The 144179-nt window shown below is 39.2% G+C and overlaps 5 protein-coding genes, 9 long non-coding RNA genes and 1 pseudogene across 17 annotated transcripts; 7 read left to right on the forward strand and 8 right to left on the reverse strand.

Moving 5' to 3' along the window:
* Nucleotides 1-11862: 11862 nt before the first annotated feature.
* Nucleotides 11863-12534, reverse strand: LOC128634152 (uncharacterized). Its single transcript, XR_008397405.1, has 3 exons — nt 12395-12534; nt 12175-12292; nt 11863-11981 (listed from the first exon to the last, which is right to left on the reverse strand). It is a non-coding gene; the product is annotated as an uncharacterized LOC128634152 (long non-coding RNA).
* A 171-nt stretch (nt 12535-12705) lies between these two features.
* Nucleotides 12706-18094, reverse strand: LOC128634156 (uncharacterized). 3 transcript variants are annotated; one of them, XR_008397412.1, is made up of 5 exons: nt 17993-18094; nt 15007-15097; nt 14491-14562; nt 13372-14084; nt 12706-13140 (listed from the first exon to the last, which is right to left on the reverse strand). It is a non-coding gene; the product is annotated as an uncharacterized LOC128634156 (long non-coding RNA). The 3 variants fall into 3 exon arrangements; XR_008397410.1 differs by having other exon boundaries at nt 13372-13759; nt 13927-14562; XR_008397411.1 differs by having other exon boundaries at nt 13372-14562.
* Nucleotides 15052-19299, forward strand: LOC128634118 (general transcription factor II-I repeat domain-containing protein 2A-like). 2 transcript variants are annotated; one of them, XR_008397348.1, is made up of 4 exons: nt 15052-15106; nt 15292-15325; nt 15457-15563; nt 18680-18748. XR_008397348.1 is itself a non-coding variant. In XM_053684377.1 (2 exons), exons 1-2 carry the CDS (start codon nt 18246-18248, stop codon nt 19192-19194), a joined length of 684 nt encoding a protein of 227 aa, XP_053540352.1. In that variant the 3' UTR covers nt 19195-19299. The 2 variants fall into 2 exon arrangements, 1 of the variants encoding a protein (XP_053540352.1); XM_053684377.1 differs by lacking the exons at nt 15052-15106; nt 15292-15325; nt 15457-15563 and adding an exon at nt 18246-18414 and having other exon boundaries at nt 18680-19299.
* LOC108262458 (histone H3) lies at nt 15865-16362 on the reverse strand. The gene has a single exon (XM_017462907.3). It carries the CDS (start codon nt 16313-16315, stop codon nt 15905-15907), a length of 411 nt encoding a protein of 136 aa, XP_017318396.1. The 5' UTR covers nt 16316-16362; the 3' UTR covers nt 15865-15904.
* On the reverse strand, nt 16808-17591 carry LOC128634131 (histone H2A). The gene has a single exon (XM_053684402.1). The coding sequence runs from the start codon at nt 17356-17358 to the stop codon at nt 16972-16974; it is 387 nt and encodes a 128-aa protein (XP_053540377.1). The 5' UTR covers nt 17359-17591; the 3' UTR covers nt 16808-16971.
* Nucleotides 19300-19544: 245 nt separating the features above from the next.
* On the reverse strand, nt 19545-20520 carry LOC108262641 (histone H2B-like). The gene has a single exon (XM_053684404.1). The coding sequence runs from the start codon at nt 20228-20230 to the stop codon at nt 19856-19858; it is 375 nt and encodes a 124-aa protein (XP_053540379.1). The 5' UTR covers nt 20231-20520; the 3' UTR covers nt 19545-19855.
* An 11384-nt stretch (nt 20521-31904) lies between these two features.
* LOC128634067 (vigilin-like) lies at nt 31905-33059 on the forward strand. Its single transcript, XM_053684041.1, has 2 exons — nt 31905-31912; nt 32099-33059. The coding sequence occupies exons 1-2, from the start codon at nt 31905-31907 to the stop codon at nt 32922-32924; spliced, it is 834 nt and encodes a 277-aa protein (XP_053540016.1). The 3' UTR covers nt 32925-33059.
* Nucleotides 33060-48299: 15240 nt separating this feature from the next.
* Nucleotides 48300-52562, forward strand: LOC128634141 (uncharacterized). Its single transcript, XR_008397383.1, has 3 exons — nt 48300-49068; nt 49775-49920; nt 52003-52562. It is a non-coding gene; the product is annotated as an uncharacterized LOC128634141 (long non-coding RNA).
* A 12762-nt stretch (nt 52563-65324) lies between these two features.
* LOC128634158 (uncharacterized) lies at nt 65325-66947 on the forward strand. The gene is made up of 3 exons (XR_008397414.1): nt 65325-66295; nt 66467-66564; nt 66859-66947. It is a non-coding gene; the product is annotated as an uncharacterized LOC128634158 (long non-coding RNA).
* LOC128634126 (piwi-like protein 1) lies at nt 66575-75672 on the reverse strand (annotated as a pseudogene).
* Nucleotides 75673-77649: 1977 nt separating this feature from the next.
* Nucleotides 77650-90236, forward strand: LOC128634147 (uncharacterized). Its single transcript, XR_008397395.1, has 4 exons — nt 77650-77878; nt 85797-85890; nt 88442-88935; nt 89074-90236. It is a non-coding gene; the product is annotated as an uncharacterized LOC128634147 (long non-coding RNA).
* A 159-nt stretch (nt 90237-90395) lies between these two features.
* LOC128634140 (uncharacterized) lies at nt 90396-92390 on the forward strand. The gene is made up of 3 exons (XR_008397382.1): nt 90396-91217; nt 91315-91560; nt 91645-92390. It is a non-coding gene; the product is annotated as an uncharacterized LOC128634140 (long non-coding RNA).
* Nucleotides 92391-94872: 2482 nt separating this feature from the next.
* LOC128634169 (uncharacterized) lies at nt 94873-102531 on the reverse strand. Its single transcript, XR_008397426.1, has 4 exons — nt 102476-102531; nt 101893-101951; nt 100063-100121; nt 94873-94978 (listed from the first exon to the last, which is right to left on the reverse strand). It is a non-coding gene; the product is annotated as an uncharacterized LOC128634169 (long non-coding RNA).
* On the forward strand, nt 97189-102806 carry LOC128634144 (uncharacterized). Its single transcript, XR_008397389.1, has 5 exons — nt 97189-98615; nt 99672-99808; nt 99907-99998; nt 100076-100159; nt 101937-102806. It is a non-coding gene; the product is annotated as an uncharacterized LOC128634144 (long non-coding RNA).
* A 10688-nt stretch (nt 102807-113494) lies between these two features.
* Nucleotides 113495-119688, reverse strand: LOC128634139 (uncharacterized). Its single transcript, XR_008397381.1, has 5 exons — nt 118986-119688; nt 117788-117924; nt 117598-117689; nt 117437-117520; nt 113495-115639 (listed from the first exon to the last, which is right to left on the reverse strand). It is a non-coding gene; the product is annotated as an uncharacterized LOC128634139 (long non-coding RNA).
* Between the last annotated feature and the right edge of the window lie 24491 nt (nt 119689-144179).

Genomic DNA, 144179 nt, shown 5'->3' on the forward strand with positions numbered 1-144179 from the left:
AATCCTGCACAGATGCAGGGAGAAACTGCAGTTCCACATAAACAGTATCCTGAGCTCAGGATCGAATCAGGGAACATGGAGCTGTGAGGTAAACTGGTCTACATGAACCATACTCATACACAATATATGGTAAATCCACTTGGAGGAAGGAGTGGGGATGATTCATTCATTAATAATTATTAGGGCTGCAACTAACCATTATTTTCATAATCGATTAGTTGGCCGATTATTTTTTTCGATTAATAGGATGGGTCGGGGCAAACTTTCAGTACCATTTCTTCTTATTTGAAATAAAATCCACAAACTGAGTGTTACTTCAGACTAAAAGTTTACACAAGTGTTTGCCCAAAACAGAAAAGAACCCAATTCAAACACACACACACACACACACACACACACACACACACACACACACACACACGCACCAGAATATATATTATTAATTAGGACTGTAGTTTAATTCAGTGCTTTTTGTGCAGCCATGAAAATAATGCATAAATACTATAAAATAAATAATATAAAATTTTGTGTTTGAATTAGACATTACAGATCTTACTCGCGCTACACTCTGTATCAGCGCGTCTACACCGCGCATGACCGCAACGCGGCCTCGTTACTAACACATCACTTCCATTATAATGAACAACAGAATTTACACTGCAAGTGCGCAGATACAGCATATAATGACAATAAACTTAAATTAAACTAAACCTTTTAAGCAGTGTGCACCAGTTTCCCCTGCCCCTTACGCACAGTGGATATAAACATAACTTTGTGCTCCGCGGTGTTTAATATAAAATGCTCCCTGCATTTCTCATTTTCTTACTCAGTCAAGTGATGATTTCTCCTCCATCTGATGGAGACTGACGTCATGCTGGGAATAATAGGTAACGCTGACAGAGAGTAAACTGGAGAAAGTCAGTGTCGGTGACTCTGAGTGTCTGCTAATGCTAGCGTGCATATGACGTCATGCGTCATCGTGACTTATACTACCGGTTAGTAAAAAAATCGCTAGTGATACATTTCAGATGATATTACCTTTCTAAAATCCACACAGTAGAGTATACAGACAGTAGAGTATATAGTGCATAGTGTAAGTGTACAGTACTTCATTTGGGACAGAACTTTAGTATTTACTCTCCGAAGCATATTTTCTGAACAGAAGTAACGTAATGCAGACCATCTAATCCATAATGAGATTCATTACAACAATTTTCATCATCGATTGTTATCCATTTTATTGATTAGTTGTTGCAGCTCTAGTGCAAATATATAAATATAAATGATTTGACTTTTTTTTGACCCAGTGTAAAATGTTAAAGAGCTATCTCTATATCTCTAGATATAACCATGCGTTATGTTAGATGGTGGTATGCTGTCTTCAATAGGACTATGTGAGCAGAAACAAACACTGAAATCTAAGAATGTTTTTTTTTTTAACAGATAATTAATAAAAATGTGTCCGCACAGGTCTGTTAGATCTTTAACATAAAACAGGTAGTGCAATAATGGAAAAATGGTATAAATGTAAACATAACATGCTATGACTGAGTATTCAGCAAATTAGCTTATACCAAATATGATCATAGCAGTTATAGTGATAGCAGCCAGGTAAAGTGTATTTAAAGTGTATATAGTGACAGTAAATTAGATCCTATGTTTTTTTATAATACAGTACAGTATAATTCAGTTGTTCTATTAGTGCAATTTCAACCAAAATACAGTTGAGTGTAAAAGTTTGTACCCCCTTTTGGTTTCTTTTGGACAGAAGGGTGTTAAATGTCCTAAACACTACACAATTTGACTGTAAGTAGAAGTTAATTTTATTATCAGACTCAGATATCCATGTTAATATTTTTAATACTGCTCATTAGTGTTAAATGACTTGAAAGAATCAACACATCGGATGGTCATGGCAGGACCTTGATTTTGTGGTCAGTAAACCAATTGTGTGTTGATTTTGATGTATGTTTTGGATCACTGTCCTGCTGGAAGATCCAACCACGGCACATTTTAATCTTTCTGGCAGAGGCAGTCAGGTTTTTATTTAATATCTGTTGATATTTGATAGTCCATGATGCCATGTATCCTAACAATATGTCCAGGTCCTCTGGCAGAAAAACAGCCCCAAAACATTAAAGATCCACCACCATAGTTAACTGTGTACATGAGGTACTTTTCCATATGGCTAGGGTGAAGTCAGCTAACATGGACCACTTTTTGGAAAATGATTTATAATGCCATCAAATAAGCTATCATGTCTCATCATCTCATAAAATCATGATCTCTAATGATATTTTTATAAATTAGCATGGGCCTCTTCAATATAAATTTCTTTTAAAAATATGAAAAAGTATAATTGTTTTAAAATTATGAGGGTTAGAGTATCGGCAGGAACACTCCTGAGCCACAACACAATGTTCAGGCAAATTGGGCCGGCTGTTCAGTTAACATGGACCAATATAAAAAGATAACAGGTAATTTCGACTGAAACCATTTTAATTTTAACAGTAAATTGATAATATTGTGTTCAGTGTGCCATAGCAGCAACACCGTAAATATATTTAATAGAAAGCACATCTTCTCCACAGCTCTCGTGGTACAATGAGTTGCACTGACAGCAGCACACCCTAAATGTTCCCGCTACATTGAATGCTGAAGGACTGTCATGGTCTCTCCTTTCTCCCCAGCAGTAACCTCTACACAGGGTTTACCCACCTCCCCAACCACACGAGTAGAGTAAAACTGATCTTGTAGGCCAAATACATCACAATTCCACAGATGTGATGGAACATCTCTGATTGCAAGTTCCTCCAGCAGGTCTTCATACTGTGGAAACCACTTTCCTAACACACTACATTGCTGTATGGTTCAAGCTGCTTGGTTTGTTTCCTGCTCTCCAGGTCCTCCCTCAGTAGAGGTTGATGGTAAACTAACTGGTTTCTCTTCCATTATTATTTGTAGTTCCTTAGTTAAATCTGTGACCATAGGCACTTCTACTGTTTGTTCTGCATGTTGTTTTAAGTTCCTTTCTCCCCTTTTTCCTTTAGGGCCAGCCTGTGTTGGGGTTAATGAAAGTCTGGCTTTCCCCTCTCTACCGAACCCCCTATTTTCCCTTACGGTCCCCGCATAGGAACCCATAACAGGTTGCGTACTCGGTTTAAGAGGTGGAAACGATTCAGGGTCATTGAAGGATTCAGCCAATGGGGTGAGTGACTTTTTTTGCATTTCTGTTAACATTGATTTCAGGGTCTGTGCTGAACTCGCTGTGAATTTCTTTCTATATCTTGTTTTGCTCCAGGTTACTGCGCTGTTGAAAACCTGAATGTCCAATTCCCTTATTTCAGACAAAATGGTTGCTATTACTTCATCGTAGTGTTCTTTTAAGATCTCTATATTATTGTCCATCCACTGTGCTGTGTTTTGTTTGACCTTTTCCAGTGTTGACTGGTTTGGAGAAGGTTTAATGAAAGATGTGAATTTTGTGACCTGTCTGAACACACTTGGTGGATAAGGATTAGCCGGTGTTGTGGCCGCCAGAATTTCTGAATGATGTAGAGCCTGTAAAAATTTGAAATATTTTGTCAGTGTTAAATCTACAGCAGTTTTTGATTTGAGACACCTTGAATTTGGTTTTCACTTACATTTGCAGGTTCCCTTATTGGTCCAGAGTCAGCGAAGACTTCAAATCTGTTGTGCAATACTACAGACATATTGTAAAAGTAAGTTCACTTTAAAAAGGAAGAAAGATGGAACAGCCTGTGCAAAGGGGAAGAATGAATAGGGGCAGAAAATCCTTTAAGATGAAATAGAATTCAGAAAGGAGAAACAGTCAAGGAAATTATTCAATCAACACAACACCAAATCAGAAACAAAACACATACCTGTGTACGTATAGGGAAAAATGTAGAAGTGATGCCATCTGGTGGATGAATTAAGGAATCATTCCTTTGATGGACATCTTGGAACATGTGCATAAAATACGCCTTGTCTTTCTTCACAGGACTGCAATTTTGAGGTCTGGGTGAGCTACTGGCATAAAATGGAGGAAGAACATCCCAACAGGAGAACAGGAAAACTTTCTTTGCAAAGTTGTATATATCCTTTTCTCTTCTTTGTTTTCAGTGTGCACACTCTTTGTAGACTTTACGTAGAAAAGGATTGTACTTACTCCTTTCAGCGTTTGGTCATCGTTGTTGTTTGAGGTTTAGTAGAGCTCCTTTCCTCTATGGATCTCATTAAAAAAATTCATTTATTTATTTTATTAAACATATTCCAGGGCTCCAGGCAAAAAACAAAATCTTGGAGCCATTGGTTCCTAAACCGCAAATATTTATGTGCCAAATCAAATTTTCAGGAGCCAAAATAGTGATGTCATATGACATATGATGATATCATTGTTAAATGGCTACCTCACACTGCCTTTTCTTTCCCTTCTGTACTGTCTGCCTTTGTTTACTCTGCCTCCCATAGTTTACACAATGTATTATTTACATACACAATATGTGCAATGTTCAGTACGTCATATAATAATAATAATAATAATAATAATGAGTCTTTATTGATCACATATGCATTACAACACAGTGAAATTCTTTTCTTTGCATATCCCAGGTTGTTAGGAAGTTGGGGTCAGAGCACAGGGTCAGCCATGATACAGCGCCCCTGGAGTAGAGAGGGTTAAGGGCCTTGCTCAAGGGCCCAACAGTGGCAGTGATGCCCCCATCTTGAATCATATTACCGTAAATACTTAAATGTGCAGTCATTTGTTTCTTTTTTTCACTTTTTTATTCATTTCCTGCTTATTCAGGCTCAGAGTCATGTAGGCTGCATTGAATTTTATTTTCAATTACCTCATCTCTTTTTCAGTGACTTTATCACTAGCACGTTGCACTGCTTTCACGATTGGGGTGGCACGAGGGGCAGACCTAGCAATGACACAATCCCTGGCGGTCTCATGTTTTGTACTGTCTCCATGCTTCTTTACGGTTTCTTTTTTAAAATGACTCGAACTGGTAATGAACTCTGTTTTACCAGCAATATCTTGTCCTGCTTTAGCGCAAAATGTGCAGTACATTTTCCCTTTGTCATAACGTAACCAGGCGAACTCTTGTAGCCAAGCTGATTTAAACTGTCTTGTCGGGATGAGAGCCGCAGAGACGGGAGAAGACTCAACTCGCTGCGCTTGGCTGTCATCATCTGTAAAAGATTGCACACCGATTGAAACGGGCTGGGATGACTCAAATGTCATTTGAGAACTTTCACTGGTCGAGTTGGTCTCAACATCGTTGGCATCTGATGTAGAGGAGGCAGGGTTTGGACAGGCAGGGGATGAGGAAAAAGTCTGATATTTTTCTTGTCAGCTGACTAACGTTAGTTAACTACGCAGTTAGGTAGCCTACATATAACGGATAAATTCACATTCTAACAAACTAAACCACATCAAACTAAATTAAACACCTTTAATAAAAAGGCTCAGGCAGGGTTAGGTTAGGGGATGACTCAACCCAACACTCATTGGTGTGGGAGGTGGCACAGGCACAAAACCTTGTCCTTCATTCTGTATATATTTCTCTATATGTATTTAACATTCTATGAGAAAATATCAGTTGTATAAAAAAAATGGAAAAGAAATTATATAATTTTTTAATCTATATATTGTGTTAAAAACGAATTCTTCCACTTTAAAAAAAAATGAATTTTCATGAATCTCATGAAAATGAATCACATGTAAATGAATCAACGTAAATGAATCACATGAAAATGAACCATATGAAAATGAATAAATAAATTAAAGACTTTAAAAGAAAATCTGTCTAAATGTAAGACGTTTTAGGTGAGGTTAACTATTGGGGGTTGGAGGATCAGTTTAGAGAACATATTTGTTTCTGATGGTTAAGTTCAGGGTTAGGGTTGGCCCCTAAGTTTCAACATTGGAAAAAGGAGTTTTTATTGGTTAAAAATTAGGTGATTAGAGTTTATTGTTTGGGTAAGCCCCTAGATTTCAAGATAAAAAATGGTTTTAATGGTTGGAATAGAAGTTCTAATTGGGTTTAAGGGTACTGGATCTATGTTCCCCATCCCTATTGTCCAACTTGTACAGATGAAATTTAATCTGGCCCAAATTTAGGGCCGAACCAGGAAAAAGTTCCATTAATTTTGTCCATGTTCCCTCTCAGATCCTTCTTCCTATTGATTACTCCCCTCCCCCCTGAGAAGAAATGCCTTTCTCTCTATTAATATATACTCCCACACACATTTTATATATAATATTATATTATATTTATATTTTTGTGTCACGATATGGAGGTTGAGATGGATGCAAGTGCAGATTTTTCAAGTTTAACAAAGAACTAAACAAAATACAAAAGACACTGACATTGGGGCAAATCACTGTGGCAAAGACTAAACATAAACCAAAGAGAAAAACACAACACCAGGGACAAAGGTAAAGAAGGACAAACGTGAGACAAAGAGTGCAGTGAAAACTGGCTAAATACACAAGTGCTTACCAGGAATGTGATCCAGGTGCAGGTGGTCATGTGACTGTGATGCAGTGGCTGCTGGGAACTGTAGTTCAGATTTCCTTCTCTGATTACATGACATAATGGTGTATGGTGTAATATGTGGTAATGTACGGGTATTACTCTGTGCGTGTGTGTGTGTTTATACAGAGGCTGAATGTGTTGGCCACTCTGGTTCAGGGTAACTTACCCAAAATACATCAGAGCATCATCACAGCTCTCATTACTGTGGATGTCCACACCAGAGACATCGTCACTGAGCTCGTCAATGAAAGGGTACAGATGGCTACACACCTTCTCTTCAGAGCAAAGGGAATCATGGGTGTGGTCAGATCTGATTGGTCAGAAGCTGTTAATAAATCTTTTAAAAATAACTGCAGCTCTGACAGCAGTGCATATGCAAATCAGTTCCCAGGTTTATACAGTATGAATGCACTCATTATACGCTATATCGTCAGCGAGAATGCCCAATTCGTATACAATGAGATCATATATATATCACATGTCTTTGTGTATGTGTTCACGTAGGTGGACTCGAGCAGTAACTTTGAGTGGCAGAAGCAGCTGTGCTAATACTGGGACGTGGATCTGGATAAGTGCGTGGCCAGAATGGCTCTGTATCAGTACGTCTACGGATATGAGTACCCGGGAGCCTGCCTGCGTCTGGTCATCATCCCGCTCACAGTAAAGACGTGTTAACAATACGTTAAGAATTCATAATGCATAATGTAGTGTAGTGCATGTTATTATAATAATATTTATTTAAATACTATGCGTAATGCATTACAGAGGCTTTATAACATGCTTCGAATGCGTTTATCGCTCATTATAGGCGTGTGAAAGAGTGAAGTCTTAAAGATATGTTTGTGTGTGACCTTTCCATCAGGAACACGTTTAATGTAAAAAAAAAAATCTTCTTGGAAATGACATGCTTGTGCTTGTTTGTGATGGTTTTTAGGACCGGTGCTACCTGTGTCTGATGGGTAACACCTCGAATAACATGTGTGTAGAAGGTGTGAGCTTGATCCTTTCACCGTTAGCCAGACAGAGCGTCTTGTTGTTGTCCAACACGGGGGTAATTTTCTCAATCCACAGGCACGTCCACAGGTACGTCACTCACCACCCACTTGTGCGTGTCGGCGGTGTCACTGCCGAGGGACGGTTTGATGGCACTCCAATCCCGTGTGAGAGGGTCGTCTTCACCATACAGCTCGTCCAAGCTTACTGACTGTGGGTTGAGCACGTCGGTCTCGATGGGCTTGTAGAAGGGATTCACCTCGCAGCCCTCTGTCTCGTGGAGGGTGCGCAGTGGGTCAGCGAGGGCACGGTACGCCGTGGTCTAACCGCCTCTTGTAGGGCCCACCAGCAAGACGCCCTGGTGCACCAGCATGGTCTCATACAGCTGGATCACATTGGCGGTCATGCTGGAGACGGGCTGCAGGGAGCGGGCGCATAGAGCTGCCTCGATGTTCGACTAAAGCGCGCCGTAGTCATGCTCGGGGACGCCCACACCAGGAAAGAGGTCCGACAGAATACCGTTAAACGCACACAAGAACTCTAGGCTCAAGATTTTCAGATTATGGATGTTCAGATGTTCCAGGATTCTTTACTTTTCATCTGGTATAACATTACAAGGTGCTAATGTTATATACTTTAAATGCTTTTAAAAAAAGTTATATAATTACAGCTTTTTAGTTGCAAAGAATTTGCAAATGTCAGTTAATTGTATTTCCTAATTTGTCCTGGAATTTCCTCCTAGGGTTAGGGTTATTTCCTCCTGATTCCAGTGATCCTGTGATAATGACCTTTGATACTCCATATGTAAGCTTTGGCGTTCTTTACTATTTATCAATTTATTTTATTTTAAGTTCTGCGTCATCCTTGAGTAACTTGGGCAGGTTGGAGTATCGTAGCGCTCTAATCAACACCACGTTCTCACTCAGGTGTGGGTTCTCTCGCATCAGAGACCTGGAACACACACACACACGCTCGATTTATTCCAGCAAGACATCTGTTACATTTATAGATAGTTTTAATTAACAATTTAGAAAAAACAACGGATGAATCTAATCTAATCTAATATGTTCACCCTGTTCGTAGACGGACATACCCGGCCATGACGATAACAGAGTTGACGACTCTCATGCTGAAGTCGTAGTGGTCCTGCCGGGAAAGCTGCTTGCTGCACAGCTTATACAGCTGAATCATCTTCTTCGCCAGAGTCTCACTGGACTTGAAGCCCTCAGCTCACAAGTCCACCTACAGCAAAAAAGACAACGTGAAACAGTTCTGTAACACGCCAGAATACATCCGTTATTGCGTTCATTACATAATGTAATGAATGACGGCACCCGAGCACACCTCTGCGATGACGGCGTGGTCGGGCACAATCATGGAGACGGATCTGAAGCGGCCTCCAGGTTGTCCCGGAGCTCGGTCCTGCCTGCATAGCCTGGGTACATCATGATTAAGGAAGCTTCCTACAAATGGAAGCAAGGGAAATGATAACGATTCAAACCCTTGCTAATATTCTGAAATCGATTGCAACGCTGAGTGAGTCTGTTCCAAGAATCGATTCAGCACAAATCTCGAATTAGGTTAGGGGAACAACCCACAGTATTAAGTACATAGGATCATTATCATGATTAACAGGCGATTCCTAATACCTGGTGTCAATTCGTAGATACCAGGTAATGGGAATAGAGTCGATTCAAAGGAATCAAGCTTTGGAGTCGACTCTATAGTCGTTGTGAATATGGAGTCAACTCCAAAGCTTGATTGTGGGGGAAGCATGACTGAAGAACCTTGATTTCTCAGTTTGGGAACAATCCCAAAGAAATAGTCGGGAGAGCGTTTGGCATCGTTGTGACAAACGCTGAATCTCACAGCTTTTTTTTTTAGTTTTTAATTACTCAACAACTAAGACACAAACCCCTCGTTTATTCCTTCACTTTCATCTTTCACTACTTTTTTTATTTTACATTTTGTTCTGATTCTTTCCCCCTGAATGTCTGGCTAGAACTTTCTGGAACTGGGAGCTAATGCTAAATTTAATGTTCTGTTAGAAAAGATAGCTTGATGTGTGGTTTCATTAAATTCATTCAATTTAAATATCTTGTCTTTCTAAGAAAAACTGCTGATTAAGCAATGCACTATACCATATTCATGAGAAAGTAGAATGTTGTATTTGTTATTTGACGTTTGTGTAAATTCAATACGTCGTTTTCAGCTAGTGATTAAAGAATTGGTTCATGAGTCATCTTTGTCAGATATGCTGGTGGCGCTTTCTGATTTTAGTCATTTAACCATTCAAAAGAGTTATTTGTGTGTGGAACAGTGTTGCATTGCACCCGCGAATACCTGCAACCTGTAATGGAAAATAAGATTTATTTTGTTCCAACACTTTTTTGTTGTTGTTGTTGTTGCTGTTGTTGCTGTTGTTGTTGCTCCAAAACTGAAAAGTGTTACAATGGAAGCAGAAGTAAGTGTAGCTTCTTAAATTGTGTAGTGTAACGCAGTGTTTTTCAATCTTTTTTGAGCCATGGCACATTTTTTACATTGGAAAAATCTTGTGGCACACCACCAACCAAAAATGTTACAGAATATCACTCTGTAGCCTAATACAGTATATATAATTGCAATATAGTTTCTCAATTTATTTATACTCACTCAGTGTGAAACCTGTGCCTGTTTAGATGAACACAAAGCCGATATCCTGGCAGGAATTGAAGGGAAGTGTGGGACTTTTTTCATTTAGCTACAAGTTCAGCAACTAGCTTTGAGGGCTTTCTAATTTACCTTTGTGGTTTTTCTCATTAATGTTGCCTGTTTCGGTGTTTTCACGCAGGCAAACAAAATAGTCCATCGGCTTGTTTTGAAGCGACGGGTGTTTCACTTGGAGATAGCGTTTAAGGTTGCTTGGCACCATGGCGCTATTGGACAGCTTCTCGCCACACACCAAGCATAATGGAGTCGGGGTCATCTCATCGCTGGTGAAAGTAAATATTAACGAAAGATAGCTTTCGCTGTATTGCCTCGAGCTCACCATCTTTGCTTTCTTTTTACCACCACTCATACTAGGCCCTTCACCTGAGTCACAGTCTTGTCCAGGGCCCAGTTCGGAGTTTGCATGTTTCCTTTTTAAAAACTTCTCCATCACTGCCACCACGACCTGTCGCATGCGTCACTAATTCTCTTGTCTCTAAGAAGGTAGGAGGCAATTACCTGCTGCCACCCGGACGAATATTACATTACTCTGCCAGTCACTATATTACAGCACAGACACTCAACCATGGCTTATTATTTGCAGATAATAATTAATAAATAAGAATTTTAAGACTAAGTGAAATTGGACAATTTCTCACGGCACGCCTGACGATCTCTCGTGACACACTAGTGTGCCACGGCACAGTGGTTGAAAAACACTGCTCTACGGTATGTAGACTGTATTACATGCGTGTTGAGCAGAGAGGAGATATTATAATATTATACAGTATCTGGAAATATAGTGTGTGACTGCTGCTGAAATAAGGAAGAGACTTAGGATTCTCCTTTTCAAATCTGAAACCAAATTGCTGAAGCAGCACAATACTTACCTGAACAGCTTACTCTGTCTTTAGTTATTTAAACTAAGCATTGGTGGTTCAGTGGTAGAATTCTTGCCTGCCACACGGGAGACCCTGGGTTCAATTACCGGCCAACGCAGAAGTGAGTTTTGAAAGTTAAGCCTTCACCAAAGGAACATTACAAGCCTTATAATTTCTGCCCAAACTAGACGAACTCCATAGGGAGGGAACAGTGCATGGTTTTGGAAACACGACCCATCATTAATGTCTTTGTAAACTCCAACTTTGTAAACTTGGGCGATCATTTGAACATTCCGCCTCATATTCTCCCTGAGTGGAAAGATCCTGATTAGTATCAATCTCCTGATCCATAGTGTGACTATGTACCTTGCTGAGGTGTTTTCGGAAGCCACTATAAGTACAAAATGATAACAGGCGACCTGGCTCTCCACATTTTAAATGTAACTTTTTGCTAGGATATAAACATGTTGAAATTTTAAATGTTGACGAAGAGCCAAACAAGTTCTGAGGTATGCTTTACATTCAAAACATATGAACATCTTCAAGGCAGTTAATCTCACTGCAGCAATCATGCTCGAAGTTCTTTAACACGCAGGCTCTCCATTGCTCTTCCGACATCGATGTTATATATAGTGGTTTGGATAAATGTGTAGAAATCACAAAGAGCTTCATCATATCAGAAACTGAAGACATAGTGAGCTTTGAACAGTTCATCAAAAGCTGCCACTGATGTGTGCGCCTTACATGGGATCGCCTTTTGGTCGATAATGACGTAGAACTTTGGGATATCCTTCTTTCGCTCACCGATGCAGAGGAGAAATGGTTGTCTTGTGTCAGCACTCTCAATGAAGGTATTCACACTGGCTCCTTCCTGAAGGTCAGCAAAGGGACATAAAATAAATATGAAAATAAAACTCTTTGCATGTTCTTTACATTATCACTAGCACCGTCACATCTTGTTTGCAGGTGGAGTAAGCAAAATGAGATGCAGGTCTCAGAATAACCTACACCTCAAGAGCTCCTTAAAATTAAGATCTGATGTTTAAATATTAACTTTTGCATACCTTAAGACAGCTCACAAGATGGCTGGTTGCTTGAGCTGAACTGATCTTGGATATTTTTTTCTGGCCTCTTGAGGTTAGAGGGAGCAGATGCAGCTGCAAAAGGATTGAGGACATGTCGCTGTCCCATCGTAAAGACATCATAAAATAATTAAATGATCTCTCTTTAATTATTTTTTTAAAGACTGGAACATTTTTAAAATACAAAACAGTTTATACTAACCATTGTAGTCCTCAGATTCAGGTTCAGTTCCTGACAGCAGCTCGCCCATATTCTTAAGAGTCTTGCAGTCTGCAATGATTTTTGGCTTGAAGAATATTGACCACATTGCCAGGAACTTCTGGAACACTTCGTCACCAAACATCATGGAGAAATCCTGGTCGATCTTTAAACAAGGTTCATACAGGTTTAAACACAAAGGACATAAATGGATAAAAGCTCAAATACTAAAAATTAAGATCTGCTGTGTTATTTATGCATACATTTGGGATATAAAAGATTAGAACGTTGAATTTCTCAGTTTGGTCCGGCCTGTTGTTGTTATGGTGATCACTGAACAACTCCTTTCTCTACTGTACCAGTGAACTCCTTTAATAACTACAGAGAAGGTCATTTCCTTTTCAAAACTATTTCCAAAGCTAAATATTTTCTTACCAATCCAGATACAGCAAGGAAACAAGTGAACAAATCCAGGACTGAAGATGATGCATCCTCACCGACCATCTTCGGTCAATACTGGAAAGTCGCTCATCTTCTCATCAATGAAATGTCGTATTGTAGATATCGCCTCCCTGCACTCCTCACCAAATAGCTGTTGACAAGTTAAGAGAGATTCTTGTCTGTTTTTTGGACCATCCTGAAGAACAGTCTTGGAATAACACCGGGAGCTAGCACAGGTGTTATGTTGAACTGTCTTGATCCTGCATGCAATGAAGCCAGTATTACCCTAAAGGATCATAGTAGTGTTCCTGTTTAAGAAAAGACCCAAACAGAGGCATCTCGTTCTTGGCTTCAAGAATGAATTACTCAACACAATAAGTTCACACAATGACTATATAACATTAAAAAAACAAGTGGAAAATACAAAGCTGAGCAACCTATAAACACTAATCTAAAACAAGATCATTTTAACTTTAAAACTATAAAAGGGAAGAAAATATAAACACACACACTGGTTTGGGTTTTCAGACAAAACTTACATATCCATGTTTGGAGAAAGGATCTTGGAGGTATGGAAAAAGTGTCACAATTCCCAGTGCATAATTGGTCTTCACACTTGACGATGGAATCATCCTTTCAAAATAAATCAATTTACTTTGCAAGTGTGTATGTTTTGCAAGAAGTTAAAGGATAAATTCTCCTTTTATAGCAACACAGAATAGCATTCTTTATCTGTGCCACATGAATCTGTTGTGATGATAAAGGGAGGGAAGTGACCTCCAATTCTTACCCATGTAGCTCTAACATATGCCACACGTAAACAGATGGTGAACGTCCTGGTTGCAGACATGTTAGTGTTTTGGTCTTTTCATACTCCTTGAAGATTTCCTCACCCTTTGGATTGGCCCTCAGAACACAATCAACTTTCTGTCAAAACATCTTACATCGTTATGACATGCTCATGGAAATTTAAGAGGATTTTTAATGCCTTTCCTTTATGTCGAGAATACATTTACAAAACACTTCTACAGATAAGTATCAATAATAAACAATTACGTAATTGAGGATTTTAAATGCATTTATTCAAAGCTTACCTGTCTTGCTTCATTCTGCTCCATTAACCCTGTTGGGTTCCTACTCTTTCGTGTGGACTCCAGGACAATTGTGGAATCTAATGAATAGGATGAAGCTGGGGATAGTGGAGTCAGTACAGAGGAGGATGCTTGATCTGAGACCAGCTGAACATCCAGATCTACAAAATCACAGACAGAACAAAATCAATTTAAATGTACATGTATTTATCAGTAACAAAAGCATTTCAACAAATACTTGAATGGTTACATAAAAAAATCTAAAGTATATTATCTTCATTAAGTACTTTCCATATACGAATAAGATGTATGTAACGTAATGATCAATAGTATAGCAAATGATAATAGTTTGAGGTTCTTCAAAAAGATATTTTAGACTCTGCTCCTAGGTAACTACATGGCCTCGTCTATTTCACTCGAGAATATCCACAAATAGGGAAGAACATTACAAAAATAAAGGTAATGTATACAATAATTATCATGAACGGGTTTAAAAAGGGGGAGAGAGAGAGTAATAGTAATCGTAATATTTCTTGGCTAACTACCACAAAACTTGGAACAGAATACCCCTTGAGGGAAACTGCCGTTCCTGAGTTTGGACACACGAGGGCAGTCAAGCTCCATCCAGCACAACGCCGCCTGAAACAGAAGGTAGCTTTGGGCTATTTTACACTGACGCGGCTCATCAGTGTGATTACTGTGCATTGTCTAGTTTTCACGTATCAAGGACAATACACGGAGCTTCTGAAATGTTTAACAGCATCATCATTATGATTTATTTTTTTTAAAGAACATACCCTATTCTCTAGACATGGAAATGTTTTTTTTTTTTTTTTTAAGTTTACATTGTCACAAAGCAGCTGTACAGATATCTGGATATATTATTTCAATGTCCATTCTTAAACACGACAGATGAACAAACAAAGAAACTAAGCACATGAAAAGGTTAGATAGACCAATGATTAAATACTACTCCGTTCAAATGAATACAGACGCCTGCTCAGATACCACAACGTTTAAAAACCTCGACATTCGCGGCGTCATAAAGGGAACAACCGTCAAGCATACCATCAGGAAACTTACAGAACTCTGAACGTGACGTCATAACAGATCTTATGGCTCGCTCCTCCGATTTGACTACATATGTCTGTGCGCGCGCGCCGGGGAGACTGACCTAGACACGGTATAAGGACAACACACATTTAAAACATATTAACACATTCACATTATATCATGTACATAGCAGTATAGTTATCATAATAAATTACACAAATTAATTGCTAATATTAACATTATTAATGTCTTTCTTAATATTATTAGTCATTTCATTCTCATCACTGCTCCTACGTAACTTCATGTGTTCCCTAGGTGGCCTCGTCTATTTCGCTCGAGAATATATAAGGTTATTACCATTTTATTCCCTATTTATTCATTTTAACATGAGCTCATGTCTACAATTGTTAAATAACAACAATAATTATCATGGACGGGACAAAAGGGAAGAGAGAGATTAATAATAATATCATGTAATAGTTCTTGCCCAGAAATCCGCTTCTAGAAAATCGCCGTTCCCGAGTTTGGCCACACGAGGGCAGTCAAGCTCCATCTAGCGCAATACACAACGCCGCCTGAAACTGAAGGTAGGTTTGGGCTATTTTACAGACACAGCTCATTACTGTGCATTGTGTTGTTCGGACATAACCACAATTAACGGCTCATCTATATAAACAAACATTAATATTCATAGCACTATATTTAATATAAAACCTTGTTTTTATAAACCTTGATTTTATTTAAACAATTTAAACATATATATACACAAACATGCATATATATATATATATATTTTAAAAAAAAGTGTCATTTTATCTCTGTACCACGTTCTAATAATGAAACTGCCGAAGAAAGAAAATTTTCTGTTTTCTGAGACGAGGAAGTGGCTCTTAAAAGAGCCTTTGTGTTTATTAGACGGAGTTGTGGTTTAAGCGCGTTCTCCGCGAATACGGCGGGCCAGCTGAATATCCTTGGGCATGATGGTCACTCTCTTGGCGTGGATAGCGCACAGGTTGGTGTCCTCGAACAGACCGACCAGGTATGCCTCGCTCGCTTCCTGCAGGGCCATGACGGCCGAGCTCTGGAAACGCAAGTCGGTCTTGAAGTCCTGAGCGATTTCTCTCACCAGGCGCTGGAAGGGCAGCTTGCGGATGAGCAGCTCAGTAGACTTCTGATAACGACGGATCTCCCTCAGAGCCACGGTGCCGGGCCTGTAACGGTGAGGCTTCTTCACGCCGCCGGTAGCCGGCGCACTCTTGCGGGCAGCCTTAGTGGCGAGCTGCTTCCTTGGCGCCTTGCCACCGGTGGACTTACGGGCGGTCTGCTTGGTTCTTGCCATAGCGTCAAACTCTGCACTTCGCGGATAGAAAAACAGAATAAACTGCGCGCGCGAACGCGGCCTTTTTAAGCCATAACGCCGCCCTACGTTGATTGGGCGTCTCGAACGCGCTCGTCTGCTATTCGATAGAACGTTTTACGTCACCTGTTGACTATTGGACCGTCTTCTCTGCCACCGTTCGAAACATAAGACGTCCGCCACTATTCTATTCTATTGGCGCGCTCTCTCTAACACAAATGCTTTGTTCATTAGAAACACACACAACGCCGTCACAAACCATTTTCACTCCTCAGACTTCATTTAACCAGCACGCTAACTGCTATTGTTCTCATAGTCATTACTTAAATATGGTATTAAATCATGACTACAAAATTATCGTCCTTTTTTTATTTATAAATATGCTGTCTTAAAAGTGCACAATTTCACTCCTCAGATTTCATTTAGACAACACGCTAACTACCACTATTATTATTACTACTACTTAACGTAATCACATAATTATTAGCAAAGTATAACGCATCTGTTTTCATTTCAAACGTGCTGACTTTCTAGTGCACACTTTCAGTAGAAAAACGGGTGTAAAATTGCACTTTTGAAGCAGAGATGGTGGCTCTTAAAAGAGCCTTTGGGTACTGACAAAGCAGCAGTGGACGAGTTTACTTAGTCTTGACGGCCTTCTCGGTCTTTTTAGGCAGAAGCACAGCCTGAATGTTGGGCAGCACACCACCTTGAGCGATGGTCACTCCGCCGAGCAGTTTGTTCAGCTCCTCGTCGTTACGCACGGCGAGCTGCAAGTGGCGGGGAATGATACGAGTCTTCTTGTTGTCACGGGCGGCGTTACCGGCCAACTCCAGGATCTCAGCGGTCAGATACTCCAACACTGCGGCTAGGTAGACCGGAGCGCCGGCACCGACGCGCTCGGCATAGTTGCCTTTACGCAGAAGCCTGTGCACACGTCCCACGGGGAACTGAAGTCCAGCCCTGGATGAACGAGTCTTGGCCTTAGCTCTAGCTTTTCCGCCGGTTTTTCCTCTGCCACTCATCTTGATGCTCAAATCTGTTCTAACAACTCCGAAATAAACGTTCCACCCCGAGCTCTCCGTGATATAGACAAAACGGCCACTCTCTTATTCGCTAAGAACGCAATGGCAGATTAGCCAATCACAAACAGGCCGTCGAATTCCAGCGTCACCCCTCCCACCCCTGTTTGTGCTTGTGTGTGTGTGTGTGTGTGTGTGTGTGTGTGTGTGTGTGTGTGTGTGTGTGTGTGTGTGTGTGAGAGAGAGAGAGCGCGAATGAAAACAGACAGAAGGGAATATTCATACAAAAGCACGAAGTAACAACTGTATACTGAATTTATTTATTCTTATCATTAACATTGATTTATTATGTATCAATATGTTATCCTACATATTCTGTGATCGTTTTGGAGATGAGGAATGACGTTTAGGAATCACGATCAGGATTCTATTCTACTGTACTCTAATCAGTATCAGCTTGTGGCTGTGTACATGATATGTAGCAGATATGCGTATCCATACTATTGAATGTTTCTAACGTGTATTGCTTTGATTCCATAAAGCTTGACTGAAAATGTTGCTCTTTAAAGGAAAATATGGGTGGCTCTTAAAAGAGCCGTTTAAGGAACAAAGGCATGAAAGAAACAAACGTCTTTACTTCTTTTTGGGTGCTGCCTTCTTCGCCTTTGCCGCTTTAGGCTTTGTGGTCTTGGGCTTGACAGCTTTCGCTTTCTTGGGGCTCTTGGCTGCCTTTTTAGGGGTCGCGGGCTGTGGATGTGCAATATGGTGATGTGTTGTACCACCAGGAGGTTAGATGGCTGAGCAGAGGAAAAGTTTTCAGGAGATTTTTTGATCTGCGTGATGAGATCGGAGCTTTTCAGGAAAGCAAAATTGGTAGTATTCAAGAGCCCATGGATAAGAAATGGCTTTCTGACCTGGCTTTCCTGGTGGACGTCACAGAGCTGCTCAATGTTTTAAATGTTCAGCTCCAGGGAAAAGACCAGATTATCACCCAGCTTTTTTATCACATCAGAGCCTACAAACAAAAACTACTGCTGCTCAGAAGACATCTCTCAGCAGGTAACATTCACAATTATAATATGCACCATAATTTTATGTGCAGTTATTGTTATTATTAATACTTATATTTAGTTAGCATTTATATCCAGTGGTGCCAGCTTTGGGTTTTTTTGTTAATCAAGCTGATAAATTTTGTGTCAAAGTTCTCTTAAATTATCATGGATTAATTTCCTCGTTTTGTCAGTTATTTATTCTATTTGCCTCCCTCTCTCTTCTTTCACTCCCTGTCTCACACTGTTCCTCTCTCGCTCATCTCCACATCCAGGAAATTTAGCCAATTTTCCCTGTTTTAGAGAGGCAGGCATGATGAAAGAGAAGGTACCTGAGTATGATGCTGTTCTCAGCAACCTTATCCAGGAGTTTGACAGTCGCTTTGAGGACTTCAGACACACTGCATCTGACTTTGAGTGGTTTGTTCAACCTTTCACCATCAGTGTGGACACAGTCAGTGATGATCTTCAGATGGAACCAATTGAGCTTCAGTGTGATTCAGAACTCAAACACAAGTTCAGGTCCCTTCCCTTGACAGACTTCTACAAATGTGTCCCAGCAAACAGGTTCCCAAAGATGTGCAAACAGGCACAAGTGATGCTGTCTCTGTTTGGCAGTATCTACCACTGTGAACAGACTTTCAGTCTGATGAACTTAAACAAGTGTAAACTGAGATGTAAAGTAACTGACTCTCACCTCCATAATATCTTGACTTTGACAGTAAGTCCACTGCATCCCAATTTGGAAAAACTTTTGAAAAATAAGGTCCAGCTTCATGTGTCTCATTAGAGGTCACTGATATTGCAGGCAGTAGGTATTGAACATGTATTATAAATGGGATTGGTTCTATGTTTTAATTATACTATAAGTTTCATTGAACTATAGAACTCTGAAAATAAAACTGCATTAGTGAAGCAGATACAGACTAACGTTTTCTATTAATTGATTTATTTGTAAATATTATGAAATGATAAATGAGAACCATGGCAACTTTAATTTTAATATAATACAGTTTGGTATAATGCAACTACTTTTGCCCCACAGCCCTCAATCAAGTTTGATTTTTGGCCCTTCACAAGAAAAAGTTTTGGCACCCGTGATTTAGAATGATTATGTGCTATTAGAAAACCATTTTCAACTACTTCCTGTTGCTACAATCTTAATACGAATAACTTTAGCAGCACAAAGTCCCATTTTGCATTGCTCAGATTATACAACCCCCGAAACCGTGCTATAACCGTTTAGATTTACTCATCTCTGCATTTAGCAGACTGCTGGAATTACCCAAAAGCCTGAACATCCGCGGGAGTGCAGCGCTTCAGAACTCCCCCTCCCTCTCTCTTTCACACACAGCGAGAGAGAAAGCGAAAGAGAGTAAATTACTCTTTGTATGAAAAGTGGGTGGCTCTTAAAAGAGCCGTTGGGTTGATGAAGACGGCGTTAACGCGCTTTACTTGGAGCTGGTGTACTTGGTCACGGCCTTTGTGCCTTCGGACACGGCGTGCTTGGCCAGCTCCCCGGGAAGCAACAGGCGCACGGCGGTCTGGATCTCCCTGGAGGTGATGGTGGAGCGCTTGTTATAATGAGCCAGACGAGAAGACTCACCGGCAATGCGCTCAAAAATATCATTCACGAAAGAATTCATGATGCCCATGGCCTTGGATGAGATGCCGGTGTCAGGATGCACCTGCTTCAGGACCTTGTACACGTAGATGGCATAGCTCTCCTTCCTGGACTTTCTGCGCTTCTTGCCTCCTTTGCCGGCCGTCTTGGTCACGGCTTTCTTTGAGCCCTTCTTGGGCGCGGTCTTGGCTGGATCGGGCATGATGCTGCTCCTCAAGTATACGAACAGTAAATGAATAGCGCCCGCCTCGCGCCCGCTCTATTTACAGACCCACATGCTAATGACGCCCAGACAAGACACCTTTTTTTTGATTGGACACAATTCGATACCTCCCCCTGCATGGCGCCTCCTACTGCACTCTGTTTCCTCCCTCCCTCCATGCTTCCTCCGATACGCTTTGTTTCCCTTCCCGCCCTTGTACTTTCAGGACAACGTGCACTATGAAAAAACAATTGGCTTGAGAAAAAATCGTTTTATATTATATATGCATGTATGCGCGTGTATGAGACAGAGAGAGAAATATAGAAGTAAGTTTATACTAAAATCATTTTCTAAATCGTATTAATCAAACAGTTTATAATATTGAATACTGTGCACATATATATATATATAGTTTATTACAAAAAATACAAATAGATCTACCACTTACGCTACCTCTGTACAGCGTTTGATACCTTATGTTTCATGAAAGAAAAAGCCTTTTCCCCCCGACACGGAAGAACTCTTTTTCTAGACATGTGGGTGGCTCTTAAAAGAGCCGTTGTGTTCGCGTCGTTCGGTGTTAGAGCGTTTAACCGCCGAAGCCGTACAGGGTGCGTCCCTGGCGTTTCAGAGCGTACACCACATCCATGGCGGTCACGGTCTTTCTCTTGGCATGCTCGGTGTAGGTGACGGCGTCGCGGATCACGTTCTCCAGGAACACTTTCAGCACGCCGCGCGTCTCTTCATAGATCAGACCAGAAATACGCTTAACACCACCACGGCGAGCCAGACGGCGAATAGCTGGCTTGGTGATCCCCTGGATGTTATCGCGAAGCACCTTACGGTGACGCTTTGCGCCTCCTTTGCCGAGTCCTTTACCACCCTTGCCTCTGCCAGACATGATGCTGCTCTCGAAGTCAAGTCACTCAATAAAACTTCTCGCGCAGCGCCCACCTATTTATCCACACTCGACAGGACCTAGTTGAGAACAGGCGAGGAGGCGGGCCTTACACCAACAGTCACACAATGGCTCTCTTTTTCGAAAACAATCACTAGGCACTGCTTTTCACCTGCTAACGTCTTCTTCTTCCCCATTCTCTCTGTCTCTCTCTCTAAATACACACACACAGATGCAAAACATTATTAGTATTATCAGTACTAATGTTTTCATTAGTAGCAGTAGTAGTAGTAGTAGTAGTACAACACAATAGTCAGGAACTTTGGGTACAACATACATAGTAAAGCATACAGCCAAAACACTCATCAGCGTAAGGAGGTTAGAAAAAGCCGTCTGTGTTTGTACAACATTGACATTACTGTTTCAAACACAAGACGTTCCTTTTGAGCACGTCCTTTTGGACTCAAGGCCCATATATACTACAGTCATACGTCCACTGCAACTACAGGTCACACATAGCAGCACAAGCCTTTATTAGTAGGCCCAGCATTCAGCGGATCAGCACCAATGTCTATGTTCACTTTGAACCCAGTCCACATTCTACCACAGAAGTACTTCACTAACTTACAAGCACCACAGAAAGGAATGCAAACACAACTCTCAGGCCTTGCTTTATCAGCTCTCGCAAATGCACGATATAATAGACTCTCGAATGTTGAAATTAGCTACATTGTCTCAAACCCTTATCTCATTCTTAAAAAGTGTCACTCACAAGGAAAGCATATGCACTTCGACAGTTGTGCAAGAGAAACTAACATAACACACATCACACACAAGTAGGAATACAAAGTCAGCCTTCACACTGTCTAATCACTGGCCTTCTCTTTTCCCATACGCACTGTGTTTGAACCTAAATGTGATGCATCAACCAAAACTGCACCTCCAGAATAACAGCTGAATTTAAGATTGGCAAAATATGTCACAGCAGTTGCATTCGTCAAATAAACTATGAGCAATTAAGTAGTGCCAATGAGATAGTTACAGCAATGTGATATGTCCAATAAGCTCAAAAAGAAACGGACACTTTATTCTACTTGGCCAATCAAACACAATTATGAACTGGGATTCTGATGGTAGACAACACCTTTCATTACGTATTTAATTACTTTGATTGACGTCATTACTAGAATCAGTAGTAGTAGTACAATACCTACAACCTACCTTCTGTTTTAGGCGGCGTCGTGTGTTGTGCCGGATGGGACATGACTGCCCTCGTGTGGCCAAACTCGGGAACGGCAATTTCCCAAAAATTGCTGTATTCTGTTATTAAGCTTTTATTGGCGGTGTTCAGAAGTCTATATTTGTAGTAGTTAGAAAACAGTGGGGTAAGAAGTAGTAGATGCTATGAAAACTCACTCACTCTCTCTCTCTCACTCACTCACTCACTCACACACACACACACACACACACACACACACACACACACACACACACACACACACACACACACACACACACACACACACACACACACACACTCACACACACACACACACACTCTCTCTCTCTCGCGCTCTCTCTCTCATCTCTCACACTATACCCCCTCTCACTCCCACACACTGGGGCAGTGGTGGCTTAGCGGTTAATGTTCTTGCTTACTGATCAGTAGGTTGGGGGTTCAATCCTGTCAAGCTGCCCACTGAGCAAGGTCCTTAACCCTCTCTGCTCCTGGGGTGCCATATCATGACCCTGCACTCTGACCCCAGCCTCCTGACATGTTGGAGTATGTGAAGAAAACAATTTCACTGTATATGTGACCAGTAAAGACTCATTATATAGACTTATACATGACTTTTTTTATTCTAAAAAAGCTGCTAAACTAATAATTATGTGCAGATGTAAAAAAAATGTGTATTTCATCAGTGTTGCTATGAGCTTATTTCTCGTAGTAGCAATCTTCTTATAGCCTAGGCCATCTTTATGTAGAGCAACAATTCTTTTTTTCAGATCCTCAGAGAGTTCTTTGCCATGAGGTGCCATGTTGAACTTCCAGTGACCAGTATGAGGGAGTGTGAGAGCGATGACACCAAATTTAACACACCTGCTCCCCATTCACACCTGAGACCTTGTAACACTAACAAGTCACATGATACCAGGGAGGGAAAATGGCTAATTGGGCCCAATTTGGACATTTTCACTTAGGGGTGTACTCACTTTTGTTGCCAGCGGTTTAGACATTAATGGCTGTGTGTCGAGTTATTTTGAGGGGATGGCAAATTTACACTGTTACACAAGCTGTACACTCACTACTTTACATTGTAGCACAGTGTCATTTCTTTAGTGCTGTCACATGAAAAGATATAATCAAATATTTTCAAAAATGTGAGGGGTGTACTCACTTTTGTGAGATACTGTAGAAGGGGAAAATAAGAGAAAGAAAGTGACAAAAACCTCAGTCTTCCACGCACGCTCTCACCAACACGCTTCACTTACTCCACTGTACTCACGCATGCGCGCACACACACACACACAGAGAGAGAGAGAGAGAGAGAGAGAGAAATGAGGGGAACTCTATTTAGTTTTACATATTAAGTTAAACCCAAAGTTAATAATGTTTAATAAATCTGTCACCACCCTGAAGTTGATTATTTTCATACCAGAGTGTGCAGAAGAATTTCTTATTTTATTAAAGAATGACACATCATACTTTTTCTCAGTTTATAGTCATGTCTAATGTTACAGAACACCTGTGAGACAAGTTAGTTCCTGTTATCCCTTACATTATAGCAGCTATAGACAGTCATTCATGCACCACCCTCTATTTTTTTTCTCCCCCAAAGTTAATAAGAAAAATGCAGCCCTCCATTCTAAAGAATTTCCCATGAAAGGAAAATAAAATGAAATAAAAACCTTCCTAATTAAACCCTTCTGTGCTTCATACTGTGTCACTATTCATCCATCCATCCATCTTCAACCGCTTACTCCTTTTCAGGGTCACGGGGAACCTGGAGCCTATCCCAGGGAGCATCGGGCACAAGGCGGGGTACACCCTGGACAGGGTGCCAGTCCATCGCAGGGCACTGTGTCACTATTCCTTCTAAGAAATAGATGGATTCCCCATTGTCTGGAGGGAAGATGATAAAATTTATTATGTAGTTAAGTTACTATGTAGTTACTGTATAGCACTCACACACACACACACACACACACACACACACACACACACACACACACACACACACACAGAGAGAGAGAGAGAGAGAGAGAGAGAGAGACATACTGCAGTATTCTAATATCCATCCATGTCCTTGTATAAGTTTTAATTATAGGACTAACGTGTTACAGTGAGAGCATTCATTTAAACCTGCAATTTGGCATGTAGCCAGAACTACTTTCAGTAAGTAGTAATTCATTCCTTGTCAATTTACATGTCAGAATTACACAATTTATACAATTAAAAATGTCCTTGCCAATCAGATAAAGATCTGCAGTAATATATTTTACCTATATTTTCTGTAATAAGTTTGTTTAAATGTTGCTGAGTTATACTTCAGTAAAATAAAGTGTACAGTACTAAATGAGCAATACTACAGTAAACATATGAGTGACTATTTAAGCATTAATTAATTATCATTTATAATAATAATCATTGAAAATATTTCACAATATATTTATTAAGTCTTAAAGTGCTTTATAATTATGTATATTACATAAAGAACAATTTTACTGGAATGTTGTAATGCCTCATTAGAGTTGTAAATATATACAAATCTTTGTTACCAAATTGCAAAGCCTTATATTCTTCAGCAAGCTTTTTAAAATGTTAATAAAATTCTATAAATAAACTCTTACTCATTTAGGCCGATATTTTTATATAAATAATTTTTTTAAATATTTCACCTGGGGTTGTTGTTGACCAAGGAGTTGCCAATGTGAATCTCAGCACCATTTATCCGTTCTGAACAGCAGTCGCCTCTGTTAGTGACGATTACACTGCTAATATCATACACCGCCAACAATCCACCCTCCACCATGGGTTATACTGAGGATTTGTAGCAGTACATGAGTCAAAATTCATGTTAGATGCTTTGTTGTCATCGATAGCAAAGTAAGCAGGATAATTGTTAGTGTAAAGAAGATTGTACTGCTATTCCTCCTAAGGCCACATCGACTGGATGGGAGAAGAGAACATATTTATTCATTTATTTATCTTACACAAAATCTTATTTTCATTAATAGTTTGTTTACATACACACAGACACACACACACACATGCACACGCACACACACACACACACACACACACACACACACACACACACACACACACACACACACACACACACACACAGTCGGGGCCAAAAGTCTGAGAGCACTAGTGGAAAATGTTTCTATTTTACATTTTTTTTCTTATTTAATTTTATAATTTTCAATCGAAATTGTATTATTGACTACAACTTCAGTAAAAAAAAAAAAAAGTAGAACCTTTAAAATATTTACAAGATATTCAGAGTTTCTTAATGTTTACAGTTGCAGAATTTAAAAAATTAAATATCCAAAATATTAAACATTTACTTTCTTTCTTTTAAATATTAAAAAATTCTAAAACCTATTTATTTCAAAATGTAAAAGAGAAAAAAAATCCAGATTTTCATTGTGGTCTCAGACATTTGTGTGTGTGTGTGTGTGTGTGTGTGTGTGTGTGTGTGTGTGTGTGTGTGTGTGTGTGTGTGTGTATTTCTGTATTCTACTATACTGTATTCTTACCTTGCTGATGGGTCAGAATCGACTGCAATGAGAAAATGCATATCACTGCGTAAAAAAATATATACATTATAGGAACATTTGATAGGTTGTGTTTTTAATCTATAAAAGGTATTGTCTTTTTAAATTATGACAATTTACAAGTGATATTAAATCAATCATAGTGTACTGTAAAACGAGATTTTTTAAAATACTTGAAATCAGTTTGATACTTGAAATCAGAGTTTCAAGTAAAAGAAAAAGCATGGGCCTCTGTGAATTCTCCATTTTCTGATTAACTAGAAAGATACCAACTTTAGACAATTTACAAGAGCGCTCAAGGATTAAAAAGAAAATAGCCAATTGAGGAAGCAATGTACCATTCACCACTTAATAATCAGACTTTAACTGTGCACATCAAATTATATGAAGTGCATAATATAACAAATATATCATTCATTGTGCCAAAATAAAGGCACAGTTTAGAGAGGTTTCTTACCTTCTTCGACATAGATCAGAAAGTCCTCTCTTTGACCCTTTAAACTCTGAGCTGTCCACTTGGTGTATCACTAAATGGTTATTTAGTTTATTTAAAAGGCAAATGCACTTTGTGTTCTTCAAATGCAAATAAGTTTGACTCAAATGACGGTCTACAGCAAAGTTTAAAAAAACATGAAGCAAAAACCTTCCATTTACATTTTATACATACTTAAATATATACATATATAATATAGGTATAGGTTTTATCCAGCAAGATAATTGATTTATGAATCAATCAATGTCTGATTCATCAAAACTGTTGTACAAATGTGTGAAACAAAAGCAAAAATGTCAGGCTAAAACTGATGTGACGGATCATACAGCATTCCCTTTAGTCATCTGATGATGCATTTATTATAGATTCTCCTTCAAACATTGTTTAATTGACTTTCAGAGTTAAGAGGTTTTCATTTTTGGCAATGAGACACAGAATCATTACTGTGACAAAACATTAATAACTTCTCCATTTGAACTGTTAAAATGTGCAGATTCATTGTATTTTAATATGAAACTGTTCTCAAAAAATTAGACACCAGGATAATATTCATTAATAATAGCACATAATATTCAATAGCATTGAATTTATTAAAACACTGTGCTATTCTATCACACACCTTTGAATCATGTTAATTTAAATACTATAGTTATAGCACCTGTCAGTGCCAACATCCCCACAAGATTTCATAATGTAATGGGTTTACATTAATACTACATGAATTGATCGCACACACTTTATATAATTCAATCTTGTAATTAGAAACTTGTGTAAATTAAGCTTAGCATAAGCAGTGTAATCATGTTTTGATGAGAAATTTAATATTTCTTTGTAAACTATAAATCATATTTTTTCTCAAATCTAGTCTACCGCATGTTCCATGTTTTGTTGAGACATTGTAATTGTAAAGCGACACTGGTTATGAGTAAGGAGCTATATAAATTACACATATTATTATTATTATTATTATTATTATTAATAATAATAATAATAATAATAATAATAATAATAATAATAATAATAATAATAATAATGTATTTATTTATTTATGATATATTTTAACTGTTGAAGCATATGTAATTAAATGGTGATTTCAATGGTGGTAACACTGTATACTGTGCCTTGAATCCAGTTTCAGGTGTTTTGGAGTTCTTAAAAATAGTATTTTGAATACATTTTGCATTAGGCTACTCAAAGCAGATGGAGTGCCGATCTTATTTGCTTTTGCAGGATGTGTTTGAAAAAGAACTTAACTAATTCATGTGGCAGCTGCGCAATGCATAAAATCATGCAGATACAGGTAAGTATTTCAGTAAGCTTCAGTTAATATTCACACCAAACATCAGAATCTCAGTGATCTCAGTGATGATGGTATGAATGTTGGTGCCAGACGAGCTGGTTTGAGAATTTTAGAGGCTGATCTGGGATTTTCACAGACAGCAATCTCTTGAGTTTACACAGAATGATGGAGAAAAACAAACACCTTGTTGATGAGAGAGGACAGAGGAGAATGGACAGACTGGTTCGAGCTGACAGGAAGGCTATGGTAATGATAATTCTTTACATGTGTGGGGAGCAGAAAACCCTCTTGCAACATACAATACGTCTAACCAAATGAGGTGGATAAGCTACAACCATATTAGGTTCCACTCCTGTCTGTGAGCCAAGAACAGGAACCTGAGGCTAGAGTGGGCGTGGACTCACTGGAACTGGACAGTTGAAGCATGGAAAAACATTGCCTGATTTGATGAGTCTTGATTTCTGTTGTGACATGTAGATGATAGGGTCAGACATTGGCATCAGCAGCATGAAAATGCCTTGTGTCAACAGTCCAGACTGCTGCTGGTGGTATAACGGTGTGTAGAATGTTTTCTTTCTATTATGTGATCCTATGTGAACCTTTGCTTTCAGCATATGGTGTGAACCCCTTGGTCAGAAATAACCGAAACTAAACATTTTCCCTGTTTTTACTGTTGATCAGTCCTGCACATCGGCTTGTAAGAATTTTAGCTCGTTTCTCAGTACAGAACAGCTTCAACTCTGGAATGCTGGTGATTTTCCTGACATGACCTGCTTGTTTGCGGTCCTTCCACAACATTTCTATTGGATTAAGGTCAGGACATTGACTTGGCAAATTCTGAAACATGAATTTTATTCTCTTTTAACCATACTTTGGTGGACCCATATGTGCTTTTTGTGCTTAGGGTTGTTGGCCTGCTGCATGACCCCTGTCCAAGGACATGCATGGTAGGCTGATTGGCATGTCCAAAGTGTCTGTAGTGTATGAATGGGTGTGTGAATGTGTATGTGAGTGTGCCTTGCGATGGACTGGTACTCTGTCCAGGGTGTACCCTGTCCAGTGCCCTATGATCTCTGGGATAGGCTCAAGGTTCCTGTATGATAGGAGATGCAGAAAATGGAAGGGGGGGTGGATGGAAAACAGAGTGAAATTTTATTATCCTGAGTATCCAGTTACACAAATGGAGAGGTGAGTTTAGATTTGGCTAAATAAATCATACAATCTAGAAACAAACAAGTGGGATATAATCAGTGGTTGATTTTAGACACAATCATTCCTGATATTATTAATAATACTGTTGTTGGTTTGAGTTGAGCACTGACAATCAAATTAAAAGAAGATGAAGCCAGCATTTAATGGTTTGGGGTTGTTTTTTTTTTGTTTTTGTTTTTTTTTTATTTTGTTTGTTTTTACAGTGAAGTGATAAGAAGAAATCCTCAGAGACTGCTACAGTGTCCTCCCAGGAATCCATGGCTAATCATAGGCTGAAGTGTTTCAGAGACATTCTGGACACTGTGTAATGAGAATTTCTTTATTGAGTCTTAGTTACAGATTATTGAATATGTTGCATGTTAAATAAGATTCTGATACTAACAATGGGAAATGTTGATTTAAGAGAATGGAATGCTCTGAACCTTGATGAGCCAAATAAGATAAGGTGTAAAATCATGTAAAAAAAAAAATAATAAAATGTTCGCATATTATATAAATTAAAAAATCCCATAATTGTCACAAATAAATAAATAAATTAAAATCCCATTAATATTTGGTAATGTGCTGTACTGAGAATCATCATTCTACAAACATTGGAAATTCTCAAGCAGGTAAGTGTTTAAGGGAAGGAGCAAAGTTTAAAGTGAACACATTTATGCCAGTGAGTAAAACCTCATTCTTACATGATCTCAGCACTTTCTGTGTTTTAAACATGCTTCCAACCATACAAAAATTCATCATGACTGATGACTGATTGGCTGGGAGGTGACAAGGATTCTGAGTATTGTTCAATAAAGCTGATGATATATCTGCAGTGAAAACTGTAAAGGTGTACAGATGAATGAGCAGTTCTTACAAACAGGATAATCTGAGTGTTTTGTTTTCTACTATATTAACCTAAATTCTCACTATCCCAGAAAAGCTACTGAATATACTTTATCTACTCAATAATATTTCTGAGAGAAACTTAACTAGCAATATTCTACCAGTAAATCTAGCTATTGTTTTAAACTCAAACCGAGGTATAACTATGCTAAACCCAGAAATCAAGAGGCATGTTTAATACATCAATCACATAGTACATATAACAGTCTGTACAGATGCTTCATAATGAAATTCCAGGACTTTCAAGCACTTTTCAAATACTGTGTATGCTTTTGTTTTCACAGACTATACAAGAGATGTCATTCAAACATATTCTTTATTTCTTCTTTTTAAATTCCAAAAGATATTATTATTAATAATAATAATAATAAAAACACAGCCAATTTTAATATAGCTCCTTTTCCCAGCCGTGATGGACTAAATTTGTATTTCCCAGGCACTGATTCATCTTCACTATAATGTTAAAATACTCCAAGTGAGTGACAGGAGCACTGTGTCCACACGTTTCTAGATGATGTCATGCACTAATTAGCATATTCATTACATCATTACATCGTATTTTCATTCTGCCTAAAGTCAGCCCTTTACAGCCAAATTCCCAATAAAGCTGTTTTCATTTATGTATTTTTTCTGTTTCTGTTGTCAGACAACAGGACGAGTATGAAATAGTGACTGAACCACGGCCCAATAAGAGACTACATGTTCACCAGCAGTCACTTTCAAACCTTTTCCAAGCTGCTGATCTACACTGTTAAAATCCTGATTTTATAACCGTGATGTCATCTGACTAAACCACCACACACATAAGTTAAAGACAACGAGTGCACTGTGATTTCGTGCTATATTTCCATGGAAAATAATCTCTCAGAGAGAAAGTTAGAAGTGAATGAATGTGCTGCTCCTCTCTGCCCCTCACTGAACAGAGTAGCCGCAGAGAGAGGTGTGTCTCCGGGGGGAAAGCAGGACCTCACACTCACCGGGCAGTACTGGCCATTCTCTTCTACAGAAAGTAGCTAAGGTTTGGCTAAAAAGTCGCTAGATATGACGCTAGGAGCTTTTCTGAAAACGTTGGAGGAGGGTCTGCAGCGGGGAGTCCTATTTTGAGTGAAAGGATTGTATTCATGTTCTGTAGAAAATAAACCCTTTAAAGTTATCTAGTGATTTCGTATTTATTGACTTTTTATCATTCAAGCAATTTTAAGCCTTCATCTCTGTAATGTTCTTCCCTATTTGTGGATATTCTCGAGTGAAATAGACGAGGCCACCTAGGGAACACATGAAGTTATGTAGGAGCAGTGATGAGAATGAAATGACTAATAAGATTAGAAAGACATTAATAATGTTAATATTAGCAGTAAATTTGTGTACTTTATTACGATAACTATACTGCTATGTACATGATATAATGTTAATGTGTTAATATGTTTTAAATGTGTTTGTGTGCTGTCCTTATACCGTGTCTAGGTCAGTCTCCGCGCGCGCGCACAGACATGTATAGTCAAATCGGAGCAGCGAGCCATAAGATCTGTTATGACGTCACGTTCAGAGTTCTATAAGTTTCCTGATGGTATGCTTGACGGTTGTTCCCTTTATGACGCCGCGAATGTCGAGGTTTTTAAACTTTGTGGTATCTGAGCAGGCGTCTGTATTCATTTGAACGGAGTAGTATTTAATCATTGGTCTATCTAACCTTTTCATGTGGTTAGTTTCTTTGTTTGTTCATCTGTGTTTAAGAATGGACACTGAAATAATATATCCAGATATGTGTACAGCTGCTGTGTGACAATGTAAACTTAAAAAACCCCAACATTTCCATGTCTAGAGAAGAGGGTGCGTTCTTTAAAAATTAAATCATAATGATGATGCTGTTAAACAGTTCAGAAGCTCCGTGTATTGTCCTTGATATGTGAAAACTAGACAATGCACAGTAATAACGCTGATGAGCTGCGTCAGTGTAAAATAGCCCAAATCTACCTTCTGTTTCAGGCGGCGTTGTGCTGGATGGAGCTTGACTGCCCTCGTGTGTCCAAACTCGGGAACGGCAGTTTCCCAGAAGGGGTACTCTGTTCCAAGTTTGTGGTAGTTGGCCAAGAAATATTACATGGAGACGTGAGGCTGCAGTGGAAGCCCTGAAGGTTCTGGTACATGTGAGCATTGAAGGAGAAGTGCCTTTTGAGCTTCATCGCTACATCACTGGGCAGAAAGGAAGTGGCATTCGCAAAATGATGGATGAATTTGAGGTCAATATTCAAGTGCCTGCTCCTGAGCTCCAGTCCGACATAATTTCCGTTACAGGCCTTGCCACTCACCTGGACCTAAAGAAGGGCTTCTTGAGCGCATCAAAGGGCTGCAGGCTGAACTGGAGGATCGGGCTCTCAGGAGCTTCAAGTTGACCATCACTGTGGATCCCAAATATCATCTCAAGATCATTGCTCGCAAGGGTGCCATAATCACCCAGATCCATACTGACCATGATGTCAACATCCAGTTCCCTGAGAAAAATGACGGGAACCATGACCAGCTCAGCATCACCGGCTATGAGCAGAATGCTATAGCAGCATGTGATGCTATCCAAGGCATTGTTGATGAACTGGAGGAAATTATATCTGAGGACATTACCTTGGACAGCAGAGTTCATGCTCGCATTATTGGTGCTCGTACCAAGGGTATCCGCAAAATCATGGATGAATTTAAAGTTGATCTTCGGTTTCCTCAGAGCGGAGCTGCAGATCCCAATTTGGTTACTGTAACTGGCCGTCCAGAGATGGTTGATGAAGCCATAGATCATCTCCTGAACTTGGAAGAGGAATGTATGGCTGATGTGGTGGAAGATGAGGCCAAGATGGCCTACATGAAGCCATCTGGCACTGCAGCAGCCAAACCTGAGGAACCCCGTGGGCCCTCCAATGGATTTGTGGTGAGGGAGGCACCCTGGGCTACCAGCAGTGAGAAGGCCTCTGATATGAATAGCTCCGAGGACTTCCCCAGCTTCGGTACTCCTGTGGCTGCTGCCAAAGCTTCTCCATGGGGACCAAAGTGTTTTAGAAGTGACCTGTGGTTGGTGGATGTCTCTGTGAGCAGCATGCGTCAGTGTGTGTTCATTCACACTCTCCAGGCCTGAACGCTCTGCGGTCAACCACACTTTCTCGCTCCTAGCACAGAACTAAGAGTTAAGAGAAGTAAAGGCTGAAGGCTGACGGAGGACGACTGAAAGACATAACCTGAGATACTTTTTATCCAACATACTCTCTCTCCCCTTTTTTTAACCTGTTCATGATAATTATTGTATACTTTACCTATCTTTGTAATGTTCTTCCCTATTTGTGGATAGATGAGGCCACGTAGGGAACACATGAAGCAGTGGTGAGAATGAAATTTCTACTAACATTAGAAATACATTAATATTTTCATATTACAAATCAATTTGTGTACTTTAACATTATATAATATACATAGCAGTATATTTATCAATTCAATTTTTATTTATTTGTACAGCGCTTTTACAATAGACATTGTCTCAAAGCAGCTTTACAGAAATATCAAACTATTTATCATCATCATCATCATCATCATCATGTGTGAATATGCTTTAAATGTGATGGTGTGCTGTCTGTATACCGTGTCTCTTTCCGTCTGTCTGGCCAGCGCGCGCACATATATAGTGAAATCGGAGCAGCGTTCAGAGTTCTAGACCTATCCTGGTGGTATGCGTGACCATTTTCCCCGTTTATGACGCCGCGAATGTCGAGTTTTTAAACGCTGTGGTGTCTGAGCAGGCCTCTGTATTCATTTGAACGGAGTTGTATTAAATCATTGCTGTATCTAACCTATGCATTTTGTTAGTTTATGTAGCGTTTTTTAATAATGGACATTGTCACAAAGCAGCTGTACAGATATCTGGATATATTATTTCAATGTAAACTTACAAACAACATTTCCATGTCAAGAATCGAGGGTATGTTCTTTAAAAATGTAATAATAATAATAATAATAATAATAATAATAATGCTGTTAAACAGTTCAGAAGCGCCGTGTATTGTTTTTGATATGTCAAATCTAGACAACGCAGGCCAAGAGAGTGACCATCATGCCCAAGGATATTCAGCTGGCCCGGCGTATTCGCGGAGAGCGCTCGTAAACGACAACTCCATCTAATATACACAAAGGCTCTTTTAAGAGCCACTTCATCGTCTCAGAAAACAGCAAATTTTCTTTCTTGGGCAGTTTGAAAATTTAGAACGTGGTACAGAGAGAAGGGGACATTATATTATATTATATATATATATATATATATATAGTGTTAGATTTCCAAGTATCTCATGGAATCTCATATTTATGTCCTCAGAGGTCTGGATGGCTCATAATGTACCAGTACATCAGAAATATATATTGGACCCAAACCATTCAGTGCTTTATAAAACAGTAAAACTGGGATATGGAATTCCAGAAAAACTCAACATGCACATAGTATTTTGTAATTGCCTGTATATACACACACCTCATAATGTGGTGTAAATACACTACACAAATATTTATACACAAAGTTACACACATTACGATGCTATTTTTTCTAATCAGATATGTGTAATCCTTTTCGTATCTAATTTCTTGAAAAGTACACAAGTACTCATTTTCCAACATTATGTGGCAAGATACAATTAAAGCATATAACATACCGCATGCTTAAAAAAATCCGTAATTAAACAATGCTTCAATAATGTGGATGTTAGATTCTGGTCTATGGAATTCCCATGACGAATCTTATGAATGATAGACAACAATTATATAGTTTAACAAACTCCGTGAATATTTTTAATAAACATGCATGAATTTTAGTAAATGCAGACAAAGTGAATAGCTGAAAAATGACATTCAATATTGTAACACACAAAACAGCCAGATATAGTACCTATGTATTGCTAATCAAAGAAAACAATTTATTACATTTACATTACATTCACTTAGCAGACGCTTTTATCCAAAGCGACTTACAAATAAGAAAGATACAAGCAAAGCGATATATCAAGCAGAGAACAATACAAGAGCAGCTACCATACAAGATCTATTCATTGAATTCTAGAAGAAGCAAAGTGCAGACTAGAGGTGTAAGTGCATTTTTTTTTTATATATTTTTTTTTTATTATGAGTTGGTTAGGTGTTCATAGAAGAGGTGGGTCTTTAATTAGTCAGACATCAAACCCAATGGAATTCCCCGTATATTCAAGCTCATTAGAATTGTACTGTTTGGAGGCTGTCACGCGAGGGAGAGGAATGAGATTACAAAATTGAATCTGAACTGGACTCAGGCCCAATTCTTGCAGGACGCACTGGAGATCCCACGTAGCTCTGCTGTGAACAGACAGTGGATATATCTGAATATATGGCATTTCATTTCATTGTTATATACATGTACTATATGATGCAGTCTGAACCAACAATTTCGGAAACAGTAAAACTACAGACATTAGCTACACATTCCTGACCGCAAGAAAGTGAACCACAATTCACTCATAATTTGAAACCTCCAAATCAATCATCAGTATTCACAAAAGGTTTGGAGCATGTATGCACTTTCAGTTATATGCATAGTGGAAAGGTTTTTGCTTTTCAAATGGATATAAAAACTAATGAGTCAGTCAACAGTGTTACACAATGGCACATTTGTATGAATGAGAAAAGAAAAAGAATCACAGAAGTTGTAGATTTAAATTCTAACCTTCATCATAAACACTCATAATATGTTTCTTGCCACTTTTCCTGCCTGGGGCATTTTTTAGGTAGCTGCCGATGGCCTCTCTGCAACCGGCAACAGTATATTCACGTCCATGTGCTTGTTCGGCAATATCTGTAACATAAATATCAACAAAAACATTCAGCCTTGGAATGCAATAACAGAGAAAATGTCCAATTTCTGAAGGCAAGACTTTCTTTTCAAGAGTTTGCAAAGGAGGCATATACTGTCATGTACCGTCATTTCCAGACTATAAGCCGCTACTTTTTTCACACGCTTTGAACACTGCGGCTTAAACAATGATGCGGCTAATTTATGGATTTTTACGGGTTAACGAGCTTCATGCCGCCAAAACATTTAGCCTCGTCACATCGGACCAATGAAATTACAGAACAGGTCACAGTGGACCAATGAAATTGTTCGAATTAAATCAAACACACTCACACTAAATTCTTCAGATCAGTCATTTTACGCTTCATGCACACACCCTCATCATGGAAAACACACGAAGAAATGCATTTGATGCAGCTTTCAAGTTAAAGGCGATCGATCTGGCTGTTGAAGAAGGAAATAGAGCTGCTGCACGTAAGCTTGGCATGCACTGTTCAGGAAAAAAAGCATTTACGGTATGTATTTAATTAAAAGTTAAAAAAATCTATCTGTGTAACATCTTTCTGTGTAAATATCTCGCGTTACAACGTGGACACCTGCGGCTTACAGACAAGTGCGGCCTATATATGTACAATTTTTTTTTTCTTTTTAAAGTTAGTGGGTGCGGCTTATATTCAGGTGCGCTCAATAGTCCGAAAATTACGGTATACATTTTTTATCCTTCATACTCACAGTGTACAAGGCCATACACTTCATCCTGATCAGTCAAAGCCAGCTTCCCACCTTTTGACACTTTCAACAAAAACATACATTACAGACTGTTCTCCCCGATTCTTTGGAGAATGGAGCGAACTGTCTCTCCGATGCTGCTCTGCCTCATCGTCTTCAAGTAAGCACGCTACAAGAAATTCAAATAAAAAATCTCTGGAATACATGGTCCAACATAAGATACAATTCCATCATGTAGTCACATAGGAGTCAAATTCCAGGTGAACATTAAAAAGTTTGACTTACAAAACAGTTGACTTACAAAACAGAAGTTTTTCGCTATTCTTCAGTTGTTGTTTATTGTTGTTATTGTTCAGTTGCAAACATACAGCTCTGTATCATCAGCATAACAGTGGAAATTCATTCCATGTTTATGAATAATTTGACCTAGAGGTAGCATATACAAAATAAAAAGCAGTGGGCCTCAAACAGAACCTTGTGGAACACCAAATTTAACCTCGGTATTCATGGAGAAGTCTCCATTTACATCTACAAACTGAACTGATAACGATCGGTCTAATAAGACCTGAGGCAGGAGAGGAGAGACTGTTCCCTTAATGCCAACATTTTCTAATCTATCAAGGAGAATAGTGTGATCTATAGTATCAAAAGCTGCACTAAGGTCAAGTAACACAAGCAACAAGACAAACCCTGATCAGAGGTCAGTAGAAGGTCATTTACTACTTTAACTAACGCTGTCTCTGTGCTATGATGAGGTCTACGTCCTGACTGATACATTTCATGAATGTTATTCCTATGTAAGTACGAGCATAGCTGCTGTGTACAACTTTTTCTAAGATCTTGGAGATGAAGGGGAGATTAGATATTGGTCTATAGCTGGACAGTTGAGAGGGGTCAAGGTCAGGTTTTTTAATCAGGGGTTTAATAACTGCTAATTTAAATGATTTAGGTACATAGCAAGTGCTAAGGGAAGAGTTGATTATATTTAAAAATGGTTCAATTACTCCAGGACAAATCTGTTTAAATAGACATGTAGGTACGGGATCTAGTATGCAAGTTGATGAATTTGCTGAAGAGATTAACGAAGCTAGTTCGGTCTCTCTAAGGGGAGTAAAACATTCTAAACATTAATCCGATATTGCTATATCATCGTCTACAGGGTTAGTTATAATACTGTCTGGTTTTAATTTAATAGCCTGAATTTCACATCTAATATTTTCAACTTTACCAATAAAAAGTTCCATGAAATCTTCACCGCTATGTAATGATTGTGATTGAGTGTTTCTCTCTGTGGTGGTTTCATTCCTAGTAAATTTTGCTACTGTGTTGAATAGAAATCTAGAATTGTTTTTGTTGTCTCCTATTAAGGTGGAGAGACTTTTCTAGCATCGCTAAGAGATTTCCTATAGTTCAGTAGGCTCTCCTTCCATGCTGTTTGAAATATCACCAGTTTGGTTTGACGCCGTTTACGTTCTAATTGTCGAGTTGTCTGTTTTAAGGTTCGCGTTTGATCGTTATACCAGGGTGCTAGCTTTTTCTCTCTAATTATTTTTCTTTTGAGTGGAGCCACTCTATCTAGCATGTAGCGGAGTGTTGACTGTAAGCTTTCAGTCACCTAATCGAGTTCTATCGGATCAGACGGTGATCCAAATATAATTGATGTCTCTGGGAGGTTATTTATGAAGCTCGGTGCAGTAGCTGATGTGAAAGCACGCTTTATGCGGTAGCAAGGCGAGGTGGAAATATTATGATCAATTCGTATTATGAAAGAGATAAGACAATGGTCTGAGACAACTTTAGACTGCGGAAAAATTATAATATTTTCTATATTTAATCCGTATGTTAGTATGAGGTCAAGAGTGTGACCACCATTATGAGTAGGCCCGATTACGTTCTGATTAATCCCTACTGAATCTAAGATGGACACAACCGCTGTTCTCAGAGGGTCTTCTGGATATCAAAGTGAATATTAAAATCACAGACGATTAATGCTTTATCTACAGACACAACCAGGTTTGAGATAAAGTTTGCAAATTCACTAAGAAATTCAGCATATGGCCCTGGGGGCCTGTAAATAATTAGAGGAATTTACTTATTTTTAGTGGCTACATAAGTTATGCTGGTATAAAGAATTTCAAAAGAATTAAATTTATTACTAGGTTTTTGTGTGACGGCTAGATTTTGACTATGGATGAGTCCAACACCTCCTCCTCTACCAGCTGAACAAGGCTGATGTACATAACTGTATCCAGGAGGACTGGCTTCATTTAATGCCATGTACTCGTTTGGTTTAATCCAAGTTTCCGTTAAACACATTAAATTACATTCCTGATCAGTAATGATGTCGTTAACAATAAGAGCCTTAGACGCAAGAGATCTAATGCTTAATAGTCCTAGCTTCAGATTAAAGGTGCTGGATGTATGATCTAATTTTAGGTTAATTAGGTTACTAAAACAAACATTCTGAAATTGTCTATGTAATTGTATAGCTCGGGGAACAGACACAGTCTCTATAGAATGTACTACAGGTGTTGGACTATTAACTGAACATTGCTTATGATGAACTTTGTTATTGTAGGAAAATGTGCTTACGGTAGACAGTCACTTGGTCTGTAGCGTCTTGGAAATGTTGTCTGACAGCAGTTCCGATCCCAGAACAGATTCCAGTTATTAACAAACAGCAGATTCTGTTCATTACACCAAGAAACTAACCAGTCATTCAAAGCAAGAAGTCTACTGAGCCTTTCAGCTCCACCTCTGTATGAGGGAAGAGGTCCAGAGACGATGATCTTCGCGGTGGGTGATCTGCCTCGTACCGTCTCGATCAGGCTGGAGAAGTCCCTCTTCAGAACCTCCGCCTGCCACAGCCTGATGTTTGCCCCCACGTGCAGCACGACCGCTCCAATGCGCTAGTCCTTCTTCAGGATTCCTGGTAGCTGCTCAGCGACATCAAGGACACAAACAAAAGAAAAACTGTGTGTGCACCTTACCCCTTGTTGAAGCGACGCGGACGTTTCGCACAATGGAGTTCCCAACGATCACACAGGATCAATCTTATTTTGTTAAGAGTATTAATATTTTGTAGATTCTGCAAGGGGTATGTAAACTTCCGACCGCAACTGTGTACCCACCCAGCTACCAACAAACACGCACACTAATTCAACCGCTTAAAAACAGCAAGGATTTTTTTAAAAAACATTTTTTATGAACAATTAAAAATAGACTACAGTATGAACATTTTAACAAATACCACAAAAACACCACAGTTAAAACACTCTACATACCTTCTTTTTGCAAAAGACTTCTCTTGCACCCACACTCTTGATCTGATGCCAGCTGGAGCCACCTCTTCATGGTCCCCTCGACCTCCATCGCTGCAGCTTTAGGCGTAAAGAGGTTTCTATGAACTTTGGAAAAAAGCAATACATATCATACAGTCATTATGAATCATAAGCATTAATTATGCTTATACCATGGTCATTGTGAATACTGGATTCTGATTGGCTGGAAGGTGTGCATTATAACCGTTTATTGCACAGGTAGTTCCAGTCAGTTTGATCACCGTGATCATTTCTAAATCAATGCGCAGCCTACATGCACACACACGCACAGACACTCGAGCATACATTGACATTCATATGAACAGACACCTCTTGCCAGCGCTGTCTGCAACTTTAACAATAAAAATAGCTTTACTGGTGAAAAGCTACATGATATTTCTCAGCAACGAGGTGGTAAGAGCACTGTTTCTGAAGTAATTCAACTCTCAGTTTTACTACACTACTGTTGCGCAACACTGACTGCTGAGAGGCACACATGATGCAGGTAATTCATACACGCTTAATCTCTCTCTCTCTCTCTGTCTCTGATAGATATCTGTCAATTCATTCGAATAAATGTAATCTTATCATACTACTTTATCTCTGTGTCTGATATATATCGGGCAAAATTCCAGATCTAACGACTTAACTAATAAAAATTAACGATCATTTTAAACTTCTAATCAAAGTTTGTGCTTCTAAACCAATGACAGCTTTAACGTTATTAATTGTGGAAAGACCATGGTATAGGCGGGGTAATCCATGGCTAGGTGTGCATTAAACGATTTGAACGAGTGGTTCATTTCCTCCACATCAGGCATTAAAATCGTTTAATGCACATCTAGCCGTGGATTACCACGGCTTGTGTTTTCCATGTTTTCCATCTCTACTAAAGAGTAGGTCATAACTGTTCCCTCATATCAAAGTGGTGTTGAACATTATGCTTTGAGTACAAGTGTGTCACCTTGAGAAAACAGAAATGCTCTCAGTCGCTGTGTAATTGTGCAAGTAGTTGTTAACAAAAAAAAAAGAAAAAAAATTCTCACCAGATCTTGCTTGTAATCTGGGCTCTGTTGCATCCTTCGCTCCAGACTACGCAGTCGAGGAAGGTCTTGCAGGGCAGTAAATCTTCATCAACATCCAAAGGCTGCAGCTGGACCTCCTGTAGTTGAAGCAATCTCAGTGGTTTGTTGGTCCAGCACCATCTCTAATTTAGTCAACACCTCCCTCAGCATGGCTATGATAAAGAAAATAAAATATATTTTGTTATACAACTATACAACTCCATCCTCAGTCTTATTGGTAACCTACACAATTCCAGTAAGATGGCTGAGTGGAAATCACGGTTAATTAATACCTACCAAGGAAAGTTAATCAGAAAGCAGAAGAATACGCTCACACGGCATATCGTCCATCGGCTGCCAGTTCTGCAGCATCTCTGTAAGAGTGTAAAATATTGACTATATTGCCAAATTCTACAATGTTTCATGAAAAATACAACTTTGAATATGCTCTCAAAGCATCAAGGAATAGCAATAGCGATGTGCTGAACAAATATCTGCATGTTTTACACCTTGGTGGTCTTTACCCAGACACTTCCACGTCTGACTGGAGGTCTGACCAGGTCCTGCCCTCTTTATCGCTGTCTGTAAAATACAGTTGCATTTAAACTTTATTCAATCCCTTCAGGATCACTCAATGAGACAAAAAATTAGTATATTGCTAGACTATGGCTAAGAATTGCACATAAGAAATACAGTGTTGAGCCGAACAACAGGTCTGTTATACTGCCAAGTGGACAATATAATCTAATAACGGGACACAGCATGCTGCAAACTGTGTGGGTTTTCTGACATAATATATTAAAAAAGTTAAATAAAAAGTAGTAAAACAGGAACGGAAGGAATAAACTAGGAGTTTATCTTATTTGTAGAGCAATTAAAAAAGCTTTATAAAAAAAAAAGTGTCAAGCTGCCTCTTAACTTAACCTAAATTAGCTAGCCGGCTAGCTAGCTGCTAGGATACCGTCTGATGTTCTTGTCACAATCACACATACCGTTGAAAAGATTTTTAAAAAACATTTTCTCCCTGACATTTTAAATATCAAACAATATTGTAGACTGAAATTACTCAATTAAATTACTTACCTTCTTCAGCTGAAATGATTCCTCTTGAAAACGAAGAATGACTGCAGCCTCGAGTATCCTAACTGATTTAACCGTCAAAAGTTTTTTCCAGGCGGCTGAGCTCCTTAATTTTAGCTGTGGCCCGTCTGTGACTTAACGAACTTGAAAAAGCAGATACACACCGCTACACCGAGTATGGACCTGCCGCAAGTACACCTGCTTTCAGCCGAGATTGGCCCACATAGCAAAAACCGTTCGTCAGCGAGAAGTGGTGTGAACGGTCAGCAGGGCTCTGGGCAATTACCTTTTCACCGATACCGGCATTGAGCCGACAGTGGCGCATTTCTACCAGAATCGGCCTAATGTGCTTGCTATCCAGGAACTCTTCATCGCCCCTAACGGCAGAATGCTCCGGAAAAGTCTAAGCTTTTTACCAAATAAATGTAAAGTAAGAATTTCATCAATGGTAACTCTTCAACACCCGGGAAAAAATCAGCGATGATCGGCCTGGAGCTGGCCAGAGTCTGTGCGACATGACGCTCCCTCCCCGGGCTATGTCTGAGTGCTTTCCCCGCTGCACGGAGCGCCGTCCATATAATTTTGGACACGTACAAATATTCGCTTAAAAATTCTCTTCGAAACTATTATATTATATATGTGGCAATGTAGCTCAGTTAAATAGTGCGTGGTGTTAAGAATGCCAAGGTCGCTGGTTAGAATCTCAGGGCTGATTACATTTTTGCATCTTCTAGAACTCAATTAAAAATCTTCTATTGTAGCACTACTTGCAGTGTTCTCTGCTTGATATACTGCTTTGCTTGGATTTTGTATTTTCTCATTTGTAAGTCTGGTGAAGGATGCGGGAATGAGCACAGACCCGGCCAAATAAAAAATAAAGGAAAAAATATATAATAATAAAAAATGTAAAAATAAAAACATGGATTCCATGCTGCAGCAACTAATGGAGGCCAGCCTCCAGCAGCTGACGATAACGCCTGCAGCAGCCGATAAGCGAGCAGAAACGTACAGGAACCACATGAACCTGTTGAAGAGGTGAAAAATGCTCCTCACACTACTGCCACCTGGGTGCTGAACAGACAGTCATTTCAGCATCACTGTTGTCGACTGCCGCAGAGCATGAGGTGGGGAAATAGAGCACAACTTGCGGTAGATTAACACTGCAACTCCTCACCCTCTCAGAGAAGACTGGAGAGGATAAAAAGGCATCACAACCTCAGCAGCTTGAGCAGCTTTTGTCTACATGTCTATGCTGATCAATTCTGTTCTATGTCTTGCAGATGACGATGACGACAGCAAGTCTCTCCCCCCAAGAGCCCTCACCCCCACTACCTACGCTCCCCCCGCACTCTGCTACCGGCCTACACCGCTCTGCCTGGCCCATAGCGACCACACTCCTCTCTAACACCTCCCTCACAGACTGCTTCCCCAGGACAGAGTGTCCCATGACCCTTCTGCACTCCCATTCTACAAAATAAAAGCTCTCTTAACCAGTCTCACTCTGTCTGTGTTCCACCTGCCGCTGCTGCTATACTATAAAACATTCAACCTTTCGTTCTTGAGATGTCACACTAAACAAGAATCTCATGCAAAAGCAAGGACACACAGAAGCATGGAATGATGGCAAAACCGTAGCTAGCCAAAAAAAAACAATAAAGGGCCTTGAGTTCCTAAACATGAAACTGCTGTGACCTCGTTTATTTTTGATTGTTGATATTTGTTTATCAATTCCAAATACTAATCAAGTCATCTGCTGGTTACAACAACTATATAGTCTATAGAATTCCTACAAACATTCAACCACTGGTTCTTGAGATATTGCATTAATGAGAACCTTAGATGGATGGACAGACTTAGTGGTGGAGACATAAAAAATATATATATAAAAGGTCTGCATAAATACTAAACTCAGACACACTTATCTAACGTTATGGTGTGTAGTAATGACCAACTAAAGCTATCTACTTAGTAAATCTGAGAAAGTTATGTTTAAAAAAAACTTTACTGTCCCATAGTTCTTCATTTTAAACACTTTTCTTGTTGATGCTGACAAACGAGTAACCATTTCCTTCAGACTACTCACCTTTCACGACTTCTTTTTGCCTGCCTTCTTCATTTGTAAACGCGTTAAAAAATGTGCATGTTCATGATATATCTATGCAACTCTACAAGTATTGGCACCCTATCTGCCTCGCTTTCTTTTTTAAAACTAGTTAGTAATATTCATTGCCATATCATAAGTAATTGGAAAAAATTAGTCTATGGTGTCATCTGGTGACAAATTGAGCATGCTTTAGCTACTTTCCCTAAAAAGAGTTGTGAAAGCTGGTTGACATGCTGTAGCGCAGTAAGGGAGTGATGGCTGCATGGACAGGAGTTGTGAAGAGTACTCACCCTACACTCGGGACAGCTGACTGAGGGGACAGAGTTGGAGTCCTGAGGACACTCCAGAGAGCAGAGACACTCCACACAGAAGAGCACATGGGGCAGCCTCCCCATACCCTCTGTAAACAGCAACAAAACCACCAAAAAACATCAAGTTCACTTATTTATGAAGCTAAACATCACATGGAGGAAATTTCCCCCACTGCTCTTAACATTTCACATGGCTAACATTTGCTGTGTGGAATTTGGTTGTTTATCATTTTTAAGAAACCACGCTGCAAAAAAAAAAAAAAAAAAAAAGAAAAAGAAAATTAAGCTTTAATGCAAAACGTTAGCTAGCTAGCCAACTAAACTCAAGCTAATTTGAAGGCCATGTTTATCAATTAAGTCTCATTGTTTAGCTTTAAAACGCTCACTTTGAGGATGTAGTCTGCTAATTGTCAAAGGTTCACTAGCTAATTAGGTTAATTAGGTGTGTTCTGAAACCACATTGCATTCAGCGCATTCAGCAGTGTGTAACCAAGATGTGTCCGGAAAATACTTGTATAAGTAAATACAGAGAATTTGTTTAAAACATTTTTTTTTTTTTTTTTTACCAGACAACGTGTACGGTAAGCCACAATTATTACATGCCACTGTAGCGTCCATTATGATGCTTTTTCACCGCGCACTTCACTTCCTTCAGTGACGGAAAGCACTGGCTCTTTTAAGTGAACCGAATCCTTTGGCTCAGCTCTTCAATAAGAGTCGATTCCTTCGGCTTCCGTACGGATCACTACCATTTTTCTGAATCAGATTCAGAATCAGTTTTATTGGCCAAGTATGCCCGCACACTCAAGCAGGGATATGTATCATGCTATATAATTTAGCTAACAAACTGTCACCAAAGTAGCCGTGATGTGAAAACATGTAAACAGATGGGGGGGGATGTAAAATAAATGAATAGATTTAAAGTGCATTACATTTATTCACTTAGCGGACGCTTTTATCCAAAGCGACTAACAAATGAGAAAAATACAAGCAAAGCGATATATATCTAGCAGAGAACAATACAAGTAGTACCAGTAGTAACAAGTAAGAACTGTTCAATTGAGTTAGATATTTTATTTATTTCATTCCTACAAAAACTAAATTCTAACACTGAAAATAGTTTTGTTTTTTTTTAAAGGAGGGAGATATTTGAAAGATTAGGCTTTTTAAAAACATCAGCAAATTTACATATAATTAGCTGCTTTCATTCAATTCTATTTATTTTGTAATTACTAAAAAAAGATATCACAATACCAGGTGGATGGTGGCTTAACGGTTAGCACGTTCGCCTCACTCCAGGGTCGGGGGCTCGATTCCCACTGCGGCCCTGTGTGTGCGGAGTTTTCATGTTCTCCCCGTGCTGTGGGGGTTTCCTCCGGGTACTTCGGTTTCCTCCCCCAGTCCAAAGACATGCATGGCAGGCTGATTGGCATGTCTAAAAGTGTCCGTAGTGTATGAATGGGTGTGCGAGTGTGTATGTGATTGTGCCGTAATGGATTGGCCTGTCCAGGATATACTTGTGCCCGATGCTCCCTGGGATAGGCGCCAGGTTCCCCGTGACCCTGAAGGATAAGTGGTATTGAAGATGGATGGATGGATGGATGGATATTGTTGTGGATAAAAAATGTCATAAAATAAACATAAGGGAGAAGAAGGAAAAACGGGCACCTAGACACATAGAAGCGGGATTAGGCGGACATTGACAGATTGGAATTACGAGCAATTTAAGAGCAGTAATAGTCAAAAAAGTCAAAAAGAAGTGTACGAGCTGAGGAGTGCTAAAAACACACACACACACACACACACTCGTACAGTCAAGGGCGGGCAAGTAGACACAACATACATACACACACACTCTCTCTTTCTCATACACACACATGAATAACTTTAATAATATCTTATAGTAATAGAGAAACTCTATAAAAAAAAAAAAACAGAATAGTAGGATATGCAGGACAGTAGAACTGTAATGATATTAAGAAGTTGGAAGTACAGTAAACCTCTTTTCAAGTAGTATAAATATATACAAAATAAGAAATATAGTGCAAATATGAAAATAAATTATAAACTAGAAATACAGGAAAATGTAAACCTACTCATGACTCAAATGGTGAGGGTTCTTGGCTCACAAGGAAGGCCTTAATTTTAAGAGAACCATGAAGAGAGCCAGTTATAAGGGTGGCTGGGACAAACTGCCCCCCCCCCCCCCCCCCCCCCCTCTATTTAATGATAAGACCAAGGTCCCTCCCGGTTGTTTAGTCATCTTGCCTACGTCATTTTTTTTACCTAGGGAATTGAGAATCCTGGTTTCTGACTACCTAGGTAAATGAGAATACTGGTTTTTGACCCCCTAGGTAAATGAGAATCCTGGTTTTTGACCACCTAGGTAACTAGAAACTCTGGGTTTTTGTTTCCTGGGTTGTTGGAAATGCCTGGGTTCTGATTTTATGTGTAAATTAAAACCCCTGGTTTCAATTCTATGGGTAAGTGAAATAGGCCTTTTCTGGAAACCTATGGGTTATCTAGTGTGTAAATACAGTATAAATACTGGAGCTTAAGCTCAGGATATTGGGATCACTTCTGAGAATTCTCATCGGTGTGGATCTCGTGTGGTGGAATGGAACAGTAAAGCTGGACCCTTGCTTCTTCTCACTCACGGCTGGTGTATTTTTTTCTATCTCCAACTGGGCTCAGAGGTAGATGTGAGTATTGGCTTCTAAGTTGAGTTTTAAATGTTTTTGGGTAATAGGCTAAATTCGAGCCAACAATATCACCTTACCTACAACATCATAGAAAAGTGTATTGTGACCTAATTTATCGCAATATCTATAACCAATTTATGGTTGTTGTTGTTTTGTTGTGTTTACATAGTTAATATTAACTTGCCTAGATAAACACAACAAAACAACAACAATAAATTGGAGTTGTTCCTTGTAATATATGACTTATATGTAAATAATGAAATTGCTAAATGCAAAAAATATGTATAATAAATAATTGTAATCGTTTATACAATAACTGATATGTATATCACAGGTTACAGTGACATTGTATTGAAGATTAAGAATACTCTTTAAGGGCCATGAATGAAGGCCTCTGGAAAGAAACCGTTCTTGTGCCTGGTGTATTGGAAGTTCAAATAAAGTGTGTCCAAGCCGTGTCCAGAAAATATTATGGTCTGGGATGTATTGCCTTCATTGCTTAACTAGTCTCATGTTCATTGAGAACACATTAAAAAGACCAAATCAGCAGATGATCTTATCATATGCATGTGAGGAAACCATGTCCTGCGCTGTGGTTATCTTCTTTAAACATCTTTGTAGCCAAGCCTTCATTTTCCTACAACTGAGTTTACAAAAAAAAAAACATTATATCATGGTAACTATAACACCAGTCGCATACAAACTAGTAAATTATGTGCCCTTTGTGCTTGTGCTGCTGGATCTTCGATACGAAGGTAAGAAGGTACTGACTTCATATACTGGATAGATAGTGTGGAAACTGAACTGTCACACAGCTGTACAGATTCTACAGAAATACTTTTCATTAGACCTCACTAGTCTTAAGGAATGAATCTCACAAGTTTCTTCTAGTGCACTAAGTAGTATTCTACATACAAAGCCAAGCTTTTCTATAGACTCTAAAGAGATGTGACTTGATAATGAGACCTCTCTGTGCTGATGATTATGATAAAGTCCAAGATAATGATGTGTGCTTTGTATTTAAAAAATGACACAGGAAAATTAGTGTCCATGTCTTTTATCAATAATAATAATAATAATAATAATAATAATAATAATAATTGCAAGCATAGTGAAATGCAATGGTATTATTCTACCCAAGCATTTGTCACTATATTTTTACTTTACTATATCCTGGCCTGAGTTTACTTTTGATTAAAGGAGTGCTATGCAGCAGTGAGAACAGTGTCGAGAAGCACCTGGAGATGGGGAAGAAGCTCCTGGCTGCCGGACACCTGGCCGACGCACTTTCCCATTTCCACGCAGCTGTTGGTGAGTCGGTGAGCTTTTCTCAGAAAGTCACCAGCAATCATTTCTTTATTTCTGCAAAAACAATATTCTGTCTGAATCTTAACCGACCACTTTCTGACATCCGTGTGTAGACGGTGACCCGAAAAAATACTTGGCCTACTACAGAAGAGCCACCGTCTACCTGGCCACGGACAAGTCTAAATCCGCTTTACTGGATCTAAGCAAAGTCATCGAGTGTCATGATTTCCCCTTGAAGCAGCGTGCTCTAAGCGCGAATGCGCGAGCACCTGCTTTTCCGTTGTTGACAGTAGTGACATCTGGACACGTGTGTTTTGTTTATGTTTCTGTCATGTCTCCTCCCTGTTCTGTCATTGGCTGGGATTTCACGTGTGTCTGTATTGCCCTCAGCAAGTTTAGAGGCTGATCAGTTTAGACGCTGATCATGTCCACATATATACCGCGCGAATCCCAGCACACAACGCGGAAGATTATCGTAGAGTTAGATTGGTTTGTTTAGTAGTCATAGTCACGGTCCATGTTTAGAGTTCGTTCACGCTGGATTATCCGCTCCCAGTTCCTCGTCATAGTTGATGTTTCTCGTTTAGTTTATCGACCCTGTTTTCCGTGACACGACCTTGATTCATGTTTAACCCTGTGTATGCCTGTTTGCCGATCGCCTGACCTTCGCCTGTTTTGGATTATGTTTTGGATTTGTCTGCCTGTCTCTCTTTTAAAATAAACAACTGTTCATACTGCAATTGCATCCGTCCTATCTCCGCTCCGTCACGATACGTGACATCGAGTTAAACCTGATTTCACATCGGTGAGTTTTACTCCATGATAAGACATGAAAAGAAGATTGACGTGCATCATGTTGAAAAGAGTTGGTGGTAACAGGTGATTTGTCACAGGCAAGACTTCAGAGAGGGAGCCTACTGTAACTCTTTGACTTGTCATTAAAGGAAAATTAAGTCATTAAAGGAAAATTAAGTCATTAAAGGAAAATTAAGTCATTAAAGGAAAAATCCACCATGAACAACTTGCATATTGATCTTTATAATTAACAGGTGGCATCCAGGATTCATTTTGTAGTGAAAATTTTGAGTTTACTTTTTTAGTTTAGACTTCTTTCATTGACCTGTTGGTCATTTTTCACTTTGGTTTCTTGTATTGCCCACAATCAAGTTTGACAACATGCTAATATTGGTGACAGTAAAATTGCTATCTGTAGATTTCCCCCTGAGCTCCCTCCCCATAAAGAGTCTAGTTTCTAATCATCCCTAATCAAGCACAGCTTCATACGAGTCTTTATTAGCTGAATTAACTGCCGTAGATGGCCTAGACTAAATTAGAGCTGGGACTGATCCCCTGAATCAGAGTTCATCACATCTATGCAGCCATTAAGGACTTTGAAAGTGCTAAGGAGTACAGCGAGAATGACCGTCACCTACCCTTTGGCTTCTTAGGTTGATATTGAAGTGTGTCATGTTTTAATGTGTTCTAAACGGCTGGGCTTGTGTGACCCCTAGGATAGCCCAGAAGAAGCTCATTAAAGCCTACAGGAAGTTGTCACAGCAGTGACACCCAGACAACTTCCAGGATCCTGAAGAGAAGAACAAGGCTGAGAAGAAGTTCATAGACATCCCACAGGCCAAGGAAGTGCTCACTGAGCCAGGTAAACCCTCAATCAGTTTTGTCTGCTAATATAAAAATACCAAGCTAAGCCGTTTTTTGATGTTGGTTTTTGTGTCTCATGCTTGAATAGTTTTACATAGATGAGGAATACAGTATACAAGTATGTAAGTACAGCTGCAGATAAAGAAGGACGAATCAGATTGGAATTCAGATCAAATTAACAGAAATTATGGTTGTGACTTGGTGATTAGTGGGGATGTTGAACACAGTCTGAGATATGTTTTTGATTTTTTGCTAATACAGATCTGCCAAAATAACTAACAGTCAAAGAGAAATAAACATGCATTTTGTTGGAAAGGACGGATCGGAACCATGCTTGCAGCATAAACGGTTAATTGTATTGGTTGAACTGATATTTAACTGTAATCTGCAGAAATATTATGATGTCATATATAGGGAAATTACCCAGCGGTGGGTGGAGACAGACACACGGGAGGCCGTCGTAACGTTAACAAGTGAGATTTATTTTTATTTTTATTTATAACGTTCTGGAGTGTGTGTGTGTGTGTGTGTGTGTGCTTACGTGTGGGCGTGACAGCGTGTGGTGAGAGGTCAGTGTATTGCGGGGTTGCCAGAGTCGCTCCGGGGCTTTCCGGAGAAACAGGGGCTCTTCTCAGACGTCAGGCAACGCCGCGTTTGTAGCCAGGGACCGGAGAATTCGCTCGGGTCCGGGTCGTCTGAAAGAAAACATACAATACCAACAATACTGATAGCTGGCAGTAATCCAGGCACACTTCATGTGAGAGAATTCTCTCCTTTCGAGCGGAAAAGCGGCCTTTTATACTCTCCCTTCGTCTGCTGGATGGTGGAATTTTCACGTGCGGCGCGCCATTCACCACCAGAGGGTGTGTCGGCGGCTCCGCCCCACCTCCACGTGCTTTCCGACTGTCCAAAACATTGAAGCGGGGCTGTCTCTTCAGCGCCAGTGCGGAAGTCGCGGGAGGAGCGATTTTAGTTCCTTGTGCGCCGGCTGTCGGTCTGTCGCGACGCATACAGTATAAGCTTACTTTATACAGTTATTACAAAATTAACATAAGTGTATGTCAGGCCTGCATGTATTGTTAGTATTTTTAGAACAATTATGAACTCTAATTGCAAGCACTTGCATAAGCATATTAACATTTTGTGCTGAATCTTGAAAATATGTAAAACATTTAGACCATGTGATACTGCATGCACTATGGCTGACTGGTGATCACGTTTGCCTCACACCTCAAGGGTTAGGGGTTCGATTCTCGCCTCTGCCCTGTGTGCACAGAGTTTGCATGTTCTCCTCGTGCTTTGGGGGTTTCCTCTGGATACTCCGGGTCCCCCCGCCCAGTCCAGAGAAATGTGTTGTAACCTGATTGGCATCTCTAAATTGTCCGTAGTGTGTGAATGGGTGTGTGTGTGTGCAATTGCGCACTGCGTTGGTTTGGCATCCCAGCCCAGACTCTAGGCTCCCCGCCACCCTGTGTAGGATAAGGGGTACAGACAATGGACGGCTGGCTGATTCTGACCTTAATAAAATATATTGACTGTTGATTAACACTTTCTTGTTTTAAAATGAATTTTCCTTTCATTTTAGTAATTAAAAAGTATAGCCTACAATAATGAAAAGAAAATTGAATGGTGGGTCACTGCAAATCCTATTCTTTTATTATTATACTGACATTGCAGAATTTCCAGAGGTCCAGACAGACTTTAATTTTTTTGGGCAGCATGTAGACTAAATGTCAAGGTGCATCGATCAACAGTATATTAGATTGGATGTAATGGTATTGTTTTTCCGCAGATGGAACGGTTAAAAAAAATAATCAATCGCTGGTTCGGTGTGACGGTTATAAATAATTAACCTCTTGTAGAAGTGAATGTGTCGTTCATGTACCACATTCTTTGAGAATTGGCTAATTTTATTCCTGTTTGGCTTGAGCACTTTGAAATAGCAGAAAAGCAGTTTTCAGGTGTCTCCTATATCACTGTAAAAGGGGGAAAACTGTACCTGCTTGCACCTCTGGTAATATAAAACACGAGTCTCGAAAGATGCTGGTATATCTGACACCTTTTCTCTGTTCTTGTGCAGAAACGAGGAGTTCATTTGACAAGGGTGAAGACCCAATGGACCCTGAGAGCAAGCACGGAGAAGGCCATCACCATTTCCACGGGGCCTGGGAGAGTTTCCAGGGCTTTAACCCTTTTGGCTCTGGACTGTTCAACTTTAAATTCAACTTTAACTGAGATCATCCAGGAGGACATCAGTCTGATCTGAATATATAGCATCAGGCATCCAGCGAGAAGTGTAACCTGTTGAACCTGTTTGACACTAACTGCCATAGATGTGGCTACAGAAGCCACTGTGGCATGAAGATGCATCATATGCTGTTGAATATTCTCAGACTTGCCAAGCTGAGCTAAGTGGTATTATATAAAGTAATTATTTCAGGGACCATCAGAGTGTGGGGGTTCATTCCCAAGCAACCAACTATCCTAAAACTATTGTGTGTGTGTGTGTGTGTGTGTGTGTGTGTGTGTGTAGGAGACTGCACTATTTTTCTATCAGTTAAATAATGCTGCATTGTAAATACACAATTAAAGATATTACGTATTTAATTAAAAAGAAAGTGACATTATTCTCGGATTTCGCTGTTGTAATGCAAATCACTATTGGAGGATTCCTTTAGTTGAACTTTTCATTTTGTATAGCACTTACAGACATCGTCACAAAGCATCTGGACTGACAGATGTAGATTTAGATCCCTATCGAGCAAGCTGGAGGTGAAAAACTCCCCGAGACATCATGAAGAAGAAACCTAAGAGAGGAAGCAAACTCAAAAGGGTCCTGTTGACACTGGATAATGGGATTACAAATCATTACCAGTATGCAGATGTAATAGAGGAAAAGGCAAACAAATGTGTTCGTGTCAACATCCTAGGATGAGTACAGCAGCAGTTTTTAGCAAGCACAAATCTGCACTATCAAGTGTTTTCTGGTTTCTAGCTTATTGTGAAATCAGACTACTGATTATACCTTGCTCTTGAAGCTAGCCCTTTGTGCACAAAAATGTAAATAATAAAGAGTAGGTAGAACAGGTAGAGTCACTATCATCAGGGAGAGCAGATTAATATCTGTACACGTTGATGCAATAACATAACTCCAGACATAGCAGACGACCACTGATGAATGATAAACATTTTATTCCTGAGAAAATTCACATCCTTCCACTTCCAAGCTTAAAAAAAGAAGAAAAAAGAAGAAGAAAAAAAAACCCAGATCAGCATGGAGTGCCACAAACACAGCATGGCTTTTTCACTTTAAAGGGCTTGAAATCAAATGGAAACACAGGAATAATTCATGATGTGGATAAATAAATTGTAAAGCTTGTGCATGTGTTGGGGTTACTTTTACACATATTCCCCCACTCTGACATCCTCTCTGACTTGTTCAATCATATTGTAATGATTTTCCATTTCCTCTTCACTGTAATGGAGGAATAACAAGTTACACATGATACAAAAATCATGTACAACTTGATTAATATTTCACTTAAACCTCCCCTTTTGTGTAAACATCTAACAGTGATGCAACAGATGAACTCATCGTGAGCTTATAGTGTTGAATGATTCAAGAATTTATCGTAAGAAATTACTGAGGAATGTGCAGATGCATTTTCCCTAGATACTCAACAGTGCAATTTTCCAAAACTGACCATAAGATGACAACAAAACACAATCCTTAACCTTTCCTTCCTAAGAGACTTGCCATTATTTTATGTGCAGCAGAGCAGACATATAACACAAAGAAAAAAGGTTAAATATACACAGTTTGAATCTTTTGAATATTACTGGTTCATTACAGACAAGGTGTTCTGGCTTCTTTACCTTCAGTTCTGTTACAAAAGGATTAGTCTTACATGTTCTGATAGAAAGTGTGACCTATTGACCTTTAAAATATAGACTTCAGCCATCAAGATTCATAAATAGAAAACTGAAATGTTTTTAAAATGTCTCTTTTCTTCCTCTTCTGCAGAGTTCAGGGCCAGTGTAATATGTCCTGGTTCAGTTTGTGGATCTCTCTGTGCACTTGTAGAGCTATACAAGAGGGTTTTAGTTGCAAACGTCACTCTTTCCTCTCAAAAGGTGCTAAAGTTCATCACGATGGCTGCCTGTAGAAACTGACAAATCACACTTCTGAAAATAGTTGCAATGTTACCATGATGCATGGGGGACACATTTTGAAAAGTAACGTGCAGCTAAATACATACCAAAGTTACAGCATTTTGGTCATGAAAGGAGGAGATGTTAGATCTGGCTCACCTGTACACTGTGTCTGTGGGGCAGATGACTTTCTGCTCTCTTTCTGACCTTTGACCTGCTTCAGGAGCTGCTTGATCTCACTATCGTATCTGGACCACTCGGGCACAATCCGTTTGGCGGCACTCAGCTTCGGCTCTTTGGTCTTTGGATTATTACACTACAGAGACTTGCCAGACAGAGCAGTGTCATCAGGCACTGCACAAAAACTCAATAATGCCAGCTACAGAAAGGGCATATAGAGCCTTCTTTAATATCCTGGCTGGAGAAAAACTATTTTACCTTGTGTTTTGGCCATGTGCTGAAATTGTTCTAGTAACATTTGGAGCAATGGGTCATATGAAGTCAAACTAGTGATTTAGAGCCAAGCAAACAAAGCTTGTTCAAGTATAAAACACCACTAGACCAGTGGTTCATCTATCAAAGTGTGCATACACGTTCATAGAAAGCGCAAGTACACACAAGAAAATTTTCTATCTTTGTATGCTTGTATCTTTCTCATTTGTAAGTCGCTTTGGATAAAAGCGTCTGCTAAGTGAATGAATGTGAATATATATATATATATATATATATATATATATATATATATATATATATATCACATTCATTCATATGTGTGTGTGTGTTGGGTGTGGGAGAGAGAAATATATAAGTAAGTTTTTACTAAAACAGTCTTCTAACTCGTTTTAAACAAACACATTATAATAATATTTAGTACTGTGCATACAGTATTAAATAGTTATATTTATAGTTTGTTACAAAAAATACTAATAGATTGCCTCTTTTTATGTATACAGATAGAAGTTCTTATGCTACTTGTGTACAGCGTTTAATGCCGTATGCGTGACAAAAGAAAAAGGTTTTTGACTTTTTCACACACGGAACAGCTCTTTTTCTAGACATGTGGTGGCTCTTAGAAGAGCCGTTGTGTTCGCATCGTTCAGTGTTAGAGCGTTTAACCGCCGAAGCCGTACAGAGTGCGTCCCTGGCGTTTCAGGGCGTACACCACATCCATGGCGGTCACGGTCTTTCTCTTGGCATGCTCGGTGTAGGTGACGGCGTCGCGGATCACGTTCTCCAGAAACACTTTCAGCACACCGCGAGTCTCTTCATAGATCAGACCAGAAATACGCTTTACACCACCACGGCGAGCCAGACGGCGAATAGCCGGCTTGGTGATCCCCTGGATGTTATCGCGAAGCACCTTGCGGTGATGCTTAGCGCCTCCTTTGCCGAGTCCCTTACCACCCTATATGACAAAGTCATATTCAGAAAGAAAGAAAAAAAAAACTTACATAGTCAAGGTACAATTACACGAAAAAAGTGTCCCACACTGAATAGTCTTTAAACTAAGATGTGCTGCTTTTTAATCTTCTTAGCTCTTTTTGAATGTCTTTGAGAACAACATCACTGGATATAAACGTTTGATTTATAGTCATTCTGGCTCTTGTTTTCCAGAGTTTAGATTTAGTCAAACATATTATGAACCAAATGAAGTCATGCTGAGTCTTGCTACAATTTTCTTTAAAAATGCCATAGAAAATTGAGTTCATATTTATTTCTATATTGAGACCAACGATTTTTAATTTAGCCCATGTTTCTTTAAAGCGATAACACTCTAACAGGAAATGTTCGAGTGTTTCCTCTTCATTACAGTTAGGCATCAGGCATCTACTGGTTTTTACAAAACAGCTCCATTTAACACTGGCTCTTACTGGGAGCCTTCTTACAGCGACTAAACAAGTTGTATCTCTCAGGTGTTCCGATAGGATTTTATTCTGTAAGTTTTGGAGACATTCTTTGTTTTGGTCTTCCTCCAAATTTCTGAAAGCCACAGGGTTACTATAAACTCGATCAACAATTAAAAGATATATTTCTTTGCTCGAGTCTTCCACCCAATCGATGTTTAGATCTTTAAATTTGTTAGTGAAGTCGGAAAACATCAGCTTATAATATGGAATTCCTTTCCTCGATGGACCTTGCTGCGGGGGTTTCCTCCGGGTACTCCGGTTTCCTCCCCCAGTCCAAACACATGCATGGTAGGCTGATTGGCATGTGCAACAACTAATCGATAATAATCAATTATGAAAACCTTCGGCAATGAATGCCATTATCGATTAATTAGTCTGCTGACGTCACGGGTGGCGTTTACGTATGATGTCGCTTTCATGAAAACACAGGTGCAAAACAGATAACCTGGCGGTAAAAAAAAGTGTGCATCCCAAGTCATCTAAGGCGTGGGAGCATTTTACATTAAATGCAGCAAAGAAGATGGTAATGTGCATGTTCTTCAAAGTGGAGTTTGTGTGACGCGGGACTACCACAGTGATGTACGAGCACATGAAACGAAAACACGTTGGTGTCACGGACGAAGGTGGAACATCAGCACGGTAAGCAAAAACCTGAGTATATCCACATTATATGAAGATGTGAAAATGGTATAGTCTAGTTTAATTCCATGCTATTGTGTAAAAAGCTTTGTTTACTAACTTCGGGACAGTCACACTAGATGTATTTTGTCTCGAGCATCAGGTTGTGCAGCATATTGATGGATTAAAATCGCGCTACCACAGAAACAGGTTCAGTTAAACACGGTGTGAACAAAGTCAAGCAGTGAATGTAAAGGCAGCTGATAACAGCAGCAGTAAAAGATTTTGTAGTCACTGTAGTGGTTTTCATCGAATGCTTATGTGTTAGTGTATAATTGTTCCTGTCCTTTTAAACAAGCCTGTTAGCTTGCTGCGTTTCTCTGTGTGTCTGCTACAGTTAACTTTGATCTGTGTTTCAAATGCCATCTACTGCGGCTCTACTATGTTATATACATTAACAGAATGAATTTTATATTTGAGATATTTTTGGTTTATATTGTCACATCTGAAGTACAGCATGTCTGTGTAAAAGAAATTTAACAAAAATTGTATTAATTATATATTATTTAGATTTCTTATATTAATCACGGTTGCCATCAGCAATTAACATTCTAAACAATGAAAATATTAATTTACATATAAATTGCTTCTTGCATACTCAATTGCTGTTTTTTTAATTTATTTATTTCAGAAAGAAACAGCTCTCCATGAGTGAATTTGTTCGGAGGAGAAATCCCCCATGCACTAAAACAAAATTTTTACCTTTGTTTTTGATTATTTATAGTTTGGGTATTATTTAAAGTTTTGCTGCTTAAAACTGGACAAACTGTAGACAAATGACCAACATTTGAAAGGTTTAAATGTAAAAATGAAAGATTATATTAGTAAAACTGTATGTGCCTTTTGCATTTTTTTTAAAAGTCCAAACACAAATACCCTGAGGGTATTGGGGGTTTATTTTATTATAATAAACAAAATCTAATTGAAAAAAAAGTTTAGTTAAAAAAAAAATCAGATTAATAAGAAAAAATAATCGTCCGATTAATCAATTATAAAAATAATCGTTAGTTGCAGCCCTACAATAATTAAAGAACAATACATCATACTTTTTATGAGCCTGTGAATATAAACCTGCAATTCCCTTCAAGCCATCATTACTGTATGAGTTGATCTTACAGAAAATTAAACCGCACCCATTATGGCTTTGAAACGTGCCTAATTTTGTTATAAAAAGGTCTTGTACAATAGATTTATATGCATCCAAGGTTATATATATATATATATATAGGGTGAGGGTTTAATGTCATCATGATTTAAATTGCAACATTACCTTTTTTCAACCCAGCGTCAAAAACGACCCGTTAAATGATTCATTCTAAAAGATTCACTCTAAAGTCCTCCTTTCAGAGAGCATACGCTGTTCTGATTGGTCAGGTGTCCCAGTCTGTTGTGATTGGTCTACCGCTGTCAGCGTGTCGAAAAGGAAACGCCCACTACCATAACGAGTTTCAGCTCAGTCTGTTCCCGAGCAGCCGATGAAGACCAGATCCAGGGATTTTTATTACAAACCTATGTAGGTTAGTACAGGAAGTAAGTCTGGAATTACTAACGACTCGTTTCAGCTCTTGAGAATCGGTTCCTTCTTTTGTGGGTTAATAAACCCGTTTGTCGTTCGCTTTGATTTTTGAAACTTTTAAATATAATAGGTGCACTTTAAAATAAAAAAAGAATCAGGACTTATAAAAAGGTACATCTTACATACTGTACAAACCATATATTCAGCAGAAACTTTTTGTTTCAAAGTAACTGACAGGTGATGAACGTTTAGCACATAGTTGGAGGGATATTAGTGATTATGGATCTTCGGGAACCAAACAGGATTTGAACTCGCAGTCGTTCAGGCCACATGCTTGGTCAAACTGCAGATTTGCAGTGTCAGTGTTGTGAAGACTATTGTTACTTGTTACTGGTACTCAGCTGTTGTCAGAAACACTAGACTGGCTCATGCTGGAGTCAAAATTGAAAGAGTAAAGGCTCACAGGGACAAAACCGTTTAACGTCCTTTTAACTGCACGGATATTTAATCTAAAAGTTACCAGGCAACTTGACAACATTCTGCAAGGCAACCCAGTTTGAGGAAGGGCATTACTGTTTGCTCAAACCTTTTGTAGCGTTGAACTACATCATAATGACTAAACTGTAAGGAGAAGTGCAGAGAAGCAGAGCTCTAGCACATTTAATTAATGTCATGTCATGCAGAGCTGATGGAATAGTAACTTTGACATTTGAATGTTTCCCGCTCATGTTCACAAAGCTCCAGCCCAGGATCTATGGTTGCCCATAGAGTGTCTCTAAAATGATTGACAGGAGGCACATCCAAACACAAACAAGCTTTCCAGACCAGAAGTCTTTTTTTAAACAGGTTTTCTAAGTGACTTGATGCACTTTTGCTAAGGCCACAACTTAATCCATTATTTTTATCATGTTTTACATATCTCCAAGGTTATTTGTACAAGTGAAAAATAAATAAATAAATAAAATTATTGCACCTTTTAAAGGAAGATGAACAATGCGCTCATTTTTTTTACTTTACAGTCCCCACAAAACAACTTTGAGAGCTGTGATTTGATTCTGTATGACGACGTATTTCTTTTTGAAACAGGAAATAAGAGTGGTGGCATGTTGAAGTGTTACACAACAGCTAACAGTGTTTGGGATACGCCCAGCTCTGAAGAACATTGATGCTAATGAGCTGCTACTGTTGAGCAAGACCCGCCTCAAGACCCACACATTCCTACACATTCTAGAGAGCATTTAATTGGACAAACACAAGTCTGGTGCATGCTGAAGCATTAATATTGTATCATTTTTCCCCAGAAGTGACTTTTTAATTTTTTTTTTAACTATGGTATTGGAGGCCATAACAGATACAAAAACATCTCGAAACACCAGTTTTGATTTCAGGAGCAGCAATTTAAAGACTTTACCAGAACAATCCAGAAAATATATGAAAGATAAAAATATGATGATTGTATAGCCAAAATCAAAAAAGAATGCAAACAAGTATAAAATTAAATTCATTTGACCTGAAATGTGAACAGAACTTCCATCCAAGCCCTAAAACTAGATAAAGAGAACCCAATTAAACAAATGCATTATAGTTTTCACATTTATTCACTGAGCACAATTACCCAACATTAAACACCTTTGCTGAAAAAAGTATGTAAACTTTTGATTTCAGTAACCGGTGTGAGACGTTCGAGCAGCAATAACTTGAAGCAAACATTTCCGATGACTCACTCAATCCTGCACAATGGGTTTGAGGAATTTTGGCTCACTCCTCCTGCTTCAACTCAATGATGCCGGCAGACTTCTTTGCACGAACTGCTCTTTTTAGGTCCTCCACAACATTTCTATTGGGTTAAGGTCTGACTTGGCCATTCCAAAATGTTCAATTTCTTCTGCTTTAACCATTTCTCTGTAGACGTACTTGTGTGCTTAAGGTTGTTGTCTCTGCTGCAAGGCCCACTTACTGTTAAGCTTGAGTTCACAGACAGATACCCTGACATTCTCCTGGTACAATCTAGGATTCATAGGTCCATCAATAATCGCCAGCTGGTTCGGACCCAAAGGAGCCCCAAACCATAATGCTGCCACCCCCATGCTTCACGGTTGGGATGAAGTTCTTATGTTGGGATGCTATTTTCGGTTTGTATCGAACAATGATTTTCAATTAAAGCAAGAAGTTCTATTTTGGACTCATCTGTCCACAGAACATTCTTCCAGTAGGCTCCTGGCATTTCCACATGGTTGTGAGCAAACTTCAGACAGGCAGCAGTGTTCTTTTATGGAAAGTAGTGGCCTGTAGGTTCTCAGATGTTACCCTGGGGTCCTATATGACTTACTGTGATATTACTCACCACACCCTTGGAGTAATCTTTTTTGCTGGACGCCCAGTCCTTGGGAGAGTAACAGTGGTGCTGAATTTCCTGCATCTGTATGTCATTTACCTCACAGTGGATTGGTGGAAGCCAAACTCTTTAGAAATGGCTCTGTAATCCTTTCCAAGCCGGTGAGCATTGACAACTCTCTTTTTCTGAGGTCCTCAGGAATGTCCTTTGATCGAGGCAAGGCACACTTCCATAAACCTGTGAGGTGAAGACCAGACTTTGAAGGTGAAGACCCAAGTTAATGTCCTTGAAACATGGGCGGGCCTAATTGCCATTCCCTTGATTGAAACGCCTGACTTCAATCAGCCCCATTTAAATGAACTCGTACTCCTAGACTTCACATTCCTTCTCCTACAAAGATATTTAACTCTGGATCATTTTTGCTTAATAAATAACTGTAAAAACTACTGTTTTTTTTTTTTGCATCTGTTGTTAACCGGGTTCTCTTTTACCTAGTTTAAGGACTTAGATGAAGATCTGATCAGGTTTCAGGTCAAATGTATGGAGAAATACAGAAAACTGTAAACGTTAAACTTTCTAGCCGCACAGTAGCTGTAGATCAAATGAGTCATATTTGCTTGCAGTCGCTCACGTTTTTGTGGTAGGAAATCGTGTTATTGACACAGAGCTGTCGATGCATGTATGTTTAGACAGGCATGGGCAAACTACGGCCTGAGGGCCATATACGGCCCGTTGGGATTTTTAATCCGGCTTTAATCCGAACTTGTCCAAATTATATTATTAAACCTCAGTGTGGTGTATTACTCTCTACTTCACTTTTTCGCTTTGCCCTTTGAGCCCTTCTGTAAAAATGAGTGGACCAAAGAAAAGAAAAGTGGACAGTGAGTGCCGAGTGTTTAATAAGGAGTGGACAACAAAATATTTTTCCACTGAAGTCCGATCAATGGTTGTATGCCTGATATGCCAAGAAACTGTTGCGGTTTTCAAAGAATACAATATCAGCCGTCACTTTGCCACGAAGCATGCCAACTATGCTAGCAAGCAGTCAACGCAAGAACGGGCGGCTACGGCTCAGAGGTTGATGGATAATTTACAGACTCAGCAAAAAAATTTTCACCGACAAGCTGCGATTCAGGAGTCAAGTACCAAGGAAAGTGTTTTGCTGGCATTCAAATTAGCAAAAGCTAGCAAGCCTTTCTCCGAAGGCGAGTTTTTGAAAGAATGCATGGTAGAGACAGCAGGTCTCCTGTGTCCGGAGAGCAAAGGCAATTTTGAAAAAATCAGTTCATCACACAGGACTGTGACTCGCCGTGTGGAACTAATTGACGAAGATATCACCAGCGAATTGAACAAAAAGGCGGAGTCTTTTAAGTTATATTCACGAGCACTGGATGAAAGTAACGACATAAAAGACACTGCTCAGCTCCTAATTTTATCCGAGGGATTAACGACAGTTTTGAGATAACGGAGGAGTTTTTGACCATGGAGTCCCTGAAAGGAAAAAGACGGGGAGAGGACTTGTATAACCAGGTGTCTGCTGTCATCGAGAGAATGAAGATACCTTGGAGTAAACTTGCCAATGTCACCACGGATGGATCCGCAAATTTAACTGGAAAAAACGTTGGGGTGTTGAAAAGAATCCAGGACAAAGTGAAGGAGGAAAACCCTGAGCAGGATGTTATTTTCCTTCACTGGAATCTCTGAATTCATCAGGAATCTCTGTGTAAGTCTATATTGCAGCTTAATCATGTCGTGAATCCGGTCATAAAACTTGTTAACTTTATACGAGCAAGGGGACTTCAGCATCGTCAGTTTCTTACGTTCCTGGAGGAAACTGATGCGGATCACCAGGACTCCTCTACCACTCTCGTGTCCGCTGGTTAAGTTTGGGAAAAGTGTTTCAACGAGTGTGGGAGCTAAAAGAGGAAGTTATCGCATTTTTGGAGTTATTTTGGAAATCCGACGAATTTCCTGAGCTAAGCGACAAAAACTGGCTTTCTGACTTTGCGTTTGCTGTGGACACACACGAATGAGCTGAACGTCAAGCTACAGGGGAAAGATCAGTTTGTGCACGACATGTACACAAATGTTAGAGCCTTCAAATCCAAGCTGACTTTATTCTCCAGTCAAATTTCAAACAAATCTCTCTTTCATTCCCCCACACTAGTCATGGAGAAAGAGGCGTCCCGAAACGTGAAGAAATACAGATCACTGGGCGACCTGCACAGAGAATTCTGCCGTCGGTTCAGCTGGTGTCCTGTCCCCTGTCACAAGACCCTGAAACAGCACAACAGGAGCTGCAATTGGTACTGATCGATCTTCAGTCTGACTGAATCTGACTTAAAGGAGAACTTCAACTCTCTTAAACTGAATGACTTTTATGCTTCACTTAATGAAGAGACGTTTCCAAACCTCCAGAGGACGGCACAGAAGATGCTGACATGGTTTGGCTCGACCTATGTATGTGAGCAGACATTCAGCGTCATGAACATCAACAAAGCCCCTCACAGATCCAGGTTAACTGACCAACACCTCGGATCTATCCTGAGAATTGCCACAACAAAACTAACTCCAGAGTTTGATGCACTGGCAAAAAAGGGAGATCAACAACACTGTTCCCTCTGAAACTGGATGCGGGTTTCTCTACTGTGTTATCAAATTGATGCATTTTCAAAAACAATTGGTACAATGAGCCTTGCATATTCATGCTTTGCTACCTGTTAAAGGCCAAATCCTTTCATGTAATGGCTTTTACATGTCATTTATATTAGTTCACACAAACACTCCATCCGTCTGTTCCTGGCCCGGCCCCTCTGTCAAATTGTAGAACCCATTGTGGCCTGCGAGTGTCGTGAATAAAATCAACCTTTTAGCCTAGGTCAAAAACTTCAGAGACAGAGAGTTTAGTAGATGTCAAAAAGTAAATAAACTTTATTGGAAATCAATAAAGTGTGACAGTCTGCAGAGTGTCCGGATTATGCATACACAAACATGTCTTTATATACCTATCTCCACAGCATAGTCTCTGTAGGTAAGGTTTTGCTTTTCCTCGTTGAAAATAGACCAATCTTCTTTTGCCACAATTAAATATTCATGTCTATGCGTTATCTTAAATTTGTGGAACATGCGCAGTTAGTTGTTTTTATTGAAAAGGTTTCATGAGCACAAGGTTTCTTTTACAAAAAAAGGTTTCACACAGGCTTGTGTGTCTTTACCTTGACTCCCTTCTTAGGCCTCAATGAGCATCTGTCTGTCTCTATCGGTTTTCCCCGCTGATATCTACCTCCTTTCCCGAGGCCCTCTCTAATTTCTCTAATCTCTTTTAATCCCTACTTTGTATCTGCCTCAAAGTTATTTACTCACGCATGCGAATATCTACTGCCAATTTTTATTGCTGTGGAGACAGGAGACAGCTAATACAGAAGAACAATTGTTGTGCACTGAAACACAGAGTTCATTCCACTCAAATCCACTCAGAATATAACCTGATCAAACATTGTTCTATGGATTTAGATTATGCTTCTAACCATTGATTATACATATAGATTATGTTTTTTAACCAATATTGATTATATGATAATGCTCAAGTAATAATTCTAAATGTTGGTTACATATTGAATTCACTTCATTAACATATCCAGATGTCAGTTACACATATTGTTTGCACTTCAGATATTTTCCATATATTCTCCCCCTCTGGGGCTAACTAAGCCCCATCTAGCTAGAGAGAGTAATCTCACAATCCAGTCCCTTCATTTACACTAACTAGTGATCAATGTATGACCACGTCAGCCTTCTACCAATGACCAAATCCTGAAACCACTCTCTGGAGACCAGAAACAAACATCTCCCATTGGCTAGAAAGGAGTAAAAGATTCTGTCTCTTTCCCTACCCACAAAAATCAAGACATTGTTTGTAAGCGTGAGCATGCGTTTGGTTCAGCACTTGCCTGTGGTTGTCATCGTTATGTAGAGTACACAGTTGATTAAGCACATATAGCTGATACAAGTATAGACTAATAAACATGAATACGAATCAAATTTTCTCAGTTTGATTAATCATGACAGTGATCACCCTGTCTCTTAATCACACTTTATATTGTAATAGAAAATGTAAAAATTTAAAAATAGAAAAATGGAAAAAGCAAAAAATAAAAACTCCATCACATCCTTTTTCAGGGGATGTGTTAATGTTTGTCTTCGACCCAGATACTTTGCATATCGCGGGGACCACCCTTGAGGAGAGGTCAAACTAGCACTTACACCCATGGCATGGCTCATCATACTACTTCTTCGTCCTCACAGGAGGAACTGGAATCTGTTCCATCCTGTTGCAGCCGATCAGAGTTCCAATCTGGCTCACTGATTGTCTCATTCAGTTCTAGTTCAGTACTGTTTTGGAGACTAGTCAAGGGCTGAAAAGTCAATTATGGAAAAGTTGTCCTGTAAAGAACGTCTGCTTGGGCCTCTTTCTCCTTCAGCAGGTGTATCAGGCTCGTCAGAACCGCTCTCAGCAGCAGGAGCCCTTCTTTCCTCCTGCTCTGTTGGTACGACCCCTGACAGACCTTCTTCTTTGCCATCACCTGAGACTGCCATTCTCCTTTATCTTCATTTAGACCCTCTCTCACGTCTTGTCTTGTTCTTTCTTCTGCAATGTCAACCACTGGATCGTCCCCTTCGATCAGCTGATCTTCCTTTCTCCTAGGTCTTAATCTAAGTGCTCACTTTGTACGGCCTTTCCCTTCTGGGCTGGAATACCACTAGGTACACCTGTTCTCCAGGAGTCACAGGACAAGGAACTTCTGTCTCCTCTCTCAGTCCCCAGCTCTGGTCCTGTGAATAGATAGCTTCATACATAGCAGTTAGTTATCGCATATATGCTCTTAGTTCCATCTGTAATTACTTCAGCAGCAGTTCTTCATAAGGACCTCTCAGGTATGACACAGACATGGGTTGGCCCATAGGCATTTCATGCGGTGTTAGATGCATATTTCTGTTAGTCTGCATGCGATAGGTCATTAGTGCAGGAGGTAGAGCATCTACCGAAAAGAGTTCAGAGTCAGCACAAATTGCGTTAAACTTAGCCTTAAAGGTACCACTTACCTTTTCCACTATTCCCTGTGACTAAGGGTGATAAACACATCAAAATTTTAATTTAATCACAGTTACTGTAACACTGTTTTTTAAACGAACGCTGAGCCATTGTCAGAGCTAATCTGAGATGGTATGCCGTCTCTAGGAATTACCTCTCTGGTTAAAAATTGAATCATTGTTCCAGCAGTTTAGTCTGCTGATTGTATTGCCTCCCTCCATCTGCTAAACCTGTCTATCACCAGGTGCTTAAACGGTCCTTCTAGCATTGATATGAGCCCTGTCGATACTGACATAGGGCACGGCCAACAGGCTGCAGCTCCAGACCCGGCAGTAAGGATGCACAATTCAGCTAATTAAAACTTGTCCTTTTTTTTTTTTTAACTACGTTCAACCACTATGCTAACGATTCATCGGTGACTCGATCACTTGAGTTTTATTTTACTGTGTTTATATTGTTTGGGGAGAGTGTGTGTTCTGTCCATGGATAACGGTTTAGATGTAAAACAACATGCGTGAGTTTAAAAGATCTGTGTGTTCCTGTAGGTGTTGGCGAGACGTAACCATCTGATCAATAGGATCAATATGTTATTCCAGCAGCTGTGTTCCTGTAGGTGTTGGCAGCTCAGGCGCAGAGACGAGCGACTCTGATTGCAATCATCCGTGATCTAAGGCAGCAACTTCAGCGCATAGGGTAAGCGCACACTTGTAGTCAACACCTGTTCAAGTGTTTATTTACAGTCACAGCGTTTAACCTCACAGTTCCTACCTCGCAGGCAGATCATGTCTGAGGTCAAGGCACTCAGATCACAGATGTGTTCAAGTAACATCTGAACTCATTCACTGTCATTCTCTCTCTCTACAGGTTCATTACGCACCGGTTTCACTGACTGCATTTAACGTGCAGCCAAGAAGCTGACAGAAGGTGAGCTGCATGATGGCAGGCTGATCGCCGATCAGAAGGTATTACACTGAAATACTCCACCCCGGTCAGAGTAACTCTTCTGCACTGGAGCTTTGTAGATAGAAGTTGTTTTAGTTTGAGATGGCGTCGTCACCCTCAGGTTCGAGTTTAGCGCAGAAGAAGCGTTACAGGAACTTGTCATTAATATCTCACTGTGACCCGAAAGCTGCTTGTTGGATGTTTAATGTAAGATTAGAAAGTTCAGCTGGTTTATCTCCTCTCAGGTGTGTGTAAAAGAGAACCTGGCTGTGTCCTTGCAGCGTGTGATTTCTATTTCATCTGTGTGGTTTCAGAAGGAGGTGGAAGATTGAGGAGCTGATTTTTATTTTGTTTTTTGTTAAAAGGTTTCTTTAAACAACCAACACCTGCCTGACTGTACGAGTTATTTACACGAACCAGCCGCAGGAACGTCTTGCTATTAGGGATGTGAAAGTGATAATATCTTTTTGTACACAGCGTAATAGATCTGAGGCATCAGGAATCCCAAATGTAGCAATGAATGGGCAAGGTTTTAAATCTACTCTGAGAATAGTGGACATGATGGTAAAGAAACCAGTCCAAAAACCATGGAGATCAGGGCAGAAGAAAAACATATGGCCAAGATGACAGGGAGAGCCATGGCATTTATCACACTTGTCCTCTACTTCTGGATATATTACAGAAAGTCTCGACTTAGACAGATGGACTCTGTGTAAAACTTTGAACTGGATGAGTCCAAGACGAGCACAGGAAGTGGTAGACTGTATCCTACCAATAGCACGTTCCCAACACCCCTCACTTATCTGTACTCCTAACTCCATTTCCCACGCATTCTTAATTTTGGTACTCGCCTCACTACCTAACGCCAGAATAAAATCATAAATCCTAGAAATCATTCCTCTCTGATGTGGATTAAACCCACTCAACCCTGTCAAATGCTTTTTCAGCATCTAAAGAAATCACAATCTCAGCCGAATGCTTTGAATAATTTAAAGAGCGTACGGGTATTGAAAAACAACTGATGTCCCTTTATAAAAGAAGTTTGCTCTTCAGATATAAGGGATAACGTTCTCTAAACGAGATGCCATTACTTTCACCAACACCTTTACATCTGCATTAAGCAGAGACAGCGGCCTATAAGAACCGCAGGAGGACGGATCCTTACCCTCCTTAAGAAGGAGAGCTATCGTGGCTTGTGTCAGAGTTGGAGGCAAAGACCCACATTCCAAGGATTCGTTGAACGCAGATAAAAGCAGTGGAGCTAATTTTCCAATAGATGCTTTAAACAATTCAATCGGAACCCGTCCGGGCCAGGAGCTTTGTTACACTGCATAGTTTTAACTGAATTCAAATTTCTTCAAGAGAGAGTGGGGAGTCCAGTTGCATGGCAGTATTCAAATCAATAACAGGGTTACAAAGGTCTTGAAGAAATGCATTCACTTTAGTATCGTCTGCAGGAAATTCAGATTTATAAGGTGAAGAGTAAAACCATTTAAAAGTAGCATTCATTTCCATGGGCTCTGTAGTGACGATATTATAAGTGTGCGCGTGCTAATCTTAAACAAACCTGTGCGCGTGCTGCGACGGGAAATACCGGTTTAAAGCGTGTTCGCGTTAAAGTCTTGCTGAAGGTGTTAAATGTCACAGAGCCACACTCACGAGCATCATAAACCGGTTTAAAAAATTAATAATGATAATTTCTGTTCCTTTGGTGAAAACTTTCAGAGCGTTTTAAATCTACATCAGCCTTTTGTAAACGTACATAAAGTATATAATCCGTATATGTAAAATATTTAAATAAATAAAAAGCAGTGCTCGTGTTATTACAGGAGGTGACATTTTGTAGGAAAACGTGAACAGAGAACTGTAGGGTTGACAAAAGGCCAAAAACGCTTTAACAACAAGTTTCAGCTCCAGTTAAAGGAAAGTGCTGAGTACAAGTAAAATATACTAACTTGTTGATTTGATCATATCACATTCCACAACACTGATTAAACCTGAGGTTCTGATTCTCACAGGGGCTTCTGTTACTGACTGTTTAATACTGTCTCAGTTCTGAGATTCATTTAATGTTCAGTCGAAGTGAATAAGTTTCATATTTAGTGTAAAATATTCGTGAAATCCACCTGTTTCTAAATTACATTATATAGCACATCTATCATGTGCACACTGAAAATTCAAGTCCCAGATGTTTCTAAAACTACACACAACCGTGTGTATACATGTATACAGGAAATCACACACACAACTCTACTGCATCCTCCAGGAAACACGTGAAGGAAACCTCACCTTTCCCGGCTTCTAATACATTCATTCATCTGCTTTAAATATACTTTTTCTACACATCCTCAATTCACAACACCTGTTAATTCTTTATTTCCTTTTTCTACATCACTCACTCTCTCTCTACTAAACTAATTATACACAACCTCAGCTCACCCTTAAGATAGAACCGTTAAGTAAAATTTTCCTTCAGCCATCAGAACAATACATTAACTCTGACTTGTTTGATAGCATTTCGCTTCCGTTCTTGCGGTTTTGTAAACATCGAGTATACGGACGCTCCGATCGCAGGCTTGATCTCGTATAGCTCGTATCTTTAACCCTGCAATTACATGGTTTTAAGCTAAATTAAGCTATTTAGATCGTCAACACTGTACGAAACATTCCCAATAAAATCTTGGACAAATTCTATAACAAATTCATGCGCGTTCTCCGTTTTTGATCACACGATGCGGATTCTCTAATGATAGACGTGCGATTAAAGAAAATGACCACATCCTCAATCCTTACATCATCAATCAGCATGATCTGGGGTTGTGTAGAAAGCGGGCTTGTATGAACACGTGTGTGTGTGTGTGTGTGTGTGTGTGTGGCTTTTACCTGCCAGTTGTAATACATGTGGCAGAGTTTGTAGGTGAGTCTCTGCATGTGGTCTGGTTTGAGGACACTGCTGTCGTACACCATGTTGTAGTGAGTGGGGGCCACACTGCCGAAGCGCGCTTTGTGACTCACGTGGAAGAAGTTGTACCTGACAAATCAAGCCATCAGCGTTTAAAACACACCGAACGCAACCTGAAGCTGCGATCAGAAAGACGCGTAATCTTCACCCATGGCCTTGATGGACTGCGTGAACTGAGGCACTTTGTAGTCGACTACGCTCAGCAGCACGCCGTCGCCCACACCACGATGCGTGACGGCAAACATTCGTTGTATTTGAAGTAGGCCTTCAGCGCAGCTGAGGAAAAGAAATCAAAACAAAAAGCCATGTCTTAATGCACTTCTTAAATGAAGCGACAATTCTAAAATTGCTCGCTTTTTCTCCAACGTTCCATCAGACTGCAGCGTGAGTATTTCATCCTGAGTGTAAAGTCGGAATTCAAAGAGACTGCAGTGTAACGAGGTCATTTGTGAGCATGATGTTCCTCCCAGACTGCATTTCATACCCTGCACACTTTGAAAACCACCTGAGAGAAGGACGGTGCTCTCATGGTTACAGAGCAGTGGCACATAGTATACAGAGCACATAGCATACAGAGCACATAGCATACAGAGCATGGCCCAGACCCTTTATGAGGAAGATGAAGGTGGCGGTAGCAGCGAGGAAAACAACGTTCAGAGGATTCAAGACTAAAAAATTGTGATTCTGTCCTTCAACCGGAAGGAAATGGAAATACAGAGAACAGTGTGTGAGATTAAGAGAACCATTTTTAATCATTTTAAAAGAACGATATTGTACTTTTTCTCTCTCCTAAAGTTACGATGAACCACAAAGGGTAATGCCCTCTCTTCTGAAGACTGGTGGAAAAGTTCAAATCTAAAATCTAGTTCATTAAACACAACCCTTCTTAAAGCTGTTTACAGAGTCCACACAAGTCATGCTTTAAGTACCTGGACATGCCCGGGTTGAGGCTGGCCACCAGTGCACCGATGGATCTCTTTCCTGCGGCACTGTCATGGTAGCAGTCGATACCAACATCATCAGGTGCTTCAACTGAAAGAGCAGGAGAAGTCACTAAAACAATGTTTTAATAGAATAACATCAGGGTTAGGAGGTGCCACTGTTGATCAGTTACAAGATCAGATATGCTTTTAAGTGATGATTTTGGTTGTAGTTGAAATCCCAATGCCGGATATATTTCAGTTACTTGAAAAACTCCCAGTGCTTGAAGAACAGAACCGTACCGGGATCTCGACGCTCCACGGCTCTCCTTCCATCTTGCAGCTCATCTGCAAGGAGATCTTTGTGGCTATGGTCATGAGGGTCTGAGGTCTGCTGAGGGTGCGAGCCACCACACACTGGCTTGGAGTGGGACAGTCCACACACAGGTACTTCTTCACGCAATCGTATTTATCCTTACGGTTGGCTAACAGGATCACAACCACCTTACACACATGATTTAAAGTGAGTGCTTCAGAACAAGAAGTAATGGTAATCTGTAGACTGAGGCAGTAAATCTGAAATTATCTTATGCCGTATGCTTAGACCCATAAAAGGATATACTGTGACAAAAATCACATAGAAGCAGTTGCACTACACTGCGTGTCACATCACAAAAGGTGAAACGACTTTAACAAAGAAAATCAAACAGCAATATCCTTAAACATTCAATTTAAAAATTAATTAAGTAAATAAAAACAGTTTCATTTGACTTATCTACTAGAAGTGTCATGATCCGATACCCATCCGATATTGTTTTCTTTAAGATCTACAACGCTCATTATTTTAACTGAAGCACTCGTTTACCATTAAACTTTCATACAAAAACCCATACATAAAGTATGAATATAATGAATTCAATCCTAGCGAAAGAACAGTCACGTCTCTTTTACATGCATCAGTTATATGATGTGATTTCTGTTATCTCTGATAGCTGATCCACCGTGTTTTTGCTGCTATCAGGTCCTGGATCAGTGCCACCTAGGGATGCACGATTATGGCCAAAATGATAATCCCGATTATTTAGATTAATACTGAGATCTCGATTATCACGATTATTCATTGATTTTATTGATATCATATTTTTTATTGCACTTTCACATTTATTAAGTTCTCTCATGCCACAATACAACACACAAGTCGGCATGAGAAAACTTGAGCTGGTCAATTATGACAGAATTTAGGAACATCGTGTGAGCCATGACACATTAATTTACCTTCTGATAAACTAAATGTAATATTTTCAGTTCATTTTACAGACTGTATGCACAAAACAACCGTTAACCTGTTTGGAGTGTGCTCCTCTTAAATATATTTAAAGCTACACTATTAGACATTTCCACTGTCATGGTTCTGGGCTGGAGTCAGTTCTCGAACCGCTCTGTGTGTATTGTGTAGATATCTGAATAATCTCATATAGGATGTGATTGGGTGAGTTCATTTACCAGTCAGATGCAAAGCGCTTTAGTTTAATGGTGTTCATTAGGGACGCTCCGATCAGGATTTTTATAGACGAAACCGGTCCAGATACCAATCTTTTTTTATTTAAACTTTAATCATACAGTCTATCATAAACAGTTAAATGCTCATGGTCACTGTTAACTGAATTAAAATAATAGCAATGAGATACTGTTGGTTAATTGATAAATAAACAAACATAAAATATTTATTTTTAGATATATTAAAAACAATAAAGAGTCCTAATTAAAAGTAGACTAACACAAAGCTGATCCATAATAGGAAAAAGGCTAATAGCTTTCAATGAAATAGCGAACTAAGCTTAATGTCAAATTGATATTAAATGCAACCCATAGTAATTAAACATTATTTCATTTCTCATTTCATTTATATTTAATGAAGTTATTATAATAATATATATCCATCCATCCAACCAACCTGGAGCCTATCCCAGGGAACATCGGGTACAAGGAGGGGTACACCCTGGAAAGTCCATCACAGGGCACAATCACACTCCCACTCATACACTACGGACACCTTAGACACGCCAATCAGCCTACCATGCATGTGTTTGGACTGGGGGAGTTAACCGGAGTACCCGGAGGAAACCCTCGCAGCACGGGGAGAACATGTAAACTCCACACACACAGGGCCACAGGAATCGAGCCCGACCCTGGTGGTGTGAGGCGAACGTGCTAAACACTAAGCCACCGTGTGCCCAATATATATATATATATATATATATATATATATATATATATATATATATATATATATATATATTTAAGATTTATTTATAACTAAGCACATTTTCTGTCTTTACATTTTAGTAGTTTTATTTTTGTTTATCAGTTTTAGATCAGTTCCCCAGTACAGTGTCCATGTCTGCTGATAATGTTTTGGGGGGATTAAATCAAAACATGGAAACTGGAGTTGACTTTTCTAGTGATATCTGGCAACCGTGAGTTTAAATGAAGTGAATTAGAGTTAGTGAAGGAGAACTGCAGTGTACTGTATGTTTACAGACGGAACAGTTGCTACTCTTGATTATGATTGGTGAGGAATTTTTTAATAAAGAAGTTTGAATTAAACTCACCTTATAGCGTGTTAATGTCATGATTTCTCCTCATGCAAAGCGCTGGAGCTCGAAGCGAACCTGGCAGCTCGAGGGCTAAAATGCTAATGCCGTTTCTGGGTTTTGGCACTACAAAATGACCTCATCGCTGCGCTGCCCTATGGTGATTGGCTATAAGTGTAGGAAGTGCTTGATTTGATCTGCAGCTGAGTTTTCTATTAGCGGAGGACGGACTTTAAACGTTAATATCGCAGTCGATCATGTTCATTTAATCGTGGGCCGTTAAAATCGTAATCGCGATCGATATTCGATTAATTGTGCAGCACTAGTGCCATCTATATTATTTACCCATAGTAATGTGGGTTTTTTCTTCTCGCGCCACTTTATTTTATTTATTTTTAAATCAAAGTCCTTTCTCTACAGACTGTTCTGTGTGAAAAGCCCAGGAGATCAGCAATTTCTGAAATACTCAAACCTGCCCATCTAATACAAACAACCTTGCCACAGTAAAGGTCACAGAGGTCACAATTTTCACCCATTGTGATGCTTGACGTGAACGTTAACTCAAGTTCTTTTTATGCATCGTGCCGCTGCCCCATGAATGTGAGGGTGTTTCTAATAAAATGGACAGCGAGTGCATTACTTATTCAGTCAAATAATGAATATAACGGTCGTTACATTACTAGTCACATGTACGGTTTTTCTAAGCAATACAATACATTTTCTATACCTTAACCCCTATAAAGTACGGATGCTGACCTGAACATTTTCAGCATAGTAAAATACTTTAATATTTGAATCCTAAACAAACTTCATGGACACACTTGATTCTACCCAGTGTGTGAGACCCACCATCTGAACCTGTTGCCCCACTCTCTGCTGCAGAGCTCTCAGCAGAGCCTCCTGTCGATCATCGTACTCCATCCTGCACACAGAAAAAAAATGAAATGGCGGGGGGATAAAAAGTGTTAATGCTGCAATTAAGACATGATCCTTGCTCAACAGGGCTCTGGTTCAAATAAAACACTACGCACAGTAACCACTGCCTTCCGCTATGAATGAAAGAAAAGCTGTCGAGAAGCTCTTCACACACACACACACACACACACAGCAAGAGTGCGACACGTGTCGTGTACAGTTGTGTTCTCTGTGTTCTCTGTGTTCTCTGTGTTCTGTGGTCCCCCTTACTGCTCTCACTCCCTGTAGGATCCTCTCAGCAGGAAGAACTCTTCCAGACAGATTCAGCAGCTTGTTCTCAAAGCTTAGACCCCATGTGCTGAGTGTAGTCTGAACACTGGCATTCCTGGAAGAGATTCACTGAAAGATTCAGCAGTGTAAATTGGTATAACGTTCATTTCAAACATTTAATCGTACACCTTCAGATCAAAAGGCTTTTAAGATCATGAAAAACATTCCAGTCGGGTGTCCACAAACTTTTGATTGGTAGTGTATATTACTATGAAACTTGTGTATTAAACTTAAGAATGATATAATCAGAAAAACCATCACGCTATATGTTCAGCCTCGTGTTGCCCGGGATAGTCTCTGTAAAGTAAATACACACCCCTTATATGCATGCTACAAATGTTTCTTTTGTAAAAATTTGTCTCTGGCTTGCACGTTAAGGATAAATTTCTAAATGTAAAGAATGTATAAGTTTCTGTAAAGCTGCTCTGTGACATCGTACGCTGTTAAACGCGCTATTCAGACAAAAGCAGAATTGAATTATTAATGCAGTCGCTTTTATCCAGTACCTGCTCATGTTCTTGATGAATCTGTTGAGGCGGTTCTCCCACTGTTCTGGGGTCAGTCTGGTGTGAGTGGAAAGGTCCCTCATGATGTTAAAGGATGAATGAGTCTAAACGTTTGACGGTAGTGTATGTTTCCAATGCAAGTGCTATAGTATAGGTGTGCTGGGTTATATCTTATATAGGTCTATTAGGTTAAACAGGTGTCTATATGCAGTAGTTTTCAGTAACTATACAAGAACTGGACTCTGCACACACTGCAATACACAAGAGATGATGAAACACATTCTGTTAGACTGCAAAAGGCATGAGGAGTTAAGAACTGAGCTAGAGATGCAGATTGGAAAACCAAACATGACACTAGAGAACTTGCTGGGGAAAACATCTGGGAAAATGCACCTCCCCTAATAAACTATCTAAAAATTCTGGGATAAGTGAGAGACTTTAGTAATCTAGTAGGAATATCAAGTATATAGTTAATTATCTCTTTATTTTCTTTTATTTATGGAGTATTGTTTTGGTGGTATTATTTATAGTTTTATTTATAATTTATAGTTTTATTGGTAGTATTATTTATTACATACACACTATAATCAGACACTCACTATAATCACACATACACACTATGATCACACACACTCACTATAATCACACATACACGCTCACTATAATCACACACTCCCTATGATCACACACATACTCACTCACTCTAATCAAACATACACACTATAATCACACACACATACACACTTGCTATAATCACACACTCGCTATAATCACATACACATACGCACTCGCTATAATCACACACTCGCTATAATCACACACACATACACACTTGCTATAATCACACACTATAATCACACATACACACTCGCTATAATCACATACACATACGCACTGACACACACACACACACATACATATATATATATACATATACATATATATATATATATATATATATATATATATATATATATATATATATATATATATATATATATGTATGTATATATGTATGTATATGTATGTATGTATACGCAGTGTATATATAAATAAATAAATGTTTCGCATTTTTAGTGTAGGTAGATCTCTTCGACTGGTCATGTTAATAGTAGCTCGCAAGTCAAAAAAGTGTGGGCACCCCTGATATATGGCATTAGTTTTTTACCAGTCTTGCCTCCCCACAAGGTCTGTAGGTTTGTGCTGTGTTTGTATGTGTGATCTGAGCGCCATCCGGTGGACAGACGACATTTTTATTTGATACTCGCGCCATTTTTGCGTTGAGTATGGGCGCAACCAAGTGTATAATTGGAGGGGGGCACTCACCCATTTTCCTTAACAAACGGAAATATATTAAAAACGAGTAGACGTAAATAAATAGAATAGATGAAAAGACAGATCAGTTTGCAAGGTTCATTAAAGGGGGACATATAGAAAACATTTTCTACTGTATATTGGGAGGGAAAGATTGGTATTACCTCAACATTGGCGGGGACACGCCCCCCCCAAAAGAATACGTGGTTACGCCCATGGTTGTAGGAGACACATTTTTCCTCAGGAGTCACGGTAAGGATGTTTAAATATGATTATAATATTTATGTTTATAATTGAGTTCTTGTTTGCCAATCAACAAATCAAGTTGTTGTTCAACAAGTAATTTTAATCTTAAATTGTAATAGTAATTCTTAACTTGTAATCCGTACCCTCCGTTTTTATAAACTTGTTCCCTCCGGGTTTTTTTTCGCAAATCTGTTCCCTCAGGTTATTTATTTATTTATTTATTATTATTTTTAATTTATTTACAGATTTTTAGCAAATCTGTTCCCTCAAGTTTTTTTAAAAAAATGTATTTACAGATTTTTAGCAAATCTGTTCCCTCAGGTTTTTTTTTGTTTTTATAAATCTGTTCCCTCAGGGGTTTTTTTTTTTATTATTTATTTTATTTTTTAAATAAAATTGTTTACAGATTTTTAGCAAATCTGTTCCCTCAAGTTTTTTTTTATATTATTTATTTATTTACAGATTTTTAGCAAATCTGTTCCCTCAAGTTTTTTTTTTTTTTTTTTTTAATTTACAGATTTTTTAGCAAATCTGTTCCCTCAGGGTTTTTTTTTTTTTTTTTTTTTTTTTTAGCAAATCCGTTCCCTCCGTTTTTATAAATCCGTTCCCTCCGTTTTTATAAATCTGTTCCCTCCGTTTTTATAAATCCGTTCCCTCAGTGTTTATAAATCCGTTCCCTCAGTGTTTATAAATCTGTTCCCTCCGTTTTTATAAATCCGTTCCCTCAGTTTTTATAAATCTGTTCCCTCCGTTTTTATAAATCCGTTCCCTCAGTTTTTATAAATCCGTTCCCTCAGTGTTTATAAATCCGTTCCCTCCGTTTTTATAAATCCGTTCCCTCAGTTTTTATAAATCCGTTCCCTCAGTGTTTATAAATCCGTTCCCTCAGTGTTTATAAATCTGTTCCCTCCGTTTTTATAAATCTGTTCCCTCCGTTTTTATAAATCCGTTCCCTCAGTTTTTATAAATCTGTTCCCTCCGTTTTTATAAATCTGTTCCCTCCGTTTTTATAAATCCGTTCCCTCAGTGTTTATAAATCCGTTCCCTCAGTGTTTATAAATCTGTTCCCTCCGTTTTTATAAATCCGTTCCCTCAGTTTTTATAAATCTGTTCCCTCCGTTTTTATAAATCCGTTCCCTCAGTGTTTATAAATCCGTTCCCTCAGTGTTTATAAATCCGTTCCCTCAGTGTTTATAAATCCGTTCCCTCAGTGTTTATAAATCCGTTCCCTCCGTTTTTATAAATCCGTTCCCTCAGTTTTTATAAATCCGTTCCCTCAGTGTTTATAAATCCGTTCCCTCAGTGTTTATAAATCCGTTCCCTCAGTGTTTATAAATCCGTTCCCTCCGTTTTTATAAATCCGTTCCCTCCGTTTTTATAAATCCGTTCCCTCCGTTTTTATAAATCCGTTCCCTCCGTTTTTATAAATCCGTTCCCTCAGTGTTTATAAATCTGTTCGTCATTTTCTAATAGTATTCTATGTTGTTCTAGACACAGCAGACACGGGGTTTTCTTTCTTCAAGTTGAACTTTTCTCAGGAGTTTAAGGTAAGGATGTTTAAGCGAAATATAATTATAATATTTATGTTTATAATTGTGTTCTTGTTTTTAAATGAATGTTAATTAACTACTTTGTAGTAAGCATCGAGCAGATACCAGCCAGTTTTAGTCAGATAATTAGCTATTGCTCCCTAATCTAAATGATAATAATCGAAGAAAATTTTTGTTCAACAAGTTTTGTAATCCGCGCGCGCGTTAAAGTTGGTTTATATCGGACATTCGCTGTACATTCAAGCTTCTCTATTTCTCATAGAATAAACACACAAAAAAGGACACAATGTGTATTGTCTTAATAATGTGTATTGAGTGGACATATAACCAATACAAATGAATATATTTTTTAATCTTCTGCCGTTAAAGCTCGAGGAAGCGGGCTTTGGGAAACGCAGGTTATCTGCGTGAAGTTAACCCCCCACCCCCACCCTACTCACACACACCCCTAAACGCAAAACTTCGGCAGAATACATACATGTTTCATACAACTAGTTTTAAACATCCACAATGGTCCGAGAGTTGTGTATTAGACCTGTACCTGAGCATTTTGCTTATAAATATATACTCTCTATCTGTAAACATTTCAAACCCCTGTCAGAAATTAAGCTTAGTTTTCAGACATTAATGCTAGTGTACAATACATCTAATGTATTAATGTAAGGAGTTAAGTTTTTTCTTCATATGATGTGTATGTGATGTAATTGACTTAACAAATCTCTACAGCATGATGATTCATGATAAATAATCGAGATCTCAATATTGATCAAAATAATCAGGATTATCATTTTGGCCATAATCGTGCAGCCCTACCACACACACACACACACACACACACACACACACACATACATACATATATATATATATATATATATATATATATATATATATATATATATATATATATATATATATATATATATACACACACACACATACAAACTCGTATGTGTGTGTATGTGGAAACTTGTGACTCGTGAATGACTTAAATGACTCAGTGAATTAAGATTTAAGCCAAAATGATTTTACTTGTGAAATTGAATTACTGTGAACTATCAAACATCCTTTGATGTGAATAATGGACCTTTAAACACTTAAACAAGCCACTATCTGTCTTCAAACCAAGACTTGAGTGCAACCATCAAGCCCAACATGACAGATTATTAATTAGATACACTTTGTTAGTGTTTAGTGGTATTGCCTGTTCATTGATTGAACTTGGGGTAGCCTTCCACAAGCTTCTCATGATTTGCTGTAATTTGTGCTCATTCCTCCAGACAGAACTGTTTTGAGGGCCTCATTGCTCAGACATGCTTTTTCACTTCAGTCCACAAATTTTCTTTGGGAGTCAGGTCAGGGTGTTTTTGATGGACACTCGAGTAGATTTACTTTGTTGTCTTTAAGCCATTTTGTTACAACTTTGGAGGTATGCTTAGGAACATTGCCTTGCTTTACATTTTATTTTTCCCCAATAACCTGTGTTCAATTTCCCTTACTCGCCCTACTAGGCCAAAACCAGTGTGCACTTGCAGCACGAGGAGACGAGTGTGTAGTAGGGTGTTGTTTTTTAAACTACTATATTTTCTATAGTTGCTATCTAAAATGACCTTTAATACAGAGGAGGTGGACTATGGGGAGGTGCAATACCAGTACCCTGATACTAACATAACAGAGGTTCTCTTTTTTTTTTTGGTATACAGACAATGCTAATGTTTCCTCTTCGTTACTTGACAAAGTTATTATTTTAGCTGTCGAACACAGTATATTAGAGTTGGAATGAAAGAATGAATATGGATATTATTTTATTTCCACTCCAATATACTGTGGTAAAAATATATATTTTTAAAAACAATAACTTTGCCAATGTCCAAATATTTATGAACCTGACTGTATCTGCTGGGTCTGCAAAAATAATGTAATTAATAAAATAAAAATAAAATAAAAACAGCTTGGATGGTCATTGTGCATGTTTTTTCTAGTCCAGCCAACTTTTCTGATTTTTATGGAATTAATGAATGAATTTTTATTATTAATATTTTCATGTTTTTTTCATACATCTTGCAATGTGCTTTTGGACACATTAGTGATGGAACCTGGAGTCACTGGGTGTTTCGGGTCTTTAATCCTAAGACTCCCTGGACCTGGCCTATGTCCAAATTGCTGATAACCCTCCAGAGCCTTCTTGAAGCTCTCTCAACAGCCTCTGTGGTGTTCCTGATAGTTCTTTTCATTTGTTGTCCTGTGATGTTAATATGCTTTAAGGTGTGGTAGAGAGACAGGCTGGAAAAGCCTCTCCACAACAGGATCCTCATAATAATAATAATAATAATAACAACAATAATAACAATAACAACAACTATCATATGCATGTAGTTTGCATGCTCTCCCCATGCTTCGGGGGTTTCCTTCAGGTGATCTGGTTTCCTCCCCAATTCAAAGACATGTGTTGTAGGATGATTGGCATTTCCAAATTATCCGTAGTGTGTGAATGTGTGTGAGTGTGTGTGCAATTGTGCCCTGCAAAAGGTTGGCACCCTATCCAGGGCTGTCCCCTGTCTTGTGCCCCAAGTCCCCTGGGATAGGCTCCACGCTCCCCCCACGACCCAGCAAAATCATAGAACTTTGGGGAAATTAAACTTATGGCAGAAAATTCTACTGAGCTTCGTGCCACTGCAACATTATTATTTTTTTTAAACTTATGGCTCAATACTAAACCTACCAAAAGTTTCTCACTCCCATTTTCTCTCTGCCAGATCATTTAATAAATAAGCTAAAAATCTACAACAGAAACAGAAAGCAAAGTTAAAACCAATAATTTATTTTCAAAGGTTATGTAAACATCTCAAAATATACTGTACCTCTGTTAAACACTGCACAATAATCAGTAGGAATAAGTGGAACTAAATCTTATACAAACTGTACATGAACATGGTCAGAAAGATTCCAACAGGAATTTGAAATGTGAACCTTCGATTAAAACTGGAGTACGTGAGTGAGGGGTGCGCTGCTGTTACCTGTACTCCAGCAGTGTAGTGAGTGTGGTTTGTTTGGAATGGTTTGAGTTTTGGATAGATCAAGCTAAATAAAACACTTAATACACATGGGTAATAATGTCTGTTTTTATATTATTTAAGGTTTTATGCTAAACATAATCCAAAATGATGTACAATTAAAGGTTAGTATAATTAGCCTACACTGAACAAGTTAAGTGATATATGTGCACACATACTAATCATGGGTCCAAATATTGCTAAATTTAGCTGAATTATAAAAGCCATTAGTCGTACTGAATGAAGAGTCGTTTGGGAGTTTATTGCTGAGCCAAATGAACTGACTCACTGAAAAGAGCTGGAATAACCATCACTAATTTGTGTATCTTTGATTCCTGTATGTGTCTATAAATCTTTACGGGCCCTGATGTTGCCATGCTAACTGGTCACTCACGTCACGAGTGCAATGAACTCAAAGCAAAAAATAAATAAATACATAATAATAATAATAATAATAATAATAATAATAATAATGTAACTGCTGTTTTTCTAAGTTGAGCAGTGTAAGTGTGAGTTCTTTTGGCGTGAGGTATTTGTGTTGCACAGTGATGAATAATTTGCTGTACATTTCTCTTTAAACAGTGCCTATGTCCAGTGATGAATAATTAGTAAGATTTGATGGTAATATTAGTCTACACTTATTTTCAAACTTTTTGTAACATGTTTTCTGTCTATTCCAGATGTGTTGAGTCCTTCACATTAGAATAAGATGAATAGTTAATGTTGAATTAGGATTTGCATGGATTACATGTGTCTGGATCGGACAGTGTTGCATGTTACGTGGTGGTTTCTTTTGCTGTTGATGTGACCTGTTGTTGTGCTGATGTGGGTCTCACTGCAGTGACATGTTTTAGTTTAGTTCAGTTACAGTCTCTTTGCAGCAGTGTAGTTTGAGAGACTTGTTTCTTTACTGAACCGTAGACTGTTGAATAGAATAAAGTAATGTGTGAATATACAAATATATATTATATACGGTGTGCTATGGACATGCAATACAATGTATACGAAACACAAGTCTCAGTATTTAAATAATACAGTGCAATGGTCACAAACACGAGGAATGGAGCGTATACTGCACAATCTGTGAGTGAATTGAAAGTCTTTATACTGTGGCTGTGACTGTGCTGTGAATTTAATGCAGGTGTGTGATCTGGGATTTGCAATACATGGCAGAGATGTTTGTGGGCCGCAGTGCAGGATGGGAAATGTAGTTCGTGACATGAGTAGACTTAACACCAACTTAATAGGATCAAATACAGTTTAAATGAAATGGATACATTTATAATGGAACTTTTTTACGCCTTTCACAAATGGCGCTCAGCGAAGGAAACAAATTTGTATTAAATTGAAACCAAGCTCATAGATGATAAATTTTGTTAGACTAGTTAAATACACATACGCATTACTCCTGATTAGAGAGATTTACAGAAAGTGAAGGAAGTTTAAATGTCATGTATGAAGGGTCTGAGTGATATTTTGAGTGTGGTACAGTTGTAAGTTAATAAGGGACAAAGGGGTGCATGCACGTCTACCCTTTAAACTAAACGCTATTGTTGTACACAGTAAAAACAAATTCAGTAGGATGTTTTGAATAAAAATGAGTGGGATAAAAGAGACTAGAGAACTGTAAATACATGTCTAGATCTCAACCTCATTTACTCTATTTTTTTCGTTCTGTATTATTGGGATTATCACTCGTTAGCACAGATGGGATATTAACATGTTAGATTAATGTACATCACAAATAGTCCTAGACTAAAGGATTTAGTTTTTTCATTCACCAGAAGGATATTAAGAAAGGAATTCAGGAAGGGAGAAGAATTAATCTTTGTTGTATTTTGTTGTATTTTTGCAGACAACAGACTAGAACTCTTTGACAGATTAACTAAACATGAGAGTAGAAGACCCCTTTATGAGAGGGGGTATTCCAACAAATGATATTTGATTAGAGAAGTACATTACACGAAGATGAGAAAACTGAAGGGATGGGAGATTAAATCAAGTATTACAAGAAAAGCAGGGAATTAGCCATCACCTGTGGAAAGAGCCATTTTATTTCTCTCTTTATTTATTTAACCTTTATTTAACCCGAATAGCCTCTCTGAGATTACTTCAGTAATTTTTCAATGATTTAATAGACCAACATTATTTAATCTCTGCAGCAATATTTCATGATCCACTGTGTCAAGCCTTTGATAAAACAATAAACAGGGAAGTGCAGTAATCACCTTTATCTAGAGATTACACAATATTGTAAAATAGTAAACTGATATATTTATCTTTCATATCAATTCTGTATTTTATTCTTCATATACACATTACAAAAAATTAGTACAAATCTAATCAGCCCCTTTGATCTATGCCAAATATCTTAGTTCTGAAAATCTTTTCAGCTTGCTTTAGGTAGAGTTTCAATTTTCAGTCTCAGTCGGACCTGGACAGAGTGCACCTTCTCCTGAACTCTTGTCCCCGACAGCAGAGCCACTTATTGGCAACTAAATCAAAGACTAAAAGAAATATTTACAAAAGATTTATGAAGCTGCTTGGATATCAGTGAGCACTGATTTTGTTTCCAATTTTCAGTAAAATTGAGTACATTAGTAAAAATAACCAAATACGCCAAGCATTTTCTGCAGAGGTGCTTACTGGAAACTTACCCCACGTACTGCCCACAAAAACTGGGCATGCAGCATGCAAAGTTCTGGTATCCGCTTCTCCACTCTTTAGTAGGTTGAACCAAATCACTGCCGAACCCTGTAGAATAAGTGAAGTGAGTGCCATGTGCCTCATGATCATATTCAAATGTAGAAATGATTACTAGGTTCACTAACACTTTTTGGTGGAAGTGCAACACCAACATCAGGAAACACAGCTTCAAAATCAACTTCATCACTCATCTGAGACAGAACAGTCCATTTTTTAATGATATTGAGATAATGAGGAACCGTATGGGTGTAACGTAGAATACACTGAATGTCAGGCCTTATACGGTGGTGTAGTGACATTGGAGGCAGAGCAGAGAGACAGAGTGGTGAGGCCATGAGCTGTAATGGTATCTTCTGCAGAGCAGAGGAGTAGGGGATGTCCTCAGTGCAACCACGCAGTGGAGTAATGACCTCAGCTGAGTAAGGAAGCAGAGCAACCAAAGTGGAGCAGGGAGGGTGGGAGATGATTTTACCTAGGTTGTGAGCCCCCTCCTCAAAGAATTTCCTGAGGGGGCACCTGGCATTGAGCCATTTGAGTGGCTCTGACCCAACTTCCCTTCCCCAGTAGTTCCCACATCAGGCAATTTTTCTCCCCTCTACAAAGGTATGACAAAGAGTGGCCTCAAAGTCTGGGTTTAAGCATCCGGCCTGGCAAGTGCAGGCAATCCCAGTTAATCAGCCTGGAGTGTTCTGGGTAACTGAGTTCCCCCACACGGCAACTCTTGCGGTGCACTGCTGCTGTCCTCTGCTGACTGTGCGAGGTGTAGCACAGCCTCTTACACCTCACTTGTGCCTTAATACGTCTTAAAATGCTACAAGCAACATATGGAGAAATTAAGCATTTGTTTTAATCCTATGTGCCATGATATGGCAATGACAATTCCATGGATGCAGCATTCTCTTTTAGTGAAACACAACACAAGTTTTAATGCATTAAAAAGCCCTTTTTGTTGGAAAGAAACAGAATGGTAATGGGTAGCTGATTGGCCTACAGTGAGTGACACATCATGTGTAAGTGAGTTCTTAAAAGAGCCGGACACTGCCAGTACCAGCAGTGTGATCCTGACTCCAGGACAGGAGTCAAAATGGGAAAGGCACAGCTGCACAATAGCATTCCAAATAGTGTCCCCAGTGATACCCCTTGCTCACAGAAACAGCACACAGGCCAGTATACTATTTCCCAAAGCACCAGCTCAGCCTAAAACGTCTCTTTACGTAAGTGCCTGATGAATGTGAAGGTGTCAGGGTTGGACTAAAGTCGGAACAAACTGAACCAGTGGACAGAGAGTATCAGCGCGTACTCTCATTTTAAAAAAACAGACATGGAAAAGCATTAAGTATTGAGTACATTGGTAGTTGGGCTATAATGCAGAAGAGTGACACGGCACTACACACAGCCAGCTGCTATTCCTGGGACAACACCACCGATGGACTCTGCATGGTCAGATGGGAGAACTATGCAATAATACATTTTATTTGTTGCCGCCTTTCATAACACTCAAGGATACCTTATAAGAAAGACCACATACAGATATAGGTGCAAGCGGTGATTATCGGGATCCAAGCACAAACTGCTTGTGTACAGTTATACGATTGACCATGTCTCTTTTCAAATATAATACAAGTCTTTAAGTGTCTCTACATGGAAGTGTTATTCTATATATATATTACAATATACAAATAATATTGTCTTCATTTTAGTTGGACAGCAATGCATTCAGTCATGTCTAGCAACTTAACAAATGTTTTCAGTATTTAGGATAAATAAAAATGAAGGTATTTTGAAGATCACAGATTTCTTTTGCAAACGGATTAGGCTTAGATGGTTTTAGACTTTATTGCACTAGACGGTAGAGTAGTGCGTAGTGTAAGTGTACAGTACTTCATTTAGGACACTACTTTAATATTTACTCTCCGAAGTGTGTTTTCAGTACAGAAGTAATGTAATGAGTAAACGCACCGTGCAGACCAACTAATCGAAAATGAGATTCGTTTCCAACGATTTTCATAATCGATTATTATCGATTAGTTGTTGCAGCTCTAAATATAATATAACATTTGCAATCACTGTGATGGAGAAAATATGGAATGCAAAGTGCAATCTTTTTTATTGATCTATTTGTTTATATCCCTATTCCATTCATTTCTATGATTTAGTCATCTGGTGGGCGTGGTTGAGTGCGCAGGTGCGTCATTCAAACCGAGCGAGATGACCGTTGAGGATCAGACAGCGCGAGACAGCTCCTTTCAGGTAAATTGAGGTACTTCTGTTGGTTGTATGAATAAAACACATCACGATTCTGATTAGCGTAGATTTACTACAGGTGCATTATTATTATTATTATTATTATTATTATTATTATTATTATTATTATTATTAATATTAGTAGTAGTAGTAATTATTATTCCTCTAGTTCGCTCCTTCAGTGTAGCGTTTATACTTCTTACACGTTAAACAATCTCCATTATTGCGTTTTAAACATGGATATGACAGGATGGATCCCTCAGCTTGCCTTAAATTGACTCTTTATGACAATGGGAAACAATTCTCTTACAGTTCCTGTGAATAAAATCTAAAGAGTCTCAAACTCCTATTTATGAGGCTCATCAGGGCTCATACAAGCTTTTAGTCATTTAAAGTAATATCACTTTACTCTTAACTGTTCTTTGTGAGTGGTTTTTAAGATTGTTTTCACTGTAAACTGTCCTGTGGTATCTGTCATTGGTCTCTTTTGTATTACTCGGTGTCTTGTTTACATCCAGAACTGTGTGTGTAAGTGTGCACCGTAGGATCGCTATTCAAGCAACAAATTCCTTGTATACTCCAGCATACTTGGCCAGTAAAACTTATTCTGATAACTCGGGTTTGGACCTGCATGAAGTTGCCACCCTCACCCAAAATGTCGGCAAAATTGTCTCAATCGTTTGTGCTCCGTTTGTGCCCAAAAAAAATTCGTTTGTGCTGCTTCGATTTTGAAGATATTTAAAAGAATATTCATAGGTCATTCTGAGGTCTCTCAGACTCCCCATATGCTCTTAATTCACCACAAATATTCTCAATCGTTTGTGCTGCTTTTGTTTTTAAAATATTAGACATTGACTTATAGGCACAAATCTCCTCGGTGTGAGCACACTTTGAGTCGAAGTGCTGAAGACTTTTTCAAGACAATTCATATCATCATTTGTTCAATAAACAATTCTCTTTACTTCATTCACTGGTCTCTCATGATTGAACTTTTCATTTATTTACAAGGAGAATCATGTTACACTTCACTCCCACCACTAGGTGTCAGGGACACTTCTGTTCTCGATGCTCTAGTGGAAATTAGTGTTAGTATAGGGAAAGTCGATATAGTTACTAAATCAAAATTCTGGCCAGTGTAAGTACAATGTTTTAACACTGTCAATTACAATAATATTAGTTAACTTCAATCATAATGGTACAACATTCAAGAGAGCTAAGATTGTCAATGTTTATTGAACAGAAATCTCACTGCTAATACTAATATGGCTAATGTAGCTATGAAATGCTAATTACCGCTGCACATGGTACCCATGTTAGTTTTTTTAATACATTGTGCATCTAAGGGTCCACATTACCATATTGGTCCTAATATAAGATATAATATCCTTATACATTATTACTAGATTATATTTTCCTTGTATTTTGGCAAATACAGTAATACATGAAAACATGTTTATACTGTACATGACATTTTTTGCATCAGGATTATTTCAGTGGGTAATTATGTTTTGCTTATGCCAGATGCCCAAGAAACCAGCAGTGGACAGGGATTCCATTTTCACAGTCCTCCCTTCATCAAAAGAGGCCATAATCCAAAATGTCAACATAGCTACTCCTAATCAGAGCATCTGGACAGAGCTTAGTGAGCAGCTAGAAAACAAGATCACTGCAAAGGCTCTATATACTTTTGTTAAATTGAACAGACAACATCTGGACTGCTTTAGGGTTTATTTATGAAAGTGATCATGAAACAAGTGGCAGTAATGATGACACTCATTTTGAGCCAGGTCCCGTTCCCCAAGACCAAAAGATTGTGGACTTTTTATCTTGAAGTTTCATTTCAGAAATGGATTGAATTCATGCGTGTAACAGTTCATACAAAAACAAGTTCTCTAAAACACAAAAAAAGGGAATACACAATTCTGAAGTGTAGCATCTGGAAACGTGATAAATCATCACATTTGGGAAGAAGCGAAAAGCCCCTGCACATTTGTCTTTAAAAGAGCCCAGGTCTATCCATCAGCCACAGAGAAATTCATAGAAATCAGAGGCAACTGTGAGGAATGTCATGGCCACATTCACATAAAATGTGACGGAGAGCCTGAAATGAACAGCCCAGTGGTGCTCAAGTGCTTAATTAAAAACTCTGACTCCCTGCACACTGGCTGTTCGAAGCCTGCGATGTCTGGTAACTTGCCTGTGCAGATAGTCAAAGAACTGTGTGAGGAAAGAATGGAACCCTGTTTATGACAACGTGGCAATTTTTCGGAGCACACTTGGTAGTGTTCAGAAGCATCGGCACGTCCCTAATAGCAAGTGCACACAGCTGAAACATTCTGTACTATTTTAACATGTTATTTATTCCACCGTGGCAGTTGTTCAGAGCACATTTGTAAGCATGCGAAAGTATCAGAACGTCCTTAAATAGCAAGAGAACACAGCTGAAACATTGTAATTTTTAAGTATGTAATTTATTCCACCATAGTAGCTATTAAGGGCACATTTTTAAGCGTTTAAACGTCCCTAATAGGCAGAGCATGCCGTTTTTTTGCTGCAGGGTGGTTCCTACTAGGTCTGCTAATGGGACCGCCCTCCTGACTGGCTGCCTATAAAGTCACCCGCTCCAGCGGTGCTGAGCAGCGAGATGTCACAGAGAAGAGTGTGTCCAGTTTGTCGGCGTTTCTACACCAACGTGCAGGCTCATCTCGCCCAGATTCATCAGCAGGGTCCAGAGGAACGCTGGCTTCACCTGGCGGCAGCGAGCGAGCGGGTGATATGCGGATGCTCTGGACTGCCCGGTGTCTGCATGCGGCAAGAAAGGTTTCCGCCGGCTAGACTGCCACCTGTTCCACCTTCACCAGCTCGCCGGGGACACGGTCAGGAAGCTACTGCTCAGCGCCAAAATAAAGCTGCAACAACTGCAAGCTTTCGGTGAGACGAACAAATCTAAAAGTTGCAAATGTTCTGAACTGATCGAAAAGTAGCAAAACTCTCCGCAGAATTTGTGCGGCTGCAAGCGCTAGTAGCCCGGAAAGAGTAGTGGCTCTGTGGGTGAGTACCTAAACTATCTCTAGGCCTATTTTTATTGTGTGTGGGCGGCGGACTCCAGGTGGTCGCCCGGGGTGGACGTCCCAGGATGAAATTTGTTTTTCTTTCACTGATCCCCCCCCTTTTTTTTCTCTTTTCCAGAGCCAATGTTAAGTGTACACGGCTTGGCTGACAAGTCTCAGAGATGTCCCCAAAGCCGCGGCCAACGGCAAGCAGGAGAGGAGACACGTCAAGCGCTTCCTTCACTTTATGTGGGCCAACACAGACAGTCCCCTGGCAGCTGCTGGCTCATTACCCAAAAACACTTAAAATTTAACATAGAAGCCAATACTCACATCAACCTCTGAACCCAGTTGGAGATAGAAAAAAAGACACCAGCCGTGAGTGAGAAGAAGCAAGGGTCCAGATTTATTGTTCCGTTCCACCACACGAGATCCACACCGATGAGAATTCTCAGAAGTGATCTGATACCCTGAGCTTAAGCTCCAGTATTTATACTGTAATTACACAGTAAATAACCCATATGTTTCAAGAAGACTATGATCTCAATACCAATAGGGTTAAAAAAGAGCTATTCAACTTACCATTAGCTCAAAAAACAGGGCTTTTCAACTTACAAATATAATCAAAACCAAGGGTTTTCAAATAACCATTAGCTTCAAAAGTGGAGAGATAAAACAATCTAGAGTGACCTTGGTCTTACTATTATCTCGCTGGGGGGGCAGCTTGACTCAGCTACCCTTATAAATGGCTCCTCATGGTTTTCTCTTAAAATTAAGGCCTTCCTTGCGAGACAAGAATCTTCACCATCTGAATTATGAGTAAGTTACATTTTCCTGTATTTCTAGTTTATAATTTATTTTCATATTTGCTCTATATCTCTATTTTATATATAGTTATACTGCTTGAAAAACGATTTACTGTACTTCCTACTTCATAAAATCATTATATTACCCTTCTACTGTCCTACATATCCTACTATTCTGTATTTTATAGAGTTTTCTATTATTATAAGATATTACCCTTATAATATCTTAATACTCCTTTTTATTATTCTTATAAAGTTATAATGTTATGTGTGTGTGTGTGTGTGTATGTGTGTGTATTATGTTTACATGCCCGCCCTTGACTGTACGAGAGTGTGTGTGTAAGTGTGTGTGTGTGTGTGTGTGTGTGTCTGTGTTAGCACTCCTCAGCTCTTATACTTCTGTTTGACTCTTCGACTAATAAACCATAGTGTAGTACTCTTAAAGATCTTTAAAGTGTAAATCCAATTTGTCAATATCCGCCAAATACCGCTTGTGTGTGTCTAGGTGCCCATCGTCATTCCTTCTTCTCCCCTTTACTGGATCTGGATCTGGACACTCATTATCAGCTTGCGCATCTAACTGCTGTTATCATGGTGCTACTTAACTATCTTCGCAGCACCCCCTCTGGAAATGGAAATGCGGGTCCCCCCCCCCCCCCCCCCCCGATACAAAATCTGCCCCGTGAACGTGTGTATTGACGCCTCTACACAGCCAAAACCCCCCTCCAGCTTTCAGTCTGAGGAAGATGTCACCTTCTCTGACCTGGTCCCCGACCATTCTTCCCACTTCTCACCTGCCAGTCCGCCCCACTCTCAGTGGTCCTCTCACTTCACCTTTGCTGACTTTCCCATGTCCCCAGGATGCACACCATTTTCTTCCCCCCACCACTCTCCTCAAGATTACGCACCCACCAGTCCTGTGAATTATCAATAAAACTACATATTACTCATACTAAGTGTCCCTCATGTTTATTTCATGTCATTTTTATCCACAACACAGCCCACTTGAAGTACATCGACAATGTCTCGAGAGTCCTTGAATGGATGAAATCATTGTGCCAGCGGTACAAGGTCACTCCGGCCAAGTTATTTCTGACGCGTGTTTCCAAGTTCCTCCATTAACTCGATGAGTAACTGTCCAAGGGCCGAGTTGGCTCCACGAGGCTGTGGAGTCTCCAGAGACTGCTGCAGTGGGAGTGCAGACATCTGTCCGGTCGAGTCGTGCTCCACAGGCAAGGCGTGCGAGCGGAGAAGAGTGAGGGAGTACTTACAGCTCCTGCACGGCAAACTGTTGGACGCTGTCCCTGTTTCACTGGCTGATCTGAACTCGTCCAGCAGACCCGGACATGCTCAACCATTGCATCGGGCTGCTGTGTGCTCACTTCTTTTCGGTCAGCGGACACAGGACCGGAGTCCTGCAGAACCTCACGACTGAGGAGTTTGAGAACCTCGAGAAGGCTGACTCTTTCTGATCAATGTAAGTAACTTCTGTGTATTTCACTTTTATTTCCAGGGGCTGCTGTGTTGTACATGGGGGTGTTTAATATTTTTCATTCATTGTCCTTTTCTCCCAGGTGAAGCAGCACAAACCTGCCTCTGCTTTTGGACTCGCTAAGCTAGCCATCACCAAGCTGGAGCTGAAGTGGCTGAAAGCTTTCTGCCGCCTGAGGAAGCATATGCCGGGATATGAGACTTCTGTGGGGTGGCTTTTCTTTTCTGGCACACAGGCCAGGATTTCTGCGCATGTCAAGCTTGCCCTGTGGGCACTCGTGGGAAGAGACATCACTGTGTCGGACATCCGCACAGCTCTAGCAACCTACGTAAGCATGCTTAAAATGTTTTTTAACAAATTCATTCCAATGTGTTAAACGTTAAAGTGATAGAGAAATGTCTCCTGTTCACAGTGCGAACGCAAAAGACGAACAACGCATGCTCGTGACCAAGACGATGTGCTACAGCAATTAGCTGAGTCGTGGAGCTGTCGGTCAGCGAGGCGCACTCCGCCCAGTCTGCGCTAGAGTCCGCTGCGGGCATAGGTGCTACATAGGCCGGTTGTTTTTGGCTAATGGCCCTGTGTGTGTGTGTGTGTGTGTGTGTGTGTGTGTGTGTGTGTGTGTGTGTGTAAATATTTCATTAAAATGTTTGAACTGAATTCCCCTTGTCAAAAGTACAGTAGCATCACTCATGGCGAGACCACACAACCGAAATTTCCGAAAGTACATGGACTGAGCTCCGGGCGAAGTTCGCAGGCTTTGCCCAGGGAGAGAGCGTCAATTAGCTGAATTTTTTCCTCGTTGATTTCAATGGTTTATGCGTTCCTAGTCAGGGCAAGCTACTGTTTGTTGCACCTCTTCCATCCTCCTCCACGGTCTGAAGCCAGCTGCAGCCACCTTTTCATCAGCGTCACAATCTCAGCACTTGTTGCCCTTGATGTTAACGGGTTCTTTCGGACAGCATCTAATGAACATGAGGCAAAACAGTTGACAACTTCTGCAATTCGAGACACGCTAAAAAGGCTATTTATACTTCTACGTCAGACCTTTGCGTTGCCTGATGTGCACCTCTAAAAAAAACTGTAATGACGCGTCGTGTGTATGCAGACAACAGTTGTGATTGGTCCTTTGTGCAAACAGAGACCCTCCCCAGGATGATAAATATATCTGCAGTAATTTCATATTCACTGAGAATAAATGTAATGAAGCAGATTACTTGTAGCTCATAATAAAAGTGCTGAGGCTTATTACACACTTATTCAAGTTACAGTTAAATAATGAATATGGGCTTAAAGTGCAGTCCCTCATCTTTAATTTAAATGTATTCACATCCACATTGGAGGAAGGGTTTAGGAATTACAGCTCTTTAATATGTAGCCCCCTCTTTTTCAAGGGACCAAAAGTAATTGGCCATTTTACTCAAAAGCTGTTTCATGGACAGGTGTGGGCTGTTCCTTCACTGTTTCATCAGTTAAGCACAGGGTAGCTGCAGGTATCAGCACTTACATTTTTGGAAATTTCTTGCCTATGATATTAAAAAGTATTAGATTTGAAGACCTGCACATCACTTCAGTCATGCTACACGATGCATCAGCTTTAATGGATTGTGTTCACGCATATACATCCATTCCTGGGTTTAAGTAAACTACAGCAGGGTAAACTTCTATAGAGGTAGATGGGAGACTGTTTGCATTACCATTTGCTCCAACAGTGAAAGAAAAATCCAGTATTTCCTTTCCATGACTTTCCAGGAAAGGAAAAAACTAGAGAGATAAGACTTTAAGGACCTGCAGACAGCCTGTAAGCAGGTAAAAGGTCTGGAGTTGATTCCAGGTGTGGCATTCACATTTGGAAGCTGTTGTTGTGAACGCACAGCATGCGGTCAAAGGAGCTCTCAATGCAAGTGAAACAGGCCATCCTTAGGCTGTTAAAAAAAAAAGATCCATCAGAGAGATAGCAGGAACATTAGGAGTGACCAAATCAACAGTTTGGTACAGTCTGAGAAAAAAAGAACACACTGGTGAGCTCTGCCACAGAAAGGCCTGGATGTCCACGGAAAACAAAAGTGGTGGATGATCGTAGGATCCTTTCCATGGTAAAGAAAAACCCCTTCACAGCACCAGCCAAGTGAAGAACACTCTCCAGGATGCAGGCGTATCATTATCCAAGTCTCCCATGAAGAGACGACTTCACAAGAACAAATACAGAGTTCACCACAAGGTGCAAACCATTCATAAGCCTCAAGAACAGAATGGCCAGATTAGATTTTGCCAAAAAAAAAACATCTAAACAAGCCAGACAAGCATCTTTGGGCAGATGAAACTAAGATCAAACTGTACCAGAATGATTGGAACAGCTCGTGATCCAAAGCATACCTCATCATCTGTAAAACACGGTGGGAGGGAGTGTGATGGCATGGGCATGCATGGCTTCCAATGGCACTGGGTCACTAGTAGTTATTGGTGATGTGACAGAAGATGCAATCAGATGAATTGTATGTGAATATATTGTCTGCTCAGATTCAGCCAAATTCAGTGAAGTTAATTGGACGGGGCGCTTCACTTTACACATGGACAATGACTCAAAACATACTGCAAAAGCAACCCAGGAGTTTTTTTAAAACAAAGAAGTGGAATATTCTGCAATGGACAAGTCAGTCACCTGATCTCAACCCGGTCGAGCATGCATTTCACATGCTGAAGACAAAATTCAAGGCAGAAAGAACCATGAACATACAACACCTGAAGACAGCTGCAGTAAAGGCCTAGCAAAGCATCACAAAGGAGGAAACCCAGCATTTGGTGATGTCTGTGGGTTCCAGACTTCAAGCAGTCATTGCCTGCAAAGTATTCTTGACAAAGTATTAAAAATGAACATTTTATTTATGATTATGTTCATCTGTCCAATTACATATGAGCCCCTTAAATAGGGAACTGTGTATAAAAATGGTTGCAATTCCTAAACGTTTCATATGATATTTTTGTTCAACCCTTGAATTACAGCTGACGGTTGCTGGCCTAAATTTAGCCAATTACCCAAAGACACTTAAAATTCAACATAGAAGCAAATACTCACATTTGCTGTAGATTGCTGTAGATGCTGTAGGCAGATTCTGTATCGAAGAAGAGGGGGGAACCCTGGATCTCCATTCCTAGAGCGGGTGCTGCGAAGATAGTTAAGTAGCATCATGATATCAGCAGTGAGATGCACAAGCTGGTAATGAGTGTCCAGATCCAGATCCAGGTCCAGGTCCAGTAACGGAGAGAGAAGGGACTGACAACGGGCACCGGCACCTAGACATACAGAAGCGGTATTAGTCAGATGTGGATAAATTGGAAAAACACTTTAAAGATCTTTAAGAGTAATACACTATGGGTTGTTAGTCAAAAAGTCGAAAGAAGTGTACGAGCTGAGGAGTGCTAAAACACACACACACACACACACACCCTCGTACAGTCAAGGGCGGGCAAGTAGACATAACACACACACTATTATAACTTTATAAGAATAATAAAAAGGAATATTAAGATATTATAAGGGTAATGTCTTATAATAATAACATATATATATATATACTCTTTATAAAAATGATAAGAAGTAGGAAGTACAGTAAACTGCTTTTTCAAGCAGTATATATAATAAGAGATATAGAGTAAATCTGAAAATAAAATATAAACTAGATATACAGGAAAATATAACTTACTCATGATTCAGATGGTGAAGATTCTCGTCTCGCAAGGGAGGCCTAAATTTTTAAGAGAACCATGAAGAGAGCCAGTTATAAGGGTGGCTGGGTCAAACTGCCCCCCCCTCGAGATAACAATAAGACCAAGGTCCCATTAGATTGTTTAGTCTCCTCCACTTTCTATTCTCTAGGTAAATCAAAACTGAAGATTCTGATGCCCTGGGTAACTGAAAACTCTGGTTTCTGATTCTCTGGGTGACTGAAAACTCTGGTTTCTGATCCTCTGAGTAACTGGAAACTCTGGGTTTTTATTTTCTGGGTTATTAGAAATGCCTGGGTTCTGATTTTATGTGTAAATTAAAACCCCTGGTTTCAATTCTATGTGTAAGTGAAATAGGCCTTTTCTGGAACATAAGAGTAAGGTAAATGAGCTCTTTTTTAACCCTATTGGTAGTGAGATCATAGTCTTCTTGAAACATATGGGCTATTTAGTGTGTAAATACAGTATAAATACTGGAGCTTAAGCTCAGGGTAGGGGGATCACTTCTGAGAATTCTCATCGGTGTGGATCTCGTGTGGTGGAATGGAACAATAAATCTGGACCCTTGCTTCTTCTCACTCACGGCTGGTGTATTTTTTTCTATCTCCAACTGGGCTCTGAGGTAGATGTGAGTATTGGCTTCTAAGTTGAATTTTAAGTGTTTTGGGGTAATAGGCTAAATTTGAGCCAACAGCATCGAGGCAGCCAAGTTGTTTATCACTAGGACCCTGCTCCTATAGGACAGCTATGATTGAATCCATCTCCATCTATTTAGATTTTCTAGAACCTTATTGGTCAATCCATCCCAGTTCTTCTGCATATATCGATCTGTGCCAAAGAAGATCCCAAGTATTCTCAGTCCCTCCATGAACACTCCTATGGGAGGTGAGGTAATATTTTCCTCCTGCCATTGACCTAGAAGCAAGGCATCAGTTTTGTTCCAGTTTACACGTGCAGATGATGCGCTCTGAAAGACATCCAGGCCAGAAAACACATGACTGATGTCATCCTCGGACCTGATTATCACCGTCAGATCATCAGCATATGCTGTGACCTTGACTGTGGTCACATCAGATAAGTCAGGGCTTAACACTGAAAACCCTTGCAGATTTTCTCGCAGGTGTCTTAGCAGGGGCTCAATGGGGAGAGTGTACAGCAGACCGGACAGGCTACAGCCTTGTGGAACACCTCTGTGCACGGAAAAGTTCTTGTTAGTGTTCCGTTTATTTTCAGCATACTGTACACATCAGTGTACAGCAGCCTAATCCATGAGATGAAGCGTCCACCAATGCCCAAAGCTGTTAGGGTCTTAAAAGATAACCATGATCCAATCTGTCAAAAGCCTTCTCTTGACCTAGTGACACTAGACCCATCTCTACCTTATATAGCTCTGTGAGGTGCAACAGGTCTCGCACCAGAAAAAGGTTGCTGAAGATTGAGCGTTCTGGGATGCAGTATGACTGGTCATCATGTAGTATTGTGGCTAAAAATCTTTTAAGGCGGTTTGTTAATGCCTTTGAAAAGATTTTATAATCTGTCCCAAGGAGGGAGACAGGACGCCAGTTCTTTAAGCTACCAAGGTCTCCTTTTTTGGGTAACAGGGTAATTACAGCTCTCCTACAGCTAAGGGGTAAGACTTTTGTTTCCATACATCTGAGTATGACAAAGTGCAGGTCTGGGCCATCAAGGACCAGAATGTTTTATAAAATTCGGAGGTCAATCCATCCAGCCCCAGTGACTTTCCGTTTGACAGTTGTTGAGCAGCTGTACTGAGCTCTTCTAAGGACAGTGATTTTTCAAGTTCGTTTTTCTCACCCTCGCTCAGCTGTGGTAGTCCATTCAGAAGTTCTTCAGTTGCTTCAGGATCACATGGTTGACTATTGTACAGTTCCTCATAAAAAGATAGCGCTTGTAGAATGATGTCATCTTTGTCGGTAGTTTCTTGTCCATTGGGTAGTTTCAAGTGGCTGATGGACTTCTTCTCTCTGTTTTTTTTCTCCAGTGCAAAGAAGAAAGATGTAGATGAGTCCATTTTAGTATATTGTGTAAACTTGGCCCGCACCATGGCACCTTGATCTCTCTCCATACAAGTTTTTCAGAAGAATTATATATATATATATATATATATATATATATATATATATATATATATATATATATATAGAGAGAGAGAGAGAGAGAGAGAGAGAGAGAGAGAGAGAGAGAGAGAGAGCTTCTAAATACTGAAAAGAGAGGAGAAGAGTCTCCTAAAACTGGGGAAAAGAAAACCCTCTCAATATTATGAAACTTGGGGAACAGCATCACAAAGATGAGTTGAGACGTGTCTTTCATCAAGTCTGGTGAAATTGAGAAAGATCCAAATTGAGAACGAGGAATTCAAAGAAGCGCATCATGATTAAGAATGTGCCTTTCAAGAGGAACATGAGGAAGAGCTGATCTAGCCTGGCAACGCTGAGAAAGAGTCTTTTAAGACCAAGGATGTTGAGGAGCCTCTCAAGCCTGAGGAAGGTACGGAAGAAGTTCTCAAAAATAAGGAAGTTGAGGGAGAGTTTCTCCAAAATAAAGAAGTTGAGGACGAGGTTCTCAAAAATAAAGAAGTTGAGGAAGATTTTCTCAAAACTTAGGAAGTTTAGGAAGAGCCTTTCAAGCCTGAAGAAGTTTAGGAAGAGTCTCTCAAGACCAAAGTGTCATGATTCCCCCTTGAAGCAGCGTGCTCTAAGCGCGAATGCGTGAGCACCTGCTTTTCCGTTGTTGACCGTAGTGACATCTGGACACGTGTGTTTTGTTTATGTTTCTGTCATGTCTCCTCCCTGTTCTGTCATTGGCTGGGATTTCACGTGGGTCTGTATTGCTCTCAGCTGCTAGCGGTTTAGACGCTGATCATGTCCACATATATACCGCGCGCCTTCCAGCACACAACGTGGAACATTATCGTAGAGTTAGTTTAGTTCGTGTCGTAGTCGTAGTCGTAGTCGTAGTCACGGTCCATGTTTAGAGTTAGTTCGCGCTGGATTATCCGCTCCCAGTTCCTCGTCATAGTTCGTTTCTCGTTTTTTGTTTATCGACCCTGTTTTCCGTGACCATGACCTAGATTCCAGCCTTGCCCCGTGTATGCCTGTTTTCCAATCGCCTGACCTCTTGCATGTTTGCGGATTACGTTTTGGATCACGTTTTGGATTTGTCTGCCTGTCTCTCTTTCAAATAAACAACTGTTCATCCTGCACTTGCATCCGTCCTATCTCCGCTCCGTCACGATACGTGACATAAAGAAGGTGAGGAAGACTTTCTCAAGACTTAAGAAGTTGAACTGAAAGGAAGTGTCTCAGGTCTGAAGAAGTTGAAGGAGAGGTTTAAAAAATAAGGAACTGGATGAAGTGGTTCTCAAAACTGAGGAAGTTCAAGAAGACCCTTTCAAGCCTAGGGAAGAAAAGGAAGAGTCTCTCAAGACCAAGGAAGGTGAGGAAGATTGCTACAAAGCTGAAGAAGAGTCTCTCAAGTCTGAAGAAGTTGAGGAAGAGCGTCTTCTCTTCTCTCCACTTGGGCAGGAAAACCATCCATGAGCTGCAGTAAAATGTAGCCTTAGTGTTTGTTGATACAGTGGGGGTCATGATGTCTGAGTCCAGCAGCAAGAATTGACCATTTTACTCAACTGGCCAGGTTGGTACACCTGCTGAATAAGATGTTTGAAACCTGTTTGACTTGTCGAATAGAGTGTTTTTCAGTACAGAATCTAACTAGAAAGATTACTGGTAGATCAGAGAGAATAGTCGGGAACATATAAAAGGATTTGAAAACATCTTTTCCTACATCTTTGTGGGATTATATAACCGACTTTAAGTCCGGCAGTAACACACAGGTCTTTTTTCCAGAAGTGTACTTAACTCCAGAGGTAGCTCAAATAAAAAATGGAGACAATGTAAACATTTTGTTATCTTTTAAAGGCTTGCAAAGTCTACCGTATTCCATGGTGAACAAACAAAATGCATATATTTCCTGTGTAAAGTCCTACTTTGTCGGACATCTAAGGGGGAGGAGGCATACAGAATGGAGGACTCATTTCTTGACCGGGAGATAATGAACCTTCATGGCAGTTATTGTATAAAAACCCTCTACCAAAAAGTTCTGTTGACTTACAGTGGCGGATTTTACGTTGTGCATTACCAACAAAAGTGTTTTTGTTTAAATGTAAATATGCACCGTCTCCACTGTGTACTTTGTGTGATGAACTCGATACTGTGCTTCATGTCTTTTGTGAATGTTGTAAATTATCTCCGCTCTTTAATCTATTGTATACAATGTTTCGTAGTTTGGGGATCATTTTCTCTAAAACAGGGTTATTTATGGGGTAGATATTCTCGCTACAGGCAGGAAATCTGTACCTATTCGGATTTTTTGGTCGTCAAGCAAAATTAGCCATTTAGAAGGCTTACAAAATGGGATTGGAAGGGAAAGAAGTAAACATGGTTAAATTATCTAAGGCCTTGGTTGAGTCTAGGATTAGATTAAAGTACGAATTTTACCAAATGAATGGTGATCTTCCGATGTTTGAGAAGAAATGGTGTGTAAACAAAGGGGTGACTTATAAGAGGCGAGAATCTCTTTTTCAATTGGTAATGGTCGTTAAAACAATGTGTTCTGTAAGGTTTTTTTAAATTGTAGAATAAATTATATTTTAAAAGTCAAAGTCTCTCTCTCTTCTCTCTCTCCCCATAGATGTGTCGTTATCTGTAGCATCCCTGCTGGTGCCTCTACAAATTACACCTGCAACATGAGGGGTCGTCATGTGAACATCATTCCCGATGTTATCCAGGCTCTCACGCTCTGTGAAGTGTAAGTCTATGGGGTTCCAGGTTACACTTTTGCATCCAGTTCACAATTTCATATACGTTTGAAGTCAAATTAAGTTTTACAACAGCTGCTAAATGTCAATACTGTTAATTTTTTTTAGTGCCTGTTACTAAGAGGGCATTTCTGAGATTGAAGTTTAACAGCAGTGAGGATCTTATGAACCCTACTGTGAGGGACAAAATTCTTCAAAAGGTTTGTGTTTATGACATGTATGGTAGATTCATACATACACAAATAAATAAATAAATAATAGTACTTTTTCATCATAGATGATATCTGCCAATGTCCAGCCTTCAGTGCGTCAGATCCGTTGGACTAAGGAACCAGAGGTGGAAAAAGAAACTTAAAAAACGGTAGGAAATATCACTACTACTACTGCAATAATAATAATAATAATACAACTACTTCTACTGCTAATAATAGTAATATAGCCATAAGAGGCAATCTGTGGGGTCCAAACACTCCCTGCGTATAGCACCCCCAGTGGCCAGTTCTTGTCAAGATTCATAGAACAATAGAGACCATATGTGAACTTTCTTACACATCACATTTTGTGATGATAACTCAATGCTAGTTGTGTAACCTACCTGCTGAAAGCCGACTGGCAGAAGGCAGACTTTTTTTTTTTTAAGTAATTCAGTTACAGATTAGCAGAAAGCGCACAGCAAATTCTGCTCAATTGGAATTTTGGTTCCTGAGAAACAGCTATTTGAACTTAACGCTGACCCTTATGAACATGAACAGCACGCCCCAGGTAGCCAATTTGAGTGAGATTGCATCAGATACTGTGGGGTCCTTCCCTGAACTTTATATTCAAGTTTTGTGGCAATAGCTTAATGGGAAACTTTTCAATTATCTGATAGGCCAATGACAGGCATGTTTTTTTTCAGTAATTAAGTCATTATGAGAATCTATTATAGATTAACACATACTGTATATCTACCATACCAAATTTCAGCTTGATCAGACATACAGTTCCTCATAAACAGCTATCTGATCTTAGCTCTGCTCCCTTAGTATGACCAAATTTGGCACATAGCAAAAAATGCTAAACTAACTTTTGCCAACTAGTGCTAGGATGTTTGGCCTAGCTTCAGAAATTTGGTGACAGTCCTCAATAATTAATTTTTGGTGTGATGCTCACTAATTATCAAAAACATGTTGACATTTGTAAACAGCAACATCTCACTTTCCTGGGTAATGGGAGGGAGTACTACAACCCCAATTCCAAAAAAGTTGGGATGTTATGAAAAATGTAAATAAAAACAGAATGCAATGATTTGCAATCTCATAAACCCATATGTTATTCACGGTAGAACATAAAAAACAAATCAAATGTGTAAACTGAGGAAATGTAGCATTTAAAGGAAAAAAATAGGTAACTTTGAATTTATGGGCGCAACACGTCTCAAAATAATTTGGGCGGGGCAACAGAAGGCTGGAACAGTAAGTGTTACTAAAAAGAAACAGCTGGAGGAACATTGTGCTACTAATTATGTTAACTGGCAACAGGTCAGTAACATGATTAGGTATAAAAAGAGCATCTTGGAGAGGCAGAGTCTTTCAGAAGTAAAGATGGGCCTCTGTACACCAATCTGCGAAAAACTACATCTACAATTTGTGGAACAATTTCAGAATAATGCTCCTCGATGTAAAATTGTGAAGGCTATGAATATCTCATCATCTACAGCACATCATATCATGAAAAAATTCAGAATCTGGAGAAATCTGTGGCTCTCCTTATAGATAGCTTCACCATATCAACGACTAAAAGTTTTTATTAAAGTAGTACAGCACAAATCTGTTTATTATTAGACTTTGATTATGTGGAATGTTTGCCAGAGAAGTCTCTGTGAATGATTTGCTATCATAGAAAGGATAACTTATTACAATGAGCACGTTAATATAAACCTGAGATATGAATTGCAGCCTTCAGACCTTCTGACCTATCAGATTCCAGAGTGCAACAGCAGTGTGATATAATTTGTATTAAATACACTAAAATCTCTCTTGATAGTTATATGAAATTTGCAGAACATCAGTTTACTGTTACTTATTTATTAATTCATTGATTTATTTCTTTTACCTGAGTGATATCACTGTCAAGAATTTTGTCATTCTGACTTACAGGTGGCAGAAATATATCTGAAACAACAAGAAAAAGATGAAGTGGAAGAAGAACTGTTCAAAGAACAAAAAGAAAAAAAATCAAATGTGTGAGGTTTGGGTGTAGCACTTGAAAATACTAGCTAACTGATGTTATAGGTTTATTAATTAGAAGTACTAGAAGTTTTTTAGTTTATTTGTTTGGGAAATGTATCTATGAAAAATTACCACAGGGTTTGTACAAGGTGCTTGAATTTGGCATTTGGAAATATAAGTACTGGAAGACCTTAAATAGCCTTTTTTTATGTAACAGTGGTTAAAAAGTGCTTGAATGTTATTTATTTATTGACTTTTTATCAATCACTTTAAAGGGTTTATTTTCAAAAGAACACGAATACAACCCTTTCACTCAAAATATGACTCCCCGCTGCAGCCCCTCCTCCTCCTGCTGTTCACTCATTCATTTTAACAGGGACAGCTTCGGACCACTTCTCAGACCCCTTTAGCAACTTTTTTTTTTTTTAAAGCACCTAGCGACATATCTAGAGACTTTTCAGACAAACCTTAGCTACTTTCCGTAGAAGAGAATGGCCAGTACTGCCTGGTGAGTGCGAGGTCCTGCTTTCAGAAACAGAAAAAATATGTAAATGAGAACAGCTTTATTGGGAATTCGGCTGTATTAAAATTCAGCATGTGAGCACAGAGAGTAGGATGTAATAAAGGGCTGACTCTAGGCAGAGTGAAAATACGATGCAATGGTGAAATTATGGTGAAAATGAAGCAATGACTGGGAAATACAAATTTAGTCCATCACGGCTGGGAAAAGGGGCTATATTAAAATGGTTGTTTAAAAAAATATATATATATATTTATTATTATTATTATTATTATTATTATTATTATTATTATTAATATTTTTTTGGAAATGAAGGATATGTTTGAATGACATCTCTTGTATAGTCCTTGAAAGAAAAAAAAGTGCTCAAAGTCCTTGAAAGTCCTGGAATTTCATTATGAAGCATCTGTACAGTACATCTGTACTGTACCTGTTATATGTACTATGCGATTGATGTATTAAACATGCCTCTTGATTTCTGGGTTTAGCATAGTTATACCTCGGTTTGAGTTTAAAACAATTGCTAGATTTTCTGGTAGAATAATGCTAGTTAAGTTTCTCTCACAGATATTATTGAGTAGATAAAGTATATTCAGTAGCTTTTCTGGGATAGTGAGAATTTAGGTTAATATAGTAGAAAACAAAACACTCAGATTATCCTGGTTGTAAGAACTGCTCATTCATCTGTACACCTTTACAGTTTTCACTGCAGATATATCATCAGCTTTATTGAACAAGACTCAGAATCCTTGACACCTATCAGCCAATCAGTCATCAGTCATGATGAATTTTTGTATGGTTGGAAGCATGTTTAAAACACAAAGTGCTGTGATCATGTAAGAATGAGGTTTTACTCACTGGCATAAATGTGTTCACTTTAAACTTTGTTCCTTCCCTTAAACACTTACCTGCTTGAGAATTTCCAATGTTTGTAGAATGATGATTCTCAGTACAGCACATTGCCAAGTATTAATGGGCTTTAAATTTATTTATTTGTGACAATTATGGGATTTTCTAATTTGTTTAATATGTGAACTTCTTATCACTCCACCGTAGAAACAAAACAAAAAAAACCCAAACCACTAAATGCTGGCTTCATCTTCTTTTAACTTGATTGTCAGTGCTCAACTCAAACCAACAGCAGTATTATTAATAATATCAGGAATGATTGTGTCTAAAATCAACCACTAATTATATCCCACTTGTTTGTTTCTAGATTGTATGATTTATTTAGCCAAATCTAAACTCACTTCTCCATTTGTGTAACTGGATACTCAGGATAATAAAATTTCACTCTCGTTTCCATCCATCCCCATTTTCTACATCTCCTATCATACAGGAACCTTGAGCCTATCCCAGAGATCATAGGGCACAGGACAGGGTACACCCTGGACAGGGTACCAGTCCATTGCAAGGCACACTCACATATACATTCACACACCCATTCATACACTACAGACACTTTGGACATGCCAATCAGCCTACCATGCATGTCCCTGGACAGGGGGAGCAGCACAGGGAGAACACGCAAACTATGCACACACAGGGTTGTGGTGGGAATCAAACCCCCAACCCTGGAGGTGGGAGGCGAACGTGCTGAGAACTAAGCCACCGTGCGCCCCACTCTGGTCTCTTTAATTTAATAAAAATGTGACACACAGAATAGCACAATGTGCTATCAAATAAATAGTGGGTGACTGTTTTCTTTATAGTGTATATGCACTGTGAATGACTTCTTATTTAAACACATAAATGTAACTGACATGCTGCTTTATTAAATCATAGCAACTTGAGCACCTGCCTAGCCCAACTCTGAATATGAGGAACTTTCCTACACAACTATTGACATAACTAATGGTCTGCACTTATATAGTGCTTTTTAACCTTAGCAGTGTTTCCCATTCACCCATTCTCACACCAATGGTAGCAGAGCTGCCATGCAAGGTGCTAACTTGACATCAGGAGCAGCTTGGGGTTCAGTGTCTTGCCCAAGGACACTTCGAGTCATGTGGGCCAGGAATCGAACCTCCAACCCTACGATTAGACAACCTGCTCTACCACCTGAGCACAGCCACCAACTAGATAACTAGATGTTTAAGTCACCTTATCCCATTCCTACATTTTCTTGTTACATATAGATTAAGTCTCTTAAGTGTTTCCTACATGTATATATATTTTTTAATTTGCATGTCTACCAATATGTAAGCCAATGCATATGTTTTACACTACTAATACAAAATGTCCCAGTGAGGCCTTCCACACCCATCAAAATATTGCCATCTCACTGTTTGACAGAAAAAAAATATAACAATGATGCTTTAGAATTAGATAAATTAAGTTTCTGCAAGATATGAATCGAACTATTCATTTAGAACTCAGAAGTACATTAATGGCTTTAGTAATGACTATTGTGTATCCCATGTAGCACACTAACCCTAATGTGTATGACCGCATGTACTAAGTTGCAATAATAATAATAATAATAATAAAATTTATTATTATCATCAAATAATCACTTCACTGGACAGGAATGTGATGTAACGACACAGGGCAGTTAGCAGGAAGTAAGCGCAGGAGCGCCGTCTTTATTGATAAACAAACTAACAGAACACAAGAAACGCGGTCTATGCTGAACAGAACTAGCTGGATCAACCATGGAACTACAGTCTAGGCATTACTCGAAAACAGAACATGGAAGTGAGACCACTAGCATGCTACACGCATTCTAACACAGTGCTAAAGCTATACTCCTTAAACACTACTAACGTTACAAACTATAATACTGCGCGAAGTGCGCAGCCACACGAGGGGTTTAAATAACCAACATAATTATCTAAAGCATAGACACCTGGAGAAATAAAGACACACCCTCGAACATAAGCCAATACCTGGACAGGAAGTAAATCAAAACAAACGAGCCGCGCGTGTCCATATGTCAGAGTCTCGTGCACGCGCGCTCTGCAGCAGTCTTTGTGCTTCGACGCCGCAGCGCCATCCACCGGCGGAAGCGTAACAGATGTAAAAACAGACTTAAAAACATTGAGTCATTTAATACAGGTCAACTGTTTTCTATTATACAAGCAGCGTGTGTGTGTTCTGTTTCATTTTCTTTTCAGGGATAAACATACTGGAGGATTTTTTGTTGATCTGGCACAAAATTAAATGGAACTAAGTTACATTAAAAAGGGGGAAACTTTGGGTACCAAGGTTATAAGTTATAAACTAGGGAAGAGAGAGAGAGAGAGAGAGAGAGAGAGAGAGAGAGAGAGAGTTGGCATGTGGTCTGCGTCTCTGTAGCACCGCTGTTCTACAGTAAGTGCTGAGGGCGAGACCTGAATATCGGGCTGCCAGATCGCTTCATTTCAACTATAACTATTAAATGGATGGGAGTGGGGGATGGGGTTAACATTTGACCAACCAAAATCATTTCAAAATTGAGACGTAAAAGTCCTGAGGTTACAAAGGAACCCAGGGTAACTTCTAAGCAAACAAAGGCCTCTCTCACATTGGCTAATGTTAATGTTCATGAGTTCACCATCGGGAGAACACTGAACAACAATGGAGTGAATTACAGTATTACAAGGAGAAAACCACTGCTCTCCAAAAAGAACATTACAGCCCATCTGCAGTTTGCTAATGATTACGTGGAAAAATGTTTTGTGTGGAAAAATATAACCTTTTGGTTTAAATAAGAAGTATGTTTGGAGAAAGCAAACACTACATTCCAGCATAAGAACCTTACTTATAAGAACCTTTCAATAATTGATGGAACAATGAATTCTGAATTAAAACAGTGAATTCTAAAGGAAAGTTTCAGGACATCTGTCTGTGAACTGAATCTCAAGAGAAAGTGGGTCATGCAGCAGGCCAACAACCCTAAGCACACAAGCACACAAGGGTCCACCAAAGTCTGGTTAAAAGAGAATAAAATTCATGTTTCAGAATTTGCCAAGTCAATGTCCTGACCTTAATCCAATAGAAATGTTGTGGAAGGACCACAAGCAAGCAGTTCATGTCAGGAAAATCACCAACATTCCAGAGTTGAAGCTGTTCTGTTCTGAGAAACGAGCTAAAATTCTTACAAGCCGATGTGCAGGACTGATCAACAGTAAAAACAGGGAAAATGTTTAGTTTCGGTTATTTCTGACCAAGGGGTTCACACCATATGCTGAAAGCAAAGGTTCACATAGGATCACATAATAGAAAGAAAACATTCTACACACCGTTATACCACCAGCAGCAGTCTGGACTGTTGACACAAGGCAGGTTCATGCTGCTGATACCAATGTCTGACCCTATCATCTACATGTCACAACAGAAATCAAGATTCATCAAATCAGGCAATGTTTTTCCATGCTTCAACTGTCCAGTTCCAGTGAGTCCACGCCCACTCTAGCCTCAGGTTCCTGTTCTTGGCTCACAGACAGGAGTGGAACCTAATATGGTTGTAGCTTATCCACCTCATTTGGTTAGACATATTGTATGTTGCAAGAGGGTTTTCTGCTCTCCACACTTGTAAAGAATTATCATTACCATAGCCTTTCTGTCAGCTCGAACCAGTCTGTCCATTCTCCTCTGTCCTCTGCCATCAACAAGTTGTTTGTTTTTCTCCACCATTCTGTGTAAACTCAAGAGATTGCTGTCTGTGAAAATCCCAGATCAGCCTCTAAAATTCTCAAACCAGCTCGTCTGGCACCAACATTCATACCATCATCACTGAGATCACTGAGATTCTGATGTTTGCTGTGAACATTAACTGAAGCTTACTGAAATACTTACCTGTATCTGCATGATTTTATGCATTGCGCAGCTGCCACACGAATTAGTTAAGTTCTTTTTCAAACACATCCTGCAGAAGCAAATAAGATCGGCACTCCAGCTGCTTTGAGTAGCCTAATGCAAAATGTATTCAAAATACTATTTTTCCTAAAACAGATCATTAAGAACTCCAAAACACCTGAAATTGGATTCAAGGCACTGTATACAGTGTTACCACCACTGAAATCACCGTTTAATTACATATGCTTCAACAGTTAAAATATATCATAAATTAAAAAATACATTATTATTATTATTATTATTATTATTATTATTATTATTATTATTATTATTATTAGTATTATTATTAATAATAATGATAATAATAATAATAATAATAATAATAATAATAATAATAATAATAATAATATGTGTAATTTATATAGCTCCTTACTCATAACCAGTGTCGCTTTACAATTACAATGTTTCAACAAAACATGGAACATGCGGTAGACTAGATTTGAGAAAAAATATGATTTATAGTTTACAAAGAAATATTAAATTTCTCATCAAAACACGATTTCACTGCTTATGCTAAGCTTAATTTACACAAGTTTCTAATTACAAGATTGATTTATATAAAGTGAGCATGATCGATTCATGTAGTATTAATGTAAACCCATTACATTATGAAATCTTGTGGGGATGTTGGCACTGACAGGTACTATAACTATAGTATTTAAATTAACATGATTCAAAGGTGTGTGATAGAATGGCACAGTGTTTTAATAAATTCAATGCTAATGAATATTAGGTGCTATTATTAATGAATATTATCCTGGTGTCTAATATTATTTTTTGAGAACAGTTTCATATTAAAATACAATGAATCTGCACATTTTAACAGTTCAGATGGAGAAGTTATTAATGTTTTGTCACAGTAATGATTCTGTGTCTCATTGCCAAAAATGAAAAGCTCTTAACTCTGAAAGTCAATTAAACAATGTTTGAAGGAGAATCTATAATAAATGCATCATCAGATGACTAAAGGGAACGCTGGATGATCCGTCACATCAGTTTTAGCCTGACATTTTTGCTTTTGCGTCACACATTTGTACAACAGTTTTTATGAATCAGACATTGATTCATAAATCAGTTATCTCGCTGGATAAAACCTATACCTATATTATATATGTATATATTTATGTATGTATAAAATGTAAATGGAAGCTTTTTGCTTCATGTTTTTTTTTTAAACTTTTCTGTAGACTGTCGTTTGAGTCAAACTTATTTGCATTTGAAGAACACAAAGTGCATTTGCCTTTTAAATAAACTAAATAACCATTTAGTGATACACCAAGTGGACAGCTCAGAGTTTAAAGGGTCAAAGAAATGACTTTCTGATCTATGTCGAAGAAGATAAGAAATTCTGATTTCAAGTATCAAACAGATTTCAAGTATTTTTAAAAATCTCGTTTTACAGTACACTATGATTGATTTAATATCACTTGTAAATTGTCATCATTTAAAAAGACAATACCTTCTATAGATTAAAAACACAACCTATCAAATGTTCCTATAATGTATATTTTTTGCGCAGGGATATGCATTTTCTCATTGCAGTCGATTCGGACCCATCAGCAAGGTAAGAATACAGTATAGTAGAATACAGAAACACACACACACACACACACACACACACACACACACACACACACACACACACACACACACACACACGCAAATGTCTGAGACCACATTGAAAATCTGGATTTTTTTTCTCTTACATTTTGAAATAAATTGGTTTTTAGAATTTATTAATATTTTAAACAAAGAAAGTAAATGTTTAATATTTTGGATATATATATATATTTTTTTTTTTTTTAAAATTCTGCAACTGTAAACATTAAGAAACTCTGAATCTCTTGTAAATATTTTAAAGATTGTACTTTTTTATTTATTAATTTTGTATTGAAGTTGTAGTCAATAATACAATTTCGAATGAAAATTCTAAAATTAAATAATAAAAAAATGCAAAATAGAAACATTTTCCACTAGTGCTCTCAGACTTTTGGCCCCGATTGTGTGTGTGTGTGCGTGCGTGCGTGTGCATGTGTGTGTGTGTACGTAAACAAACTATTAATGAAAATAAAATTTTGTGTAAGATAAATGAATGAATAAATATGTTTTCTTCTCCCCTCCAGTCGATGTGGCCTTAGGAGGAATAGCAGTACAATCTTCTTTACACTAACAATTATCCTGCTTACTTTGCTATCGATGACAACAGAGCGTCTAACATGAATTTCAACTCGTGAAAACACTGTGCTATTCTATCACACACCTTTGAATCATGTTAATTTAAATACTATAGTTATAGTACCTGTCAGTGCCAACATCCCCCAAGATTTCATAATGTTATGGGTTTACATTAATACTACATGAATTGATCATGCTCACTTTATATAATTCAATCTTGTAATTAGAAACTTGTGTAAATTAAGCTTAGCATAAGCAGTGAAATTGTGTTTTGATGAGAAATTTAATATTTCTTTGTAAACTATAAATCATATTTTTTCTCAAATTTAGTCTACCGCATGTTCCATGTTTTGTTGAGACATTGTAATTGTAAAGCGACATTGGTTATGAGTAAGGAGCTATATAAATTACACATATTATTATTATTATTATTATTATTATTAATAATAATAATAATAATAATAATAATAATAATAATAATAATAATGTATTTATTTATTTATGATATATTTTAACTGTTGAAGCATATGTAATTAAATGGTGATTTCAGTGGTGGTAACACTGTATACAGTGCCTTGAATCCAATTTCAGGTGTTTTGGGAGTTCTTAATGATCTGTTTTAGGAAAAATAGTATTTTGAATACATTTTGCATTAGGCTACTCAAAGCAGCTGGAGTGCCGATCTTATTTGCTTCTGCAGGATGTGTTTGAAAAAGAACTTAACGAATTCGTGTGGCAGCTGCGCAATGCATAAAATCATGCAGATACAGGTAAGTATTTCAGTAAGCTTCAGTTAATATTCACACCAAACATCAGAATCTCAGTGATCTCAGTGATGATGGTATGAATGTTGGTGCCAGACGAGCTGGTTTGAGAATTTTAGAGGCTGATCTGGGATTTTCACAGACAGCAATCTCTTGAGTTTACACAGAATGGTGGAGAAAAACAAACACCTTGTTGATGAAAGAGGACAGAGGAGAATGGACAGACTGGTTCGAGCTGACAGAAAGGCTATGGTAATGATAATTCTTTACAAGTGTGGAGAGCAGAAAACCCTCTTGCAACATACAATACGTCTAGCCAAATGAGGTGGATAAGCTACAACCATATTAATTCCACTCCTGTCTGTGAGCCAAGAACAGGAACCTGAGGCTAGAGTGGGCGTGGACTCACTGGAACTGGACAGTTGAAGCATGGAAAAACATTGCCTGATGTGATGAATCTTGATTTCTGTTGTGACATGTAGATTATAGGGTCAGACATTGGCATCAGCAGCATGAACCTGCCTTGTGTCAACAGTCCAGACTGCTGCTGGTGGTATAACGGTGTGTAGAATGTTTTCTTTCTATTATGTGATCCTATGTGAACCTTTGCTTTCAGCATATGGTTTTCCCTGTTTTTACTGTTGATCAGTCCTGCACATCGGCTTGTAAGAATTTTAGCTCGTTTCTCAGTACAGAACAGCTTCAGCTCTGGAATGTTGGTGATTTTCCTCACATGAACTGCTTGCTTGTGGTCCTTCCACAACATTTCTATTGGATTAAGGTCAGGACATTGACTTGGCAAATTCTGAAACATGAATTTTATTCTCTTTTAACCAGACTTTGGTGGACCCTTATGTGCTTTTTGTGCTTAGGGTTGTTGGCCTGCTGCATGACCCACTTTCTCTTGAGATTCAGTTCACAGACAGATGTCCTGAAACTTTCCTTTAGAATTCACTGTTATAATTCAGAATTCATTGTTCCATCAATTATTGAAAGGTTCTTATAAGTAAGGTTCTTATGCTGGAATGTAGTGTTTGCTTTCTCCAAACATAACACTTCTTATTTAAACCAAAAGGTTATATTTTTCCACACAAAACATTTTTCCACGTAATCATTAGCAAACTGCAGATGGGCTGTAATGTTCTTTTTGGAGAGAAGTGGTTTTCTCCTTGTAACACTGTAATTCACTCCATTGTTGTTCAGTGTTCTCCCGATGGTGAACTCATGAACATTAACATTAGCCAATGTGAGAGAGGCCTTTGTTTGCTTAGAAGTTACCCTGGGTTCCTTTGTAACCTCAGGACTTTTACGTCTCAATTTTGAAATGATTTTGGTTGGTCAAATGTTAACCCCATCCCCCACCCATTTAATAGTTATAGTTGAAATGAAGCGATCTGGCAGCCCGATATTCAGGTCTCGCCCTCAGCACTTACTGTAGAACAGCGGTGCTACAGAGGCGCAGACCACATGCCGATTCTCTCTCTCTCTCTCTCTCTCTCTCTCTCTCTCTCTCTCTCTCTCAATGTTCCCTAGTTTATAACTTATAACCTTGGTACCCAAAGTTTCCCCCTTTTTAATGTAACTTAGTTCCATTTAATTTTGTGCTAGATCAACAAAAAATCCTCCAGTATGTTTATCCATGAAAAGAAAATGAAACAGAACACACACGCTGCTTGTATAATAGAAAACAGTTGACCTGTATTAAATGACTCAATGTTTTTAAGTCTGTTTTTACATCTGTTACGCTTCCGCCGGTGGATGGCGCTGTGTCGTCGAAGCGCAAAGACTGCTGCAGAGCGCGCGTGCACGAGACTCTGACATATGGACACGCGCGGCTCGTTTGTTTTGATTTACTTCCTGTCCAGGTATTGGCTTATGTTCGAGGGTGTGTCTTTATTTCTCGAGGTGTCTATGCTTTAGTTTAATTATGTTGGTTATTTAAACCCCTCGTGTGGCTGCGCACTTCGCGCAGTATTATAGTTTGTAACGTTAGTAGTGTTTAAGGAGTATAGCTTTAGCACTGTGTTAGAATGCGTGTAGCATGCTAGCGGTCTCAGTTCCATGTTCTGTTTTCGAGTAATGCCTAGACTGTAGTTCCATGGTTGATCCAGCTAGTCCTGTTCAGCATAGACCGCGTTTCTTGTGTTCTGTTAGTTTATCAATAAAGACGGCGCTCCTGCGCTTACTTCCTGCTAACTGTCCTGTGTCGTTACATCACATTCCTGTCCAGTGAAGTGATTATTTGATGATGATAATAAATTTTATTATTATTATTATTATTATGGCAACTTAGTACATGCGGTCATACACATTAGGGTTAGTGTGATACATGGGATACACAGTGGTCATTACTAAAGCCATTAATGTACTTTTTGAGTTCTAAATGAATAGTTCGATTCATATCTTGCAGAAACTTAATTTATCTAATTCTAAAGCATCATTGTTATATTTTTTTTCTGTCAAACAGTGAGATGGCAATATTTTGATGGGTGTGGAAGGCCTCACTGGGACATTTTGTATTAGTAGTGTAAAACATATGCATTGGCTTACATATTGGTAGACATGCAAATTAAAAAATATATATACATGTAGGAAACACTTAAGAGACTTAATCTATATGTAACAAGAAAATGTAGGAATGGGATAAGCTGACTTAAACATCTAGTTATCTAGTTGGTGGCTGTGCTCAGGTGGTAGAGTAGGTTGTCTAATCGTAGGGTTGGAGGTTCGATTCCTGGCCCACATGACTCGAAGTGTCCTTGGGCAAGACACTGAACCCCAAGCTGCTCCTGATGTCAGGTTAGCACCTTGCATGGCAGCTCTGCTACCATTGGTGTGAGAATGGGTGAATGGGAAACACTGCTAAGGTTAAAAAGCACTATATAAGTGCAGACCATTAGTTATGTCAATAGTTGTGTAGGAAAGTTCCTCATATTCAGAGTTGGGCTAGGCAGGTGCTCAAGTTGCTATGATTTAATAAAGCAGCATGTCAGTTACATTTATGTGTTTAAATAAGAAGTCATTCACAGTGCATATACACTATAAAGAAAACAGTCACCCACTATTTATTTGATAGCACATTGTGCTATTCTGTGTGTCACATTTTTATTAAATTAAAGAGACCAGAGTGGGGCGCACGGTGGCTTAGTTCTCAGCAAGTTCGCCTCCCACCTCCAGGGTTGGGGGTTTGATTCCCACCACAACCCTGTGTGTGCATAGTTTGCGTGTTCTCCCTGTGCTGCTCCCCCTGTCCAGGGACATGCATGGTAGGCTGATTGGCATGTCCAAAGTGTCTGTAGTGTATGAATGGGTGTGTGAATGTATATGTGAGTGTGCCTTGCAATGGACTGGTACCCTGTCCAGGGTGTACCCTGTCCTGTGCCCTATGATCTCTGGGATAGGCTCAAGGTTCCTGTATGATAGGAGATGTAGAAAATGGGGATGGATGGAAACGAGAGTGAAATTTTATTATCCTGAGTATCCAGTTACACAAATGGAGAAGTGAGTTTAGATTTGGCTAAATAAATCATACAATCTAGAAACAAACAAGTGGGATATAATTAGTGGTTGATTTTAGACACAATCATTCCTGATATTATTAATAATACTGCTGTTGGTTTGAGTTGAGCACTGACAATCAAATTAAAAGAAGATGAAGCTAACATTTAGTGTTTTGGGGGTTTTTTTGTTTTGTTTCTACGGTGGAGTGATAAGAAGTTCACATATTAAACAAATTAGAAAATCCCATAATTGTCACAAATAAATAAATTTAAAGCCCATTAATACTTGGCAATGTGCTGTACTGAGAATCATCATTCTACAAACATTGGAAATTCTCAAGCAGTTAAGTGTTTAAGGGAAGGAACAAAGTTTAAAGTGAACACATTTATGCCAGTGAGTAAAACCTCATTCTTACATGATCACAGCACTTTGTGTTTTAAACATGCTTCCAACCATACAAAAATTCATCATGACTGTGATGACTGATTGGCTGGGAGGTGACAAGGATTCTGAGTATTGTTCGATAAAGCTGATGATATATCTGCAGTGAAAACTGTAAAGGTGTACAGATGAATGAGCAGTTCTTACAACCAGGATAATCTGAGTGTTTTGTTTTCTACTATATTAACCTAAATTCTCACTATCCCAGAAAAGCTACTGAATATACTTTATCTACTCAATAATATCTGTGAGAGAAACTTAACTAGCAATATTCTACCAGAAAATCTAGCAATTGTTTTAAACTCAAACCGAGGTATAACTATGCTAAACCCAGAAATCAAGAGGCATGTTTAATACATCAATCGCATAGTACATATAACAGGTACAGTACAGATGTACTGTACAGATGCTTCATAATGAAATTCCAGGACTTTCAAGGACTTTGAGCACTTTTTTCTTTCAAGGACTATACAAGAGATGTCATTCAAACATATCCTTCATTTCCCAAAAAATATTATTAATAATAATAATAATAATAATAATAATAATAATAAATATATATATTTTTTTAAACAACCATTTTAATATAGCCCCTTTTCCCAGCCGTGATGGACTAAATTTGTATTTCCCAGTCATTGCTTCATTTTCACCATAATTTCACCATTGCATCGTATTTTCACTCTGCCTAGAGTCAGCCCTTGATAATACATCCTACTCTCTGTGCTCACATGCTGAATTTTAATACAGCCGAATTCCCAATAAAGCTGTTCTCATTTACATATTTTTTCTGTTTCTGAAAGCAGGACCTCGCACTCACCAGGCAGTACTGGCCATTCTCTTCTACGGAAAGTAGCTAAGGTTTGTCTGAAAAGTCTCTAGATATGTCGCTAGGTGCTTTAAAAAAAAAAAAGTTGCTAAAGGGGTCTGAGAAGTGGTCCGAAGCCTGTTAAAATGAATGAGTGAACAGCAGGAGGAGGAGGGGCTGCAGCGGGGAGTCATATTTTGAGTGAAAGGGTTGTATTCATGTTCTTTTGAAAATAAACCCTTTAAAGTGATTGATAAAAAGTCAATAAATAAATAACATTCAAGCACTTTTTAACCACTGTTACATAAAAAAAGGCTATTTAAGGTCTTCCAGTACTTATATTTCCAAATGCCAAATTCAAGCACCTTGTACAAACCATGTGGTAATTTTTCATAGATACATTTCCCAAACAAATAAACTAAAAAACTTCTAGTACTTCTAATTAATAAACCTATAACATCAGTTAGCTAGTATTTTCAAGTGCTACACCCAAACCTCACACATTTGATTTTTTTTCTTTTTGTTCTTTGAACAGTTCTTCTTCCACTTCATCTTTTTCTTGTTGTTTCAGATATATTTCTGCCACCTGTAAGTCAGAATGACAAAATTCTTGACTGTAATATCACTCAGGTAAAAGAAATAAATCAATGAATTAATAAATAAGTAACAGTAAACTGATGTTCTGCAAATTTCATATAACTATCAAGAGAGATTTTAGTGTATTTAATACAAATTATATCACACTGCTGTTGCACTCTGGAATCTGATAGGTCAGAAGGTCTGAAGGCTGCAATTCATATCTCAGGTTTATATTAACGTGCTCATTGTAATAAGTTATCCTTTCTATGATAGCAAATCATTCACAGAGACTTCTCTGGCAAACATTCCACATAATCAAAGTCTAATAATAAACAGATTTGTGCTGTACTACTTTAATAAAAACTTTTAGTCATTGATATGGTGAAGCTATCTATAAGGAGGTGTTTATTTAAGATTTATGGAAAGAGACTCGGGCCACAGATTTCTCCAGATTCTGAATTTTTTCATGATATGATGTGCTGTAGATGAGATAGTCATAGCCTTCACAATTTTACATCGAGGAGCATTATTCTGAAATTGTTCCACAAATTGTAGTTGTAGTTTTTCGCAGATTGGTGTACAGAGGCCCATCTTTACTTCTGAAAGACTCTGCCTCTCCAAGATGCTCTTTTTATACCCAATCATGTTACTGACCTGTTGCCAGTTAACATAATTAGTAGCACAATGTTCCTCCAGCTGTTTCTTTTTAGTAACACTTACTGTTCCAGCCTTCTGTTGCCCCGCCCAAATTATTTTGAGACGTGTTGCGCCCATAAATTCAAAGTTACCTATTTTTTTTCCTTTAAATGCTACATTTCCTCAGTTTACACATTTGATTTGTTTTTTATGTTCTATCATGAATAACATGGGTTTATGAGATTGCAAATCATTGCATTCTGTTTTTATTTACATTTTTCATAACATCCCAACTTTTTTGGAATTGGGGTTGTAGTACTCCCTCCCATTACCCAGGAAAGTGAGATGTTGCTGTTTACAAATGTCAACATGTTTTTGATAATTAGTGAGCATCACACCAAAAATTAATTATTGAGGACTGTCACCAAATTTCTGAAGCTAGGCCAAACATCCTAGCACTAGTTGGCAAAAGTTAGTTTAGCATTTTTTGCTATGTGCCAAATTTGGTCATACAAAGGGAGCAGAGCTAAGATCAGATAGCTGTTTATGAGGAACTGTATGTCTGATCAAGCTGAAATTTGGTATGGTAGATATACAGTATGTGTTAATCTATAATAGATTCTCATAATGACTTAATTACTGAAAAAAAACATGCCTGTCATTGGCCTATCAGATAATTGAAAAGTTTCCCATTAAGCTATTGCCACAAAACTTGAATATAAAGTTCAGGGAAGGACCCCACAGTATCTGATGCAATCTCACTCAAATTGGCTACCTGGGGCGTGCTGTTCATGTTCATAAGGGTCAGCGTTAAGTTCAAATAGCTGTTTCTCAGGAACCAAAATTCCAATTGAGCAGAATTTGCTGTGCGCTTTCTGCTAATCTGTAACTGAATTACTTCAGAAATGTCTGCCTTCTGCCAGTCGGCTTTCAGCAGGTAGGTTACACAACTAGCGTTGAGTTATCATCACAAAATGTGATGTGTAAGAAAGTTCACATATGGTCTCTATTGTTCTATGAAACTTGACAAGAACTGGCCACTGGGGGTGCTATACGCAGGGAGTGTTTGGACCCCACAGACTGCCTCTTATGGCTATATTACTATTATTAGCAGTAGAAGTAGTTGTATTATTATTATTATTGCAGTAGTAGTAGTGATATTTCCTACCGTTTTTTAAGTTTCTTTTTCCACCTCTGGTTCCTTAGTCCAACGGATCTGACGCACTGAAGGCTGGACATTGGCAGATATCATCTATGATGAAAAAGTACTATTATTTATTTATTTATTTGTGTATGTATGAATCTACCATACATGTCATAAACACAAACCTTTTGAAGAATTTTGTCCCTCACAGTAGGGTTCATAAGATCCTCACTGCTGTTAAACTTCAATCTCAGAAATGCCCTCTTAGTAACAGGCACTAAAAAAAATTAACAGTATTGACATTTAGCAGCTGTTGTAAAACTTAATTTGACTTCAAACGTATATGAAATTGTGAACTGGATGCAAAAGTGTAACCTGGAACCCCATAGACTTCCACTTCACAGAGCGTGAGAGCCTGGATAACATCGGGAATGATGTTCACATGACGACCCCTCATGTTGCAGGTGTAATTTGTAGAGGCACCAGCAGGGATGCTACAGATAACGACACATCTATGGGGAGAGAGAGAAGAGAGAGAGACTTTGACTTTTAAAATATAATTTATTTTACAATTTAAAAAACCTTACCATACAGAACACATTGTTTTAACGACCATTACCAATTGAAAAAGAGATTCTCGCCTCTTATAAGTTACCCCTTTGTTTACACACCATTTCTTCTCAAACATCGGAAGATCACCATTCATTTGGTAAAATTTGTACTTTAATCTAATCCTAGACTCAACCAAGGCCTTAGATAATTTAACCATGTTTACTTCTTTCCCTTCCAATCCCATTTTGTAAGCCTTCCAAATGGCTAATTTTGCTTGACGACCAAAAAATCCGAATAGGTACAGATTTCCTGCCTGTAGCGAGAATATCTACCCCATAAATAAACCCTGTTTTAGAGAAAATGATCCCCAAACTACGAAACATTGTATACAATAGATTAAAGAGCGGAGATAATTTACAACATTCACAAAAGACATGAAACACAGTATCGAGTTCATCACACAAAGTACACAGTGGAGACGGTGCAAATTTACATTTAAACAAAAACACTTTTGTTGGTAATGCACAACGTAAAATCCGCCACTGTAAGTCAACAGAACTTTTTGGTAGAGGGTTTTTATACAATAACTGCCATGAAGGTTCATTATCTCCCGGTCAAGAAATGAGTCCTCCATTCTGTATGCCTCCTCCCCCTTAGATGTCCGACAAAGTAGGACTTTACACAGGAAATATATGCATTTTGTTTGTTCACCATGGAAAATGGTAGACTTTGCAAGCCTTTAAAAGATAACAAAATGTTTACATTTTCTCCATTTTTTATTTGAGCTACCTCTGGAGTTAAGTACACTTCTGGAAAAAAGACCTGTGTGTTACTGCCGGACTTAAAGTCGGTTATATAATCCCACAAAGATGTAGGAAAAGATGTTTTCAAATCCTTTTATATGTTCCCGACTATTCTCTCTGATCTACCAGTAATCTTTCTAGTTAGATTCTGTACTGAAAAGCACTCTATTCGACAAGTCAAATAGGTTTCAAACATCTTATTCAGCAGGTGTACCAACCTGGCCAGTTGAGTAAAATGGTCAATTCTTGCTGCTGGACTCAGACATCATGACCCCCACTGTATCAACAAACACTAAGGCTACATTTTACTGCAGCTCATGGATGGTTTTCCTGCCCAAGTGGAGAGAAGAGAAGACGCTCTTCCTCAACTTCTTCAGACTTGAGAGACTCTTCTTCAGCTTTGTAGCAATCTTCCTCACCTTCCTTGGTCTTGAGAGACTCTTCCTTTTCTTCCCCAGGCTTGAAAGGTTCTTCTTGAACTTCCTCAGTTTTGAGAACCACTTCCTCCAGTTCCTTATTTTTTAAACCTCTCCTTCAACTTCTTCAGACCTGAGACACTTCCTTTCAGTTCAACTTCTTAAGTCTTGAGAAAGTCTTCCTCACCTTCTTTGTGTCACGTATCGTGACGGAGCGGAGATAGGACGGATGCAAGTGCAGGATGAACAGTTGTTTATTTGAAAGAGAGACAGGCAGACAAATCCAAAATGTGATCCAAAACGTAATCCGCAAACATGCAAGAGGTCAGGCGATTGGAAAACAGGCATACACGGGGCAAGGCTGGAATCTAGGTCATGGTCACGGAAAACAGGGTCGATAAACAAAACGAGAAACGAACTATGACGAGGAACTGGGAGCGGATAATCCAGCGCGAACTAACTCTAAACATGGACCGTGACTATGACTACGACTACGATACGATACGATACGATACGATACGATACGATACGAACTAAACTAACTCTACGATAATGTTCCACGTTGTGTGCTGGGAGGCGCGCGGTATATATGTGGACATGATCAGCGTCTAAACCGCTAGCAGCTGAGAGCAATACAGACCCACGTGAAATCCCAGCCAATGACAGAACAGGGAGGAGACATGACAGAAACATAAACAAAACACACGTGTCCAGATGTCACTACGGTCAACAACGGAAAAGCAGGTGCTCACGCATTCGCGCTTAGAGCACGCTGCTTCAAGGGGGAATCATGACACTTTGGTCTTGAGAGACTCTTCCTAAACTTCTTCAGGCTTGAAAGGCTCTTCCTAAACTTCCTAAGTTTTGAGAAAATCTTCCTCAACTTCTTTATTTTTGAGAACCTCGTCCTCAACTTCTTTATTTTGGAGAAACTCTCCCTCAACTTCCTTATTTTTGAGAACTTCTTCCGTACCTTCCTCAGGCTTGAGAGGCTCCTCAACATCCTTGGTCTTAAAAGACTCTTTCTCAGCGTTGCCAGGCTAGATCAGCTCTTCCTCATGTTCCTCTTGAAAGGCACATTCTTAATCATGATGCGCTTCTTTGAATTCCTCGTTCTCAATTTGGATCTTTCTCAATTTCACCAGACTTGATGAAAGACACGTCTCAACTCATCTTTGTGATGCTGTTCCCCAAGTTTCATAATATTGAGAGGGTTTTCTTTTCCCCAGTTTTAGGAGACTCTTCTCCTCTCTTTTCAGTCTCAAAGTTCTTCCATGATTTCCATTAACATTTCAGGGCTCTTTTTCAATTTCCTTAGTATTTAGAAGCTCTCTCTCGCTCTCGCTCTCTCTCTCTCTCTCTCTCTCTCTCTCTCTCTCTCTATATATATATATATATATATATATATATATATATATATATATATATATATATATATATATATACAGTGAGGGAAAAAAGTATTTGATCCCCTGCTGATTTTGTACGTTTGCCCACTGACAAAGAAATGATCATTCTATAATTTTAATGGTAGTTGTATTTGAACAGTGAGAGACAGAATAACAACAAAAAAATCCAGAAAAACGCACGTCAAAAATGTTATAAATTGATTTGCATTTTAATGAGGGAAATAAGTATTTGACCCCTCTGCAAAACATGACTTAGTACTTGGTTTAAAAACCCTTGTTGGCAATCACAGAGGTCAGACGTTTCTTGTAGTTGGCCACCAGGTTTGCACACATCTCAGGAGGGATTTTGTCCCACTCCTCTTTGCACATCTTCTCCAAATCATTAAGGTTTCGAGGCTGACGTTTGGCAACTCGAACCGTCAGCTCTCTCCACAGATTTTCTATGGGATTTAGGTCTGGAGACTGCCTAGGTCACTCCAGGACCTTAATGTGCTTCTTCTTGAGCCACTCCTTTGTTGCCTTGGCCGTGTGTTTTGGGTCATTGTCATGCTGGAATATCCATCCACGACCCATTTTCAATGCCCTGTCTGAGGGAAGGAGGTTTTCACCCAAGATTTGACAGTACATGGCCCCGTCCATCGTCCCTTTGATGCGGTGAAGTTGTCCTGTCCCCTTAGCAGAAAAAAAACCCCAGAGCATAATGTTTCCACCTCCATGTTTGACGGTGAGGATGGTGTTCCAGGGGTCATAGGCAGCATTCCTCCTCCTCCAAACACGGCGAGTTGAGTTGATGCCAAAGAGCTCCATTTTGGTCTCATCTGACCTCAACACTTTCACCCAGTTGTCCTCTGAATCATTCAGATGTTCATTGGCAAACTTCAGACGGGCATGTATATGTGCTTTCTTGAACAGCGGACCTTGCGCGCGCTGCAGGATTTCAGTCCTTCACGGCGTAGTGTGTTACCAATTGTTTTCTTGGTGACTATGGTCCCAGCTGCCTTGAGATCATTGACAAGATCCTCCTGTGTAGTTCTGGGCTGATTCCTCACTGTTCTCATGATCAATGCAACTCCACGAGGTGAGATCTTGCATGGAGCCCCAGGATGAGGGAGATTGACAGTTCTTTTGTGCTTCTTCCATTTGCGAATAATCGCACCAACTGTTGTCCCCTTCTCACCAAGCTGCTTGGCAATGGTCTTGTAGCCCATTCCACACTTGTGTAGGTCTACAGTCTTGTCCCTGACATCCTTGGAGAGCTCTTTGGTCTTGGCCATGGTGGAGAGTTTGGAATCTGATTGATTGATTGCTTCTGTGGACAGGTGTCTTTTTTACAGGTAACAAACTGATATTAGGAGCACTCCCTTTAAGAGTGTGCTCCTAATCTCAGCTCGTTACCTGTATAAAAGACACCTGGGAGCCAGAAATCTTTCTGATTGAGAGGGGGTCAAATACTTTTTTCCCTCATTAAAATGCTAATTAATTTATAAAATTTTTGTCATGCGTTTTTCTGGATTTGTTTGTTGTTATTCTGTCTCTCACTGTTCAAATACAACTACCATTAAAATTATAGACTGATCATTTCTTTGTCAGTGGGCAAACGTACAAAATCAGCAGGGGATCAAATACTTTTTTCCCTCACTGTATATATATATATATATAAAATTCTTCTGAAAAACTTGTATGAAGAGAGAGATCAAGGTGCCATGGTGCGGGCCAAGGTTACACAATATACTAAAATGGACTCATCTACATCTTTCTTCTTTGCACTGGAGAAAAAAAACAGAGAGAAGAAGTCCATCAGCCACTTGAAACTACCCAATGGACAAGAAACTACCGACAAAGATGACATCATTCTACAAGCGCTATCTTTTTATGAGGAACTGTACAATAGTCAACCATGTGATCCTGAAGCAACTGATGAACTTCTGAATGGACTACCACAGCTGAGCGAGGGTGAGAGAAACGAACTTGAAAAATCACTGTCCTTAGAAGAGCTCAGTACAGCTGCTCAACAACTGTCAAACGGAAAGTCACCGGGGCTGGATGGATTGACCTCCGAATTTTATAAAACATTCTGGTCCTTGATTGGCCCAGACCTGCACTTTGTCATACTCAGATGTATGGAAACAAAAGTCTTACCCCTTAGCTGTAGGAGAGCTGTAATTACCCTGTTACCCAAAAAAGGAGACCTTGGTAGCTTAAAGAACTGGCGTCCTGTCTCCCTCCTTGGGACAGATTATAAAATCTTTTCAAAGGCATTAACAAACCGCCTTAAAAGATTTTTAGCCACAATACTACATGATGACCAGTCATACTGCATCCCAGAACGCTCAATCTTCAGCAACCTTTTTCTGGTGCGAGACCTGTTGCACCTCACAGAGCTATATAAGGTAGAGATGGGACTAGTGTCACTAGGTCAAGAGAAGGCTTTTGACAGATTGGATCATGGTTATCTTTTTAAGACCCTAACAGCTTTGGGCATTGGTGGACGCTTCATCTCATGGATTAGGCTGCTGTACACTGATGTGTACAGTATGCTGAAAATAAACGGAACACTAACAAGAACTTTTCCGTGCACAGAGGTGTTCCACAAGGCTGTAGCCTGTCCGGTCTGCTGTACACTCATCCCATTGAGCCCCTGCTAAGACACCTGCGAGAAAATCTGCAAGGGTTTTCAGTGTTAAGCCCTGACTTATCTGATGTGACCACAGTCAAGCTCACAGCATATGCTGATGATCTGACGGTGATAATCAGGTCCGAGGATGACATCAGTCACGTGTTTTCTGGCCTGGATGTCTTTCAGAGCGCATCATCTGCACGTGTAAACTGGAACAAAACTGATGCCTTGCTTCTAGGTCAATGGCAGGAGGAAAATATACCTCACCTCCCATAGGAGTGTTCATGGAGGGACTGAGAATACTTGGGATCTTCTTTGGCACAGATCGATATATGCAGAAGAACTGGGATGGATTGACCAATAAGGTTCTAGAAAATCTAAATAGATGGAGATGGATTCAATCATAGCTGTCCTATAGGAGCAGGGTCCTAGTGATAAACAACTTGGCTGCCTCGATGCTGTTGGCTCAAATTTAGCCTATTACCCCAAAACACTTAAAATTCAACTTAGAAGCCAATACTCACATCTACCTCAGAGCCCAGTTGGAGATAGAAAAAAATACACCAGCCGTGAGTGAGAAGAAGCAAGGGTCCAGATTTATTGTTCTGTTCCACCACACGAGATCCACACCGATGAGAATTCTCAGAGGTGATCCCAATACCCTGAGGTTAAGCTCCAGTATTTATACTGTATTTACACACTAAATAGCCCATATGTTTCAAGAAGACTATGATCTCACTACCAATAGGGTTAAAAAAAGAGCTCATTTACCTTAATCTTATGTTCCAGAAAAGGCCTATTTCACTTACACATAGAATTGAAACCAGGGGTTTTAATTTACACATAAAATCAGAACCCAGGCATTTCTAATAACCCAGAAAATAAAAACCCAGAGTTTCCAGTTACTCAGAGGATCAGAAACCAGAGTTTTCAGTCACCCAGAGAATCAGAAACCAGAGTTTTCAGTTACCCAGGGCATCAGAATCTTCAGTTTTGATTTACCTAGAGAATAGAAAGTGGAGGAGACTAAACAATCTAATGGGACCTTGGTCTTATTGTTATCTCGAGGGGGGGGGCAGTTTGACCCAGCCACCCTTATAACTGGCTCTCTTCATGGTTCTCTTAAAATTTAGGCCTCCCTTGCGACACGAGAATCTTCACCATCTGAATCATGAGTAAGTTATATTTTCCTGTATATCTAGTTTATATTTTATTTTCAGATTTACTCTATATCTCTTATTATATATACTGCTTGAAAAAACAGTTTACTGTACTTCCTACTTCTTATCATTTTTATAAAGAGTATATATATATATATATATATATATATGTTATTATTATAAGACATTACCCTTATAATATCTTAATATTCCTTTTTATTATTCTTATAAAGTTATAATAGTATGTGTGTGTGAGAGAGATTGTGTGTGTGTGTGTTATGTCTACTTGCCCGCCCTTGACTGTACGAGGGTGTGTGTGTGTGTGTGTGTGTGTTTTAGCACTCCTCAGCTCGTACACTTCTTTCGACTTTTTGACTAACAACCCATAGTGTATTACTCTTAAAGATCTTTAAAGTGTTTTTCCAATTTATCCACATCTGACTAATACTGCTTCTGTATGTCTAGGTGCCGGTGCCCGTCGTCAGTCCCTTCTCTCTCCGTTACTGGACCTGGATCTGGATCTGGATCTCGATCTGGACACTCATTACCAGCTTGTGCATCTCACTGCTGATATCATAATGCTACTTAACTATCTTCGCAGCACCCCCTCTAGGAATGGAGATCCGGGGTTCCCCCCTCTTCTTCGATACAGAATCTGCCTACAGCATCTACAGCAATCTACAGCAAATGTGAGTATTTGCTTCTACGTTGAATTTTAAGTGTCTTTGGGTAATTGGCTAAATTTAGGCCAGCAACTTTCAGCTTTAATTCAAGGGGTTGAACAAAACTATCATATGAAACGTTTAGGAATTGCAACCATTTTTATACACAGTTCCCTTATTTAAGGGGCTCATATGTAATTGGACAGATGAACATAATCATAAATAAAATGTTCATTTTTAATACTTAGGTCAAGAATACTTTGCAGGCAATGACTGCTTGAAGTCTGGAACCCACAGACATCACCAAATGCTGGGTTTCCTCCTTTGTGATGCTTTGCTACGCCTTTACTGCAGCTGTCTTCAGGTGTTGTATGTTCGTGGTTCTTTCTGCCTTGAATTTTGTCTTCAGCATGTGAAATGCATGCTCGATCGGGTTGAGATCAGGTGACTGACTTGTCCATGCAGAATGTTCCACTTCTTTGTTTTAAAAAACTCCTGGGTTGCTTTTGCAGTATGTTTTGGGTCACTGTCAAACTGTAAAGTGAAGTGCCGTCCAATTAATTTCACTGAATTTGGCTGAATCTGAGCAGACAATATATTCACATACACTTCAGAATTCATCTGATTGCATCTTCTGTCACATCACCAATAACTACTAGTGACCCAGTGCCATTGGAAGCCATGCATGCCCATGCCATCACACTCCCTCCACCGTGTTTTACAGATGATGAGGTATGCTTTGGATCACGAGCTGTTCCAATCATTCTGGTACAGTTTGATCTTAGTTTCATCTGCCCAAAGAATGCTTGGTCTGGCTTGTTTAGATGTTTTTTTTTTTTGGCAAAATCTAATCTGGCCATTCTGTTCTTGAGGCTTATGAATGGTTTGCACCTTGTGGTGAACTCTGTATTTGTTCTTGTGAAGTCGTCTCTTCATGGGAGACTTGGATAATGATACACCTGCCTCCTGGAGAGTGTTCTTCACTTGGCTGGTGTTGTGAAGGGGTTTTTCTTTACCATGGAAAGGATCCTACGATCATCCACCACTTTTGTTTTCTGTGGACATCCAGGCCTTTTTGCTGCAGAGCTCACCAGTGTGTTCTTTTTTTTTCTCAGACTGTACCAAACTGTTGATTTGGTCACTCCTAATGTTCCTGCTATCTCTCTGATGGATCTTTTTTTACAGCCTAAGGATGGCCTGTTTCACTTGCATTGAGAGCTCCTTTGACCGCATGCTGTGTGTTCACAACAACAGCTTCCAAATGTGAATGCCACACCTGGAATCAACTCCAGACCTTTTACCTGCTTACAGGCTGCCTGCAGGTCCTTAAAGTCTTATCTCTCTAGATTTCTCCTTTCCTGGAAAGTCATGGAAAGGAAATACTGGATTTTTCTTTCACTGTTGGAGCAAATGGTAATGCAAACAGGATATTTGCTCTGGTCTCCCATCTACCTCTATAGAAGTTTACCCTGCTGTAGTTTACTTAAACCCAGGAATGGATGTATATGCATGAACACAATCCATTATAGCTGATGTATCGTGTAGCATGACTGAAGTGATGTGCAGGTCTTCAAATCTAATACTTTTTAATATCATAGTCAAGAAATTTCCAAAAATGTAAGTGCTGATACCTGCAGCTACCCTGTGCTTAACTGATGAAATAGTGAAGGAATAGCCCACACCTGTCCATGAAACAGCTTTTGAGTAAAATGGCCAATTACTTTTGGTCCCTTGAAAAAGAGGGGGCTACATATTAAAGAGCTGTAATTCCTAAACCCTTCCTCCAATGTGGATGTGAATACATTTGAATTAAAGATGAGGGACTGCACTTTAAGCCCATATTCATTATTTAACTGTAACTTGAATAAGTGTGTAATAAGCCTCAGCACTTTTATTATCAGCTACAAGCAATCTGCTTCATTACATTTATTCTCAGTGAATATGAAATTACTGCAGATATATTTATCATCCTGGGGAGGGTCTCTGTTTGCACAAATGACCAATCACAACTGTTGTCTGCATACACAGACGTTATTACAGTTTTTTTAGAGGTGCACATCAGGCAACGCAAAGGTCTGACGTAGAAGTATAAATAGCCTTTTTAGCGTGTCTCGAATTGCAGAAGTTGTCAACTGTTTTGCCTCATGTTCATTAGATGCTGTCCGAAAGAACCCGTTAACATCAAGGGCAACAAGTGCTGAGATTGTGACGGTGATGAAAAGGTGGCTGCAGCTGGCTTCAGACCGTGGAGGAGGATGGAAGAGGTGCAACAAACAGTAGCTTGCCCTGACTAGGAACGCATAAACCATTGAAATCAACGAGGAAAAAATTCAGCAGTGATCAGCCTGGAGCTCACGAGTCTGGACGCTCTCTTCGCCCTCTGCCCGGAGCTCCGTCCATGTACTTAAAAAAAAAAAAAAAAAAAGAGGAAATTTCGGCTGTGCGACATGCGCAGAAATCCTGGCCTGTGTGCCAGAAAAGAAAAGCCACCCCACAGAAGTCTCATATCCCGCCATATGCTTCCTCAGGCGGCAGAAAGCTTTCAGCCACTTCAGCTCCAGCTTGGTGACGGCCAGCTTAGCGAGTCCGAAAGCGGAGGCAGGTTTGTGCTGCTTCACCTGGGAGAAAGGGACAATGAAGGTGTAGAAACGCCGACAAACTGGACACGCTCTCCTCCGTGACATCTTGCTGCCCTGCAAGCAGCGCCGCTAGAGCGGGTGCCTTTATATTCAGCCAATCAGGAGGGCGGTCCCATTAGCAGACCTAGTAGGAACCAACTCTGCAGCAAAAAAACGGCATGCACTGCCTATTAGGGACGTTTAAACGCTTATAAATGTGCCCTTAATAGCTACTATGGTGGAATAAATTACATACTTAAATTACAATGTTTCAGCTGTGTTCTCTTGCTATTTAAGGACGTTCCGATACTTTCGCATGCTTACAAATGTGCTCTGAACAACTGCCACGGTGGAATAAATAACATGTTAAAATAGTACAGAATGTTTCAGCTATATGCACTTGCTATTAGGGACGTGCCGATGTTTCCGCACACTACCAAGTGTGCTCCGAAAAATTGCCACGTTGTCATAAACAGGGTTCCATTCTTTCCTCACACAGTTCTTTGGCTATCTGCACAGGCAAGTTACCAGACATCGCAGGCTTCGAACAGCCAGTGTGCAGGGAGTCAGAGTTTTTAATTAAGCACTTGAGCACCATTAGGCGGTTCATTTCAGGCTCTCCGTCACATTTTATGTGAATGTGGCCATGACATTCCTCACAGTTGCCTCTGATTTCTATGAATTTCTCTGTGGCTGATGGATAGACCTTGGCTCTTTTAAAGACAAATGTGCAGGGGCTTTTCACTTCTTCCCAAATGTGATGATTTATCACATGTGTCCAGATGCTACACTTCAGAATTGTGTATTCCCTTTTTTGTGTTTTCAGAGAACTTGTTTTTGTACTGAATTGTTTCGGGCATGAATTCAATCCATTTCTGAAATGAAACTTCAAGATAAAAAGTCCGGCAATCTTTTGGTCTTGGGGAAAGGGACCTGGCTCAAAATGAGTGTCATCACTACTGCCACTTGTTTCATGATCACTTTCATAAATAAACCCTAAAGCAGTCCAGATGTTGTGTCTAATAATAATGCACCTGTAGTAAATCTACACTAATCAGAATTGTGATAAGTGTTTTATTCATACAACCAACAGAAGTACCTCAATTTACCTGAAAGGAGCTGTCTCGCGCTGTCTGATTCTCAACAGTCATCTCGCTCGGTTTGAATGACGCACCTGCGCACTCAGCCACGCCCACCAGATGACTAAACAGTAGAAATGAATGGAATAGGGATATAAATAAATAGATCAATAAAAAAGATTGCACTTTGCATTCCATATTTTCTCCATCACAGTGATTGCAAATGTTATATTATATTTAGAGCTGCAACAACTAATCGATAATAATCGATTATGAAAATCGTTGGAAACGAATCTCATTTTCGATTAGTTGCTCTGCACGGTGCGTTTACTCATTACATTACTTCTGTACTGAAAACACGCTTCGGAGAGTAAATATTAAAGTAGTGTCCTAAATGAAGTACATTTATAATCTGAGTAATAACCCCGAAGTATAAAGAACTGCAATGGGTATTAACTGCATTACCTTGAACAAACGTCTTCAAATACCACACAATTCTTAGTATAATGTGTTGCAAATAGAGCTGCAACAACTAATCCATAATAGTTGATAATAATCGATAATGAAAATCGTTGACCGAGCAACCCTCCTCCCGGAACGGTCATCGACACCGAAGTCACGTGACCCGAGTGGTGTGTTCAGGTATAGTTCATCGTTCTTTTTCTCTTTCTCTGGCGGTCTTTCTGATCGCAGCTTCAGGTTGCGTTCGGTGTGTTTTAAACGCTGACCGCTTGATTTGTCAGGTACGACTTCATCGTGAGTCACAAAGTGCACTTCAGCAGCGTGGCCCCCACTCACTACACACACACACACACACACACACACACACACACACACACACCTTTGTTCATACAAGCCCACTTTCTACACAACCCCGGATCATGCTGATTGATGATGTAAGGATTGAGGATGTGGTCATTTTCTTTAATCGCACGTCTATCATTAGAGAATCCGCATCGTGTGATCAAAAACAGAGAATGCGTGTTAATTTGTTAACCATTAAAACCAGTACCATTATTGGTTCTTAATGGTATCCACTAGACATAACATGCCACCAAAGCAACAAATTACCAGTAGACCTACAGGGACATTACAGATTCTACGAGGGTTTCTGTTGTGATTGTTTTTTTCAGCAGGGAAATTCCTATTTCCATTTTGGGAATAAATCAGAACAAAGTGTAACCAAATAATGAGCTAATAAAATTATTTATATGTAATTTGCATTCAGTCTCTCAATCTGGCAACAATGAGAAGCTGTGTTTTTCTTTGTCTATTTTACTTATTTTTTTAAGTGTACAATATCTGGAGGAAAATACTAAAATAGTTTTATTCGATTTAAATGTATTAATTATTGACATCATTGCCTACTGGATTTCCTTTTTTATTTTAGTAATAAATATATTTTAGGAATAAATCATAGCAAACTGTGATTAAATTCATAATGAACTAATTAATGCACAGAAGAAGAAAAAAGTTTCAAATTGCACTCGATTGTTAGAGAGAGATACTTTGTATATATTGTAACCGTAGTTTTGACAGGTATAGGTCAAAGGTCAAAAAGATACACATTCTAACTCTCTATATCTAGATCAAAGGTCATGATCATAAAAATATTAATAGTTATGTTAAATCTGGATCACATCCATTCGTTACCATACATGGTGCGGCCATGTGTTTTCCACCCCACACACGTTGCACACTCATGTTCTTTCTTTTCACATAGAATATGAAACTCTCTGTGGTAGGTCATAAAAATATATATAGTTATGTTAAATGTGGTTCACATCCATTCGTGACCATACCTGGTACGGCCATGTGTTTTCCGCCCCACACACGTTGCACACATGGTCCTTCTAACACTATGTGGTAGGTCATAAAAATATGTATAGTTATGTTAAATCTGGTTCACATCCATTCGTTACCATACATGGTACGACCATGTGTTTTCCACCCACACAAGTTGCACACACATGTTCTTTCTTTTCACATAGAATATGAAACTCTCTGAGGTAGGTCATAAAAATATATATAGTTATGTTAAATCTGGTTCAAATCCATTCGTGACAGAAACGTTACCATACATGGTATGGCCATGTGTATCCCACATCCAAACAAAAATATGACACACACACACACACACACACACACACACACACACACACACACACACACACACACACATGTGCACGTACAGACAAACGCATGCATACGAACCTGCTTATAAAAGTCGAGCATCCCTTGTTGGCTCGAATTTAGCCTATTACCCAAAAACATTTAAAATTCAACTTAGAAGCCAATACTCACAAAAACCAAGATTCCCATTTACCTAGGTTTTCAAAAACCAGGATTCTCTTTTACCTAGGTTTTCAAAAACCAGGATTCTCTTTTACCTAGGTTTTCAAAAACCAGGATTCCTATTTCCCTAGGTTAAAAAAATGACGTAAGCAAGACGACTAAACAACCGGGAGGGACCTTGGTCTTATCGTTATCTCGAGGGGGGGGCAGCCACCCTTATAACTGGCTTTCTTCATGGTTCTCTAAAAATTAAGGCTTTCCTTGCGAGACGAGAATCTTCACCATCTGAATCATGAGTAAGTTATATTTTCCTTTTTTTTCCCTGTATTTCTCGTTTATAATTTATTTTCATATTTGCACTATGTTTCTTAGTTTATATATATTTATACTACTTGAAAAGCGGTTTACTGTACTTCCAACTTCTTAATATCATTACAGTTCTACTGTCCTGCATATCCTACTATTCTGTTTTTTATAGAGTTTCTCTATTACTATAAAATATTATTAAAGTTATTCATGTGTGTTTATGTATGTTGTGTCTACTTGCCCGCCCTTGACTGCACGAGTGTGTGTGTGTGTGTTTTAGCACTCCTCAGCTCGTACACTTCTTTTTGACTTTTTTTTGACTATTACTGCTCTTAAATTGCTCGTAATTCCAATCTGTCAATGTCCGCCTAATCCCGCTTCTACGTGTCTAGGTGCCCGTTTTTCCTTCTTCTCCCTTATGTTTATTTTATGACATTTTTTATCCACAACACCCTCTAGGTTTTATAATACTTTGTACTTAGAACAACGTGTGCGATCTTACAACATGGCTGATGTTTGTCCTAACGCGCCGAAAAAAGCTCACCCTTTTTTGGGAAGAATATAAAAAATGTTAGAACATGAAAAGATTCAATATTGGGTAATGTCAAACGGATGTACAGCCGGGTTTTTTTTCGATGCAGAAAAAGGAACCGTTTTGCTTTTCAAGTTCTCGGTCCCGGGACACATCCACTGGAGCCGTGCTACAGAGAACGTAACTTTTAACAAAGGTGACTGGAAAAAGTTCAGAAAATGGTGCAAGGATTTTGACTACATTGTTAGAATGGACTTCTTTTCCCCGGATGCGTACAGACGTAAATGGAACAGTACGTCTCTTCAATGCAAATACTGTATCAGAGCAACAAATTTCTCCAAGAACCAAGTTTCACTGCACTGTGCTGCTGTATTAACCGGTGACAACGCCCCTGATAACAAAGAGAATTGTGAAGTGAGGTATGACCGAACCAGCTGGCACGATCAGCAACGCTACTTCCAGCAAATCGATGAATTATTCCAAAAAACTGGAAGAGACAAAGAAATGATGAAAAAAGTAAGGCTAGAAGATGTCTTATTCTGAGATCGTCAATATACTATTCTTGATCAGAAACTCCACCTCCCCCAAGACTCCTCCCCACACACTATATCAATGAGTCTGATTACATATCAAGTCAAAGTATTCTGAACGTCAACCAGCAATATGTCTTGTGAATTCAACCCCGTTTTCTACAACTCTGATGCAACACTGTATGCTGCTGCTGATGATGATGATGTGACCAGTTCGGGTTTTGAAGACGGTGAAAACCTAGGAAAAAGAAATCTGACCTATCTGACAACGAACGATGAAGCCGACGGGTGTATAACCAACACTGTGCTAACCATCATACGTGCTGTTACGGGGGAACTGCTGGACAGAGTTATCCAACAAGATCTGAAGGACAACTGTCACGGCTGCGCGATCGATCACCCGAGTCAACTCCAACACACGTGTTTGTTCGATCCTGAAGAGTACTATCTACACCTAAACACCTACAGATTGCTGAAAAAACTGTTTAAACCGTGGTTCAAATACACATTGGCAAGAGGTCTGAAACTGTGTGGAATCAAACACACTCCTTCCCTGGAAAAAATTCAAGGAATCGCTGAAGCTACCGCGTGTGAATGGCGAGACGAGCCTCACATCAAAACCGTGCTGAACGAGGTCAAGGAGAAAACCAAAGACGTTTTCAACGAGCAAGTGTGCGAAGACGTCGTAGATTACTGGACCTTTCACTCATCTCTGGAACCTGTTGAACCGTCGCATACATGGGAAACTTCAAAACAAGCCACGTCTATTCTGACTGCGAGAAAAGGCTGAAGCCGATTAAAACAAAAATGCTGAAGACATTCGTAAATAGCGTGTGTCCTTAACACATAGGTGTGTAACAAGTTTTTATATGTATTGCTGAAACACTTGATTGTAAACTAAACATGTATCTAAGTCTGCGTGTGTTTAGAATGGAAAATGTTACTTTGATTGAATATGTAATACCTTACTCACGTGTTCTGAGATAAATGCTTAATCTACACTGGTGTTTGATCATTCTTGCCTTGACACTCGAAATGACTGAACGATTGATGAAGAATATATATTATACACCGTCAGAACCTGGTTCGTACGGTGGTGTTGAGAGTTTGCAAAGAGCTATTGTTGAGAAAATAGGTAAAAGAGCTAATGATACTGAAATAAAAAACTGGTTAGCAGAGCAGGATGCATACAGTCTACATAAACCAGTATCTACAAAGTTTAAAAGAAACAAGGTTTTTGTGAAGAACATCGATGAACAATGGCAAGCTGATTTAGTCGATATGAGCAACTTGTCAGAGAGTAACGACAATGCGAAATTTATGATCACGTGTATAGATATTTTATCCAAATATGCCTGGGTACGTGTGTTACGAAACAAGACCGGACTCAAGGTAACTAAAGCTTTTGATTCCATTCTAAATGAAGGTAGAGTCCTCAAAAAACTACAAACTGATCAAGGGAAGGAGTTTTTTAACAAAAATTTTCAAACATTAATGAAAAAACATGACATTATTCACTTTGCTACGGGTACAGGGCAAAAAGCATCGGTGTGTGAAAGGTTCAACAGAACGCTAAAGACCAGGATGTGGAGATATTTTACCGCTTTTAACACGAGAAAATACACCGACATAGTTCAGGATTTGATTCAAGCGTACAATCACAATTACCATTCCAGCATCAAAATGAAACCTGCCGAGGTCAACGAATCCAATTCCTTCAGAGTATTTAAAACCCTCTACGGACTGTTCACACCTAAATTAAAGAAACTAAATTTCAAGTTTAAAGTCGGTGATATCGTTAGAATTTCTCGTTTAAAAAGACAGTTTGAGAAAGGATACGAGCAAAACTTTACGGATGAATATTTTACAATCTCCGAATGGATACCGAGAGATCCCCCAGTGTATAAATTACAAGACTATGTGGTGAAAAAATTGAGGGAACATTTTATGAACCCGAGTTACAAAAGATAATTATCGGTAAGGACAAGACGTTTAAAATTGAGAAAATCTTGTCTGAAAAGACCCGAAACCAGAAAAAAGTCTGCCTGGTGAAATGGGTGGGTTGGCCCGATAAATTTAATTCGTGGGTTCCGGTCGAAGACGTTGTTAACATAACAAAAGGATCACCGTGAACAAAACTGAAAACTATATTCATTAAACCATGGAAGAGTGTGGATTCTTTGTGACCCTTCCAAGCAATGTGTCTTTGGATATTTACCCTAATAATAAGATCGCGCACTACACTACTAAATTCGCCAAACCAATCGATTTGAACGGAATATGGGAAGTATCGCTCGCAGAGGTTCAATATATCCAGAGTTGGTACTCGTTAACGGAGGAAGACAGTTTGTGTCATATTATTCAGAGGGATGGAAAGAGATCACAAAACAGTAACTTTAATATCACTCCAAGATATTATAAAAATATCGATGAAGTGGTTAGTGAAATCAACAACAACATAAAGAAATTGGAGCTTGGAATAGAGCTATTCTATAACCCTATGAAAAATAAAATACGCATCGTATCCCAAAAACATTTCGCGTTCAAAGCTAATGGAAAATTAGCATATATGCTCAGTATGAACCCCGGTGTTCCGATAACGGCCCGAGAACCAGACGCGCCTAACCCCGCTGATATTTACGCAGGCTTTTATACGATGTATGTATATACAGATGTTATCGAGTATCAACGAGTTGGTGACAGTTTTGCCCCGTTACTGAGATGCGTACATATAACAGGTGAAAACAACAAAGTCGTCACAATTACTTATGATAAGCTGCATTACGTACCTCTCACCAAGAACCACATTACCGATATAGTAATCGAAGTCAAAACGGATCAGAACAAGCCTATACCTTTTTAGTTACGGGAAATTTATTGCTAAACTACACTTTAGACCTGCTAAACATTCGTTCCGTATGTAAAAATGATGGATAGGGGCTACGTTCATCTGCAGACCTACGTGGATTATTATGTCCACCAGGCTGGAAATGGTCTTCCTGGGTTTCAAGGTGCCCCCACCATGTATGGGTCGGGGCTAGGAGGACTGTTCAAGGGTCTTTTTAGAATGGCGGTTCCGTTCCTCAAAAGGGGTTTTGCTATTGCAAAGCCTCATTTAAAAACAGCTGCTAAAGGGTTCGTAAGTGACGTATTCAGCAATATTATGAGCAAGACACAAGCTCAGAATCAAGACGGATCGGGGCTTGCGTTGATTGCGTGTAAAAAATCTTAAAGGCTCCAAGGGCGTCGACATGTGGTTCCTAATAAAAGACGTAAGGTTACTAAAATCAAGAACAGTGTGAAAAAGACAGAGCAGAGAGGCAACAGGCACCCTTACATCTCTCACAAGAGAAATCGGCTGAACATTTTCTAACATCCTGGCGTTCTTACACAGTCTATCCTCAGAGTGTACCAAGACAGAATTGGATATTTTCACATTACCTTTTACCCAAACAAGTATCGAAAAGTACACTTATGTCGAAATACCTCCACTTTCCGCTCTTACGGACAACGGGCCCCTGGAGTTCTACGTGGCTGGAAACGGGGAGGATTACCTCGACTTGAACAACACTTTTTTACATCTGACCTGTAAAATCGTGAACCCCGATGGTTCCAATATAGCTAATGATGCAAAGGTTGGGGTCGTTAACTACCCCGTAGCCTCACTTTTTTCACAAGTGGATGTCATGCTCGGGGATCGTCTTATTTCTCGATCTAACAGTACATACCCATACCGTGCCACCTTTGAAAGTCTTATCAACTATGGAAAAGATACACTGGAAACACAATTTTGCACCGGGCTATTCTACAAAGACACAGCGGGGCATATGGACGCCACAGACCCGGACGGACGAAACGAAGGCCTCAAAAAAGGGCCAGTTTCAGTGCTGAAAGCAACACCTTCGACCTGATTGGACACATTCACTCGGATATATTTTTTTCAGGATAAACTTTTACTGAACGGGATCGATTTGAGGATTAAAATGGTTCGCAGCAAAGCTGAATTCTGTTTGATGAAGGAAGGAAATGCAAATTTCAATCTGAAAATACTCAACGCTTCTCTTTTTGTGAAGAAAGTAACCGTCTCACCGTCTGTAAAAATCGGTCACGGACAAGCACTTCTCACCGCCACAGCCAAGTATCCGATCGAAAGAGTCTGTTTGAAGACCTTCAGTCAAGCTGCAGGGAGCCGCATTTGTTCACAAGAGAACCTTTTTCTCGGTCCCTTACCTAAAACCGTTATCTTTGGGATGGTAGACAACGATGCCTTCAGCGGGTCGTACAATAAAAACCCTTTTAATTTTAAACATTACGATGCAGAGTTTATCGCGCTGTACGTAGATGGTACGCAATATCCTGCAAAGCCGTTTCAGCCTGTTTTTCAGTCCAGTAACGTGGTCCGTGAATTCCATTCTTTAATTTTAGCATCAGGAAAACAGCTGAAAGATCAGGCACTGTCGATAAACAGAGAAGAGTACCTGAACGGATATACTTTATTCGCTTTCAACCTGAATCCCGATGACGATTGTGGGCAACATTTGTCATTAATAAAATAGGGCAATATGCGATTGGAACTCAGATTTCGTCAACCACTTCCGATCACGGTGAATCTAATCGTGTATGCCAGTTTTGACAGCATTCCAAAAAATAAACAATCGAAGAAACGTGCTCATCGATTACCAGTAACTCATGGATACCAGAGAACTAACGGAGTTTATGAGAAGTTGTCCTGAAATAGATAAAATATTTCATGGCGTGATGGCCTGTGACGAGCTACCTACAAGTACTCTGAGAAAGTTTCCAGCTTTATTCATCGTAAACACACATCCGAGACACATGCCGGGTGAGCACTGGCTAGTGCTATGCCTTAATGACGAAAACACAGGAGAATTTTTTGACTCGTACGGAAACCCTCCAGACTACAGACTCTTTCCTCGATCGATTCATTATTTTTTGACAAAGAACTGCTGCAAAATAAAATATAACCCTGTACAAGTTCAAAACTTTACGTCGGTTTGCTGCGGGCAACACTGTGTGTTTTTTCTGTTTCACAAAGCTAAAGGTTATTCATTTAACCGTATTATGTCTATGTATAGCAAAGATTTAATTAGAAATGATAACACTGTTGTGTCATTCGTTAAAAAAATGTACCCTAGAGTAAATAAAAAGCATTCAATTACATGTGTACAATGTGTTAACTCTCTAGATATGTTTCATTTACATATGTAGTGGAATGTTAAATGACGATGCTTCACAAGAAAAATGTTAAACAAAAGTTATTTTATTGAAATAAAGGGTTAACATATCATAACATTCTTTGTCCCTCGTCATTTTCAAAAATCAAACCAGTCAGAACGGTTAAAAACGGGGGATTTGAAAACTGGCTCAGAATCGTAGTCTTTGCTTTTAGGTGGGGAAACAAGATGAGAGATATCTTTAGATCTTTTTATGTCAGATATTTTGCGTCGAACACCGGCATTAGGTATAGCTGAAAAGGGTATATTTAGGTTGGCTACTGTCTGTAAGAACTCTTTCCAACCTAAAGGCCTCCGTTCGTCGGATACTCGATGAGGGGCCGTGAGATTTTTAAGCAAATCCACCATGTGAGATCCTTTGATAGTGTTTCCTTTAAAAATAAATTCACCACTATCGTTCCACGCAGCCCCGGCTTTTAAAAGGTTTTCCATAACGTACGAAGCGTTTCTTTTGTTTCTAGCAGAAATGTTAGCAAGGACCTCTTGCACGATCTCGTCTTTGGGAGGTTCGGTCACCGCTGCTTCCGTTTTGCTTTCCGATATTTTAGGTAGAGACAGGGTCAATTGGGCGGTTTCCTGCTCTCCTACTTTAACCAAGTTTAAAAAATTTTGCAGCACAGACGCGTAGAGTTTCGCTTTATCGTATTCGTTCAGATCAGTCCTTGATAAAATACCACGTATTGCATCGTCCAAGTTGTTTTCAACAGTCTTTCTTATGGTTTCCTTCTCCGCGGCGATGTTTCTGTTTATCGATCTGATGTTGAGGGACTAAATACATTTTCTCAGCAGTCTCCATGTTAATTGTTGCGGGACGCGATTAAGCTGCTTATAAAAGGAATGGCTACACTGAGCAAAGGCAGAAGAAATCCTCCGGATTGATTAATAACTTTCCTTTTTCTTTCAACGGATGCTCTTTTATCAGCAAATAGTTTGATCCATTTTTTTTTGTTTTTTTAAAACCCTGTACTGTTTTGTCGTCAGTGGTATGTTTCCCCAGAGCACGTTTAAAGCTAGTTCACATATGCTCAGGATGAGATCTGTGGGCGCATCGCGTAATATATCCTTTCTCCTTCGGGATGGAGACCTGTGTAATGAATTCAGCAACGGGAGGGTTTTTTTCAATCGCTCAGACATTTGTTGTCGATACTTTAAAGTTTTTTCTTCTTCTTCGGAACATACACAACCGGTTTCTCCCCCGGAAACAACCCTGAACGGAGACGAAGTTCTTCTGGCGTTTGTGCTTTCAGGTCAACAAATAAATACCCGTAAGGTCTAGAGACAGCATCGAGAAAACATTCTAAAAAATACTTGCTGTTACCCGGATACATTTGACGAGCCAGTATGCTGATCTGTAATTTATCTCTAGGGTTTTTAAAAAGAACCATGTAGTTGGTGTTCAAGTTGATTGTTCTACTGGTCTTTCCTTGAAAAAACAAGTTTTGAACGAGGTAGATGACGCTCAGATTTCTGTGGTGTGTGTATTTTGTAAAAGCCTTTTCTACTTCGTCATTTTTACTGGCGGATTCCATCAAGTCATCGATTACCAACAAGTTTTTTTTATTTGGAGGAAATAGTTCGTCATCACACAAAGAATCAGGGATTCCTTGAAGAAAATTTATTTTTATTCTGGTCAATAATTCATCGTACAGAGGCTGCCAACACGTATAACACCAGACAATGTTTTCCGGAACAACCGACATTGCCTCTTTACAGTTTTCCAACAACATTTTGATAAAAAAAATATTTTCCACTATTACTCGGTCCACATACGATACATGAAAAGGGAAGTTGCAGCCTAGCGTCAAAAGCAGTCACGTTCATATTTTCCTTTACAAAACACATCAACAGAAACTATATACACATATATACAAGAATAGTCTTAATAGCCGTAAGGGAGAGTTGTAAAATCAGATAATAAAACACGCTTATCGTACACAACCCTGAACCTTTTCAACTGTGATTTGTTTCTCAAATGAAACCCCTTTTTATCTCTCACGATTTGGTTATGCGTGGTTACGAGATGACCTGTATGATCCGGATTTTTCACTCGCTCGTCCACCAGTTCTGTTAGTGATTTCAAATTGACAATTTCAGAATTGATACAATTTAAAGTAATGCCTTTAGCTTTCATGGTTGTTTTTCCTTTCATGGTTTTGTAACCGTAGGTTTTAGGACCTGCGCTTACAAATTCCACAATTTAATCGCCATCATCTAGTTCGCTGGTAAGACCACCCAAGTAATCGCTTAAGGGTGGCATCCAGTCACCTTCCTTACTTTTAAAAATGACGCTATCTGTGTCTGTGTACAAACAACGCTGATCCAATCGATCCATCAAATTGTACAGCTCAAGCCTAGCGTACGCTGTAGTGAAAATGCCGATGAATACATTAGCGTTTAGCGGTTTCTCTCGTCTGCGTAACGCCACTGTACCATCGCCATCTCCTCATTCAAAAAAGAGAACTGACTCACATTATAAATATCGGAGAACATGAACTGTAAAAACTCGGCAGGATCGCGAATTAAGGTCGTGTTCGATCTGTCTGGTCTTTGACACATCTTACTCCACAACGAATTTAGTGCGAGTTTAGCCACGGATCTTTTGGCAGGATTAAAAGTGATAAATTTCGGATCCAACGTAATCCCTTCGTTCTCCTTATATTTGCGAATGTACTCACGTTTAGATGATTCATCAACGACCCAGGACGGATAACCTGAACTTTCCTGTTTGGTCTTGAGGAACATTTTAATATATCTCGTAAAAAGCTTATCAGACCTTTTAGGAAAGTGCCACACTTCAAACACTTTTAGAATTTTGTAACCTTTTTCGACGGCTTTCTCAATTTCGATAGATGCCCATGTTCCGATAAGAGCTCTCTCCTGAGCCGTATGTTCGCAATGTTTTAACTGATGTTCAGCACACGTTCTACATAGAGGAAAGAGGAGTTTGCTTTTTACACAAAATGGTAGAACAGGTGCCCACAGTCCCCTAGGTGGTAATACCTTTGCTCTAATGATACCAAAGTAATATTTCAGAGGTTGAAAGTCACAATAAATGATGATAGGGTGATCGATCGGGTATGTCTTTGTCCTACTTACGAATGGGTAAAGCGAGGTAAAGTCGAAATAATCGATTCTCTTACCGGGTTGAGCTACATAATGCAAGTTTAACGCGTTTGTTTGACCGCTGTAAAGAGCATCTCGAGGGTTTAAACGCTCAGGAAAGTCAAAGTCTTTTAGAAAATTTTGCACGAGATTGTCGTTTTTCTTCATTTCATTCCACTCATGTTCCCACATCAGAGTGACAGAGTGACAAATTGAGAGTGTCTTGCAAATTCTTAATTCTCTCCATCGATTTTTGACGGATATCTCCGAAGGTTGCGTTTGATTTGGTAAGAGGATGCGGGGTCATTGAGGGAAAACACTTTTCACAGCCGTGATAAAAACACCCAAGAAACTCAAAAACCTTACGGTTTTCCCCTTCCTCACAGTAACCATCTACGTAATAGGTACCGAACCTGACTTCACCTTCGATCAACACGTGGCGAATGGGTAGGTTTTGCGTTTTTGAAACATATTTGAGCCATTGTATGGAAGGTGTTGAGAAAGATTTCTGAGTGGTGATGTAATTATCAAGCGGCGGAATAGCTAAAGTGTCTTTACGCAGGAAGTTGGTTCTAAAGATTTTCATGCACACAGATGCGATCGTTATGCATTTAAAAGGATCGACCTTTGTACTATCCAGAATTTCTTGTCTGAAAGCTATACAACCCTTTCTCAAAATTTCTACATCGTTCACACAGTATTCTGCCATCTCTTTCTTGAAATCAAAGACTTTGTCAGAAACCGTTCTGTACCACTTAAAGAATTCTTCTCTATCCTTAGGCATCATGCCATCTACACCGTAAAACTTAGGGTCAGGATACGGCCCTACGTAATCCTGATGTTCTACGGTGTTCCAGAAATGGGGAAAATAGCCTTTCTTGCTTTCCGAAAAACCCATGGCTTTTGGGATGCTACTCAATTTCATGGGTAAGAACGATAGACTATCAATGTAGGACTGACGAAACGCGGTATCGATGAAACACAAAATTTTACCGCCTTGCGCTATGATTTCGGGTGTGATTCCTTCTTTCACTAAATGGTTTAACAAAAGGTATGAATCGAACCCTCTAGCGTTATGGGCTATAAACTTGTAACTGTGTATGTATTACACCGAAACTTTTTAAAGAAGGCACTGACGCAATCATCCCCTTCAGCCACCCACTCCTCTCCCTTAAAATCAATACAGCATATGAAATTAGCTACATGTGTTCCTGTTTCCTGCCTAGTCTCGAAATCGTAAAACACATAATCCGTATTTTCGCTTTCTTTCCTGGCCCTCTGTATAAAACATCTATGCTCGATATCCTCATCGAGTTTTTGGCCACAGAGTATGCATTTCAAATGGGCACATACGTGATTCTCACGATTAGAAGGATTACCCCTTATCACACATTTACATTTACCGCAGTAGAATCCCGTTTCACACATAGAATATTCGCCTTTGTGCGATTGAATCTTTGCTTTATGCCTCTCGAAACAGTATTGGGAGCTACACAGTCTCTGACACTCTGGACATTTAGTAACATTCTTAGGGTGTTTGTAACAATCGGGGTCGTGACAAACGTTGCAGCTATAAGCGCATTTATGTTTCCATAAAACGTCAAACCCCGAATGGCAGAAATTTTCTAGCGATTTGTTCGGTTTCAAAATCATTTTTTTCATGATTCAAAAGTTGGCTAACACACAAGGCGAAGCACATGTTGTCTCTGTTGTGAAAAATGTATAGATGCTGCATTTTCTTCAGCAGGGTTTCTGATTTGAATATATGTCCTATTTTCCTTCTATTTCCACCACCCCGAAGTGGTCGGACGATTTGGACGACTATTTCAAGGGTATTATCGGTAAAAATTTCACGTTTACTCTGAATTGCATTTTCGAGCATGGTCAGAAAAGAACCTAAATCGATGACACCATTGTCTAATTGAACGCGTGATGAAACATTGACCGTATCACCTCTAATTTCAACGGTGACTACATCCTTGGCAGAAATTAAATTGTTAGCGATTTCAATCGCGCTGTTTAAAATCTCTAAAACATAATTATAAAAATCTGCAAAGCTGTCAACGTTCGCGATAGAAGAAAAATTCACTCTTCTCCTAATCTCAGTGTTGTTGAATCTTTCCCGATTAATTATTCTAATATTAGGTTCTAATCCATCACCTTCTTGCTCTACTTGGATATCAGGCGAGTTTTCCAATTGAGAATCTCGGGTATCGGGCGAATGTGTGTTTTCCATTTGAGAATCTTGGGTATTAGGTGAGTGTATGTTTTCCATTGGGCGGTTGCGTTCATTATCGTTTTCCGAATTTTGTGCAATATTGCCAGGGTTTTCAATTAAGTTAACAAGACCGTCATTTATCCTCATAAGACTTTGATTAAGTTCGTGTATCATATCATGAGAAGATAACGGACTAGGTTCCTGAGCGTTTTCTGGAGTCGAGACGATATTCTGAACGGGAGATAATGACATATTTTCATTGATTTGATTCACCACGTCTATTAAACATGGATTTATCTGCAAAGATTGTCTTTGTTCGATTAGGCTATTTTGTAGCTCTAACAGACATTGATTTAATTTGAAAAATATGTCGTGCGACGTGACCGGCGTACTTGATACAGTTTGACTGGAATTTCGTCTGGGGTTTTCATTTTGAGTATTGTTCTGTTCTGACGATCTTAAATTTTCATTCAACTGATTGACTGCAGCGATTAGATCAGGGTTTATTTGTACTGAATGACCGTGTTCATTTAGGTTATTATGTAACTCTAACAGACATTGATTTAATTCAGAAAATATGTCATTCGGCGTCACCGTTGTGTTTGATACGACGTGATTTGGACTCTGATTAGGTCTCTCACTAATCACTTGGTGTGACGGTATTAAACTTTCGTTCAGCCTGTTGATCGCTTTGATCGGTTCAGGGGTGTGTGCGAATCATTTGAAAAACTCTGGTTTCCGTCATAAAAGAAACCATGCGATAATGGAGAATTTTCGGTTCTCTTTTTTTTAATCTCCATATCCGAACTGCATTTCAGTCGTTTCTGCACCATATCTATCATACAATTTCCTAATCAACTTTATGCTCACTGAGAGACATCTATTCACATTTTCAAGCGTGCTGTACAGTAAAGGGATAAAATCTGTACCTCGACCAGATTCAAGTGTATAATCAATCTGTCCAAAGTTTTACAATAAATCAGTCTTTGCTTCGAAGAATTCACGCCACACTGCGCAGATCTGTTGTAGTTCGATATCTTGTTGAATGTCGGTTTCCGAGATGATTTCCTCTTGGTCTTCTATTGCATCACTCGTATCTATAAGTCACAGAACATGTGAAAGAGCTTTTATTTATTTATTTATTGTGCTGTGTAAATAGAAGGTAAATATACTACAACTCACCTGAAATATCTCTGTCGTAATCACTGTTAGT

This window comes from Ictalurus punctatus, chromosome 12, assembly GCF_001660625.3.
Source record: "Ictalurus punctatus breed USDA103 chromosome 12, Coco_2.0, whole genome shotgun sequence".
NCBI classification, from domain to species: Eukaryota; Metazoa; Chordata; class Actinopteri; order Siluriformes; family Ictaluridae; genus Ictalurus; species Ictalurus punctatus.

Coding starts and splice junctions, on each gene's coding strand:
- LOC108262458 (XM_017462907.3), bottom strand. CDS start 16,315: ATGGCAAGAACCAAGCAGACCGCCCGTAAGTCCACCGGTGGCAAGGCG.
- LOC128634131 (XM_053684402.1), bottom strand. CDS start 17,358: ATGAGTGGCAGAGGAAAAACCGGCGGAAAAGCTAGAGCTAAGGCCAAG.
- LOC128634118 (XM_053684377.1), top strand. CDS start 18,246: ATGGATAAGAAATGGCTTTCTGACCTGGCTTTCCTGGTGGACGTCACA. Junction 18,415..18,679: donor CAGAAGACATCTCTCAGCAG/GTAACATTCACA, acceptor CTCCACATCCAG/GAAATTTAGCCAATTTTCCC.
- LOC108262641 (XM_053684404.1), bottom strand. CDS start 20,230: ATGCCCGATCCAGCCAAGACCGCGCCCAAGAAGGGCTCAAAGAAAGCC.